General features: G+C 35.9%; 8 protein-coding genes and 1 non-coding gene across 13 annotated transcripts; 4 read left to right on the plus strand and 5 right to left on the minus strand.

The window, feature by feature from the left end:
* Positions 1-17,865: 17,865 nt before the first annotated feature.
* Positions 17,866-30,689, minus strand: LOC129928997 (uncharacterized). Its single transcript, XM_056045637.1, has 5 exons — positions 30,386-30,689; positions 29,952-30,058; positions 28,932-29,251; positions 21,548-22,081; positions 17,866-20,182 (listed from the first exon to the last, which is right to left on the minus strand). Exons 2-5 carry the CDS (start codon positions 30,043-30,045, stop codon positions 19,718-19,720), a joined length of 1,413 nt encoding a protein of 470 aa, XP_055901612.1. The 5' UTR covers positions 30,046-30,058; positions 30,386-30,689; the 3' UTR covers positions 17,866-19,717.
* Positions 18,393-18,464, minus strand: Trnaq-uug (transfer RNA glutamine (anticodon UUG)). The gene has a single exon. It is a non-coding gene; the product is annotated as a tRNA-Gln (tRNA).
* A 2,309-nt stretch (positions 30,690-32,998) lies between the features above and the next one.
* Positions 32,999-50,750, minus strand: LOC106071232 (carbohydrate sulfotransferase 10-like). Its single transcript, XM_056045448.1, has 6 exons — positions 50,638-50,750; positions 50,410-50,502; positions 41,811-41,956; positions 39,764-40,152; positions 37,810-38,343; positions 32,999-35,815 (listed from the first exon to the last, which is right to left on the minus strand). The coding sequence occupies exons 3-6, from the start codon at positions 41,935-41,937 to the stop codon at positions 35,351-35,353; spliced, it is 1,515 nt and encodes a 504-aa protein (XP_055901423.1). The 5' UTR covers positions 41,938-41,956; positions 50,410-50,502; positions 50,638-50,750; the 3' UTR covers positions 32,999-35,350.
* A 5,740-nt stretch (positions 50,751-56,490) lies between these two features.
* On the minus strand, positions 56,491-62,308 carry LOC106067937 (ladderlectin-like). Its single transcript, XM_013227210.2, has 3 exons — positions 62,241-62,308; positions 61,263-61,359; positions 56,491-56,975 (listed from the first exon to the last, which is right to left on the minus strand). Exons 2-3 carry the CDS (start codon positions 61,321-61,323, stop codon positions 56,545-56,547), a joined length of 492 nt encoding a protein of 163 aa, XP_013082664.1. The 5' UTR covers positions 61,324-61,359; positions 62,241-62,308; the 3' UTR covers positions 56,491-56,544.
* Positions 62,309-66,559: 4,251 nt separating this feature from the next.
* On the plus strand, positions 66,560-74,080 carry LOC106067936 (perlucin-like). 4 transcript variants are annotated; one of them, XM_056004784.1, is made up of 3 exons: positions 66,560-66,662; positions 68,079-68,173; positions 73,645-74,080. In XM_056004784.1, exons 2-3 carry the CDS (start codon positions 68,113-68,115, stop codon positions 74,073-74,075), a joined length of 492 nt encoding a protein of 163 aa, XP_055860759.1. In that variant the 5' UTR covers positions 66,560-66,662; positions 68,079-68,112; the 3' UTR covers positions 74,076-74,080. The 4 variants fall into 4 exon arrangements, with proteins under 4 accessions (XP_055860759.1, XP_055860757.1, XP_055860756.1 ...); XM_056004782.1 differs by having other exon boundaries at positions 66,560-66,658; XM_056004781.1 differs by having other exon boundaries at positions 66,626-66,695.
* A 155-nt stretch (positions 74,081-74,235) lies between these two features.
* On the plus strand, positions 74,236-84,488 carry LOC129921811 (uncharacterized). The gene is made up of 3 exons (XM_056004780.1): positions 74,236-76,185; positions 81,101-81,157; positions 82,870-84,488. The coding sequence occupies exons 2-3, from the start codon at positions 81,103-81,105 to the stop codon at positions 84,465-84,467; spliced, it is 1,653 nt and encodes a 550-aa protein (XP_055860755.1). The 5' UTR covers positions 74,236-76,185; positions 81,101-81,102; the 3' UTR covers positions 84,468-84,488.
* Positions 84,489-85,078: 590 nt separating this feature from the next.
* Positions 85,079-87,781, minus strand: LOC106067935 (macrophage mannose receptor 1-like). The gene is made up of 2 exons (XM_056005015.1): positions 87,633-87,781; positions 85,079-85,934 (listed from the first exon to the last, which is right to left on the minus strand). Exons 1-2 carry the CDS (start codon positions 87,697-87,699, stop codon positions 85,099-85,101), a joined length of 903 nt encoding a protein of 300 aa, XP_055860990.1. The 5' UTR covers positions 87,700-87,781; the 3' UTR covers positions 85,079-85,098.
* A 7,056-nt stretch (positions 87,782-94,837) lies between these two features.
* On the plus strand, positions 94,838-115,078 carry LOC106065875 (uncharacterized). Its single transcript, XM_056004882.1, has 4 exons — positions 94,838-94,941; positions 97,708-98,474; positions 99,538-99,628; positions 101,425-115,078. Exons 2-4 carry the CDS (start codon positions 97,709-97,711, stop codon positions 114,995-114,997), a joined length of 14,430 nt encoding a protein of 4,809 aa, XP_055860857.1. The 5' UTR covers positions 94,838-94,941; position 97,708; the 3' UTR covers positions 114,998-115,078.
* A 7,308-nt stretch (positions 115,079-122,386) lies between these two features.
* On the plus strand, positions 122,387-142,859 carry LOC106065872 (uncharacterized). 2 transcript variants are annotated; one of them, XM_056004505.1, is made up of 9 exons: positions 122,387-122,499; positions 124,418-125,280; positions 126,727-126,817; positions 130,123-134,342; positions 135,095-135,287; positions 135,870-136,000; positions 139,465-139,602; positions 140,768-140,922; positions 142,465-142,859. In XM_056004505.1, exons 1-9 carry the CDS (start codon positions 122,414-122,416, stop codon positions 142,633-142,635), a joined length of 6,048 nt encoding a protein of 2,015 aa, XP_055860480.1. In that variant the 5' UTR covers positions 122,387-122,413; the 3' UTR covers positions 142,636-142,859. The 2 variants fall into 2 exon arrangements, with proteins under 2 accessions (XP_055860480.1, XP_055860481.1); XM_056004506.1 differs by having other exon boundaries at positions 140,771-140,922.
* The last annotated feature ends 1,320 nt before the right edge of the window (positions 142,860-144,179 follow it).

Genomic DNA, 144,179 nt, shown 5'->3' on the forward strand with positions numbered 1-144,179 from the left:
AAAAGTAGATGATTACGATCTACGCGGCATGCATCTAGTTATACATGTTAACCAATGACTTAATTTATGCTAAGTCATTGGTTTTCCTGAATGACTTTAGCAACCCATTTTATGCTCTAATAGGGAAGAAGAAGCATTTGTACCAATTTGTCTTAGCATGTGGAACAAGGAATGCAAACATTACTATCAGAAAAATGAAAGTTTAAGGAATTTGATGGTATGATGTTCTTGAAGAACTTAACTTCTTGACATCAGACACGATGCTGGTAAATTAAATTCTAATATCTGGTGGGACATCAGGCCGCATGTTTCTTGATCTATACTTTGACTCTTTGTTTCAACATAATAAAAACAAATCTGCTTCTCACAAACAGGATGTAGCAAACAGAAGTAAAATAACAATAACTTCTTATGAAATATTAAGGTACTCTTCAGACAAACTCGACCAGTAATCATGGTTATTATTTGTCTCTTTGCTTCAAATTAGACTCATTTCAATGCTCATAGAATTATGTTTTTTTTTCGTCGTCACCTAGAAGAGCTAATAAAATCCATTTTTCTTTTCTTTTTTTTTTTTATACCTAGAACTGATTCACGTGTAAGCCTACTAGTTCCGCGGAACACAGTTTGAGAAGCACTGCTATAGATTAATTGTCAATCAGATTTAAATATTTATATTTAGACGTTGAGAATCTCCACATCTGCAGACTATGAAATTAAGTAATGACATGAATTTTTCTTTTAAATAGCGAGATTTCTATGCATCGGATGTGGTATAGTTCAAATAGCAGAGTAACATTTTAAACATTTTTTTTTTAAACTTAATCTCTTCTCATGACGCATTTTATATTATCTCCCTTTTTTTTTTTTTACAGTAGCTGATTAAGTTTAGTGTGATTTAAGCTAGTCTATATAAATAGTCAGAGATAAAAAAAAATATGTGAATTATAAGTTGGGTTTATTAGGTTAAGAAGATCATTACAGATTGAACAAAAGTAAGTTACAATTAAACAATCGACTATATGTATATATGCAAGTAATTGTAAAGCTAATTAGTCTTATGCACGTCGCTTTTCTAAGTACTCTTTAAATATCTTAATCTGGCTTCACATATTCAGTGTATAGATCCTCTGTTCTCATCAGATGACTCACAAAAACTTGGTGCTTATCCGCAAAATAGTTGATTTAAAATGGGTCACTGGTAGTACTTCTTCGAAGAAAGCAGTTGCTCTGGGAGAGCCCAAAAGATAATTACTGCCTGGTCGTGTGTTATGAGCTCTGGACTGTCGTTCAATGGTCACAGTGGTCCCAGATTCGAAACCTGCTCTATTTTGTAGATGATGAAGGCCTCGTGGCCCAAAACGTCATTTGTTTTACTTGGTCCGGCAGGGTCACATATATGCAAGTTTATTGCATTTTCAATACAGTCATTCACCCCTACAGCTGTAAATCTTTGTTTTTGAGTCTTTGAACTTTCTTTTATCCATTACTGCATCTATGTGTCTGTAGTGTCATTTCTTGTATGTATGTCCTATTTTGTGTTAAATATTTCTTTTTGTTGTTTGTTTTGTAGCTGATTGTAGTGCTATTAGAGCATGGAATGGGTTGCCTGGGCCAGCCAGGAAAAACAATAACTTGGCAAAATTTAGGTCATTGGTTAACATGCATGACTAGATGAATGACGCGTAGGACGTGATCATCTTCTTTTTTTGAAGTAACGTCTGCATTAAATAAGATAAGATAATGAAGGCATCGTGGCCAAACGTCCTTTGTTTAACTTGGTCCGGCAGGGTCACATATATGCATGTTTATTGTATTTTTCTATACATTTGCCTCTCCAACCATTTTGTTTCAATAAATAATGATATTAATTTAAATTAATGTTAATGTTATGATTACTACTAGGTTTGAGATTTGTCTAGGCATAGAATAATATGTCATTCATGTGTCATGTTCATGAAGTCCTTGCTGTGGCCATCTGTCTGACACTTTGTTTAGGTCTTTCTATGTACGTGACTGAAGTCTATCGAGTCAACAGTCTCCAACAGTTCTTATTTTCAAACCTACAGAAAAATGCTGTTTGCATTAATAGTCAGCCTGGCTACGGTCAGCACGATCAATGCCATCGTCTGTACGCCTGACATGTGTGCCACTGTCCGATGTGCCGCTGTGACTGCAGAAAACTGTGATGGAGCCATTGTCAAGAACGGAGGCTTCTGTGGCTGCTGCGATTCCTGCATAAAAGCATTGAGTAAGAATATAGTGTAATATTGAGTAAGAATATAGTGTAATATTGAGTAAGAATAAAGTGTAATATTGAGTAAGAATATAGTGTAATATTGAGTAAGAATATAGTGTAATATTGAGTAAGAATATAGTGTACTATTGAGTAAGAATATAGTGTAATATTGAGTAAGAATATAGTGTACTATTGAGTAAGAATATAGTGTAATATTGAGTAAGAATATAGTGTAATATTGAGTAAGAATATAGTGTACTATTGAGTAAGAATATAGTGTAATATTGAGTAAGAATAAAGTGTAATATTGAGTAAGAATAAAGTGTAATATTGAGTAAGAATATAGTGTAATATTGAGTAAGAATATAGTGTAATATTGAGTAAGAATATAGTGTAATATTGAGTAAGAATAAAGTGTAATATTGAGTAAGAATAAAGTGTAATATTGAGTAAGAATAAAGTGTAATATTGAGTAAGAATATAGTGTAATATTGAGTAAGAATATAGTGTAATAGGTTTTTCATTGGAGATTCTTATATAAGGAAGCAAACCCATGATTAAAAAACCTTTTTTTCTGGTGTATCCGGTGTACAGACTAGTGTTGATGAGTAAAGTATTGTATTAACCATATAAACAGAATTATTTGTTAGCTCTTTTCAGCAGTGTAGAATCCATTTTTTTGTAGCTCTTTCGCTCGTAGCACAAAATAGTTTTACAAACCTTATATCAACTCACTTTGTCAGTCTATCTGGTAAAAGATTTTTACACCTTATTTCTTCGACACACAATCCTGGATTAAGCTTAAATTTTGCACAAATATTTCTTTTTCCTGACAACACTAAAATATTTAAGGTTACAAAGAAGACAGTTTGTGTGGAAACACAAACTCAAAATCGGCCCCCGAAGTGGTCCACCCAGACAGGTAAAAAGGCAGGTTTCAATATTTTCAGAAAGAATATCAGAATGAAATTCTATCAAAGACAAATGACAGAGAAGAATGGAGACAGAACGTTGACATATCTTGTGTGGTGCCCCAACGATCGAGCAGACCAAGGGATAGGTGAAAGTGAAGATGAAGCTAAATGTGAACCTGGCCTAACTGATGTCATATAATGGTTATCTAATTGATCTAATTGCTTTGCATAGGGTCAATGTCTTCTTTAAAGTCTAAAAAAAAAAACAAAAAAACATTTCCGTAAAAAAAAAATTAAAATTCCTTTAGTTGAGTGTCCTGTGGATGCATATCGTCACACTGCTGTTCACGCGATAATATGAAAAACTGCTTATTATTTTTTTTTTTAAATTATGTTCCACTTCTATGTATATTAAATTGATTTTTTCTCTTAAGTAAACATTTTTTTTTGTAAATGTAATAATAAGGAGGACAGAACTTATCTAACTTAGTAATACATTTGTAAAGAAAAAAATCTAAAAAAAATGGTAAATAGTCATCTCTCATACTTAATAGCCTCCTGTGTTTGTTTCTATTAATAGTGAATGAAAATGGTGTATTTTAATGAAAAAACTGCTTGAATAGTTGATTTAAATAAATAAATTTTTCGCTTTTAGAAAAAAAAGTAGCCGTTGCATCAGAACTTTTAATGTACTAAAATATCATGATGTCGAATTTTCAATATCTTTTTTAGTTTACGAGATCTAAACGGGACGGACGGACAGACAAACCACACAGAACTAATAGCGTCTTTTCCCCTTTTAGGGGCCGCTAATAAAAAGAAAAACCAATTAGTTAATTAACTATTGGTTAACTATTTTGTTGGGTGTACCGAAAAAGTGAAAGACATTTTATATGACTGAATTGGTGGTATAAGCTGAATATAGGTCGCCGCTTCAATGTAAGTTAAAAAATAAAACACGAACTATACAATCGTCTGTAGTCGTAAGCAGCTCACTAGCAGATTGGTTAGAATTTCAACTTCAGTAGACGCAAGGAGTGGGTTCAAATTTGTTTCCCCCCCCCCCCTTTTTTGTTTTTTAATGCTGTTGAAAACCGATTACGGTAAAATTCACCCTGATAACCATTTCTTTCTTCCTCTTATTTTATAAATTTATTTCTGAATCACTTTTTCATTTCCTTATGTATTTCATTTGGTTCCCTTTTATTTCTTTATACCGCTTTCTCTTCATTTATTTTCTTTGTTATGGCGTTCTTTAATGTGCAATGTGTTTGTGATGTTGCAAGGTGCACTTATACAATACAGTTCAAACGCTATTCTTACAAAAACTTTATTTACCTTACCAATAAACATTTGGCATATACATTTTTTTTCTTCCAACTTGACTTGACTGTCATTGAGAAACCAAGATTGTTTCAGCCTTATCCTGAAGGATTGAAGGGCATAGCAGTTGGTTGGGGTTCAAACCCTGGACCATCGTTACGACATTAGTCGAATTTCATACAGGACCGGACTTTGACTTGATATAACTCTGAGCTTTTGTTAGATATGGGGCTCCTTGTAATCAGTATAAGGCAATTTTTCTCTTCCCCTTTTTTTTCAAAATGATTGAAAATATCCCTGGAATCATATTTGGTTACCCTAAAGCTTATGTTACCTTTAGATAAATGAAGTATACGTTACATACCATACGACTATCCAATATCCAAACAGGTCATTCTACTGATAAATTATAAGCTTCTCACATATGATCTCATGACACAGTTATATTAAGAAATGTTTCAGAAATAACCTACTCGTCACGACATTCATGACTTACAACCTCACTCTTAAAGAGTAGGCTCATTATTGCGAAACCGGATCTCCCCTGTACTAGACATTCATGACTTACAACCTCACAGACTTAAAGAGAGTAGGCTCATTATTGCGAAACCGGATCTCCCCTGTACTAGAACAAATGAATCAATACGTTAACGTGGTATTAAATATCGAATGTTGAGGTATCGTAACTATTCCTGCTGCTATGCTGTATACAGAATTCATTTAGTTCTTTTCTTTTCTTTTTCTCTTCCCTAATGTTTGACTAATACATTAATTGTGTGAATAGCCTTGACGGCGACAAAGAAAGTTGATAAATACATTATTGTGTGAATAGCCTTGACGGCGACAAAGAAAGTTGATAAGTACATTATTGTGTGAATAGCATTGACGGCGACAAAGAAAGTTGATTAAATAAAATATATGCCCACGGTACTGTCGTCGCACTGGTTCCAGGTTCGAACTCCTACCCTCAGCAAACCACGCGTCCGTCCTGTAGATTGTAGAAAGTGTGAGCTAGGTCTGCTAGGGCGTAATAAACTGTGGGGGGAAAAAATCCCCTTTTCGACCTTGCGATCTATGGGGACAGATGTGGCAAAGGTAATCCGTTTTTATGGCCAACTGTTAATGAGGGTGTCATGTGGCCAGCACAATGATTAACAACCTCTATTCCCTAAGTACGTCCGTTACCCATTAGTGTTGAGTGGAACGAGGGTGTCATGTGGCCAGCACATTGACTAACAACCTCTGTTCCTTAAGTACGTCCGTTACCCATTAGTGTTGAGTGGAATGAGGGTGTCATGTGGCCAGCACATTGACTAACAACCTCTGTTCCTTAAGTACGTCCGTTACCCATTAGTGTTGAGTGGAATGAGGGTGTCATGTGGCCAGCACAATGACTAACAATCTCTACTCCCCAAGTACGTCCGTTACCCATTAGTGTTGAGTGGTGTTAAGGCCTCCGCGCGGTGTTGAGGCTTGGCAATATGTCTAGTGTAGATCTGACTGGAAGTAACGCTGAACTCAACTAATTCAGTAACACCGGCGAAAGGCCGAAACAATCAAATATGTAGTCGACGCTGATGTTGTTCTATAACGATATTTAATACTCAAGAAGGGAATCGTCTGATGTCAGCTATGTCCGTAAATCTGTATCTATTCTATTGTACTCAAGTCTACTACTCTACAAGAAGCGTCTCCCTTTTAGCGTCGCTTAGAGCGTTCTTATTTTTTAAAGATCCGTCACGTCACTTGTCGCTAATTAAAACTTTCCCCTTATTCCCGAAACAAATAACTAATTCCTAATCATGTCATAACAGTGGAATGAGGGTGGTCCTAAAGATCCCGAAGCTCAAAATACCAGTCTTGCTCTGGATTCGAACTTAAGACTCTCCCTACGTAAGCCAAGCGCTATACCACTCAGCCTTCACGCCCCATTGATTATCTCAAGGTTGACTTCCCCCCAACATTTTATTCAAATGAGACTTAATGATAAGGTGTATTTTTTTTCCATTGGTTGTTATTCTAAATGTCTAAACTGCTTTTTACAATTTAGATCCTGGAGACAGTTGTTTCTCGACCTTCCTGCTTGGTGTGCCCAGTACCGTCACGTGTCCTAGTGGCTACTTCTGCAATAGGAGCACCAACAAATGCGATCCAATCATATTTTAAGCTCACAGGTAGATAAATGTATTTAGGAAGTAAAATGAAAGTATGCTAGAGTTAATTCCCTTCTTAAAAAAAAACATTCTTCGAATTATGGGTAAAAAAACTACAAGAGATATAAACAATGTAATTATGTACACTGAAAAATAAAAAAATTGAAAGGAAATGTTTATGATAATTCTTCCATTTGCTTGATCCTAATTACAGTGATGAACTACATAGGTAAAAGAAAAATGCTAGGTTATCAATTTTAACGTCAAAATGATATTTTTAAAATACATATAAGTGTATGAAATAAAATGTTAAAGATTTTTTTCAACTTATATTTTTGTATATAATAGAAGCAGTACCCTTTAAAATTCGAATGATTCACTGAAATTTGTTTTCTTGCAGATGTATAAAAGTGAAGACATTTGGACCCACATCGACATTGACTTTCCTATTCATTCGAGAAAGTCTCTCTTTCAGGGACTCAGTATTTCTTTGCGCTTTATATTTAAATTTGTGTTTGATTTTCATGCCAGTGTGTCTGCATCATTGTCTATGAGTTTGAGTTTGAGTATGAAATACGAGTAACTAAATGTTATACCTGAGACATGAAATAAAGCAGTTTTTTTTGTTTGTTTTTTTAAAAGCTCATATGAATTCTGTTTGTCTGTCTGTCTGTCTGTATGGTAAAAAGTTTGTACACGTTATTTCTCACACACCCGATCTCGGATCAAGCTCAAATTTCGCACAATTATTTCTTTTATCTGACAGCACAAGAATCAATGTAAAAAAATTAACCAATTAGTTTATTAACTATTGGTGATTAATTATTTTGATTGGTATAATGAACAAGGGATAGAAATCATACTCGACTGATTTGGTGGTATAAGTTGAATTAGTTCCCTTGGGGACTATTGAGCCTCTGAGTGATCCTTTTTTATGCATAAAAAATATGATTATGTAAACATTCACCAAGATACCCTCTTCTTCCCTCTCCGAGATAGGATCATAGCGGATCGAGAATGATAAAATCTAAACAAAAACAATTGGTAAAAATACTTCTAATCGCACAGGTTTTTTAAGTCTAAGTCTATTATATATATAATTACATGACTGATCCAAACTAATTGATGCAATTACATTTAATATACGCTTTGTTTTTTTTTAAAGTATTATACTATTTTTCTTGTTACAAAGCTTATATCAAGTCATTCTGTCTGTCTGGTAAAAAAACAAACAAACTTGTACACTTTAATCCCCCCACACCCATTCTCGGGGCAAGTTGCGCTATTATTTATAGTACCTGACAAAACAAGAATCAATAAATTTAATCAACAAATTAGTTATTTAACTTTGGGTAATTAATTATTTTGTTTGGTATCGAACAAGGGAAAGAAATCGTACTTGACAGATACGGTGTTATTAGTTGAATTAGTTCCCCTTTTTATGTACATTTCAAAGTGATCACGGTAACATTAACGAAATCCCCCCCCCTTTTTTTTTTCCTCCTTCCTTTTCCCAATTGGTGCAAACAAGTGATAGGATCATAGTGCACTGAGAAAGCTAAAAAGCATGAAATTGCTCTAAACAAAAGCATATGGTAAAAAAAAAATATTAACGCACAGATTTATTATTGTTATTCTAGGTTTAATACAAATTTAATTACACGACTGGTCCAAACTATTTCATAAATTATACTTTGTTTAAGCTTTTTTTTTTTATTTTTTTTTTCTTGTTTCTACCCTGTTTTTCCTGACAAGTCTGAGTCCAAGGAAGGACGACTTCAGCTTGTATACTATCCAGCTATTTCAATACAATAATACTGCAGCTTGTATACTATCCAGCTATTTCAATACAATAATACTGCAGCTTGTATACTATCCAGCTATTTCAATACAATAATACTGCAGCTTGTATACTATCCAGCTATTTCAATACAATAATACTTCAGCTTGTATACTATCCAGCTATTTCAATACAATAATACTGCAGCTTGTATACTATCCAGCTATTTCAATACAATAATACTGCAGCTTGTATACTATCCAGCTATTTCAATACAATAATACTTCAGCTTGTATACTATCCAGCTATTTCAATACAATAATACTGCAGCTTGTATACTATCCAGCTATTTCAATACAATAATACTGCAGCTTGTATACTATCCAGCTATTTCAATACAATAATACTTCAGCTTGTATACTATCCAGCTATTTCAATGCAATAATACTTCAGCTTGTATACTATCCAGCTATTTCAATGCAATAATACTTCAGCTTGTATACTATCCAGCTATTTCAATACAATAATACTTCAGCTTGTATACTATCCAGCTATTTCAATACAATAATACTTCAGCTTGTATACTATCCAGCTATTTCAATACAATAATACTTCAGCTTGTATACTATCCAGCTATTTCAATACAATAATACTTCAGCTTGTATACTATCCAGCTATTTCAATACAATAATACTTCAGCTTGTATACTATCCAGCTATTTCAATACAATAATACTTCAGCTTGTATACTATCCAGCTATTTCAATACAATAATACTTCAGCTTGTATACTATCCAGCTATTTCAATACAATAATACTTGAGCTTGTATACTATCCAGCTATTTCAATACAATAATACTTCAGCTTGTATACTATCCAGCTATTTCAATACAATAATACTTCAGCTTGTATACTATCCAGCTATTTCAATACAATAATACTTCAGCTTGTATACTATCCAGCTATTTCAATACAATAATACTTCAGCTTGTATACTATCCAGCTATTTCAATACAATAATACTTCAGCTTGTATACTATCCAGCTATTTCAATACAATAATACTTCGGCTTGTATACTATCCAGCTATTTCAATACAATAATACTTCAGCTTGTATACTATCCAGCTATTTCAATACAATAATACTTCAGCTTGTATACTATCCAGCTATTTCAATACAATAATACTTCAGCTTGTATACTATCCAGCTATTTCAATACAATAATACTTCAGCTTGTATACTATCCAGCTATTTCAATACAATAATACTTCAGCTTGTATACTATCCAGCTATTTCAATACAATAATACTGCAGCTTGTATACTATCCAGCTATTTCAATACAATAATACTGCAGCTTGTATACTATCCAGCTATTTCAATACAATAATACTGCAGCTTGTATACTATCCAGCTATTTCAATACAATAATACTGCAGCTTGTATACTATCCATCACTGGCATGTGTATATGATACAATAGTATAATCAAAATTTCAATACATATCATCACTGGCATGTGTATATGATACAATAGTATAATCAAAATTTTAATACATATCATCACTGGCATGTGTATATGATACAACAGAATAATCAAAATTTTAATACATATCATCACTGGCATGTGTATATGATACAATAGTATAATCAAAATTTTAATACATATCATCACGGGCATGTGTATATGATACAATAGTATAATCAAAATTTCAATACATATCATCACTGGCATGTGTATATGATACAATAGTATAATCAAAATTTTAATACATATCATCACTGGCATGTGTATATGATACAACAGAATAATCAAAATTTTAATACATATCATCACTGGCATGTGTATATGATACAACAGAATAATCAAAATTTTAATACATATCATCACTGGCATGTGTATATGATACAACAGGATAATCAAAATTTTAATACATATCATCACTGGCATGTGTATATGATACAATAGTATAATCAAAATTTTAATACATATCATCACTGGCATGTGTATATGATACAATAGTATAATCAAAATTTTAATACATATCATCACTGGCATGTGTATATGATACAACAGAATAATCAAAATTTTAATACATATCATCACTGGCATGTGTATATGATACAACAGAAAAATCAAAATTTTAATACATATCATCACTGGCATGTGTATATGATACAATAGTATAATCAAAATTTTAATACATATCATCACTGGCATGTGTATATGATACAACAGAATAATCAAAATTTTAATACATATCATCACTGGCATGTGTATATGATACAATAGTATAATCAAAATTTCAATACATATCATCACTGGCATGTGTATATGATACAATAGTATAATCAAAATTTTAATACATATCATCACTGGCATGTGTATATGATACAACAGAATAATCAAAATTTTAATACATATCATCACTGGCATGTGTATATGATACAACAGAATAATCAAAATTTTAATACATATCATCACTGGCATGTGTATATGATACAATAGTATAATCAAAATTTCAATACAAATAAATATTTTAGACGTTAATCTGTTAAAGTTCGTTAAAGTTTGGAAATCTACAATAATTTTAAATTTTTAACACAGAGATCCGATGATTGGATTTTTTAAAGATTTGACGGTTGTAATTAAAACATTTTACATCTCGTCAAATGACTAAACTCTTGCTGGGAACACAGAAACAGGCTTTGGGAACAAAGAAACAGTCTTTGGGAACAAAGAAACAGTCTTTGGGAACAAAGAAACAGTCTTTGGGAACACAGAAACAGTCTTTGGGAACAAAGAAACAGTCTTCCAAGATCAAAATCCCACATTGTCATCAACCAAAGAGAACGCTCAATTAACAGAGCATCTCACTGCTATATATAGTTGAAATAACTTAGGAAAGACAACTCCTAAAAAGAAGAAAAGCTGCCTAACCAAATATAATTTATGTTGCTCCCAAATTTTAGCTTCTTGTTCTTTAATACTCTTATTGTATTATTTGTATAGCCTGGGGCTGGGAAGGGGAGACATGTTTATGAACTGTTTAACATATCTACCGTCTGAGATTTGTTTCTCTTGAAAATCAACATTTAAGAATTGTAATGACACTATAGCACAGCGGTTCTCAACCTTTTTAGTACCGCGACCCCTTTTTGCAGTTGGTCACTATACGGCGATCCCCAACCGTTTTTTTTTTTGGGGGGGGGGGGGGTCATATATAACATCAGAATCAAAATGTAAATAACTGATATGAATTGCCAAAGCTGTATGTAAATAAATGTGGTTGTACCTTTATGACTTGGTAACTTTTCAATTGCGTATTCACTATATTCATAATTTTATAATTATGTGACAATTTGGAAAACATGGTAATAAACTCCAGCCATTGAGTCATACATTTCTACAAAAGTGTTGCGACAATTTGTGAAAAATGCCACAACGTCATTTTGATGGTTGAGCTTTGTTCAGCTTTGTTTCTGTTTGACCAGATCAGGAATTCTAGGGCTGTCTTGGCAAGATCAGAACAAATGTCATCTTCTGCATCAAATCTAGTTCTGTATTTAACAAGTTAAAAAATACTTTTTGTAAAGATATGATGTTGGAAATTTAACTAATTGCTGTAGTTCTCAAACATCGTTAAAGAGCGCTTCAACTTTCGATTTTGTTTTCTTATTAAAAACCCCCCAAAAAATTGTTTTCGAACTTTACCTCAGCTAACTTGAGTGTAAAATAGCAGAAACATTTTTGGATTCATTAAATTCATTAAAATGTTTTGAAAACAATCAAATGTTTATTTAAAACAATGGAATTTACACAATTCAAAGGGCTAACGTTTTCGTGTGGAAATCACTAATATTCGTCGATGAGTTAAATATGTTCCGGTGACTCATTCTGTACCAAAAGTTGAACACCCTAACTAACAACCTAGCATACTTTGACCAGCATCTTTGCAGACACTAAACATTTTTTTTGGACGATATTTTTTTTGCCAGAAAAAGTAACGTAGTAAAGTGCTGTAGTAGACGTTTCAACAGGTTTACAAAGAAAGAACTCGCCTTTAAAATCGCCATCATTTCTATACACTGGCTTTCTTGTCATCTTTACAACTATACTACTGGGATGCTTGTTAACAAAATGACGTTTCAATTTGTACGGACTTATTGACTCTGAAAAGAGAACTTCTTTACAAATGAGGCGTTAAGTTTTTTCAATGCCTGCTTTAAGTATTGAAGTCAAACAATATCATAAGAAATCCTCAATCTATTTTCTTTTCTTAACGTTCTTGTGCTCGAGGTCCATGTTCACGGTTTGTTCCATAATGAAAATATTTCCTTCAACAACAGGATGGTGTATTGCTAATTATAAACTAACGTGCTTTTCGTAAATTTTCACCCTATAAATAATTGAAAAATAAAATTACGCAATGTTTATGCTGCGACATTATAATGTATAAAATGATTTAGATTAAGTTGTTTCTTAACATCTATCCTTGAAGTACAATTATAGTTGTGTTTTTTAAAGTAAATAACTTTTAAAAAAAATGTGTACAATGTCGCTTTTTCTAGAATAAAATATGTTTTTCTGATGGTCTTAGGCGACCTTTGGTAAATCACCAATCGATCCACAGGTTGAGAACCCCTGCTATGGCAAGACGCGTCATTTAAAAAGCGAGGACGGCAATAGAAGGGGATTAACGGACGAACGATGACGAAGTAGACCGGTTTGTAGTTATAGATACGACGTAGACCTGATTGTAGTTATAGATACGACGTAGACCTGATTGTAGTTATAGATACGACGTAGACCTGATTGTAGTTATAGATACGACGTAGACCGGTTTGTAGTTATAGATACGACGTAGACCGGTTTGTAGTTATAGATACGACGTAGACCTGATTGTAGTTATAGATACGACGTAGACCTGATTGTAGTTATAGATACGACGTAGACCTGATTGTAGTTATAGATACGACGTAGACCGGTTTGTAGTTATAGATACGACGTAGACCGGTTTGTAGTTATAGATACGACGTAGACCGGTTTGTAGTTATAGATACGACGTAGACCGGTTTGTAGTTATAGATACGACGTAGACCGGTTTGTAGTTATAGATACGACCAGTGGCGTAGCTAGAGTATATGATGCCTGGTGCGGTACCTCATCATGATGCCCCCCCCCCCAAAAAAAAAAAAAACTTAACTAATTAATAACATTGCAAAACCTTACTTTTTTGTTCAAAATAATATGCATTCATTAATCAAATATTGTTAATTCACTTTTACATAAACATACTACAAGTGAATTTTATGCGCTTTCTTGCTGGCTTAAGTATCAATAATTTTATCGAAATCAATTTTTTTCACCAGCTCTTGTTCGATGGACAAAATGGCTAAATTAGTGAGTCATCGTTGATCGCAAATAATTCTTGATCAGTTTAAGTTTGGAAAATCTTCTCTCGCATGTAGCGACACTTACCGCAATAGTAAAAAATATGCGAATCATGAGGACGATATTCGGGACTGAATCATCTAGCTGATATTTTTTTATAAATTTCAAGAGCTCAACAGGCCCTTGTTTTGAAAGTTCGGAGGCTTCTGCTGAAACTGTGACAAACCGTTGAAGCCTCTTTCGCTTCAGCAGAAATTCGTTTTTATCAATGTCGCTAGGAGTACTATCAAGATTGATTTCGACCTTACGATTTTATATCTGGGAAGGCGGCTAAAATTCATATCTATCTGCTAAATCATGAAGTTGCTCGAATCGGGTGATTATTTCTTGAACAATCCTGTCAAAGGTAGAAAAAATTTCCCTTCGTAGCTCTTCTTTGTGTGTAAGTAGAGAGTCGTCACTTTTCTCACCAGGCATCTTTTTCTTATGGCCAATACGTTTTTGAGGTTCTGTACTGATTCTCAGATCTGAGCACACGCTTTCGGCAAAGGTAATGCTGGCTTCAGCGATGTCCTCTCGATTACTACTTAAAAATGTCTCTAATGTTTTTAGTTTGAGTGAGCAGTCTCGAATAGACAATCTTTGTTTTTGAAGGTAGACTTGCGCATCATTAATTTCAGTTAATACAGGAGCCCAAAATCCAAGATAGGTGAGAAAATTAAAAGACTGAATAGCAACCAATAATCCACCTGCTTCAGATTTAGTCGATGAATTTTCATCTCTGCTAGTTAACGTCTTCAGAGTTTCTAAAATTTTAGAAAATTTATCCCTAACCATCTTGACGGCTTCTCCTCTGGCGCTACAGCGGGTCTCGACTAAACGTTTATGGCTAGTTCCGTTTTTTTTTTGATGAGGATATCCCAGCGGTGTGTTGAAGTTGAGAAAAAGGAGTGTGAACGGTCCAGTGTACCAAAAAATGTTATCGAATTGACTTCAGCTTCAGCAGCTCGAATTTCTGCTAAATTAAGAGAATGGTTTGAGCAGGCATTGAATAGTGACTTCTAGAATACGTTTTTGGACACCGTAGTTTTGACCTTTCATGACCGCAGCATTATCATAACCTTGACCCCTGCAGTCCATTATGTCTAAGCCATCCGAACGCAGTTTCTCTAGAATCATCTCAGCGATTCCAGCAGCATGCTTGTCCTTTGTGTCGATGAAGTCAACAAAAGACTCACGAACCTGTACCCCGTCATTATCCATGACAACGCACCGTAAAATTTGGGAAGTTTGATCCAGCTTTGAGATGTCAGGTGTACTGTCAAAAATAATTGAGAAATATTTGGCTTGTTTTACTTGCTGTATGATTTGTTTTTTAGCGTGATCCCCCAATATTGTAATAAATTCATTTTGTATTTGTGGAGACATGTATGTATTCGGTCTGGAACAAAGCTTAGTTCGAAGCACATGCTCCCTCAAGAGTGAATCGTACTTTGATAGTAATTTTACTAATTCTCCAGGTTTTCGTCTCTTGTATAATCAAATCTTGGGCCTTGTTGTCAATATTGTTCCCTACTCTCAGGCGAACTTCAAGTTCCCTCCAAGCAAGCGATGACTGAATGTGAGCTCTGCTGGTCTCATGTTTTTCTGTTTTCGGGGATAACCTCCACCACTCATTGAATCCATCTTTGGATTTCAATGAAGATTTGGTACTTGATCTTGTTGAGAAGAGTATGCAGAGGAAGCAAAAAAAGGGTTCTTTTTTTTGGGCGAATAACACATCCACTTTCTATGAACTTTCTCGCCGTTTGACATTTGCCGGAAAAACCAAGCCTTTCAAAGCTTTCTAGCCTTTTCTTTTGCTGATTCTTGATGTCTATACGCCTCTCTGAATTGACTGTCCATACGCTGAACTGTTTTAGAACCTTCAGTGACAATGTGTATGCGAATATTATCTGTGATGACATCAGGCCAATCTCCAATGTCGTTTAGTCTAGAGTTCATTATCCTGATTTCTGTATTGTTTACACTCTCTGATGGTTCAGCTTCTTCAGTGTGAATTTTTGAGGAGTGTACTAAAGACATGCTTGTGTGTGGAAAAAAGCCGACCAAATACAGGCGGCATTACAAGCAGACATCCAAACCATCTCCTCGTATTGCGACAAATGACAGATTCAGATAAACGTTCAGCCTAGGGATCGACATTCTTAAGGCTCCATTCGAGCTTAAACTCGGTGGGCTGCGACTCCAACGTGAAAACACGCCAAAATATCTAGGGGTGACCCTGGATAGAAAACTGTCAATGTTCCAGCACGTCCAGGAAGTCGAAAGAAAAGCCTCGGAGAAGTTAGCGTTACTAAGAAAGCTGGCCAGCACAAAGTGGGGTGACAAAGCTTACATGCTACGCACATTGTACTTAGGGGCAGTCAGATCACAAATTGAGTACAGCTATACAGTTCAAGTATATGCTAGTAAAACTGCCCTCGAATCACTCGACCGAGTACAATCACAGACACTAAGGTTCATTTGTGGCACCTTTCGGACAAGCACAACAAACTCTGCTGAAATCTTAACAAACGTGGCCCCTTTAGATTTAAAGAGGGAGAGGGCGGTACTTACGGCCTACGAGCGCTACAAAAGGGGCGACTCTAGGATACCCACCTCAATATTAGTGCGACAGTGGAGAGAGAGAGGAACCGCATTAAAATGCGATCGTTCCTCCACATTGCGGCCAATTTGTCTAAATCAGCCGGGCTCTCCACTGATAGGATTCCTATTAGAAAAATTAGTACTTGCCCTCCGTGGAGGAGATGGCCGGCCCCACAAATAAACATGTCCCTTAGAGGGCAAGAGGGAGCCACCAAGAGGCTATTAATACCTGCCAAACTCCAAAACTTGGCATCAGCTACACTAAAGTCCTACCCATCAGATGCCATTTTCTGTTATAGGCCTACCAATAAGTCGGTAATGAGGGACCCCGATAGATCTGGGTATGGGGCCCTTATAGTCTACCCAGACCGGACAGAACCAGAGATGCCGATTTCTCCGTCTGACCTTAAAAGGGTTTTGAGGCGCCAGCCAGACTAGTCAGTCTTGAGCACTGTTCATCATTTTGTTTACGTTACAGTATTACAATTAACTAGTTAGTTAAAAAAAAAACTCGTAGAAAACAAAGGTTAGCTTATTTTAAAAATATTGACATTACAATAGAATTATTTCAAAAATTAAACTATTAAGAATCATAAAGAAATGAATAAACTAAGACAATTGTTTAGAGCTAGAGTTTAGAAATATATTTGTAAACTCTATATCTAGATTAAACCAGTGGACTAAACAATGAAGTAAAAAAAGGTTGGCCTATCTTCTTCTTCTTCTTCTTCTTTATATTACAGAGCATCGATCAGTGTAGTAACAACATGTACCATGTGTCCGAAATAAATCTAGTAAATTAGATTCAAACTGTTCTAAAGCTTACATTGTATGGAAGAAATAGTCAAGCTGATGAAACAAAATAGCGACATGACTAGTTTATAAATCGTTAGTTCATGTTTAAAATACAGTAGTTTATGTTTGTTCGTGTCCATACAATTAGTCGTTTTTACTGAAACGCTCAGGGAAATAGGAAATTAATACACACTGGGGGAATTTTGGTGCCCCTCTTCACTTGGTGCCCTGTGCGGCCCGCACCACCCGCACATTGGTAGCTACGCCACTAGATACGACGTAGACCGGTTTGTAGTTATAGATACGACGTAGACAGGTTTGTAGTTATAGATACGACGTAGACTGAGCCCTTATTCTGAAATGAATTGCTATTCAAGTTCATGTCTGGATTTGTTCAATATGTAATTGTTTTCTTGTTCTGTAGGCGGTTGTTACTATACACATAATGAACTCGCGTATAATATCTACTAGAATTAACTAGAAGATTGATCAGCCAACCGCATCAACGTCTCAGCTATCAACAGAATGTATTTAAAAAAACGTTACCTAGTTTCCACTAAATTGATTTCAAAAAAATATAAGCCAAGCCTCAATATGGGAATAAAAATTATTTGCTTAAATCTTTATTTCTTATTTTGCTTATTTTCAAAACAGAACTACTAAAGGGTCTAAGAAGCGAGTTATTGAACCAAGACATAGCGTTGAATTTCTTTCAATGTTTTTACTTTGGTTGCACACAGCTAGCATGTAATGATAGGAAACATTCTTCAATTATCCATCATGTTTATGCTTTGATTTTGATGTATTCAAAAAGATTTCTAGTGAACCATAGACATAAATAAATATAGACTGGCCGATAAAAGAGTTTTATGAAACGAAAATGTGTGACTTGCAATTTTGTGTACTTTATTATACAGCATTTATGAGCAGTGTAGTTTTGTTTAATCTCTAAGACTGAAGATCATGCAACTTTTCAGAATTCGGAAAACCGACAACAATAGATATACATGTTTTCAAGTTACATGAAGTTACTTCCTTCGGCCAGTCTATATTTATTTATGTCTATGTAGTGAACAAAATGAAAATTTGATTCGACATCATAATTTAATAAAAAGTTATTAAAAATTAAAAAAAAAAAAAAAAGCAAAGGTTCCACCGAGATTTGAACTCGGATCGCTGGATTCAAAGTCCAGAGTGCTAACCATTACACCATGGAACCACTTATTAAGTAGATGAAATTGATAGCTCTAATTGTCTGTTGGCTTCGTTTATCTTACTGTCATTCTATTTCACCTGTTTTCCCATCCCATGACCTCACCTCCACTTAAGTAGGTTGGTCCATTGGGATGAAGCCCTTTTGGTGGTCCCACCGACCCAATTGGGTACCGGCCCACCGGGTATTTGCCCGGAAGCCCATATAGCCAGTCCGCCCCTGAATGCTAGGGTCTCGAGATCTGCATTCTGCGTCCAAGAGTCGCATGCATACAAGAATGTGGCCGTGACCAGGGTTTGGTTTCTTCATCTGTGACAATATCTTCGAGGTATTTGAAGTTCTATACAAATCATCTATCATGCAAATGTCCATAGACTACGAAAGTCTTGTCTTTGTGCATCATTAAGTCAGCTAGTTCTTCGTCTGTCCCGGCTGTAGTTAAAAATGTCAATAACATTATCGACGTGCTTAGAATGGAGATGTAAAAGTGGTCTTTCTTTCTTTTTTTTTTTTCATTGCATAGTAATTATTTTATATTTTAGTATTAATCAGGTAAAAATGACATTATTGCCAACTTTTAAGAAATCAATAATAATAAGGCTTGTCTTCGAGTCCGAAGAGTAGTGATGAGTATAGTATTTCCCGTGGCTGCGCAGCCCCAGCTGTGACCTATATATTTTGCCACATCCAGAACCATTGTCCGCAGGTTTAGAGACGAACGTATGCCAAAGGCAGTCTTTTTTGGTGAGCTAAAAGGTGGTCGACGTAACAGAGGTGCCCCATGGAAACGCTTCAAAGACCAGCCTAGGTGTCAACTTTCCTTGGCTGACATAGAAGAGAGCACCTGGCTGCATGCGGCGTCGGAACGAGACAGCTGGAGGTCACTCACGAAGGCCGGGGGATACACATTTGAGACCAAAAGAAAATCTGCTGCAGAGGACAAACGCAGACGACGAAAAGAAAATCTAAATCGACCACCTGTGGACAATGGTTATGCTTGCCCTGGATGTAGGTCACAATTGGGGCTGCGCAGCCACGGGAATACTGTATTCCTCACTAATCTTCAGACTCGAAGACAAGCCTTATTATTATATATATTATATATATAGAGAGAGAGATATGTTGTGTGTGTGTGTGTGAAAATCGCCCCTCTCCCAAAAAAAAAAATAATTCTGGATCCGCTTGTGAGTATTTTTGTTCATTATTTTTCTCCTGCAAAGAGTTGTAGTTTAATAACTATCTCACTCTGTACTCATCGCTCAAGTGTGTGTCTGGTTACTGTTCAAATTTGTATATGTCTCTGTCAGGTCACTGTTATAAAGAGATGAATACATGGAATCTCTCATGTCTTCGTATCCAAACAGTTGAAAGTCCGTCTTGTATTTAATCATCAGATTTTCGAACAGGTATTTTGGAAGAGTTTGATAGACTTGCGCTTGAAAGCGTTCGCGAGCTGACACCATGAGATCAGCTTTGCCGAGTCCTGACTCTCTCGCTCTAAGGACCTGGGCGATCAGATCGTTTTTTATGGAGCTCTCTGCTAAAGTATCGTCTGGCACGATGTATGTCATTTCTGGGTCGATGTAACCTTTCCACTGGAATGTCTGCCATAACCTGTACGCCAGTTCTCTTAAAGTTATGCAAGAACGATTAAACATGAAGACTTTTTTTTCCTCGACTTTCTCGAAGTGATAGTTGATCAACATTTCCAGTTCAAGTTCTACCTGTGAATTACACAATACACACATTTAATTGGCTAAAATAAGCTCGTGGGGGTCATAAAAAATGTTTTACATTCAAAGTGAAAAGTAATGAACAAAGAAAGTTCTCTTTGAGTGAAAGAGTGCGGACGCCTTGCACAAGCGGGGAACCATTACATTGTTTGTTTCGTGTGTTCTTGGGATATGAAACACATACTAAATCCATCAAAAAAAAAAAGAAAAAAATTAAAAGAGATAAAAGATACCAAACAAAATTAATAGCTACTAATAGTTAACTGGAAATCGGATTCTCAGACCATAGACCAAGTAGATAATTTTTTATACCTAGAGAGTTAATTAAATAATCGGTTATTTTTTCTTATTGATTCTTGTGTTGTCAGAAATAATTGTGCACAATTTTATCTAGATCCGAGACTGGGTGTAGGAGAAATAACGTGTACAAACTTTTTACCAGACAGAGGGAGGTGATATAATCTTTTAAAAAAATATCAGCGATTTATCGAGAATTGTGCCGGGGAGACAGAGATAAGATCAGACGCTATAAACGGAAGCAGAATTATGACCTGAAAAAAATACAATGTCATTTTGAGCAATGCATTAAAGCCTAATGTTCCCGATAATGATAAAATGGTAAAGATTAAATACTTGTAAGAACAAACACAGAAACATATAAGTTTTATAAAGGACCTACGATCATCTTACAAAAAAACAACAACATATTTATGAATTTCTTATTAGTTTTAAATTCTTTCTTCTTAAACTGTCAAGTAGAGTTGAGCCTTTGGCTCTTGGAACTCTAGGCCAGCAAAAGTAAACAAGAGCTCCCTCTCACCGGCCTGAATGAGAACAGTGTACACTGTTCTGTCTGACGGGTGGGTCAGACTTGCGGCAAGACACCGCGTACACTAAGACCCCCGCCATTTTCATTGTCTATACCAGGCTAACCGTGAGGGACACGCCATTTATGTAACGGTCCCTTGAGGAACAGCGCCTGGATTGTGACAAGGTTGTGGGAGCTTTTTTACAACTCCGCACAGTGCAATGAGGATGCTCTCGCACCCCATTAGGCACCCCCACGGGAATCTTGTTTTGCTACCCTTTAGCCTAATCGTTTCCTCCTACGATCGTTTCCACCCGGGCGCCACTGCGAGGTAGGGTAGCATGCCCGGGTAAATTCTTTCTTGCAACGACATTCGTACGCCTGTAAGATAAAATTTACACTAGGGCATTACCTTGGGGCGTCCCTGTTCTGATGTCACCTTGTAAGCTCGTGAAAGAAAAATAGTTCCCCTTTAAAGTAATGGTGACTTACTCAGCGCATCTCTATACTAGCAATATGGCTTAATATTTGTATATGGTGTATATGACCTGTGTCTTTTGATCCAAGCTGTTTAAAATGTGTCCCATTTCCATCTTGGCCAGAATTGGTTTCACGTCTTGGCTGAAACTTTCCAGGTGCACTATGTGGGTAGCTTTGAAAGCGCAAGGATTGCAAATTTGATGGATAGGCACCCAATGTGCTTCCTTTCTATGAATACTTCCATAGACAAACTCGGCAAATGTCAAATACTTGGCACACATTCTCTCTGAGCATGTCGAGTAAGATTGCCCAGTTCTCTGGAATTTGGATGCCATCTGCTCGAAATGCTTCCGGAGAAAATCAGAGCTACATTCCCTTCGACCTCTTTGTATATACTGCGCCTCGTTGGACCAGAAGTTTGGCAGATATATTTTGTCCAGGTAGGAGGCAAGCAGACGAGAAAAAGGGTCCCTGACGACCATCAGCCTTGTGGGATATGCGGTTTCATTGTGGGCGGACGAATACCTTTCACCCTTTCCATACTGACTATGCACAGTATTCCTTGATATGGAAAACGGATCTTGGCCATTCCCAAAACCTGCCTATAGAGAGACAAAAAGAAAAACATAACGAAGAATTAAAATATCGAAATAAGAATGTGATGCAAAAAAAGTATAACCTTACAAACTATATTGAGCTATTAACCTTAATAACAAGAATTTTAAAAAAAAGATTACAGCTGCTCTATACAACTTATAGAGAGATTTGTTTCTTAATAACTAATAGAACATTCCTTACCCCCCCCCCCTTTTTTTCCACCAAGAAAGAATTCTGGTTAATCAAATGTATAGATCTGGTACACTTTATATTACAGGTTTTGAGATCTACACTTACAAGATGCTGCACATAAATTTTGAAGTCTTTATTCAATAAAGGCTAGTATAAATAGTTAATCCCATGCTGTTTCCTGGACAGATGACCAGTGTACAGTCAGTAGAGTATCTCTGTGTGACAGGTGATAATCTTTGTGATCTGGACTGGCGTGTAATTATTTTTTAATATCCTGTTGCTGGGACTGTCTTCCATTGTTACTGCTGCAGAGTATTTACTGCTGCTATAGTACTTATTAATGCTGCCTTAGTCTGTGGGTAGTCTGTAGTAAAGCGTGTTTTATTTTAGTATATTTAAGTGTACTAATTTCATGTTATTGTAGATCTAGACCAGTTTATTCAATTGTTGTTTGGATGTTAGTATAGATCTAGATCTGGGTTTAGTTGTAGTAATTTAGTTAGATAGTTGGTTTGGTTAGTTTGTGTTTTAGTAGGATAGTTCAGTTAGGGTTTGATTCGTTGTTTGGGTTTAGTGTTTATTATTGATTTATCTTTTAATGTATATAAAGTATGGTATCTTTATGTATTTACTATCCATCTAAGTTTGTTCCTTGCTTTCGTTTTCGTTAGGCTAGTTAGTTTAGTTGTGCTGTCTGGTTACTTAGGCGACTCTAGCCCATTGGTCACAAACTGAGGTGCACAGATACGGTCCACACAGAAGCGTTACCATCTGGCTACTGTAATAAATTCTGTTTAGCACGAAGGCCTAGACCTGACCTAGAGCTCCCACCCGCTAATACTTTCTAGCCGATATTGGATCTAGAGATCTAGACTTAGTTCTCTTGCAAAATTTAAATTTCTTTTTTTTTTACTTTGAAAAATTGTAACGGTTAAACTAGAGTTTTCCCAGTGTGGTCAACGAGCTAGTAATTCTTTTCTCGGCATCAACTGTTAAAGCTCAGGATAACTGCTGCTGCTAAAGTCATTGGCGAAAAAACAAACCTCATTTCGACAGCTGTTTGATAAAAACATTCTTAAGAAAGCTAAAAAGATTCTTGAAATAAACAAAATTACAAAAGAGAGGCGGCCCCCGTCGGATCCCTGTTGGATCCGCCTATTCGCAAGGAATATTCAAGACGTGATATTATTTTGATTGTCAAAAGTAATAATGTTTCAAAGATTCATTTGCCTTGTACATTTTTTTTCTTTCTGTTTTACATGTTTCGAATGTTTCTTCAAAGTTAAAGTTAATTAACTTCCTTGTCCAAACCTCCCACTGGACGACGGGGGATGACAGCGAGCAGGGTATGAAACCGGGATCGTCCAGATAATCAGTCCAGCACGCTAACCGCACGACCAGGCATTGCTGTTAACTAAATAACAAATTGGTTACAAACTAATAGCCTATTATTGATAAAGATATCTATTACACATTACGGCATGACATCTACCGGATATGTCCGACGAGCGATTTTAGATAATCTTTCAGCATTGATTTGTAATTGACAAAAAAAAAAAAGAAGAAAGAACAGATATTGTGCTTGTAGTCTGATGTCTCAGCACAGTTACCAACAGAGCTATTGGCATTTTCATTTAAATGGAACTAGAAAGGAGGATGTAGATCTACCTAAACTAAACTTCTGATTTAGCACTCTTAAGATATATATCTACTAGATCTAAAATATAAATTTGGAATAATTTAGATTAGATTTATGCAAAAAGCCTAAATAATCTTTCAATAGACTGAATGCAACATTCAATTTTAAAATTGTACATTAGTTTTAGTATGCCTAGATTATAACATTGCAATATTTATCTAGACGTTTGGAAATTAAAATCTACACTTTAAGTCCAGAAATTGAAAATCTATATCTTGATCTAATCTATATAATTTTAAACTAGGTCTAGAAATTCTAGACATAAAATTACAATGATTTTAGTTAGAATATAACATAGATGATCTAGTTTAAAAATCTAGATATACTGTAAAAAATCTAGATCTAGTTTTAAAAATCTAAAAATCAATCTTTGGGTCAGGATTTTGTGATTTTACTATCAGAAAAAGAGATACAGGACACTGATAGCAAAGACAAACAGACACAAAAACTCTTTTGTTACCCTGGCAATCAAATCATTAAATAAAATTAAATAAATCAATTGATTATATAAAATTCAGCTGATATAAACTTTTCACATTTAAGCTATGAGTGACCCTTATGTGAATGTATAGTTCTATAGTTATCATGTTACTTTTTGTGAAATGCACAAAAGGTAAGACAAATTTCCATATGGTTAATAAAGATTATTATTTTTATTACAATTACTATACTATATTTAATTTTCTTGCTAAAACGTCAAAAATCTCATTATCGTAATGGACTCATTTTGACTTCGTTTGGAGTTATTTTATTAAATCAAATGCGATAAGGACTTGGTGCACAAATGTTTAATAACCCTCTTGTCATCTCTCTTGAGTTTTGTTTTTCAAATATTTTGTTTCATTTTAAATAGGTGTGCGGAACGTTTTTTCTTTGACATCAATCTAAAAATTAATTCTTTAAATAAATGCTACAAGATGCACCAATGTCTAGTAACCCTCGTCAACTCCCTCGTGTTGAAAAAAGACATTTTTAGTCTTACTAGGCCGTGTGGACAACGGCTTTGTCAGCACGAAATTCGGGAAAATATTCAGGCCTACTTCGCAACTGGGTTTGCGTAGTCATGTGAAACACTGCAATGATCCATATTCTTGGGTATCGAAGTCAACGCCTCTATTATTATTACTAGGTCGTGTGATGTAGTGGAATTTGTTTTTCCTTTGACGTCATTCTAAATGATTTCATTAAATGGAATGCAATATGAACTCTTACAAAAATTTTTATTAACCCTTGTCAACGCTCTCGTTTTTGAAAAAGTCATTTTATTTAGTCTAAGTCGTGTGACGCTGTGAATTATTTTTCTTTTGGCGTCATTCGCAATAGTTTCTTATTTATCTTCATTTGAGGGCTGCCTCTGAGGTTGTGTGATAACACAAACTCTATTTTTTTGCTTCATAGCTAGAAACTCTAATATTTAAATGAAATTAACCTATTATTGTTTACAAAATTTGACCCCCAAAAAATTGGGGAGACCATAGCCTTTAGTCCAACACATAGATCCTATATTTTCCTTGTCGGTTAGTCAGGAGTTATTCTCAGTTTGGGTTTTCATTCGGCATTAGGGCCTTGAGAGATAGGCCGAGATAGGCCGTGTTTCTTATAAGATCTCTAGCAGAGTGGTTACAGCGTTGGCTTGAGAAGTCTAAGAGAGACTGAGAGGCTTGAGTCTGGAGTTCAAATTTAAGTCGTTCCCTCCTTTTCTTTATTTTTTTATAAATGTTTTTTTTTTTGTTAGTCTAGATCTGTTACAAATTTAATTGTATGCCTGATCAAAACTTATTGATACAATCACTATTAATATAATTTTTTTTTATAATTTTTTTTTTTTTTTTTTTTTTAGTTTTTAAATATATTCTCGTTCTAGGGTTGGTAACGGGGAAAGTGAGCCAAAATAATTCTCAGTAAAGATGCATGTGTCAGTGTGTGGGTGGTCGATATAAGCAGGCCGCTGTAACAATAAATCACAGGCCAAAAATATGTTACAGGAGAGTTAAAATGTTTATGTGTGGGTGGGGGGATCTGAGTTTAAATATAGTATGATAGTATGCGCAGGATGCAATCTGTAATTAGTTTTGCAACGTAACTAACATTTTATAAACCTTTATCAATCGCTTGTGGTAAACGTTTTAAAATATATATATATATATATATATATATATATATATATATATATATATATATATATATATATATATATATATATATATATAATATATGTAAATTTATAGTAGCACAAAAAAAATCTATTTTACTAGTTTTTTAAAAGTTGGGACTTTGAGGTATTTGGGCATAGCAGCAATGGTCATAAAACAAACAACCGAGTGAAAAACAGAGTTGCTATATATTGGCAAAACAAAACGGACAACCCTAAATAAAACAAGCAAAACATTTTTTAAAATACTCTATTCAAATAACAAAGCTTATATTAAGCGTAGTGGTATCACACAGCTTCGAATCGTCATGTAATTAAGTTTGTAATAGATCTAGATTCTAGACTAACTATAATAAATCTTTGCGATTACAAATATTTTACCAATTGTTTTTGTTAAGCGCAATTTCCTACTTTTAGCTTTCTCAATACGCTAACCCTATGTAAACACACACACACACACACACACATATTTTAATCTATGTAAGAACTATGGATAAAATGTCGGAAACGACGAAATTTTAAAATAGATTTGACACTCATTTTAACTTTGTGCAACACCAATCAGTAAATATAGGTCATTTGCCGTATTATGTCGCAACCCAAAAAAAAGTGAACAATAATATATTTTTAATCGGAATATATAGGGGAAAAGCTGAAGGGGATGGGAGGGTGAAACTTGGAGCCTACCGCATTGGGAGACACCCACCCAAGTCACGCCACTGCCCTGACGCCAAGCGTTTTCTTACATTCTTCACTGCAGAAACGCATTCTCCTGACATCTACAGCTCATAATTCATCCTATTAAAAAAGGCAGATTAAATTGAGTAAAAGAGAGTAACCTGGGAGCAAGGGCCAATACTGAAGTGTGACGGACAATAAAGGCACAAGTAGCGTAAAAGTAAATCTATTAAGCGTATTTATCGTACTTTTATCTTTCTGTTAAGCGAGACCTCTTGTAGTAGGCCTGTTGGTGGTTAGCATAAGACGTCAAGAGAACGAGGGTTAAACGCTCTTTGTCTATTCGAACGTTTTGACGCTCGCAAAATGTGTAATTATTAAGAATCTATTGGATAATGTTTTTACTTGAAAATATTCTAATATGAATATATAGACCTAAACTACATTGCGAATACAATCGATTTGTTTTCAGAAAAGATAAGATACTTGCAGATTGACATTTAGACTTTGAAGGTCGTCCCGACAAAAAAATATATTAAAAAATAAAAAATGCATTTATTAAATGATTACTTTTATTTAATAAGCTGTTTGTAACTTCGTTTTGTTAAAGAAGTTAAATTAAAATCTTAAAGAAATTAAGCAGACCCATTGGAATATACTCGAACTTTTTTTTTTTTAGGATTTAAATATAAATTGTGAGCTTAGTCCCAAAATTGTTTATACAATGGAAAAATATCAGATTGAGTAAAGGTTAGGAAAAGACAACTAGGAAAAAATATTTAGGGTTCAGAACTCATCTCAATTGTTAATCTGATACTTCAACATTTCTAATGAATTCTAAATTTTCCGAAACAAAAGTCTTTCTTTACATAATTGTGAATATAACATGGTCTATTATATAGACTCTGTCGCCATATTTGTCTATCCTGTTTTGAAACGTCTCGTTTTCGTCGGAGGGGGCGGTAAAGTGAAACCTATTAATCTTATAAGGTCCAGTTTGCTTTTTATAATTATTGCTAATGATTGCTTTAGCATTAAAGGTTCGGAGGTGGGGCGAATTAATATAAGAATTCAATTTATAGCATACACAACTTAAATTATTGGCATATAGTTTTGTAAAAAAAAAAAAAAAAAAAACTTCTTCACTAAAATACAAAAGGATACGTTTTGGTCTGTCCAGTGGTTTGGGGGGGGGTACGGCGATTGAATCTATCGCCCCTCCCATCGATTACCACCCTCTTTCATTTTATATTTACTAACGATTTAATTAGAGGTTAGAGTGTGGTACGACATACTATACAAATGGGTTCAAATATCAATAAGCAGCTTGTATTATAGAGATATTCAACTACTTTTGTTCACACTATGATTTCTACTTAAAAATTCGACCGCCCCCCCCCCTTCCAAAGTTAAAGGGTTAGAGTGGGAATGCGAAGGAGATGCAACAGCCCGCAACCCACTAAGTAAGCCATGGGGCTGGGAGGGGTGGGATTTATGCAACCGCCCCTCCAACACTAAATCGGCCAACTAGAGGGGGGTGATATAATCTAAAAATAGGTCGAAATATAAATAATTAGTATAAATTATTAACCTAAAATAAGAATTCGTTTACAGATTGTGTGATATCTCTACTAGAATCCCCCCCCCCGTGGGGGTCTCCGAGTGGCCTCTCCCTACCAGCCTGAATCTGCCAGTTCGTCAGGCTAATACTCTAACCACTGTGCCAGGGAAGTGCTTATAAAAATAAAAGATTTTATACTTTTCTATTGTTAGTTTAATTTTCTCTCTACAAAGTATAACAGGGAACTAGTTCAAGTATACCACCTTATCAATCAATTATAATTTCTTTCTCTTGTTCGATATACCAAACACAATAAATAATTACAAATAGTTAATTAACTTCGTATTTATTTTTTTGTTTTGTTTTGTTAATATCAAGAAATAAGTGTGCTAAATTTCAACTTGATCCGAGATTGGATGTGGGAGAAATAACGTATACTAACTTTTTACCAGACAGACAAACAGACATAGAGTTGATAAAAGCTTTGTAAAATGATGCAAGCTGAAGACACACCATACTTGAGAAGTGTGGCCAACTAATTTAAAACTTAGAATTTTCAAAAGTACGACTGACCGCTGTAAAGACTCTCTTCCAGAACGTGCAGCCAGCTTTAGGAACGTAACAGTAGATGACCCCTGACTTGTGAGTGAACACGCCATGGACTTTACCACTGACCAATGTAGTCTGACAGACTTTTTCAACACGTCTTCGGCGACTTAGTATTTCTTGGGTTGATGTGCTGTTTGCGCTATCTGTCGATATCCATCTGTTCACAGTCGCATTCTGGGATACTGATGCGTTAAAATGTGGGATTGTAGGTAGATCCTCCTTGTGCAAAGAAACAGATTTCGCAGCTTCAATTTGTTGAACAATGTTCTGGTTCTTCTGCCCATCTAGTTTAAAATATTAGAGTTTTTATTTTGTTGGTATCCAATGTTTACAGATGTGGAAATATGTAAAGATAAACAATATTATTAAAATATTATTCGGCATAGCACGGTCAGTAAACAGTTAGAAGTAGCGCAGAATGAACCAGTAAGGGATTTGGGTAATCATTGTAAATATAAGTCTTGTCTTCGAGTCCGAACATTAGTGAGGAATACAGTATTTCCCGTGGCTGCGCAGCCTCAGCTGTGACCTACATATTTTGCCACATCCAGGGCAAGCATTGTATATAAGAACAAATGATATGCAAAAAGAATGTAAAAATTTTAATAGCTCATGGTCATCTGTCGCTTGATTCATAGAGTTGTGGGGGTTGTAGGGGCATGCAACATCAGGGGGGGACCAAGAGTTTGATGGACGTTTTATTATCTCAAAAAAAAAAACACACAATTCACACTCCTAAGACTTCAGCGTGAATTTTCTTGATTACCTGCTCTTTAACTTTTGGTTACCTCACGTAGAATAAACAAGAAAGTGGACATGAAAATACAGCTAACAGTTGATACAGTTGGAGGGATACAAGAATAATGTCGGCGCCGCGTCAGATTACTGCGATTGTTGGATTATGAAGTGTCGGACTATCAAGAGTTAACTGTAAAGAAATGTACATACCAACGGAGATATTCCGTTTGACCAGCAGCCACTTACCATTGAAAGAAACGTGGATGTAAAGGACGACAGCAGTGACCAGTACAATGAATGTACACCTGATAGAGGTACGTGTGACTGTGACCCTTGTCATGCTTAGCCAACAGCTGAAATAGATAGTCGTTTTTATTACAAAGCTTATATCAAGTTACTCTGTCTGTCTCTCTGTCTGTCTGGTAAAAAGTTTGTACACGTTATTTCTTCCACACCCAATCTCGGTTCAAGTTAAAACTTTTCAAAATTATTTCTTGTACCTGACAAAACTAAATTTAAAAAAAGCAATAACCAATTAGTTAGTTAATTAATGGCAACAAGGGAAAGAAATTGTATTTGACTGATTGGCGGTATAAGTTGAATTAATCCCCTTTAAACGTAAATATATAATATATATAAACTACTAAAAAAATTATTGAATTTAGTATCAAATTACTTACGCTACAACACAGTGCTAATTTGAATCAACGCAAGTCCAGATAGAGGAGAATCTTTAACAAATCCATATTTTATTTTCATAGTAGAATTATATAGACGTAGATAGTGACAGAAAGAACGAGAGAGAGAGAGAGAGAAAAAAAAGATAACAAAGTCACTCTAGTCGTAGTAATGTGAACAAATCTATACATCATGGTAACATCAGTTTGTCTTCATTGAGTTTAGTATCGATTTGCAAGGAATTATATATAGAACTTCAAAGAAATGACTAAGACATTGCTTATAACACTTATTCAACAACACAAATCCTCACTTGAAATTTATGACACAAACACACACACACAGACAGATATACTAAGACACAGACACACACGTGCACACACACACACGTGCACACACACACACACACAGATATACAGAGACACAGACACACACGTGCACACACACACACACACACGCACAAACTTTTCAAGGACACAAAAATGTGTAACTATCGACATCTCCCTATCTCTCTATCATTTTACAACGCGCCTCGTCGCAACGCTGTTACAGCAAAAGCTCAATGATAACAGGAGCATGAACTTGAAAGGAATTACATCTAGCATCAGCCGGCTTCCTTTTTTTTTTTTTTACTAAGCATATATCAATTCACTCTGTCTGGTAAAAAGTGTGTACACGTTATTTCCCCCCACACCCCAATCTCGGATCAAGTGGAAATTTAAGCACACTTATTTCTTGTGCCTGACAAAACAAGAATCAATTTAAAAAAATTAACCAATTAGTTAACCGACTATCGTTAATTAATTATTTTGTTTGGTATCAAACATGGGAAAGAAATAGTACTTGACAAATGTGGAGATATAAGATGAATTATTCCCTTATATTTGTTGTCGCTTAAAAGTTTAAAACTAACAATAGATAAATATAAAAATTATGCTTTCTTAAGCACTTCGCCGGCACAGTGGTTAGCTTATTGGCCTAAGGAGGCTTGAGCCTTAGAATGCTGATTGAAGTCGTGCAACTTTATAAAATGCATTTAAAAAGCGATAACCCAACTGGTCCAGACAAGTGATAGCTTCATAGCGCATTGAAAAACTAAAAGCCTGAAATTTCGCAGTCAAATTTAAATTTAAGTAGATGAAATTGAGGAGTTACTGAACTTTGGAACTTGAAGCTTCTTGTCACGTCCCTTTGTTCAGCAAAATTCTATTTTTAGGTGAACTAACATTTACTGTGTAGGGAAATAGCTGGTCGTTTGGCTAGACATGTGACACCCTTGTTGATAATATTCACATTAGAAATAGTTTATAGATAAGTTGTTTATCATCTGCCAAATGGAATTTTTTTGTTTCTATTAGACGTATTGGAGATTTTCATACATGACGGAAAAACTATAAATAGCTCGCTTTTTGGTGCATCCGGTGTACGAGATAAAGGAAGTGTTGATGAGCTATCCTTTTTTCCAATGGTGTATGATGGTGCAGTTGTAGCACTGCAGAATCAACTTTTCTGAATTCTTGTGTTTGTAGCACAAAATAATTTCGAAAAAGAGAAAGCATTAGACTTTCTTCTATGACTTACACGTTATTTAACCCTTAAAATGCGTGTGGTATATTAGCTTCAAAACATCAGAATTGTAATTCCATTTGGTATGCACTCATTGTAAAACAGCTCAGCACTTTAAGGGTTAAAAACAAATCACTAACTAGCGATAATAAAAGAACAAAGCACAGCAGCCATTGCAATCAGGTTTTGTTAAAAGTATATTCTTTTTTTTTTTTAATTAAGTTGGCAACATCGAAGTTGAATCATTACATGATATCGACTATCACTTGGACAATCCAACTGTAAGGTCACCTATTCGAAGAATTCAGCTCAACTTCACTTGTTGTAAGAGTCCAGCCACCTGTAATGAGTACCTGAAATTAATTGGGGGAAATTGAATAGGATTGGTCGTTGTGCTGGCCACATGAAACTGTAAACATCGTCTGCACACTGGCCCCTAGAGTTTTAAAATGGTATCTTAAATAACCTAACCGGGCTTATGGATTGTAAACAAAAAAAAATTTTAGGGTGAAAAGAATTAAATTGAGGAACTGTCATCAGACCATACTTTTCGATCACACAAGGAAAACATATTTATTGCCTCATGTGAAGGCAAAAAAGGGAGCTCTATGCTTGCATGTTTCATTGTATTGTTGATTCAATAATATGCCATGTCCTCCTTTTACAACTTCCCCACACTTTTGTCATCAGTGTATATATAACAATGAGATGCCCTTGTACCTTAGCGAACTGATTACTCCATATGTCCCCCAGAGAGCCCTGCGCTCAATGGACTCAACGCTTTTAGTGGTGCCACGTTTCTCCCTCAAAAGCTACGGTCTGCGGACTTTTTCAGTTCACGGACCAAAGGTCTGGAACTCACTCCCCATTGATCTCAGATAGACAACATGTTACACCACTTTTAAGAAGAACATTAAGACCTACGTGTTGAAAACGTTTTTATTAATTAATTGTCATATTAGCTGTCGTGTTTTGTGTTTGTAATGTTATTGCAGTGCCTTGAGCATACATTAAATAAAGAGCGCTTTCTAAATAAAATCGTTATTATTATTATTATTATTATTATTACTCATAGTAGGTAAATACTCCTATATGGTTGTGAAAGGTGGACACTGAATGCTGAGGCTGAACGAAGAATTCAAGCCTTTGAGGGTGAATGCTAGAGAAAAATGCTGGCTATCATGCCAGAGTTCAGAGTTTAAGCTTTGGCTCGTTGCCAGAGCCCTTGACATACAATGTACACCTTCCTGTTTAATAATAAATAAGTGACGAGATCAAATCAATAGAATATTTAATGTGAAATTATTTACATTGAATACAGGGAGGACATGGTACATGACGGAATTGACTTGACTTGGTTCCTGTGGCTCGCTAGGGGGTTGATTGATTACTCTATTCCAATTAATTAATACTTGCTTAGTTACTCAAACAGGAACAATCACAACTTGATACACTTTAACTCCAACTCAGGTATCCATGGAAATGCAAATAATAATTTAATACTTAATAAGCACACAATATATTAACTGTCAGTAAATAATACATAAGCACCAGTCCAGGAAGCGACTGTCCAACCTTCCTGGACCGGGAGCAGGACCTCACTAAACTAACACACTCTCTCTTACATTCAACGAAGACTTAACCATTCAGTTCACAACATGTGCAAGACTGTTTACATTCACAGCCTGGGAATACATATACATGGGGATATAACTGTCATACCAAAGTATCAAACTAACATTCACTCTTATCATAGAATTCCCTGACAAACAATATCACAAATATTGTAATGTAGTTATTATGTTAATACTTAAATCAGCTTTTTGCATCTTCAGTCCTACAAGCTCAACACAACATATTCAGTAAGTAGTTACAGTGAAATAAACGTACAACACTGGCCCACTGCTGGCCATTGTGTAGACTCAATCTACAACCCCATCACTAGCTCCCTGTAGGGCAGCGGTTCTCAACCTTTTATGCTCGGCGACCCTTTTTACAATCCACCACTCTGCCGCGACCCCTCCCCACACACACACACATACAGCAATAGAAGAGTAGACAATTTTCGATGGTCTTAGGCGACCCCTGGCAAATCGTCATTCAAGGTGGTCGCGATCCACAGGCTGAGAACCCCTGCTGTAGGGACACAAGAAAAACAAAGTGGAAAATCTAGTCTACCAAACTATGACAGCAAAACAACTGCGAAATGCAGTAATGCTTTAGATCAGGGGTTCTCAACCTGTGGGTCGCGACCCCCTTGGGGGTCGATTGACGATTTGCCAGGGGGTCGCCTAAGACCATCGAAAATATGGATTGTTATTGTCTACTCTTCTATTGCTGTGTGTGTGCGTGTGGGTGGGAGTCGCTGCAGAGTGGGGAATAGTAAAAAAAGGGGTCGCCGAGTTTAAAAGGTTGAGAACTGCTGCTTTAGATACTCACCCTAAACAAGGGTAAACAGATAAAGCACAAAGAAACGTTACAGAGACTACCAAACCAACATCATCACAATGAAAGAAGCTCCAGAAACTAAAAAGCAATGCAAACAAAGAAGGTGCGTTAAAAAATTGTGCACATAAAAGGAATAGGTGCTAGAATAATATAACATTACACACAGACATTCCCCTTAGTTCTTACAAAGTATGGACCAATTGTCGTATCGCAAACTGATAGAAAATTCAGAACAATTTCAAGGAAACAAAAACTAAAAATTCTGTTAGATATATTTCATTAAGATCTAAAAGAACAATTTTAAAGAAAAATCCCCAACGACGCCTTATACCAAAGCATCAGCACTAAACAACTTAACTTTTTTTTTAAATTACAAGCTACCAACCTATCATATTTAAAAGTAAGTATCACAACATTAGTGATAATAAAAATGAATGTAACATTATAACATAAAACGCACTGACATATCAGATACCAGGAAAAAGGCAAATGAGTTTGTACTTTTACAAGTCAACATTATGAGAGAAGAACTCTTCAATACTGAAAGCTGAGATGGTTAGGTCATACATAATATAAGACATGCCTCACTATCTAAAGTCATTCTTCAAGGTACAGTGAAATGAACACGTAGAAAGGGTCGTCCAAAGAAAAAAGCTGGCTGTACAATGGAATTGAATGGACCGGCCACTCTCTTGATATCTTGCTAGGAACAGCTGCTGACCGTGAAAAGTGCAGGGATTCGGTAGCGGGAACTGTCACAGCACCCCAAGACGAAAGTGAAGGGACAGATGAGAGATGAGATGAAAATTGCTGGATTGTCACAAGCATAGCGAGTCTTGAGAAGGCAAACTCAGAGAACAGAATGGACTACAGAGATACACGTTTCTGAAGTGTGTTCCCTTTATCTCTCGTCTAAAGTGTACTTTCATTACGCACACATGTACCATGAACGCTCAAGTGTGTGTCTGGTTACTGTTCAGGTTTGTATATGTCTGTGTCAGGTCACTGTTATAAAGAAATGAATACATGGAATCTCTCATGTCTTCGTATCCAAACAGTTGAAAGTCCGTCTTGTATTTAATCATCAGATTTTCGAACAGGTATTTGGGAAGAGTTTGATAGACTTGCGCTTGAAAGCGTTCGCGAGCTGACACCATGAGTTCAGCTTTGCCGAGTCCTGACTCTCTCGCTCTACGGACCTGGGCGATCAGATTGTTTTTAATGGCGCTCTCTGCTAAAGTATCGTCTGGCACGATGTATGTCATTTCTGGGTCGATGTAACCTTTCCACTGGAATGTCTGCCATAACCTGTACGCCAGTTCCCTTAAAGTTATGCAAGAACGGTAAAACATGTAGACTTCTATTTCCTTGATCCTCTCGAAGTGATAATTGATCAGCGTATCCATTTCAAGCTCTACCTGTGAAATATATCACACACATTAATACAAGCGATCTTTACCACGCAAGTTAAGATTTAAACCGGTGTCCCTCACATCCTCACAATATTCTGTGCACCGGATACACCAAAACAATATCTATTTATAATTTTTCCGCCTCAGAGGAAAACCTATAATTATTAAAACAACAATATTTATTCAAAAGTTTATTCACCTTAAAAATTACGTGATTGCACAAGTTATATATGTAGTGAAGTTAAAAATATTGTTATAGTCACATGAAAAGGTTAGACTATTGTAAAAAAAAAAAAAAAGATGCCCAAAAATTAAATCATAAAGGATTAAAGAGAAAATTTGAAACATGATTAACCTATACCTACCTTTTTTTTTGGAACATGATTAATCTTTTCTTAATTACTTGACAAAATAATGATACTGTTTGTGAAATGTGAGAACTTACAAATAAACATTAAATAAAAAAATAATAAGCCCACAAAAGAGGCTGGGGGGGCCCAAAAAGGAGGTCTGAAAGGGAAACTTTACTTTATGTAACTGTATGCTGTGTTTATAGTTAGTCTTATATACTTCATATGTAAGTTGAGGATGAATTGAAATGTATGTTATTTTATTTCCCATGTGCAGGTCTGTAGTCTACAATAAAAGATTTGAGTCGGCCTACAAGTTCTCAAAAAACACTTGGTCTGTCGGAATTTGATATTTAACTCCTTGATAGTAATTGGACAATGATTCTCAGAGGTAGGTTTCCAACCCAAAGGTTATAAGGCCCCTAAAAAAATTGCTGCTGCTTTACTGTTGATTTGTTAGGGAATGTATACTGACATTGTTAGATATGGCTGTCGTTGGAGACAACGAACAATCTTAAGTGTCAGGAATCACATTTAATATTGGGGTAGATGTGGCTGGGTGGCTAAGCGCTTGGCTTCCGAACCTGGGGTCCTGGGTTAGAATATCGGTGAAGACTGTGATTTTGAAATTCGGGATTCTTAGGGCGCCCCTTAGTCGACACAGTTCTAATGGGTACCTGAATTTAGCATCCTCAATACGCTATGATACCATCACGTGACTAGACCAGTTGTGACGAGAGAGAAGAGAAGGAGGTATCTTGGTAAATATTGACATGATCGTTTTTTACATGCATAAAAAAAAATTCACTTAGGGCTCAAGATTCATTAAGGGGAATAATACCACCACATTTGTCTAGTTCGATTTCTTTCCTTTTTTAAGGATACCAAACAAAATAATTAGTTACCAATAGTTAATTATTATTTTTTTACTGATTCTTTTTGTTGTCAGGTAAAAGAAATAATTTAGCAATTTTCCAGCTTAATTTGAGGGAGAAATGACCAATACAAACATTTTACCAGAGTGAGCTGATATAACTTTGTAAAAAAAAAAAGGACAGTATAATCGCTTGAGGCGTAACAATGCCACAAAGGCTCATTTAGAATTGGAAGTAAAAGTTCCCCTTTTAGACCTTGATAGGGCGGATGATGTAAAGGTCATCCGTTTCTGTGGCCTACGGTTAACAAGGGAGTCATGTGGCCAGCACAACAACTAACCGCCTTTACTTTCCCCCAACTATTGTCAGTTACCCATTAGAGCTGGGTGGACTCAGAGGCGCCCGAAGATCTTGAAATTAAAGTCACGAGGATTCGAACCCCGGATCCCGGTTCGGAAGTTAAGCGCTTTATCACACAGCCACCGCGCTTCCTGAATTTGAAGTGCTTGAAAAAAAAACACCTATTTATGCATTTCTTATTGGGTTTAAATTCTTTCTTTCGATGGCACTCATACGCAAGTAGGAGTAAAATGACACTTGGGCATTACCATGGGGCGTCCCTGTTTCGGCATCCTCTTGTAATCTCGCCATAAAAAATAGTCCCCTTTAACGAAAGGGTGTCTTACCCGTCACATCTTTCAAATAAGTAGTTTGTTTATACTAACTAGTTTATGACCTTATAATATATGTATAGAGTTTTACTATAAAAGATGACCTGTTTGTTTTGGTCCATGCCGTTTAAAATGTGTCCCATTTCCATCTTGGCAAGAATGGGTTTCACATCTTGGCTGAAACTTTCCAGGTGCACTATGTGGGTAGCTTTGAAAGCGCAAGGATTGCAGATTTGATGGATAGGCGTCCAATGTGGTTCCTGCCTTTGAAAACTTCCTTCGACAAACTCGGCAAATGTCAAATACTTGGCACACATTCTCTCTGAGCATGTCGAGTAAGATTGCCCAGTTCTCTGGAATTTGGATGCCATCTGCTCGAAATGCTTCCGGAGAAAATCAGAGCTACATTCCCTTCGACCTCTCTGAATTTCTTTTGCCTCGAAGGACCAGAAATCTGGCAGATATACTTTGTCCAGGTAGGAGGCCAGCAGACGAGAAAAAGGGTCCCTGACGACCAACAGCCTTGTGGGATACGCGGTTTCATTGTGGGCAGACGAATAATTTTCGCCCTTTCCAAACTGACTATGAACAATGTTCCTTGATATGGAAAATGGATCTTGGCCGTTCCCAAAACCTGCCTATAGAGAGACCAAACAAAAACAATGATTAAGAACTAAAATTTCGGAATAAGAATGTGATATAAATAAAAGTCGAATTATACAAACTGCGTTGAACTAGTTACACTTAGAACTAATTATGAGCACATTTTCATTTGTATCAGGTGAATTTTGAATTAATTGTTTGTATCGTAGAGATGACCAAGACATGAGATACTGGGAATTGATTTGTTTAGATTTGCATTAGCCAGAAGTTTATTGAATTGTACTTTACTTTTTTTTATTCGCTGTCGACAAGTTTGTTTTTTTTTTTTTTTTTTTTTTTTTTTGCTTTTTTTTTTTTGCTTTATAGCCAGAGACTCCAATATTTAAATGACATTCATCTATTATTGTTTCAAAAATTTGACCAAAAAAATCTGGGTTGGCTGTAACCTTCAAATTGACATATATTAAACTTATATATATGAGTCATTTCAAGTGAATATCTAAAGGCTACACTTTTTAAATTTCCTTTTCCACTTTTACAAATCTATACAACGAGAATGCATATTTAAAAAAAAACAACTATATGTACCAAATCAAGAATAGATGTTATCACCTTTTGTTACCTTTGATAACAAAAAATTATTTTTTACCATAATGATTAACAAAACATTAGCTGTTCAAGCTGTTCAAGCTGTTAAAGCTATCTTGTGATAACAATGGATGTTTTGGTATTTATTACTGATTTTCAAGCTGTAATGAATGTTACAACATAACCAGCCTTTTATAAACCTTATCATTGTATCTTTACTATTGCATTGATAATATTAGTCAACAATATAGGATACATATTCCACAGACATAACTTTATAGTAGCATCAAAATCTCTTTTGCTATCATTTTCAAAGCTGGTTCTTTGAAGTATGCGTGTTTGGCTTTATTCACTTTACAACTAACAACCAAGTGAAAAAAACAATTTGCTACATCGTTGCCTCTATAGCCAAAAACTAAACGGACCACCCTGAATTTAAAAAAAGTACAAGCTTATAACATAATCTGTATATACAATTCTCTACGTCACTCAACCACGCGGGACAAGACGCACGCACTCCGACTCTTTAACCCTCGATAAAAAAGTCATGGAAAGATAACGCTTTTATTTCTGCAAGTCGAACTTTCGCGGTGACAGAGAGCGCGGTTCAGAAAAAAAAAGACTTGGGAGGGGGGAGAACAAGTAATCTATAAATAGTTCTCTACGTCGCTCAACCACCCACTCCATTTGGACAACTGTGTCTTTCAGGAAGTGTTCAACCGTCACTAACTAGTGCGTATGCTACGTCGCGGGTCGGCTCGTAATTAAGATTGCTTGAAGACACCCCATATTTGAAAGTTCTGGCCAACCCACTAGAGAATCGACTAATTTAAAACTAACAGTAGAATTTTGAAAAGAACAACTAACCGCTGTAAAGACTCTCTTCCAGAAAGTGCAGCCAGCTTTGGGAACGTAACAGTAGATGACCCCTGACCTGTGAGTGAACACGCCATGAACTTCACCTCGTACCCATGTAGTCTGACAGACTTTTTCAACTCGTCTTCGGCGACTTAGTATTTCTTGGGTTGGGGTCCTGTTTGCGCGCTGCGTGAATACCCGCCTTTTCACTGAGCCACGGATAGGCACATTCTGGGCCACGGGCGAATTAGAATGTGGGATTGTTGGTGGATCCTCCTTGTGCACGCAAACAGATTTCACTGCTTCAATCTGACGAAGAATGTTCTGGTTCTCGTGCCCGTCTAGCTTGGTGGAGGTTTCATTTTGTTGTCGCTCAAAGTTGCCAGATGTGGAAATATCTAAAGAAAAACAATTTTATAAAATATTACTCCGCCTAGCAGTAAACAGTCAGAGATAGCGCAGAACGAGCCAGTAAAGGGGCTGGGGTATCATTGTAAATTGATTGGCTCTTGAATGCAAATAAAAACAAAATGATATACAAATCACTGGCGGATCGGGAGGGGGGCGGGTCGGTAGTTGCGATCCAACCCTCACTCGACCGACCCACACCCTTTTCGCAGGGGAGGCGGTCGATTTGTGTACACAATAATTAATTTTCGTTAAGAATATGTAATAACTATTTATAATTTAAACAATTTATATCCTATGTCGCCCCCTTTCTTTGGGGTGGGGGCGTCATGGCATCTACCGCCCTCTCCCCCAGCTATAAGCCTTTGAGGTGAAGCGGGCTAATTTATGTGCAGCAATCCCAATTTGTAAACAAAACTACTGAAAAATCTATTTACTATATTGATATTTTAAACCATATTTAGCATGTTGCTCCCTTCTCCTATGGTATATTGGCCGATTCTGTGAGGGGGAGGGGGTGATTACATATACTAGATATGTCTGACCCTAATCCTTCGGGAGGGGGGGGGTAGGAGTAGTTTGATCTACTGCAGAAATCATGGTTAGTGAACACAATTGATCTAAATATGCTACTTATTAATATTTGAACTGATTGGTATATTATGTTGGGTTGTCGTTACCAGGTTGAAGCTGGGAGTGGGAGAAGCGTAGGACATTTTTATTGGAGAAATTACATAATTTATGTATTAATAACTAATAGCTAAAGGTTCTGGATCCGCTAGTAATGCAAATGTAATGCTGAAATTTAGGACAGCCATCTTGAGTCCTAGATTTATGGGGTTGTAGAATCATCCTGCATCAGGGGCGTCTCATTGTGGGAACATCCTGCATCAGTTGCGTCTCATTGTGGGAACATCCTGCATCAGGGGCGACTCAGAATTCACAATACTAAGTCTTCGGCGTGAGTTTGATTCCTGGCTTATGAAATCTTGGTCATCTTGCGGACAAGCTAAAATAATTGGCCTTAAGATAGAATTGACCCTTGATAGTCCAACTATGACAGGACCAGAAGAACTTCAGATAGCCGAAGACGGATTACCAAAAGTTGACTGTACTCCAAAGAATCTAACCATATATGTCAAAGAAGTCTCTTCTTTTGATAATTAGATATTCTTTTAGACTTTCAAGGGTATACAAATACAAAGAAAAAGAACAATTTATTGAACTAGAAATACTAAACAACATTTCATCTTTCACATATACTAAATTTCAATTTAAACTTTATTTTAAAAAATATATAAATAAATAAATGATAGCTTTTATATAGCGCTACTTTCATGCTTATAGCATACTTAGAGCGCTATGGTCCAATCTTGTTTCTGGACCAGGGTGGAGGTGTATCTGGGAGAAGGTTTTCCGTGCTGCCTTTAGGCGATCAGTAAACAACTCTGGTCGAGTCGGGTGTAAAACCTCGAGCCCCTTCGTAGGTAGCCAAACCAAGCCAAGTTCAAGCGTACTTAGCCTCTCGACCACCCTTACTGAAGTATACATTAACTACAAGAATTACTTGGCGCCACGTCGGATTACTGAGTATGTTGGATTAGAAAAGTCGAACTATCAAAAGTCAAATGTAAAGAAATGCACATACCAATGGAGATTTTCCGTTTGACCAGTAGCCGCTGACCAGTAAAGGAAACAGTGATGATATAAGTGACCACAGCAGTGACCAGTACAGTGAACGTATACTTGGTAGCGTTTCGTGTGGCCGTGGCCATTTTGGTGCTGAGCCAATACCTGAAGTAGAAAGTTGCTTTTATTTCATGTGTCATTATAGTTTAATTAACCCTTATGGTGCTGAGCTGTTTCACAATTGCATACAAATTGGAATTACAATTCTGATGTTTAGAGGCTAAACTACCACACGCATCTTAAGGGTTAAAGGGAAGCTGGGTAGATAGATCACCTCAGAGAAGGCACCTGAGATGAACTCCTATTGAAAAATCAGAGCAGGAAGGACTAGTCCTCCCGTAGTGCTCTGGCAAGAAACTTAGCCGTCCGGCGTAGTGCCTCATAGCTCAGAGAAGGAGAAGTGTTCACCCACATTTCTTTTCTTCGACTTCTCCATTGGTCATTTTTAATTTTACCCATTCTTAAAAATGTGTCTTGACTTCACATGAGCGTAGCCAGGATTATTTTTATGGGGGGGGGGGGGAGGGAGGTTTGGAAGGGATTTGAACTCAAAACCCCCAATTGTCTTGGCTACGCTCAAATAATTTTAGTGTGTAATTTGCTTTTTTTTTATATTGAAGAGGTATTTTTTAGCATCAAACCACTCTGAAGGGGGGTTTAAACTCAAAACTCCTTTTGGCAACGCTCATAGCATTTTGAGTGCGTAATTTGCTTTTTTTCTTACATTGAACATGTATTTTTTTAGCTTCAAACCCCGCTTGCGGGTGGTTTAAACTCAAAACCCCTTTGGATACGCTCATAGATTTCTTAGTGTGTAATTTTCTTTTTTTTTTTAATTGAAGAGGTATTTTTTAGCTTCAAACTCCTATGGAGGGGAGTTTAAACTCAAAACCCCTTTAAATACACTCATAACATGTTGAATGTATAATTTGCTTTGTTTTTAATATTAAAGATTTTTTTTTTTTACCTTCAAACCCCGCTGAAGGGGGGTTTAAACTCAAAACAGAGTCAAAACCCATTTAGCTACGCTCATAACATTTTGAGTGTGTAATTTGCGTTTTTTTTTATACCGGGTATTGAAGAGGTATTTTTTAGCTTCAAACCCTACTTAAGAGGGGGTGGGGGTTAACTCAAAACCCCTTTGGCTACGCTCATAGAATTTTGAGTGTGTAATTTTCTTTTTTTATATTGAAGAGGGGGTTTATCGTAAATTTTGGAAGGGGTTTAAAAATCAAAATTTTCCTTAACTGTGCTCGTGAAATTTGGGGGATTGTCGTATGCATTTTTTTGTTTTGTGTTATAGAAGAGGGGAATTTAACTGCGAAAACCCCTGGTAAGGGGTGTTTGAAGGTCAAACCCACTAGTAGTTTTTTTTTAACTCGAACCCCCCTGGTAGGGGGTTTTAAACTCAAAGCCTCCTTTGCTGTGCTGGGGCAAGTGATAGTTTTGTATTAAAATATTAAAATCTCACCTAAAATAAACAAAATCAAAGCAAAAAATTAGTCACTAAATTCCGATCCCCCCCCCGGCTACGCCCATGTGACTTCATGCCCTATTATTTTATTAATGTATCAGTTTCATCGCCTTTTGCAAACGGTCGCCCTCCATGCGAAGATAAGACACAATCTTGCTTGAATTAACATGTATATAATGTATGTATTTAATGGATATGTATTGTCTCTAATCAGTGGCGTAGCAAGGTATCCGTGGGCCCGGGTTCAAGAATATCTTGGTGGGCCCCCCTTCCACTAATAAGATGAATGTAAAGTGAGACAAAACAATTGAGTAATTTATATGTATCGGTACATTTACCGAAAGACATTCCAATGCAAGTAGAGTATCTTTTTATCATTAAAAATGTCATTACGTTTGATCCAGTTAGGACTTAGACAAATACTAGTGTCTTAAAAGTCTATGTTTGTTCAATGTCTTAGGAGAATTGAACGACTTAAAGATGTTTCAAATAAAGAAAGATAAGTTTTATGAGTTTTACATTCTACACATTTACACTCCTAAAATCTCTAGGTGATAACTATTAAATATTAATATAAACTATATTCTAATTCTACTACCATCATGTAACAGTAATTACATCAAACATTTTTCTGGCTTTTATATAGCAAAGTCAGTAACCACTAATCAGTACATCTATTTCTAGGCTTTAAGGTTGCTTCTCGCTCAATGGAAATTACACTAAATACATTTAACATTTTATGTCACAGACCGCTATTCTGAACACATTGATACAGACAAAGCGAGAAATAATATGAATGCTGTGACAATGTCTGAAAAACATGATGATAAAAATGTAGTTGTCTTAAATAAAAAAAACAGCCAAATCTCATATATCTGTTTACGATAAAAAAAAAAAATAAGCAGCCAAAGCTCGTACACAGACTATATAGGTCTTTATGAAACATTGAATCCGTGAACAATATTCTGAGTCAGTATCATCTGGGTCAAGTGTGACTAGAAGAATGGTGACATCATACAACTCTTTTGTCTTTGCACTTGAAATGAAACTGGGCATTAACTCATGATGACAATTTTTTTTTATTCATTAAAGGAACACAAAGTAATTTGTGTTAAAAGATTTAGAACATCAAACTATCAGAATCTCATTGTTTTTAGAGAGAATCATTCCTTGGTGGCCACCTTGTGGGTAACTTTTGTTTAGTGTCCTAGGAATGACGCTCTCCCTATTGGATTCAAGATGCACCCATCTTGAGAAGCTGTGAGCAGAAACACATACTAACTCATGGAAATCTGCAACGTCTTTTACAGAGCAGACGTAATCATTTACTACCAAGTCTAAGTTGTGGTTAGCACAGTGAACATAATGCGCAAGCGACTTCTTTTTATGAAGCTATTCCCAAAGGCCATTATACTATCCACTCATATTGAAAGCACCATCCTAGTTTAGCCTCGCAGTTTATTTAAGAATAAATTATTCATTATTTGGAGCAATTGTACAGCCAATTCTTCACAACTATGAAAACCTAGAAATGACTTTGTCATCGCTATTTTCTTGGGTATTCCTGCATCGAAAATCACAAAATTATGTTAATTTGATCAACTATTGATATGTCTTGAGTGCTCTCACTAATGAAAAATGGCGCCAGTTGGCCCTCTAATTGTAGCATTATTTTTGTTAGAACTGCATTGCCCAACGGTCTGTTATCTCTGGGGCTTTGTTGTCCAGTCCAATTTCAATATTCACAGCTGTTTTAGAAGTTTTGGTTTAAATAATAATGGTGTTAACTTTCTTTAACAACTATGAACCAAATAAATACTAAGCATTGGTCAGAGAAGGACATTATTCCATGATCAATTTAGACATCTCTCTATCTTCTAAATATTTGTTATAAACCTGCTCGCCTATTATGTTTCGCCATTCATTGTAATAACACACGCACGATTGTTATGTAACATACTTTGATGTTTCTTTTGCTTAATATTTGATGTTATGTTTTATTTGTTTGGATTTTATTTTCTTCTTTTTTTTTTTAAATTCTGTTGTTAACATTTTTTTAAACACAACTAAACATTATAATGACGACTTCTATTTTTAGTATCTATCTTATCTTATCTTATGTAATACAGACGTTACTTCAAAAAAGAAGATGATTACGTCCTACGCGTCATGCATTTAGTGGCTACTTTGTTAGATCGGATACAAATGTTTTTAAATCACATTTGATTTTTTTTTAATAGTAATGAAAATATTATTTAATAGCAAAGACATACTACATAACTATTGAAACCATCAGAGACAGAAAATGATATTAGGATTAGCATATCAACAACTAAAGGATAACCAACCAATATTAAAAGCATGTACAATTTTTTTTTCCATTGATTAAATAAAGTTTTAGGTACAGTGTTAGGATCATCCAATACAAATTTTCTCATTTTAAATACAAAAAAATAAAAGAAACAAATTAGGGTTTGAGAAAATTGAATAATTATCAGATGAAATATTAATTCGTGACCAACAGGGCTATCCCTATAGCAACACCTCTTTCCTTATTTTTCTGTATGACGCTTTAATATTTTCGAAACCAAACTCCTCCCCCCCCCCACCCAATTAATTCTAATACTATCAATGGTTTATGAGTGGACAGAGTAAAAAAGTAGGGTACGAACTGGCATTAATAGTCATTTCAATAGTACCATTAAGGCTCGCCACTATTATAATAAACCTGATGGAAAGCAGTTCTTTACATTCAAGCAATCCAAGACGCTGGTACATACACTCTAGCTTAAATCACGGGTCAATGTTTTAAAACTAAAATAAAGTTCGTGCAACGTTGTGGATATCTTGAGGGAGCTTTTCAGATTCTACGCTATATTTGGTTTACAAAAGGGCATTTTTCTTCTATAGTGTCATCCCTATGTTCTCACGAGGGCCCCAACTGGTCAAGAGTCATGGCCCCAAGTGCTGTGGGCCCCTAATGGTCGTGGCCCGGGTTCATTGGACCCCTTCGCGCCATGGATACTACGCCACTGTCTCTTATATGAAATTGTTATCTATTTAGTTTAAATTACACTTTAAAATCATTGATGGCGTAAACATGGAAACCTCATATGAATAGAAAGTACAACGGAAAGAAGTGCTTTTGTTTGTGATGCCCCAGGGCATACAAAATATTTAAGATCTATAATAATTAAAATTGTTTCAAAATTATGAAAAATTAAATGGCGATAATTAGTTTACTATACTACATCTAGTTGAACTTAAGTACACAGAGCCGGATTTAGACGTCATAAGGCTTTGGGCTTTTTTGAAACATGGCCCCATGAAATCAGCATAAGGCAAATTGTATTTCTTTTTCTTCACTATAATTGTTAAAATCACAGAAACAATTTTAGCTCTAGCTTAACTCCAGCGCTGAAAGTCAACATGTATTAATTTTTCTTTATGTAACTTGTTTGTTTTTTTAACTAAAACATTGGAAAGGTCAAATAAATAGCCCTGATAAAATAGCGCAGTGTTTTCTTATATCAGGCAGTTCTCTATCAAGTCTATCTAATCATTGACCTTACAGCTTTAATAATAATAATAATAATCTCTATTGTCCGTATGGAAATTTGTCTTACAATTTGTGCATTACACCAAACAAAAAACATTATAACTATAAGAAACCAAAGTGCACATTCACACCAGACTCACTCATAATTTACATGTGACAAAGTTTATACCAGATTGTTCTTATTTAATGATTTGATTGCCAGGGGAACAAAAGAGTGTTTGTGTCTGTTTGTCTTTGCTATTGGTGTCTTGTATCTCTTTTGTGATGGTAAAATCACAAAATCCTGACACAAAGGGTGATTCTTTATTTCGAGGATCTTGTTAGCTTTTTTATAGATGTTTGTCTCAAACAACTGCCCAAATGGATTCGATTATTACAGTTTTTGACCTCAGTTCCTGCATTGAGGTCCAGAAAAACAAAACAAGATGCAGAACAGCTTTTAAAGTTCTATTGATTATCTACGGCCAGATCTTTTTTTTTTCAACATCCACAAATAAATCGTTGCCTGGTTATTGACTGCAGTCAATTGATTGTAGGCCTAAATGTTGATCGATAGAAGAACCACAGAGATCAATCAGTTCATTCTAAAACAAGATCAGATGACTAAAATTAAGGAAGAAAGAAAGGATATGAGTCGCTGAATGTGTACATTGTGATTGTGTGTGTGTTGGTAATTTAATTTATTGTATGTGTGTGTGTATTGTGTTGGTGCTTTTTTTTTTTTTTTGGTTTGTATGTTTGAAAGTTACTAGTAATTAACTTTTACTAACATGTATGTTTGTATTGATGCGCAATATTATTTGGATTTATATTTACTTTAGGTGTAATCAGGCTTTACGTATTCACACCTCGCAACAGACCATAATCTATACAACACCGCGTCATATTCCGGCTTGAACCGTTAGACAAATTAATGTGAAGTATTTTTTAAAAATTACTAGGAGATAAAAAAAAACTTTTTTTAATACGAAAGAAATATAAACTAATTCAAAACTAATTTGGCTACTAAAGAAATAGAGTAATTGTTATGGGCTCACTAGGCAGCAATAACTATCAGGCCTATTTTTATTCGAATCTGTGTAGCACGGAATGAGTCAGCCAGGAGAACCAATGTCTTGGCAGAATTGAAGTCATTGAGTAACATGCATGACTAGATAGGCCAAAGAACACGCGAAGACGTAATCATCTTCTTTTTGGAAGTAAAGTCTATGTTTTATAAGATAAGATAAGAAGACACATATCCTTGTAATACCAAAGATTGTTGGTCATATTCTTTCATCCACTTTAAACTTGACAATTTCAAATTTAAAGTCTTTCTTTTTTTTTTTTTTACATGTAATTCATTTCCATAGAGAATTCTGTTTCCGCCATAGTACCCTCTAAGAGACGCCGCTCAGGCTGACGGGCATTGATGGTAGTCCCCTTATGGAGAGGGCGAGGCGGACTTTTTGGGTACCTTTGCGTCAGAGGCATCACCTGGGAGTTGTATTTATGACAAAAACTGAGGACCCAAGTTTTTGTTCGAGTTGTGTTTGTGTGTGCGTGCGCGTGTGAGCGTGTGTGTGTTTGTTTCGTGTTCTTATCACAGTAAATAAACAGCCTCAGCCTCTTTGTTTCCATTCCTTCGAGCTGCCTGCTGTAGATCTACAATCTAAGTCGCCCAAAGTAAATCTGCGACAGTGTTTCACTGTTTGATAACTAATGAGCGCTATTGAAACAATGGATACACTTTCTTAGTCTTGAAGTTACACTAACAAATCTTTGTTATCTACAACATAGAATAAATGAAACAGATTTACACGCGAGAGAGCTAAAAAAAAAAAGAGCTTAAACTCATAGTGTAACAGCATGTTAAAAACAATATGTCATCCGATTTTTTTTTTTTTACTCAACATCAATCATTATTAGAAACGGTCCATTTCGTTATTTCCGTAACACAATCTTAAGTGTTGTAAATTGTTAAGTGTTGTAAATTGTTAAGTGTTGTAAATTGTTAAATGTTGTAAATTGTTAAATGTTGTAAATTGTTAAGTGTTGTAAATTGTTAAGTGTTGTAAATTGTTAAGTGTTGTAAATTGTTAAATGTTGTAAATTGTTAAATGTTGTAAATTGTTAAATGTTGTAAATTGTTAAATGTTGTAAATTGTTAAATGTTGTAAATTGTTAAATGTTGTAAATTGTTAAATGTTGTAAATTGTTAAGTGTTGTAAATTGTTAAGTGTTGTAAATTGTTAAATGTTGTAAATTGGTATTTGGACGTTTTAAAAAATAAAATGATGTTTGATTCTAAAACACATAGTACACTTATCAAGACACTTCGCTTACTTTCTAAGACACTTTGCTTACATTCTAAGTCATTTTGCTTACTTTCAAAGACACTTCGCTTACATTCTAAGTCATTTTGCTTACTTTCAAAGACACTTCGCTTACATTCTAAGTCATTTTGCTTACTTTCAAAGACACTTCGCTTACTTTCTAAGTCATTTTGCTTAATTTCAAAGACACTTCGCTTACTTTCTAAGTCATTTTGCTTACTTTCAAAGACACTTCGCTTACTTTCTAAGTCATTTTGCTTACTTTCTAAGACACTTCGCTTACATTCTAAGTCATTTTGCTTACTTTCAAAGACAATTCGCTTACATTCTAAGTCATATTGCTTACTTTCAAAGACACTTCGCTTACTTTCTAAGTCATTTTGCTTACTTTCAAAGACACTTCGCTTACTTTCTAAGTCATTTTGCTTACTTTCAAAGACACTTCGCTTACTTTCTAAGTCATTTTGCTTACTTTCAAACACACTTCGCTTACTTTCTAAGTCATTTTGCTTACTTTCAAAGACACTTCGCTTACTTTCTAAGTCATTTTGCTTACTTTCAAACACACTTCGCTTACATTCTAAGTCATTTTGCTTACTTTCAAACACACTTCGCTTACATTCTAAGTCATTTTGCTTACTTTCAAACACACTTCGCTTACATTCTAAGTCATTTTGCTTACTTTCAAAGACACTTCGCTTACATTCTAAGTCATTTTGCTTACTTTCAAAGACACTTCGCTTACATTCTAAGTCATTTTGCTTACTTTCAAAGACACTTCGCTTACATTCTAAGTCATTTTGCTTACTTTCAAAGACACTTCGCTTACTTTCTAAGTCATTTTGCTTACTTTCAAAGACACTTCGCTTACTTTCTAAGTCATTTTGCTTACTTTCAAAGACACTTCGCTTACATTCTAAGTCATATTGCTTACTTTCAAAGACACTTCGCTTACATTCTAAGTCATTTTGCTTGCTTTCAAAGACACTTCGCTTACATTCTAAGTCATTTTGCTTGCTTTCAAAGACACTTCGCTTATTTTTTAAGACATTTTTTTTCTTACTTTCTAGGACACTTTGCTCACATATAAGACTGTTCACACACTCTAAGACACATAGGTCACGATTTTAAACCAAGTAATGAGAATTGATTTTTATGTATATAATAAAACAAAAATATTTAATTTAATATCAAATTCAAAATAACTTACGCTACAACACAGCGCAAATTTCATCAACCCAAGTCCAGATAGATGAGAATCAGAATAATCCGAATTTGTATTTCATTGTAGAATTATCTAGATCTACAGAAAGAACAAAAAAGGAAAAAAAAACATAATAGTTAACTTTAAAATTCGGTATGTGAATATATAACAAATCTGAAAATCATGGCAACCAAAGAGTTTGCCTTCATAATACTGAGATCTGGAATCTCTTACCAAGCTGTAGCGGATGTTACAATGTTGCATTTTAAACAAACTGCTATCACATTTGAAGAAGACAAGGATTAGAACATTTCAACCAAAGAACAAAGCCTCACAGAGACTCATTACGTACACACACATGCATAAAGACACACACACAGGTGCATAAAACTCTAGGACACACACACACACACACACACATAAACTCTTCTATGATACAAAAAGGTTAACTGTCAACAATCCTCCCCCCCCCCCCGATACTCTCTCTCATTTTTATGCGCCTCGTCGCAACGCAGTTACAGCAAAAGCGCAATGATAACAGGAGCATGAACTTGAAAGGAGATTTTTTTCTCGTTCCGGACGACATGTGGGGAAAAAAAAAGGGGGGGAGAGGGGTAAGGGAAGTCAAGGTAGTCCGACATGGTCCAATGAACTTTGTTACGGTTCCAAAGTGTAACGCCCTTAGCTGAAGCTTTAACTCTTTCTCTCCTAACTGAGGATACCAACGTTGATTTCACCAGAATGTGGTAAATAATTACGGAGAGAAAGAGTTAAGAGAAGAAATAAAATAAAACAGCGAACAAGAAAAGTAAACAAAATACTTTTTTAAAAACAAAGTTTCTGTTCAATGTAATTGTATCAATTAGTTTGGATCAATCATGTGATTATATTTGTAATAGATCTAGACCAGGGGGCGGACTGGGTATCAAAATCGGCCGGGGCATTACTATATAAGCCGGCCCATAAATGGCATGTCATATTTTTCGGTTGGGGGGGGGGGGGATTGTCATATATATTACTGTGTGTGTGTGTATATGTAATTAATCTTCATTACATTCTGACCTTTCATTCTTTCAAAAGGTTTTTTTTTCTAGCCTAAAATACTCTATTCCTATAATTAGTGGAAAGACAGTACACACCGCCAAGGGACAGGTAGGGAGTCTGGGGGTTCGCTGTGAGCTCCACCAGTGGAGTTCGGGGCGAAGCCCCGGACCCAAGCATTGTTTCCGTTATTTTAAGCTTTAAAAAATGCATATTCTGAGGTATCTACAGTGCAATTAGCCTGCTACTCTTCCGCTTAAAAAAAATCAAAAACCAAATCTGCTATTCACTCGAGTCCAACGACTGGTAGAAAATGGTAAAAAGTTGTTGTTTTTTTTTATTGGAGGGGGAGGGTTACCACAAATCCCCTTTGGCTACGCTCATGAAATTTGGTGACTGTAGTTTGCTTAAGTTAGCTGCACTGGGGCAGTAAGTAAAGTTTCCCTTTCAGGCAATAAGGTCTGAGGCAAGTGATGGTTTGAACCCTTCCCCTCCCGGCTACGCCCATGTGTCATCTTATAGGTGTAAGCCTAATTCTCTACAAAATATATAAAGCTTGACAACGCATCGAAAACTGGATGCGTTATCATGGGCCATGTATGTAGTCTGAAAACTATAAACAATACAATAGCAGCCTAAGGAGTTTGAAGCATTTTGGTATTACTTATAGATTAGACGTTTCTTCAAAAAATAAGATAGTTACGTCATACGCATTTCATGTGTCAATCTAGTCATGCATGTTGATACGTGACCTAAATATGCTAAATCATTGGTTTTATCCTGGCTGACTCAGGCAACCCATTCCATTAAAAGATAGGAGAGACACTTACTTAATGTTAAAAGCTCTTGCTTCGTCCTAGTACATTCTCAAAAACGCGATTGGTATATGAATATATTATTTAAAATATAAATGATTCTAAATCTCCTTTCATTATATATCGGATATGACAGCGCTATATAAATTATTGTAATTATTACAATAATTATCATCACCTATGCATAAGTTTGCCATTAATTATAATGGTATAAAAATTGATTTAGATCTTGATTTTTTTTATTAAATAATATTTATAATATGAAGGCCTATTTATCTTTGTTAATAAAAATAAACAAAAAGAAACTTACTTTTCCTTTTCAAATCGCAGAAAGTAGAACTTTATACCCATATTGAGCTGTGATTAAGTTGGGTGGTTTGCAATTTCGCGGCTGTGTGTATGTGTTAAAGTGAATTTCTATTAATGATTGTTAAAGAGATAATTGTCGCCCCTATTTTCTTTTGCTGCGTTATATCAATGTTTTCTAGCTTAACCTCTCTCATCCCTCTTTTTCGTTAACTTTCAATGGAACCATCAAATGACGGGGGAGGGAAGGAGCAAAAACAAAGGGGAGTGCCATCAAACGTCCATGCCGACTAGCAAACACAGCCTCGAAGACATCAAAGCAGTGCTGAAGCCTAAGCCGCTCGTGCATAGCAGAAAGTACGGTCTAACATTTTGCAAATGATAATACGTAGGCCCTACAGTGTATAAAGTATTTTTTTTTATATTCTTGTTGAATTTCAAACAAAATAAATTGTAATAATAATAAATAAAAATAGAAAACGTGTTCGGTCCTTTGTGTCTTGCTGCAGTCACTTTGTTTTTAAAAGTTGTCTGCATTGACATTTTTTTTCTTTTTTCGTGACCAGACCGTCCCATTTGGTACCGGCACACCGGGCATTTGCCCGTTTGTCCATATTGCCAGTCCGCCCCTGATCTAGACTAGCAATGATAAATCTGTACGATTAGAAATATTTTACGAATTGTTTTTGTTTAGCACTATTTCCTTCTCGCAATGTGCTATGATTCTATCACGTGTCTGGACCAGTTGGGAAAGGGAGGGGGGAGAAAAGTGGCATCTGTGTGAATGTTACCGTGATCGCTTTTTTAAACGCATAAAAAAAATAGTACGACTTGAATTCGAACTTAGGGCTCTAGTCTTCTCAATTTATACCACCACATCTGTCAAGTACAATTTTTTCCCTTGTTCGATACAAAAAATAATTAATTACTAATAGTTAATCAACTATTATTTTTCAATTGATTCTTGTTTGGTCATTTACAATAAATAACTGCAAAATTTCAACTTGATCAGAGATTGGGAGAAATAACGTGTACATTTATTTTTTACCAGACAAACAGACGGACAGACAGAGAGAGCTGTTAAAATATTTGAAAAATCCCCCCAAAAAATGCTTCAGCCTCCATTGATTTTAAACTTGTAACCATGCATGACTTAAAATACCATATAACCATCACTCGATACCTGCATTTCAGTGCGTTCCCTGGTCTAAATATTTTTTATTACACCAAAGCACGCAGACCTCTGAAATCTTGGGCCAATGACCTGCATTTTAAATAATTTTGTGTCGAGTTGTTTTAGTTACTACATTAGTTACTACATTTTACTACATTTTAAATTCGTTTCAATCCTACCTCCAGTGTCTCCTCATATTTCTTTCTTTATTATTTTTGCAATTTATTAAAACTAGTGTTCTATGTGTGTATGATACGCTCATGAATACATTTGAGAAGCCTTGTAAGTCTATGGAATTAATCGAAAAGATCCGCTATTGTGGATTCTAACGCATATGTTAAATAGCCAGAAATCTAAAAATAGAACTTCATCGTGACAGCTTAAACTCAAAATGGCCGACTGCACGATCTTGTGAAAAAAAAAGGGAAAAAAGCGCTTTAAGAAACAGATCGGTGATTACTGGTGCGTGAAGGTCAGAGATGACGACCACGCGCGTGACTCTTGCGTGAGGGGGCGCCACGTTAGTGAATGTTGTCATATGATTCTAGTGTTTTGTGTCTGTGTTTATATGTGTATTCATACATTAGTAAATTCTTTTTTAGGCCTATATGAGAGTGTTATCGTGACTATGTGAATATGCTAATGTATCGAATACTCTTTATTGTTACAGTTTTTGCTCTCATTGCGTCATCAAAATAGTTCTATAAGCTAGTACACTGGTGAAGACCTTTGTACTAAAATGTATACACTTTAAAGGGCTACTAGACGTCCGACAAAAGGAGGAAATGTGATGAAAATGTCCTGCTTCTACTCCGTTAATTATTACAAAGTTTACATCAAGTCACTCTGTCTGTCTGGTAAAACATTTGTACACGTTATTTCTCCCACACCAAGTCTCGGGACCAAGTTGAAACCAATAATGAAGATAACTAAAATAACCAATTAGTGAATTAATTACTGGTAGTTAGTTATTTTGTTTATTACCATAAATTATCCAGACGGTCTACTACTTCACTCGGTGAAACTATGAAAAACAAATTGCCCCAATTGTGAATGTCAAATTTTACTAACAAGAACTATTGGTTCTAAATGGACCTCATTATCACCAAAACGAACGGTCACGTGATCATATTAATATAACAACGATAACGTGATAAACCATTGTTGATAAACGTTAGATCGTAATTTGTATAGAAGAGATAGGGAAATACGTGACTCAATGTTGGTTGTTTACGATTGGTGAATGAGGTTCATTGTGCCGATGTGTCATAAAATCTCAAATCTTTTATTTAAATGTACCAGGATATTTAATTCTGTTACAGTCTGATCAATTTTTTTTTTTATAAAGTCAGTGAACGTTTGATATGATGACAACAGCGTTTAAATTACTGGCTCTTGTTTTTCACTTGTATTTAAGCCATCACCTAAACTACACCACGCAAGTTAAACTTTAACGTAATCTCGGTGTATTGTTTCTAAAATATTTCACATGTTACGGATGTTCTTTCAGAGTTGAAGAGAATCTACCTGGATGGTCAAGTCAGATCTTCGACTAGTACCTGGTCGCTAAAAGCGATGGAGTCGGTTAGAGGTCCGTGGTTCGAGTCCTCCTGTGAACAATCTATGTTTCACTTACTCCTCCCTGTCCTGTGTACCTTGGTGCTGATATAATGTGAACACTGGAATAGATGGCGCTGTCTGCGCCGTTACGTAGTCGTCTGAAACACTGCATCCATAGTGACTCATACTACTTAAGTTGTTTTTTTTTTATATTGTATTTGTAAACTAGTATTTAGAAGTTAAACAAAATTCTTTTTTAAACAATGTGTATTTCGTTTAAAAAAAATAATGATTCGTTGGTTTAACTCTTTCTCTCCGTAATTATTTACCACATTCTGGTGGAATCAACGCTGGTATCGTCAGTTAGGAGAAAAGGAGTTAAAGTTTTATTATTTCTTGATAATCTAGCAAATGATATACACAATTAAGTTTTAATCTTGAGATATTCTATTGTTTATTTTGTATCTTAATTTAAGTTTATCTATAAATATTTTTCTAAATTGTCTGCCTCAGATAGTTAAAGTAATTCTATACAACGCACAGACAAAGATAAAAATAGTTTGCCGGAAAACGCCATGCACAGGCATTTCCTGTTGAGTCACATTTCCCAGGTAACGTGTACATTAGACTAATATTAATTTAACTTCTTGAAAGAAGATTTTCTTTTTAACTACACTGCTATATTTGACAACACGGTGAACATATGATCGACTTCAACCTAAACTAAGAAAAAAAAATTGTTGAACACATTCAATAACTCATGTGTAATCGAGAATCTCGCACAAAACAGGAAGATTGTTTCATTTATAGGAACTTTTCATAAACAAGGTCTCTGTTGCATTGCGCCTACATATATCAGAAGTAATGATAAGCTATGTAGTCTAAACAGCGTGGAAATAAAATGGTGTGCAGCTTTTAGAATAAAACCTTTTATCTCTTTGCGTTTGTCACCTACCATTGTTTTAGCTTTATTCGTACTGGACAATGTTTATTTTCATTAAATATTAGAAAATCTCCACTAATCCTAACCCTTTTCTTTTCCGGTTATTTTTTATTTCGGTTACTTTTTATCACCCACACATTATTTCATTTAGCTTTCTCATCTTTTTTTTTCATAGTATTTTATTGCTTACAACTTAAAAAAAAAACTTAACCGGATGTCCAAGAATCAAAATGTAAACAAAGAGCGGATTACTGTGATGAACTTAATTCTGAAAATCCCCACTGTGTCTTGCTTGAGCTCCGCTAGAATAAATCCTTCTCACACAGCACGCTGGGCCTCGCGAAGGGATTGTTGCAGACAATGTCATTCATCCTACTTTGCCTCTCCTTGACCAGCTCGATGCAATCTTCGAACCCGTTAAAATTGTTCGGCTCCGAAGGGAACCAGTCAAAGATGTTCAGAGTCACCCCAGTGCGTTGAAAGATAAACCTGCCGTCAGAGGCGGCGTCTGTACCTGAGATGTACACCCTGGCCACGTCCGTGCGGTTGACGTAAAGCTGCAGGAAGATGATCTCCGCCTGGCCGTCTATCTCGGCGACGTAGGCTCCAACAGACTCGCACGCTGCCCTGGCCAGACTGAAACTCGGGAATGTTAATCTTGAAATGAAATAGAGTTTATTTAAGTAAGCAAAGGGAGGGAAGAACCTGGCGTTGTCAAGACTCACTCTTATATCTGCAATAGATGCAAAGAAGGATAACTCATAGAACATTATTATTATCAAACCAACACAAATATATATAATCGTAGCTAGTTATATCAAACTAGTTAGTTAACTAGTTATCAAACAGACACAAATATATATAATCGTAGCTAGTTATATTAACTACTAGCCTGACATTACCCGCGGACTGAGGGCCTTGGTTTGTGTTCACTAATCTAGTGGGTTGGATTTAGATGTATGTTAAACTTAGTTAATGTTCCTTTCGAGTTTCTCTCTTTCGCCGCGAAAATGGGTTTACCTGTTAAGCCGATACATTCATGAATAGGTTATAAAGTACAATTAAAACTGGTTTACCCGATTTTTTAAATGAATGGAATTATAAAGTACGTCAGGACGTTCTGAATTCGCTGATATAATGAACGAATTTATGTAGAAATGTTTTTGAAACACAAATTTGAAGGTTAATTTTATTAAATAATGAAATCAATAGACTATATACTATATTGTCATGTGTCATGTAAAAAAACTATCTGTGCAAAATGTAGTTTTAAAATTTAGATCTAGATCTAGATTCTTTCAATCTAAAAATGGTAAGCATAGCCTAGATCCGGGGTCGGCAACCTGCGGCTCGCGAGCCACATGCGGCTCTTTGGATGTGAAGCTGCGGCTCTTTAGTTCCATACACAAATATTATTTATTGTATCGAGACATTTTTTAAAATAGTTAGGAATCTTTTAACGAATATTAGGCAACGATTCTATCTCTCAGCCACTTGTACTCGCTTTTCACCCCCCCCCCCCCGTCGTCTATGTTATTAGTCCGCCGGAAGCTCTCGAATAACGCCGTCGTCGGATGTTTCTATGTAGGTTTTAATTCGCTTTGATGCAAGACGATTTGGCATCTTAATCACTTGCTTTGACTGTGACGTATAGTTTGTTGTTGTAGTACCATATAGTTTGTTGTTGTTTGTAAATTGTTTCTAAGGTAGAATTGAATTATCTTTTCAAAATTAGAAGCAATCTACAAGTAATGCTATTCTGGCAACCTTTGCGGCACCACTAAAAATCGCACAAAAGGAAAACCATTTACGATGATGAGTATGTCAAAAACTGCTTCCTACATGCATATGAAGAACTGTTTCATGATTTCAAAAAGCAAACCAGAAATATTGAAAAAAAAAACAAAACAAAGATTTGCCACAATCCGCTGAAACAGTACAAGACAGTATAGCTAAAATGTCTTCGATATTTGCAGATAGAAGATATTCAACTTCTTTTCTGCCTTAGCACTTGCTATAGATTAGTCTTGGGACTTAAAGACACCGCACAAGTTGCCCATTTTGTCAGTTATATGTCTTCTCAAGGTCTAAAAGAAGAACTTCTAGGATTGCTACCGCTTTCGTGACAAACTAAAGGGGAAGAAAGGGCGAATGCCGTGCAATAATACCTTGAAGACAATAAGATCGATTTAAATAAAATCATTTAAATAGCAACTGACCGAAAATGACAGGAAAAAATAAAAGAGGAACAACGATTAGTCGGAGCAAAATAAACGAAGAAATTCTTACGTTTCACTGAATAATGCACCAAGAAATGCTTTGTGCCCAAAACGATTCCAACCTAAATAGATGAGGTCATGAGTTTGTTGTCAAAACTGTTAACAGCATCTTGTCAAAAGCACTATGCCACTTAAACGAAATGGACACTCAGTATTCCGACCTCCTTCTTCCCTAAAAAAGTGCTATGACTTTTCAAAAGTAGGTCATGAAACGTTTTGCTTTGTGCTTGAATGAAATCAATACATTTCTAAATGATGAAGACAATTGATCACATCGAATTAGAGAACGACAAATAGTAGCACACATTTTACTTTATAATCGATATAACAGAGAAATTAAATGAGCTGAATCTAAAACTGCAAGGAAAGGAAAACCCGTCCTATGTTTTAGTAGAAGAATTGGTTTGTTTTGAAGACAAATTAATAGTTTTTTGCAGAAGATATTCAGAGCGCTTAATTACTTCATCATGAATGTCTAAAACAGTATCGCGATAAAATCAGAACTTTTGATTTTGACACGAATTACTTTAGCACAGTTATAAAAAAATCAAAGATAAATTTCTTGACAGATTTGAGCAGTTTGAAACCAACAATACTATTCGAGCATTCATAGTTCACTATCTCAATAGTTTGAGGTCCAGAAATGTAGATACATAACGCAACAAAGTGGACAACTTTAAGGAATGCCGCGAGATGATTCGGCGCTTGAAATAATCTTCCAGGTTGCTACAGTGAGTTTAAGAAGTTGGCATTTGGAGTGCTGACTATATATCGATCACGCTCACATCTGCAGTATTTTAAGTTTTAATATGAATGCCTGGTATGGCAATCTGAGCATTAGAAATAAAAATAAACTTCATAGAATCCTAAATGCTGCTAGTAAAGTCATTGGTAAAAAACAAATCCCATTTGGGCAGATGTTTGAGACAAGCATCCATAAAAAAGCAAAAAAGATTATAGAAATAAGAAATCACCCTTTGGGTCAGGATTTTGTGATTTTACTATCACAAAAGAGATACAAGACACCGATAGCAAAGATAAACAGACATAAACACTCTTTTGTACCCCTGGCAATCAAATCATTAAATAGAAACAATTTGATATTAACTTTTTTCGTATGTAAATTATGAGTGAGTCAGGTATGAATGTACATATTTTTTTCATAGTTACTATGTTCTGTTTGGTGTAATGCACAAATTGTAAGACAAATTTCCTCACGGACAGTAAAGATTATTATTATTATTATATTCGAGCGAGCAAGCGTTCTCTTGCATGAATATAATTAAAAGTAATATAAGAAGCCAACTAACAATTGAGCATTTAGAGTCGTGTTTGAAAAAAAAAAACAAGTTACCGTTTGAGCCAAATGAATCCAAAATTTTTTAAACCATGCCCGACAATCAACCCCCTGTGGTTGATTGCTTTATTTTTTGTTATTGAAGTACAAGTTAATGTTGTAAATAAACTTTTAACTTCTTTAGTTGTTTCGAAAAAAAAATAATTATCTAATAATATATATATATGCATTTATTTTAACTGTGATTAACACTACTTATATATTTTTTAAAAATCATTGGTGATAACTATTTATAGTTTGCAAGAAAAAACTTTGCGGCTCTTTAAAAACTTCGAAATTGTGTAAATTGTGATTTTTGGCTCTTTCGACTCAAAAGGTTGCCGACCCCTGGCCTAGATCTATGAAATATATATATATTACAAGATCTTCGGGGCTTGCAAAGACCTTCCTTCAGGGAACAGTACAAGGAAAAAGAAGAAGAAGCAGACAGAGAAAGCGATAGGAGGACAACATGAATGGACGGGCCTGCCATTGAAAGAGGGTCTAACTAAGGCCAAAAAAAGAGAAGAATAAGAAAGACGGTCGACGAATCTTGCGTGGTGCCCCAACGTTCCATCAGACTAAAGGATAGGTAAAGATAAAGGTAAAAGTATATATATATATATATATATATATATATATATATATATATATATATATATATATATATATATAAATTATAGTCCTATAGAGAGAGCCAACAACAAAGTCTTATATTGAGGAATATATCATATACAGTAATTTTCCTTCCAGACCTTTCGATCTTTAGGGCAGATGATGGAAAAGTCGCCTGTTTCTTTGGCCCACGTTTAACGAGGGTATCATGTGACCAACCCTACGACCAACTACCTTTACTCGTCCTCAACTAATATCAGGTAAACCGGCCCATAGCCATTTGCCAACAAGCCCCCCCCCCCCCCATGACAAGTCCGTGACTATTCGGTGGTATCTCTATAAATAGAAAAGATTTGTTGCTTAAACATTGAGGCTATGAAGATACTAAAGCTTTTGACACACATGACTGCAACCAATTTTTTTTTAATACACTAATATGTATCCCGGAAATTCGGACAGGAAGCAGTGGTTGTAATAATTATATTTAGTTTAATAAACATTGGGAGTGTCGTTGACTTAATATCTAAGATGTTTTTAGTTTAACACCAAACAAAAAAATTATATTACTAACTACCTCCTTTCAAATTATTTTTATATATCATATGAAACATCAATATGCACAAAGTTGCTTACCAACATTTGCTAGATATAATTTACTATATTTAAAAACGCTTACTGAATGCTATGTGGGGGATACATTGCACATATGCTATTGCAAATTGTATTATAACTATTAGGTATTAGCTACATACAATTACCATTAAGTTTGTGTAACACACTTGAAGAATACCTGTGGCCAAGACAAAATGGACAGTCCCAATCAGTAACAGTGTTAAGAGAGCGCTCGTCATTTTCTTGACTTCGACAGACGATAAAAATATTTACATCTGAAACGAAAAGTTTCAAAGCGTTGTAACATACAAGACAAATTAGTAGTTGAATAATCAAGGTGAATGCAACGCTGTAATAACCAAAGTGAAGACAACTCTATAGTAACCAAAGTGTACACAACTCTATAGAAATCAAAGTGTTGACAACTCTATAGTAACCAAAGTGTAGACAACTCTATAGTAACCGAAGTGTAGACAAGTGTAGACAACTCTATAGTAATCAAAGTGTAGACAACTCTATAGTAATCAAAGTGTAGACAACTCAACAACAATGGCAGTGTAAATAACTCATTTCAAAGCATATTATTTGAATCAAGTAAATGTTTCTCTATTCTTCTTATTCTATCAAAATCTTTTGTTTGTTTGTAATTTACATCTTAAATATGCTTTTTTTTTTCTTAAATCCAATTAACGGCAAATGAACATTTTAGATCTAGATGGACTTCACCTTCACCTATCCCTTAGTCTGTTGGACCGTTGGGGCACCATACAAGATTTGTCAACCTTCTCCATTCCTCTCAATCCCTTGCCTTGGATAGAACCCCTTGCAATGGCAGGCCCGTCCATTCTTTTATGTTGTCTTTCCGTCGCTTTCTCTGTCTGCAACTTCTTCTTTTTTTTTTTTTTTTTGAAGGAAGGTCTTTGGAAATTGTACCAAAAAACACATTGTACATGTTACATTAAACACAACACTGCCGACCAGAAGTGTTTAAGATAATCTGAATATCAACCGACAACTTTGCACAGCAAATTCGCTTTCAAGTGACATATCGATACTAGTACAAATACTTTGACAGATGTAGTAAAAAAGATGTAATGGAATGAAAGAGGATTTGTATTTTAAACATAAAATGTTAATACAAACTTAACTTACTTACTGGTATCGTTTTAAAAAGTCCTTAAGTGCGCGTATAGTTTCAGTATATTGTTTCAAATAAAGAAGGGAACACAGATTAGCGCAGAGTGATTCCCAAACCTTTTCCTTAACAAAACACATTGCACATTCTGAGAATTGAGCGGAACAATTTGATTATCTTTTTGGGTTGGATTATTTGCAATTTGTTTAAACAATCAAACCGTATTGTATATTTTGCATTATTATTTAATTTCAAGTCTAAAACTAAAATACAATACAGATATAATCATTGGAAAAAATGAAAGTTTGATCACTTTGAGGGTATTGGGTCTTTGAAGAGCATAACTACTTGGTATCAGGTATGATATTGACAAGCAGAGTTACACTATCTGAAGTGTCGAGCCTGTTACCATACTTCGTCTTTTGTTTCAAAATAATAAGAAAATGATGTTACGCACAGCTCTGTGGCATTTTTACCTCTCGAGAGATGATCTTTTCCCTTTGCAACTTCTTGCGTGACTGAAGAGGCCAATCCTTGATACACAGCTGCGATCGCAGGTTGGGCATATGTAATCACCAGGCGCCATTGTATTTTCACCCTTCTTTCTGCCACTTTTGTGTATGTAATCTGCCATCATAGACCCTTCCTTTATGCTCTCTCTCCATGTAGATCTATCCAGTGCTACTTTTCCCCAGCTGCTAGTGTCGATTTTGAAAAGCTTCATGTCGAGTTTGCATACATCCATATGCCGTAAAAGTGGGCGACCTGCGGCTAGATTGTAGATAACGAAAGAAAGATACTAATACTTTGTTTTCGAACATATTGTGGAACTCTTCAGACAAACTCGACCAGAAATCTTTTAAATCTAATGGTTGATGATCTTTGTACCTTTGTTTCAAATTAGAGTCAAATCTAGAGCAGTTCAAAGTTCATATCCATGTTATTATATAATTTTTCCGCTTCCGAGAAGAGAAAATAAAGTAATTTTTTCTGTTCAGCATTTACTTTGGAATTAATTCAAAGTGTAGGCCTACACATTAATTACTGCATTTGTTCGTGGAACACCTAATCAGGCCTCGCGGAATCCTAGTGTTCCGTGGAACACAGTTTGAGAAACACTGGTCAAGAGAATCGTTTATTTTCGACAACCTGACATTGCGATCCTTCATTGTAAAACTAAGTGACATTTAGTACAGCATTGACTACTTTAGAAGATCAAAGCAATAGACAAATTGAACAACAGCTAGTTTTATATTGAACAATATCTTTGTGATCGTAGGATCATTAACAAGAGGGTGAGGGGGGGTATGGACGACAGTTTCAAAAATTGAAACAATCGAAACTAGTTTTGGGCAGAAAGTCGATTTATTGCAACACAGGGACAGGTACACAATAGACCCTCGAAATCCTCCTCATCATCATCATCTCTCTCTCTCTCTCTCTCTCTATCTATCTATCTACCTATCTATCTATCTACCTATCTATCTATCTATCTATCTATCTATCTATCTATCTATCTATCTATCTATCTATCTATCTATCTATCTATCTATCTATCTATCTACCTATCTATCTTTCTATCTATCTATCTATCTATCTATCTATCTATCTATCTATCTATCTATCTATCTATCTACCTATCTATCTTTCTATCTATCTATCTATCTATCTATCTATCTATCTATCTATCTATCTATCTATCTATCTATCTTACTATCTATCTATCTATCTATCTATCTATCTATCTATCTATATATCTTACTATCTAATTATCTGTCTATTTATCTATCTTTCTATCTATCTATCTCTCTTTCTCTACTCCCCCCCCCCATTTAAAGTAAAAAAGTAAAAGAAAACTTTCCCTTTTAGACCTTGTGATCTATTAGGCAGATGATGTTAAGGTCATCTGTTTCTTTGGCCAACGGCTAATGAGCAGGGTGTCATGTGGCCGGCACAACGACCAACCGCCTATACTTTCCCCCAACTTGGGCAATGGTCAACTACTTACTGACTTAGTGTCTATTAATGCAATAACTAGAATGTTACAAAAATAAATTTTTAATTTTTTTTTTACTGCCTGACTGCCTCAGCGCTGCTCGATGAGTTCAAGGCATTAACAAGAATATAGAACCAGTCATTACAACTAAATCAAGAGGCGCAACCAATAAAGAGGATAATAAATTGTAAAGGAAATTCTTTGCGTCTTAATGACTAAAATACTCTTTAATTGGCTTAAAAACGTACACAAGATAAACTTATTTAATTTTCTAAATTCACAACATATTCTAAAATTAAATTATACCAAAGAACACACTAACCTGTTGCCACCCGTAATTGTTGATTTTTACCGTAGAATTAAATAAATCAAAATCTAAGTACTAACTTTGTGCTACTATAATGAGTAGAATCTTAAAATTACTAGATCCAATATGGTCAGGTTTACTAGATCTAGTTAAATCTAGTGCAACCGGTAATAGTGTACATTATGCTGTTCGCGTTCGATCCGGTTCTTAATGGGAAACTACCGTATGCTTAAATAAATAAATCTGCACCACTAATCTGTCAGAAGATAGTTATTGTCTTTATAATTTATAGATATAAATTTTGTTCAAATTATTAATACATTTAGATCTAGATCTGGCCTCTATTAGGCTAAGTCTTATTTTGACTACCGGAAACAGACATGCTTCAAAACTTTGAATGATCTAAAATATTAAAATGCCCGATTTCATTTCTTTTCTAGTTTCTGAGATCTAAATGGGACGGACAGATGGACGGACAGACAGACCACACAAAATTAATAGCGGCTATTCCCCTTTCGGGGGCAGCTAAATATAACAGCATAACAAGCACTATAACATATTAACAGACCACGTGACTTAAACACACCAATCAATGTGCACTTCGATTAGGAGAAGGAGTCTTTTTCAAATTAATTTGAAACACCAGATAATGAATTAAGCTCAGAGAATGTGTAATTAAAGCATAGATTTTTACAGCTGAAGGTGAATGGGTCTCAAGTTTTCGGAACAAAACCTTCAAATATTAGAAGTAGATGGGATATAAGTATTGGTAAAAAATAAAATCAGAATTCAGATTTTATTTGTCAAACGTCCAAGTTTTATTCGTCAGTGCCAAGCTGATCTACAATATAGAAGTATATACAGTAAGAGATCAATAAAAGTTTTCCTTTCAGACCTTGCTATCTATAGGGCAGATGATGTATTGGTCATCTGTTTCTGTAACCCACGGTTAATGAGGGTGTCGTGTGGCCAGCACAACAACCAACCGCCTTTACTTTTTAACAACTTAAGTCGTGTACCCATTAGAGTTGGGTGGACTCAGGGACGCCCGAAAAATCCTGAAATTCAAAAACCCAGTTTTCACCGAGTTTCAAACCCAGGACCCCAGGTCCCCACAATCAGCTATAACATGGAAGATGAAAAGAAGAAAGCGAAAGGAAGACGTTCACGTATAAGATGACGTCGCACCATCTTAGAAGACTAAAAATCCGTTGGCAGTAGTTGGGAAGAGGCTGTGGAAGACGCCTATGACCGATCTCAGTGGAGAACAAACGGCGCGAGAGGACATCAGTCAAATAAGTCCAAGATGGGAAGAAAATGTGTTTGCCGAGTACACCCAACTGACTGCGTAGCTTCTGTCAAGAACCCATATAACCATGAGTAATATAGATATCGAAGTATAAAAAATGACAAAAATGAAATAATAAATAAATTGATACAACCATTCAAAGATTGAATACAGTAATGCTTTTATGGGCCTAAAAGGGCAATTTTTAAGGCTCAGATCAGAAGACGTTGCAGGTCAAATGACTTGTACAGATAAACAAGTAGATAGGATTTTCTGTTCTATTCTCTTATGTTATAGCTCTATGATGTACCTTGTTATGCCATTCATTTGTGTCAAGAAGATGAAACATTCTCTTCATAATGTGTATTTAGTCGGATTTTCTATTAGGCGATAAGTACTTAAGGGTCCTTGCCCTCCTACGATGTTATGACATCATCATGTATAAATGACGATAGTTTGTATCTATTACGTTTTCACCTACACAGGCAAATGTATTGATGTTGTTTACGCAAAGTAGTTATTAAAAAATATATATCGACTTTTCTCTATCGCTCTCTCTGTTTAGTTTAACCCTTTAGATGCGTGTGATAGATTAGCATCTAAACACTAGGATTGTAATTCCATTTTGTGTGCACTAATTGTAAAAAAGCTCAGCACTTTAAGGGTTAATTGTACATTTTCTTTTAAATGTTATATTTATTATTTTTAAACCACTATTTATGTATTAGTTTCTATAATAAATGACAAAAAAACTTCAAAGTGGTCGATAAAGAGACAAGCCATTGGCTCAACTAATAATCTATGGCCACCACTTTCAGTCGCTGGATCAAGTGATAACTACAAGAGATGTAGGTAACCGTAGGACTATTTGTTTCTATTTTATTTGTAAGTCTTCCGATTTTGTATATTTGATATGCGCGGATGGCTGTAGAAATCACTCCTGAGCAACTAGATGTCATTGGACATAGAATGTAAACGTCATGTATTTTAAAACAGTTTTAGCATCTCATGTACATCGGACTTTTACGTTGATCAATATTCTTTCTGAGCATATGTTTCTATATTCTTTCTGAGCATATGTTTCTATATTCTTTCTGAGCATATGTTTCTATATTCTTTCTGAGCATATGTTTCTATATTCTTTCTGAGCATATGTTTCTATATTCTTTCTGAGCATATGTTTCTATATTCTTTCTGAGCATATGTTTCTATATTCTTTCTGAGCATATGTTTCTATATTCTTTCTGAGCATATGTTTCTATATTCTTTCTGAGCATATGTTTCTATATTCTTTCTGAGCATATGTTTCTATATTCTTTCTGAGCATATGTTTCTATATTCTTTCTGAGCATATGTTTCTATATTCTTTCTGAGCATATGTTTCTATATTCTTTCTGAGCATATGTTTCTATATTCTTTCTGAGCATATGTTTCTATATTCTTTCTGAGCATATGTTTCTATATTCTTTCTGAGCATATGTTTCTATATTCTTTCTGAGCTATGCTTCTATATTCTTTCTGAGCATATGTTTCTATATTCTTTCTGAGCATATGTTTCTATATTCTTTCTGAGCATATGTTTCTATATTCTTTCTGAGAATATGTTTCTATATTCTTTCTGAGAATATGTTTCTATATTCTTTCTGAGCATATGTTTCTATATTCTTTCTGAGCATATGTTTCTATATTCTTTCTGAGCATATGTTTCTATATTCTTTCTGGGCTATGCTTCTATATTCTTTCTGAGCATATTTTTCTATATTCTTTCTGAGCATATGTTTCTATATTCTTTCTGAGCATATGTTTCTATATTCTTTCTGAGCATATGTTTCTATATTCTTTCTGAGCATATGTTTCTATATTCTTTCTGAGCATATGTCTCTATATTCTTTCTGAGCATATGTTTCTATATTCTTTCTCCATTATTTACAAAGATTATATCAACTTTCTGTCTGTCTGTATGATAATGAATTATTTTGTTTGATATCCAATAAGTGAAATAATTTATACATTATTGAGAGATATAGAAAGTGCGGAATTCTTTCCCTTAGATAAGCTTTGGGGTTGTTTTTTTTTTTTTGAATGATTTTTTGGTCTATATTACTTGTTTTTACGCACACAAGAAAGTGCGTAAAATGTTCTTCAACGTCGATTATTTATTTGAACTCTATACTGAATACAAAGTTACATTTGAGTCGTGTTCGGGGAATTCCCGAAATTTCAAAGTAGTTTTTAAGTATACACTTTGTTTTATTTTCTTTATTTAAGCTTATGAAAAGGAATACCTCTTGGCATTATTAAGATGAGGATTTTCAGGCTGTCTCTTTTACTGCTAGGAGCTGTTCAGGTCTCAGTATCTACTGGTAAGCTCGTTATGCCAATGTTTATAATGGGTTAACGTATTCAATCTTTGAATGGTTGTATAAATTTATTTATTATTTCATTTTATCAATTTTAATACTTCGACAATGATTATGAGAATTTCACAGCACCCCTACGATCAAAGTCGGACAGATGAAATGAGATGGCAAATGATCATCTGGGACTGTGCCGAAATGTCGGTTAAACAATACAGGTCGACCTTCTGTTAATTATTCAAACTTTCTTTCTGGTAATGTTTACTTTGTCAGATAAGGCACGCGTCATTTTCTCCCCACCTTTACCTGTGTGGGTAGCAAACGATGATTTTGGCGGCAAATTGTCCCTTGTACAGAAACACCACAAGTAGGCCTAACAAATAATATTAGCATTATGGTAAAAAAAATATTTATCTAATTGTTGGGGAACCAATTGTGAAAAAAAATTATATCTCTGGGCTCTAGATGGGTGACGATGCGGGTCCAGATAAATGAATTGAAAAGTTCTTAATAGGGAGCCTTGATGGTCAATTTACATGCTATTCTGGTAACCTCATGACCTTATTCTCCCAGTATCTTAACTACATATTTCATGTTAATTCATCATTTGTTTTAATTTCAGCTCCAGGCCGCTTATTTTTGTTTAATTTGATATGTAAACTGTCTGGTGAGAAATATAGAAATAATAAATATTGTTATGACTTTGCCATGCGCACCGCCATCCAAGATAGTGCAGAAAGAAGGTGCGCACTATCAGTGACCAGACAAGTCGGATGTTGACATAAGAGACTAACGATTTCCGCCCAAGGAGAGAGCCAAGATGGAGATGCTGTGCTCAAGGCAGATGTCCTTTGTGTTTGTCATGTCTCCGTGTAAATAAACGTCTATGTCTCGTTGAGTTGCCTCCCTTAAGTTATAACAATTGGTCTCAGAAGTGGGATTATAGGCGACTCAACGAGAGGAGGTAGGATTCTAGCACAATGGCATCTTTGAAACAACTAGACCAGCTTTTAGTTAAAGAGCTAAGGCAGGAACTTCGTTACAGACGCCTGAAGCTTGGTGCTTACAGCTCGTCTCCGGCAAGCCCTAATTGATGAAGACGAAGATCCGGAGACCTACCTATTTGAAATTGAACCGGAGATTTAGAGCTTATTGGCAAGATAAATGAAGGTATTGATGCAATGTGTGAACAAATGAACAGTATGGGGAACAAGGTAGATAAAATGGTGTCTCAGCTGAAAGAAGGAGTAGACTCGTTGGTAAAGGAGCAGTTGCCTGTAGACTCGTTGGTCAAGAAGTTGCGTGGTCAAGACTGTGGTTGCACAAACAGTGGTGACGGAGACGCTGGGGATTTGAGCGCCGTCTGTGTCTGTGTTGTGGGCAAGTCTTGTGGTTGTGACTTTCAAGACGAGAAACGTGATGGCGATTGCTGTGATGATCTCAACGGGATGTACCGAGTCGAACGGAAAGAGACAAATGAAGAAACTGAAGTCTGTTATGTGCATGAAGCGTTTGTTCCTGTTGTACCTGTTACCAGTACCTTAATGAGCCGGACAGATCAAGACAACGTTGGGTCTGCGTTCGAGCCTGTTGCTGTGGACTTTAAAGACCTCTGCCTATCTTCCGGTGCCTACGAAGGAAATTCGAAGCTTGACAACTGCATCCAGAAGTTTACCATGAATTGTACGTGCGGCGCATCACACATAGAATTTAGATGCCAAGAAAACCACCAACAGGGCATATGTACTTCTACCATCATCGACATTGGCATAGATGAATGTCAATCAAACCACTCTAAATCTGAGCTGTCAAGAGGAAGACATTTTCCACTTGAACCTGAAGAGACCTATCTTCTGGACGTAAGACTGTTGTCTGAGGATGATTGCGGTGCATTGGACTTTGCTTGCAACGTGGCTGTAAGCGAACCTGCAGCTCCCTTGAGAGGCGTCTGTCGGGAAGGTCTGCTGAGACAGCGTGTCCGATCAACGGCTGTGCTGAAGAAAACAGTGCTCGACCCTATCTCTTTGTGTGGCAAACGGCCACGTCATTATCGCAACAACAGCCTGGTCAACTGGAGAAAGAGAAAGCGGCACTGGAAGAAAACAATGCGGATGGCCTCGTGGGGAACACGCTCCCTGCCGCCTGTGGTTCCCACTGATCGACCTCCACCTGAACTGTCAAACCTCAGCTGCAGTGTTTCTTTTCGGGACGAAAAGTGCTAAGACGGGGGCAATGTTATGACTTTGCCATGCGCACCGCCATCCAAGATAGTGCAGAAAGAAGGTGCGCACTATCAGTGACCAGACAAGTCGGATGTTGACATAAGAGACTAACGATTTCCGCCCAAGGAGAGAGCCAAGATGGAGATGCTGTGCTCAAGGCAGATGTCCTTTGTGTTTGTCATGTCTCCGTGTAAATAAACGTCAATGTCCTTGGCGGGTTGCCTCACTTAAGTTATTACAATATTTAACTTAAAATAATTATGATTGATAAAAAATAACTTTTAAAAACTCTAATAAAAAACAACACAACAAAGATTCTTTTAACAGGAGCAATTTATTACTTTTATAATATAACTAGACATATGTTACCCGCGACCCGCGGGTCTTTATTTGCGCATTACTTTCGATATAGTCACTGAGAGTGTTTTGTAAACAATTAAACGAAATAATAATGTAATAAGTAAAGCGAATGTGTCAATGTAAAAATAGTGTGAATGAAGCTATCAAATCAAAATAGCTAATAGGATTAAATCCATTTTTCCAAATTAAAACATTTGCTTGTAGGCCTACATATATTTGATTAAAAATTGAGATGAATAGACTTAATTTTGTGTTCATGTGTTAAAGTATAAAGTAGATCTTGAGATAGACATAGATCTAAATCTACACTAATCTAGTTGCCTTTTATAGAGTTCATTCTATGTTGCGCATGCGTGACCTTTTTTCATGAATGAATATAGGCCTATCTCAACACGGCTACGCAGCTTTATTTAGCGAACAGCGAACGAATGTATTAAAAATGCTTTAGAAAAACAAATTTGAATGTTAATTTGATTAAAATATGAAATGAGTGGACAATAATTAGTATGTTTATGTGTTAAAGCATAAAACTATCTTTGCGAAAAGAAGTTTTATTATTTTAGAGTTCAATAAGAGTTTTAGACCTATATCTAGGAAGTAGAGAGATGTGTTAATCACTGTTAATGTGTAACCATTTGGTAATGTCTAATGAAAGGATGTTCGCCAGACTTTACCCGCGGCCTTCGGGTCTAAGTTTGTGTTTACTAATCTAGTGGATTGGATTTAGATGTATGTTAAACTTAACTAATGATTCTTTCAAGTTTTTTCTCTTTCGCTACGAAAATAAAATTAGGTTTGCGAAAATGGGATTACCCGAAGCCGATAAATTTATATCTATTACAAACGAAAAGAGCGATAGCTTTGTTAAATGAATGGGATTATAAAGTGAACAATTAAACGAAATAATTTTTTGTACGCGATTCATGAATGAATATAGATCTAGATCTAGGCCTATCTCAACTCGGCTTCGCAGCTTTCGTGGGTGGATGTAGCTTTAGAAAACCAAATTTGAATGTTTATTTGATCAAAATATGAAATGAATGGACTTTAATTAATTTGTTTATGTGTTAAAGTATAAAACTATCTGTGCGAAGAGAAGTTTTATCATCTTAGAGTTGAATTAGAGTTTTAGATCTAGGGATGGGATTATAAAGTAAACAATTAAACGAATTAATATTTAGTACGCGATTCATTACGGTATTGTCTAATGAAAGAATGTTCGTCAGGAAATCTGTAGTCACAGATATAAGGAACTAATTTATGTAAAAAATGCTTTTGAAACACAAAATTGAAGGTTAATTTTATTATATAATGAAATCAATGGATCTTCTTTTGTATTTTCATGTGTCAAAGTAAAAAACTATCTGCGCAAAGTGTATTTCTTAAAATTAGATCTAGGTCTAAATCCTTTCTATCTTTTCTAATGTCAACATTGTAGACATGGCCTAGATCCATAAAATACTATAGCTGTAATAGAGTCGGACAACATTATTTGTTTTTTAGGGTCTTACGTTTGTTTTAGGGCTACAATACATACACTAAGGTCTAAGTTGGTACCCAAGAAACATACCTGCCAAGTTTTATCAAGATTGGTCAGGCGATTTTGATGTCTATAAGTAACATACATACATACACCACACATTCTACTTTATAATATAGATTACTTGATACATGGTATATACATTTCAAATGTAAATTATGAGTTTAGTCTTGTGTGAATGTATATTTTGGTTTTCTATAGTCATAATGTTTTGTTTGTTGTAATGCACAAATTGTAAGACAAATTTCCGTATGTTAATAAAGATTATTGTTATTGTTATGTTAGAAATGAACGAGTAGTCATTCTCTGGCGCTGCCAGGGTCGAGTTTCGCTAAAGAGAAACAAAATTCATCGTAGTCCCTTTAACAGTTTCCACTGAGGAATTTTCTGGTGATGTGGCAGGTCTGCAGCAGTACCGCCCTCTGACAGGCAACGAAGATGTTCCTAGGAATGTATAATTTGTTAAATTCCAGGGAGAGTTTTTGCCTATAACCTGGTAGAGGTTTATCATCACAAATGTTAACACGGAAGAACGATTTGATAATGTCTATATTCATTTCTCTCGTCCATTTGATCCTTTTGGTTCCTCTTGTTCTACCACCAACAGCACCTCTCAATTGTGTGGGGTGCGAGTCAGGGAGTAGACCGACCTCTTGTGTTTGGTCATGAGGTTGTGAATTACCCTCAGTAAACACTCGACTCATTGGTGAATAATATTTACCGCCTAATTCATTTCATATTCATCGCTGTCCTGGAAGAAGCAATGGGTCCGTTCTATTTCCTCAAAATTCAAAAATGAAGATACTTCAGTATTTGTAAAGTCTAGAGTACAAATACTTTCTTGATCTCGCTAAAAAGTGCAATGAGTCATTATTATTATTGTTATTATTGTTATTATAATTATTATTATCATCACATTTATTTATACCGAGGAACGATCTGATAATGTCAATATTTATTTCTCTCGTCCATTATGGATAATAAAGAATATTATTATTTATTATTATTATTTATTATTATTATTTATTATTATTATTTATTATTATTATTTATTATTATTATTTATTATTATTTATTATTATTATTTATTATTATTATTATTTATTATTATTATTTATTATTATTATTATTACTATTATTATTATTAGTCTTATAATTATTATTTTTTATTATGTTATAACCAATAAACAATTATATTAAATTAATACAGTATATTTCAGTATATAAATTATACTCATTTGGATAATATTGTATTATGGAGGGAGGGGGGAGAGAAGCACAAGAGGAGATCCAAAGCTAGAGCTTGTGTAGCTAATATGCGCGAATCCTGCACTAATAAATGTATTTTCTTGCAGAAATCAGCGTGAGCCTAGACGACAGACGATTCTTCTTACCTTCAGCCTATTTGAATAAGTTGTACTTCATATCCAGAGCCACGTTTGCGAGCTTCGGCCTGGCCAGGGCCACGTGTGAGTCCGCCAGAGGCTACGTGGCTGAGATTGACAACCTCGTGGAGCTGATCTTCCTGGAAAACTTCCTGACACGCTCTGACGTGGCCAAAGTTTACGTAGCAGGAACCGACGCTGCGTTTGATGGCAGATGGGTCTCCCAACGCACAGGAGCAACACGGAATGTTTTTGACTGGAGCGACGGAGAGCCGAACAATTTCAATGGGCAGGAGGAATGCATCGAGTTGATAAAAAGCAGACAGAGTAGAATGAATGATATTGTCTGCAATAACCCGCTGGAGAGGCCAAATGTCTTATGTGAAATAGACTTATTTTAAATGTCTTATGTGAAATTGACTTATTTTAGTTTTGTTAGACATTTTTCTCTGGTTATATTATTTAAGGGACCACAATATTAAGTTAAGAAGAAATCTCAGAATGTTTCACAGAATAATTTACTCAATACCAGTTCTTTTACATTTCAAGGGTATTATTTATATAAGAAGTATAATGCGGATGGCTGCCTGGTCGTGCGGTTTGCGCGCTGGACTGTCGTTCGGATATATGGACGGTCGAGGGTTTAAACCCTGCCGCTCCCATCCCCCGTCGTCCTGCGGCAGGTTTGGACTAGGAAGTAAACTTTCTTCAACTCTGAAGGAAAATCCGAAACATGTAAAACAAACAAAAATGCACATAAATGACTGCGTGGGCGTGTGAAACTCTTTATGGATTGTCGCAATTATCGTCCCGAGTTCGAACGCCCGCCGAATTACATTCACTGCCGACCTTTGGAGGGGGGAGTCTTGTCTGAAGAAACGTCCGAAACTTATAAAACAAACCAAACAAAGCAAAACAAATCGGTAAAGGCTTTTAAGTTAAATGCATATGTGAGGTTTCGATAAAAGGTTGGGGTTTTTTTAATCAGTAAAATGTAAATATAAAAAAAATATGAAATATTATTATCTAACTACTATTACCAAACTGTATCAGCTAGTATTTAACCCTTAAATGCCTGGGGCTGCAGAACGGCAACATCGTATTTCTTGCCTACAAAACATTAAAGAGACTACAGATAAGCTGAAGCATGGAGTTGTACTGCTACGTAGTTAAAGAAACTACACATCAAATTATGCAAGATGTTGTACTGCTTCATAGAACGTTGATTACGTGTGTCCAATTAGCACTCTGATAGCAGACAGGAAACCTATTCTTTTCGATCAAAAAGTAGGATCAGGAAGCGCATTTTTTTCGTCAATGTTAGAAAGTATTTTATATATATATATACTAGCCGGATGTGACCCGAGGCCATCTACTGGTTTGAATTTACATCTATGTTAAACATGGAGAATGTACTCTTCACATTTTTTACATTTTGCCACGAAAATAAAAGTAAAGTATGAAAATGGGTTTACCCGTTCACCTGACATAATCATATCAAATATAAAATACTGTGAAAACGGGTTTACCCAACTTTTTAAGATGTTTAGTTTTTTAATATAGATACAATTAGGTACTATTGTCTATTTTCGGGGGCTCTCTGGTAGTGGTAGGGACATTAAAAATTCACTACGGTCTTCGCCATAATCTAATGAACATCATTGCCAAGTTTTATCAAGAATGGTCAAACGGTTTTGATTTCTATGCGGGACTTTCAACATTCTTGTCACTTGTGATGTTTTGTGTGTGTATTTTTTTCCTTTCAGCCAGTCTCTTAAATGATCATTGAAATGAGCTAGCACCAAAGAAAAGAACTACCATTCAAGAAATGAACTCAAATCCGAGAAAAGTATCTAACTTCAGAGATAGAACTAACAACCGATAAGTGAATTGACAGCCAAGTAAAGATTAAACACAGAGGATACAACTAAGAACCGAGAAAAGAAATAAATCCCGAGAAAAATAATTTCTTTTTTTTAAATCTTATATAATACAGGCGTAACTTCAAAAAAGAAGATGATTACGTCCTACGCATCATGCATGCATGCATGCATACATACATACATACATACATACATACATACATACATACATTCATACATACATACATACATACATACATACATACATTTTTAAAACGTTAAATTGTTTAAAAGAGAGGACTATTAAAATTAAGATTATCTGTGTTAATCTTTTCGTTCATGATAATTAGAGATCGTAACTCTACAAAGCCATTGGTTTTCCTGGCTATAATATTGATTCAAATCAGTGATGCAAAACCTATAGCAACATATGCAATACGATAGTGTTATCGTTGTATGTCATTTCTTTTTTTTTATGATTTCACAAGTCGTAAAATGAAAAGTGTGATTTCTAATTATATTCCGTGTAAGTAATTTAACGTTGTATTGCTAGATATCTAAATGGTACAAGTTACAGTACGCATGGTATCTAAGAGTTGACGTTGACATTCTATTTGTTTACATACTTTATTTTCGCATTTTAATTAAGGTAAATGAATGTTTTTTAGTTCGATTCGATTCGCCAATATATAACACGCATATTTTAATTAACTATAAGGCATGATGGCTCTGCGTTTCTTAAAATCTTAAGCTATGCATTTAGTTATGTATCGATGTATTGAGTTAATTTGAGTGAGCTAACGCCGGGCCATACCAGCATCTGATTTGTCGGGTCCTGAGCAAGAGGTTTATATGTACCTGACTGACGTCATTATCGCAGTTATAGTCCAATTGGTTCAGAGTGTATATGTTTGTTTGTGAAATGTTTTTACAGTTAACATAGGCGGCCTTCATAATGTAAGCAAATGATTCGTTTTATCATGTGAAGATACGCAAATATGTAGAACAAGACAATGGTTAAACAAAAATATTACAACTCGTTATAAGTTGATGATCTATTAGCATAAGTAAAAAAGGAAAATTAATCTCGTAATACAATTAATGGTATTTCTTAAAAGTTGAAGATGATTTACTTCCTGGTTCAAACCTCCCACAGGACGACGGGGGCAGGGCTTGAACCCTGGACCATCGATAAGTCCAAACGACCAGGCAGACATCCTACATTGACCTGTACGCGAATGGAAATACTTTAAAATGATTAAAACTAAGTGTATTTTTTACTGATAAAATTAGAAAAAACAAAAAAGATTTCAAATGTAGTGATGGCGTGATAGCTGAGTGATAAAACCCAAGTACCTATGTACCAATGAGCAGGGCCGGCCTTAGGCATAGGCAAACTAGGCAACAGCAAATAGGAGGGAGCCTAGCACAGGACTCAAAAGACATTTTTTTAGAAAACAAAATTGCGAAAATTGGATCAAATCTCAAATATAGCAGAACTATGTGTCTCTTCTATGTCTGCTCGCCTAGCTCTACTATAATCCAAGGTTTATTTATGAATATTTAGAACTCTAGTTTAGAGTACATGCAAGAACTATGTAATCAGTTAAGTACACTTAAAGGAACAAATAAAAATGAAGTTTTTTGGATTATAGGTGATTTCAACCTACTTGATATAAATTGGAAAACACTAACCATAGATTAACATCAAAACCTTAAGGACATAAATGAGCTCTTCGTAGAAACTTTACACAACCGAAGTATAGATCAAATCATTAAAAAACCAACGAGATTAAACAACACATTAGATCTCTTCTTAATTAACAGACCTGGATTAGTAGTAGATTATGATATTATCCCTGGTCTATCAGACCATGATTTCATTAAAATACACAGTTAAATGGAATAAATAAAGATATAAATGCAACCAAACATAACCACAGCAAGTTGCATTATACTTTCAACAAACATTCTTATCAGAAAAAGACCTCAACCAACTAGTCGATGACCTCTGGAATTTCATTTAAAACTTTATAGAAAATCATATAATAACTAAATACACATTAAACAAAATAAATAAATGCTGGTTTAATAATAGATTAAAGAAGCTTTGTAAACAGAAGGAAAACCTATATAGAAAATTCAAAGAAACTAAAGCAGAACGAGTTTATAAAAAGTATGTAACAATTAAACACCTTACCCAAAAAGTTAAGCAGACAGCTGCAGAGTGAATATATAAACAATGTAATATCTTAAGATAACAACAAAATGCTATGGTAATACATTAAGTCTAGGAAAATGGAAACAACAGGCATAGCGCCATTAAAAGGAGAAGATAACTTAACACATAATGATAATGAAACTAAAGCTAACATCCTAAATAAATACTTTGCATCAGCATTCTCAGCCCCAGGAGACAAAGACATATTACTTAATTTGAACCAAATAGACAACATAGAAGATATAGAAGTACAAGAAAAGGGAATCCAAAAACTATTAGTCAACATCAAATCGAATAAAGCATCTAGACCGGATGGTTTTCCAGCTAGATTAATAAAGAAATAAGCAATGAGTTAGCACCAGTGTTCAAAATACTTTTTCAGGCATCTCTTAACCAGGGCAGAGTACCAAGGGACTGTAAAGAAGCTAATGTAAACCCCTTTTTAAAAGAGGAAAAAAATCTGACCCAGGAAACTACACACCACTATCACTTACCAGCATCACATGTAAAATCCTAGAACACATAGTATGAAGTGGTATTATAAACCACTATGACAAACATAATGTCCTTAATCCATACCAACATTGCTTTAGGAAATATAGATCATGTGAAACACAACTAAAAGGACTAATTGATGATTTTTCAAAAGGTTTAGATGATAGTGAGGAAATAGATGCTATCTTACTAGATTTGTCCAAAGCTTTTGACAAAGTTCACCACCATAGTTTGCTTAGAAAATTAAAATATTTCGGCATTAATGGTCCATTGCATCAGTGGATTAAAGATTTTCTGATAGGGAGAGATCAAACTGTAATAATAAATGGCTCTAAATCAACACCAATAACAGTAAACTCAGGTGTACCTCAAGGAACAGTCTTGGGTCCACTACTTTTTTTAATTTACATAAATGATTTACAAATTGCATTAGTTCAGGAACAAAAGTCAGATTATTTGCAGACGATTGCATAAAATATAGAACAATGAAAACAACACAAGACACAGATATTTTACAAATAGAATTAGATGAATTACAGAAATGGGAATCAAATTGAAGAATGTCTTTCCACCCATAAAAATGTCAGTTATTAAGAGTAACAAAAAAAAAAACTAAAACAAATTAATTCCACTTATCTTATTCGTGGTAAACAAGTAACATAGACTGAAAACGCAAAATACCTAGGAGTTATAAAACTGTCATGGAATCCCCAAATTGATGAAACTATCAAAAAATCAAAAAAAGTATTAGGGTTTAGTAAAAGAAATTTCTATAAATCAAATAACAACATAGAACTAAAATGTTATTTAACTTTGCTTAGGCCTATAGTAGAATATGCATTCTCTGTTTGGGACCCCTTATTTCAAGAAAACATTAAGAAACTGGAACAGACACAAATAGAGCAGTGAGATTCATAACAAACGAATATTCACATTTGACTAGAGTAACACCTTTAGTAAAATCACTAAATTTAGAAAGCCTTCAGGACAGAAGACTCAAAAGTAAAGTAGCAATTATACATAAAACACTGAACCATAATCTTCAAATACAAAAATAAAATTTAATAAAATACTCAGAAAGACACAAAGATAATAGCGTATACTTCGTTCCATATGCTAGGATTAATTTGTACAAGTGCTCCTTCTTCCCTAGTGCCATTAGAGCATGGAATGGGTTGCCTGAGCTAGCCAGGAAAACCAGTGACTTGGCAGAATTTAGGTCATTGGTCAATATACTTGACTAAATGCATGACGCGTAGGACCTAATTATCTTCTTTTTGTTGAAGTAACGTCTGTATTATATAAGATATAAGATAAGACTACATATCTTAGAAGACCATTGTCTCTTTTGGTAAAATGTCAAAACGTCATCTTTAGTCCGGTGATCATGAATTTTCCATGAAGCAAATCTTATTCGGATAATTTTGGTTAAGCTGAATTAATGACATCTATACAAATATGTTTAATGATGTTGAATTGGTGTAACATTTGATGAACAACACTGAAATTGTGCTATATGCTCTAATTTTTTATTTAGATTTAGATACTGAACGTATTTTCATCCATTGCGTATTTTTCTGATTATTATTTTTTATTTTTTTATTTCATATGGAGCCACCCAATTCACTTTGCTTAGGGCCTCCAATTACATTGAGTCGGCCCTGCATTGAGTCTTAAGTTTCTAATGCCGATGGACTGATTGAGTTTTGGAAATTCAGGACGTCTGAACGTTCATTAGCTCCCTTTTCATATTTAAAAGAATAATAGAACAGACAGAATCTGAATAATACTCATTTCATTGTAATGGTCAGGCTACTGGAAGACAGCATCTAGAGACATAGGTTACTGGAAGACAGCAGCAAGAGACATAGGTTACTGGAAGACAGCAGCAAGAGACATAGGTTACTGGAAGACAGCAGCAAGAGACATAGGTTACTGGAAGACAGCAGCAAGAGGCATAGGCTACTGGAAGACAACATCTAGAGACATAGGTTACTGGAAGACAGCAACAAGAGACAGAGGCTACAGGAAGACAGCACTAACTGACAGATACTAAAACAAGAGATAGAGCCTTGCTTTGCCTAGCTGAAAGAACTGGCTCAAAGCTCTTTAAATCACCAGACAGTTTTTTTTACAGAAGAATAGCAAAAAAGAAAAAATAGAAAGAAACTTCGATCGTCACATCCATCAGCTACTGTAGTTAGCCTAGGTTGTAGCCTAGGCTGTAGCCGGGGACGGTACCTGTAAGGGAAACATCAACAATAAGGGTGGCTCCCACTTAAATGTGCAGTGGCTGTTCCTATAAAATCTTCTTATCTTATCTTATATAATACAGACGTTACTTCAAAATAGAAGCATGTATGTAATGGTCATATTTAACAGTACCATTAATAAAATCATGCCACTCTTCCATGCCTTTATCTCCTACAAATATTTGCCTAAAAATGATTCAGAAACTGCTTGTAAAGTTTGCTAAGGAAAGAATTAGAGCTAAGACTTCTACGAGGACTCTATAATAAATGGGACATAATCGACATAAGAACAGGAAATCCGGAACACAATCTTTCTTAACTCCCTTGAGGCTTACAAATCCATAGTTGGTCCCAATCAGTGAACATTGGCGGCCTTCTTTTTGTAAGCATGTGATTCGCTTTTCAGAGTAAGAAATGCAGAACGTAGAACAAGACAAAGATGTTTTTTATTTAACTCGCTATAAGTTGATGATTTATTTGCATAAGAGAAAAATGATAACAACCATTTACAGATCCAAACAGCCAGTAGTAGTCTAATTTTACAATCATTGCTATTCTTGTCTGATTTAAATATGGTTGCTTTACTTTTGTTTCAGAAATGACTTGGAAATTTATAATGATGTATTCAGTAATGTTATTGATGTTCAAGACAGGTAATTATCAAAATCAATCGTCACAATTTTATAGATTTACCTTTGTCTGCTTCTATTTACAAATATCAATAAATGCCGATGTAGACATAGTAGAGACACGGCTGTTTTACTGCTGCGCTGGGCAGGGTACCTATCCCATATGGAGGATGCCCTGGAAACAATCTAAAGACCAGCTCATGCATCACAAGAATATTACATTAGACAGGCCTATAGCCCTAGACCGTTCAAAAGAGCCTTTAAGTCGACCGTCGACAGACAACGATTTGCGTTGGATGTTGCAAAATATGCATATCATATCTAGGTCAGTGTAAGCAGTTAAAATACTGCACTTCTTAATCCTTGGACTTCAAGACAAGCTTTGCTGTTTTATTACTATTCATTGTTCAATTGATTGATAAACATTATTATTAAGAATACATGCAATGAACTGTATGTATAATTAATTAGATTAGGCTAGTAATTCGTATTCTTTTCTACTTTGTATATTTGTATACGGACCAAAAAAAATAAATTGTTAATAGTTGCTCGTACCTCGTTATCGATATAGAGCTATTATGTCATCGCCAAGTCTTTGGAAGGTATTTCTGTGCCTTGGAATGTAGCCAGTGAGCGCGGATTGACCGGCTACAGCCTAGGCTAATAACTACAGTAGCTGATGGATGTGACGATAGAAGTTTCTATTTTTTTGTTATTCTTCTGTAAAAAAAAAACTGGCTGGTTCCTTTACAGAGCTTTGAGCCAGTTCTTTCAGCTAGGCAAAGCAAGGCTCTATGTCTTGTTTTAGTATCTGTCCCTTGCTGCTGTCTTCCAGTAGCCTCTGACTCTTGCTGCTGTCTTCCAGTAGCCTCTGACTCTTGCTGCTGTCTTCCAGTAGCCTCTGTCTCTAGCTGCTGTCTTCCAGTAGCCTCTTTCTATTGCTGCCGTCTTCCTCTAGCCTCTGTCTCCTACTGCTGTCTTTCAGTAGCCTCTGTCTTTTGCTGCTGTCTTCCAGTAGCCTCTGTCTCTAGCTGCTGTCTTCCAGTAGCCTATGTCTCTTGCTGCTGTCTTCCAGTAGCCTCTTTCTCTTGCTGCTGTCTTCCTCTAGCCTCTGTCTCCTACTGCTGTCTTTCAGTAGCCTCTGTCTTTTGCTGCTGTCTTCCAGTAGCCTCTGTCTCTTGCTACTGTCTTCCAGTAGCCCATGTCTCTTGCTGCTGTCTTCCAGTAGCCTCTTTCTCTTGCTGCTGTCTTCCTCTAGCCTCTGTCTCCTACTGCTGTCTTTCAGTAGCCTCTGTCTTTTGCTGCTGTCTTCCAGTAGCCTCTGTTTCTTGCTTCTGTCTTCCAGTTGCCTCTTTCTCTTGCTGCTGTCTTCCAGTATACTCTGTCTCTTGCTGCTGTCTTCCAGTAGCCTATGTCTCTTATCTTTAGAATTCCTATACCTTCATTCATTTTATGCAATCTTCAAGAAGCCTCTGCCATTTGGTGCAAATGCCCAGGAGTTTCTGACTTGCAGTCTTTCAAGAGCTATGTCTTTAGCTGCAGTCCTTCAAGAGCTCTGTCACTATCTGCAGTCTTCTGGGAGTCGCATTCAGTATCAAAAGCATTCAAAGACATTTAACTGTATGAGTAGATAAATCTTATAGTATGTGTATGCACTCATATAATATACATTATTTATATTGGAACTGCAGTTAATTGTATCTTAACAAAATAAAATTAAATAAAATATTTTACAGGAAACTTTCAGCGCCTAGTAGTGGAACCAATGAATATACAACCAGGAGTCACAGAGAGTTTAAGTGTCAACTGTTCTCTGGCTTTAACAAAAATGTCCGGATTTCTGTCTTTAGCGAATCTTACTCTGTATAAAGCCATAGAAGACTCTCAATATATTCAAATTTGTTCACTAGCTTCAGGAAATGTTATTGAAGATACCAACGCAGGGGACGGTACCTGTAAAGGAAACATCAACAATAAAGGTGGCTCCTACTTAAATGTGCAGTGGCTGTTCCCAAACCTGCATATGTCTGGTCAATATAAGTGTCAAGCTGTTGGATTAAGTCTTTCTTGGAAAGAGGTCACGCTGACATCTACAGCAACAGTGTCCGGAAGTGAACTTTCTTTGGCTACTTTGAGCGAACAACTGAGATTTGTTCAGATTGAAAATGCCGTGTTCCAAATGAACATTGTTAAGGAAAATTTGGCTACCAAAGAATTATTTTGGAAAAATTTAGAACAAAATATTAGCCTTTTAGCTGCTAATCAAAACAAGGACACTGAATTACTGCAGCTGAACCTAAGTCAGCATATGACAAGTATGACGCAGCAAATGACAAGTATGACGCAGCAAATGACAAGTATGACGCAGCAAATGACAAGTATGACGCAGCAAATGACAAGTATGACGCAGCAAATGTCAAGTATGACGCAGCAAATGTCAAGTATGACGCAGCAAATGTCAAGTATGACGCAGCAAATGTCAAGTATGACGCAGCAAATGACAAGTATGACGCAGCAAATGTCAAGTATGACGCAGCAAATGACAAGTATGACGCAGCAAATGACAAGTATGACGCAGCAAATGACAAGTATGACGCAGCAAATGACAAGTATGACGCAGCAAATGTCAAGTATGACGCAGCAAATGTCAAGTATGACGCAGCAAATGTCAAGTATGACGCAGCAAATGTCAAGTATGACGCAGCAAATGACAAGTATGACGCAGCAAATGTCAAGTATGACGCAGCAAATGACAAGTATGACGCAGCAAATGACAAGTATGACGCAGCAAATGACAAGTATGACGCAGCAAATGACAAGTATGACGCAGCAAATGACAAGTATGACGCAGCAAATGACAAGTATGACGCAGCAAATTCAGATAGTTCAAGAAAACTTGGCTAATTCTTTGGAGATGTTATTTTATAAATCCCCTGTTTTTGAAGGTAGACGCTACTATCTGGCTAAACAACTAGCCTCATTTAGCTCGACCTCAGCTCAGGCAACCTGCCATCTGTATGGAGGCTATCTCGCAGAAATTGACAAGGAAAATGAGTTCCACTTTGTCAGAGCTTTCTTGAATAACTACAAACAGTTTATTTGCGTATCTATATCTGGAAGTGATGAGGACATTGAAGGACATTGGGTCAATCTGCGCAATAATACATTCCTTACATATTTACAATGGAATGCTAATGAGCCTGATGGTGGTAGAGATCAAAACTGTCTAAGTATATGCAGAGATTACAACTGGTTAATGGGGTCAACTTTTTGTTTTTTTGTTTATGATTTTAAAAACCAAAAATCTTATCTATGCGAGATCCCAGAACTGTGAATGTTATATTAAAAGACTTTCAGCATTTTCACATAGTTTGTACTTTACTTGTTAACTTTGTAATGATATATCTTACAATATAAAGCACAGAGGTAGGCGTATGTATGTAAGTATGTATGTATGTATGTATGTATGTATGTATGTATGTATGTATGTATGTATGTATGTATGTATGTATATATGTCCCCAATAAACATCAAAACCGTTTAACCAATCTTGATAAAACTTGGCATAAAAGTTGCTTAGTTTATGTTTAATGTCCCTCCCACACCCCGAGGGCTCTAAAAATAGGCAAACAAAATACATAATTGTATTTTCAATTTAAAAAAGAAACTTTTTAACTAATCGGGTAAACCCGTTTTTATAGTAATTTATATTGGATATGATTATGTCGGTTGAACGGTATATTTTCACACTCTACTTTTATTTTCGTGGCGAAATTTTTAAAAAATGTGAAGAGAGCATTCTTCAAGTTGGACATCGATCTAATTTCAATCAGTAGATCCGTAATACCCAAACTAAGGCCCACAGGCCGCGGGTCATATCCGAGTCCAAAATATTTCCATGATCAAGGGAAGATGTAATGCCTTCAAAATGAGTGTACAAACACGTTATATTATTTCCGGTCCTTTTATTTCAAATCCATTTCTATCTCACATAAGAATTTGACGCCCACTTTCTCTTCACTACAGGGAATATCGTTCATTAATATCCCATTAGCTGGCCAGAAAGCCAACGCCATGCAATCCTCATTGCCGACATTGTTAGGTTCACCGTTATGCCATTTGAAAAACTCTACCGGGGAACCACTATGCTGGAACACCCAAGAGGACTCGACTGCAGCGTCAGTGCCTCCGATTAAGACAGAATAGCCTTTCATGAAATACTGAATAAAGTCCAAAATCGCGCCGAATTCTTCCTCAGAGTTTATTTCCGCCAAATACCCTCCAAAATTTTCGCAGTACTGTATGGCTTCTTGACTGGTGAACCCGCTAAGTCTGGACAACAGGTACTTGTGATTTTCAAAAGTCTGGGAAACAGTGAGCATAAGCGGCAGCATTAGATTGGAAACGGTGCCGCCCTTGGCGCTGCTGACGAGGGACGTGGTACTGCTGATGAAGAATGTCTCGCCTCTTGCATTTTTGGCGAAGACCACACACCGGAACGCTGTTTCAGCAGTGAATGTATTTCTGTTGAATTGAACGAACAGGTAGGACACGCCGTTCTTCTTCACCCTTCCGACCCCTTCTAATGTCAAACCTTTATCACTTTGAAAGACGTTCACTTGTTTGTCTTGACTGACCCTGGCCAGACGAACGACACCAGACGTGTATATGTCTATCGATACCACGCTGCTAATATTCGCTGCGGGGCAGGGCGCTACAATCTGACAGGCAAGGAAGCTCCTTGTGGCGGGAACACCCCCAGTGCTGAGTAGTGCACCGCTTTCAAAATCAAAGCACTGCCCTGAAATATAAAAACATTTACCGTATAAATTATTGTCCCATGATGGGTATCCATATTTTTGACAACACTTTTGTTAATAGTGTATTCAATCGTTATAGATGGCCTGACTACTGACCTGCATCGTCACAACCCGTGGGCAGGTCTGTTCGATGTGCCAACAAGCTATTGGTCCAACTTGCCCACAGGATGTGACGATGCATGTGAGGTTAGTGTTGAGGCCTTCTATAACGATTGGCCTCGATTCAATCAATTTAGTTTTGTCCATTGGAGATGTTCATACATGGCGGGAAAAACTATAAATAGCTAGATTTTTGGTGTATCCGGTGTACAAAATACAGGAAGTGTCGACCAGCTTTTGTTTATTTAAAATTTCTTTTTTTTTTACACTTTTTAGCACTGCAGATGCAGGAGCCGATTATGTTTAGGCAGCTACACCAAATGTTGCCTGAAACGCCGCTGATTCCAAACTTTATCGGCAGCGACTGTTCCTTTGGACACATCAGCCTGAATGGGCGACATAGTTGCGATCAGAACAAACGCTCAGGCTTCAGTCTCATTTTTATGACCTCAACCAAAGTCGGTTTGTGATTGAAGCATACCATAGGTTAGAACAGGAATGAGGACTATTTTTTTGCCTGTTATAAATATCATCACAAAGCTTTATCAACTATTCTGACCGTCTGTCTGGCTGTTTGTCAGATACATGAACACGTTATTTCTCACTCTTGGATTCAATAGAAGCTTTTCTCAATTAGTTATTGTCGAAAACAACAAATAAATCAATAAACAAAATAGTTAATTAAATAGTCATAATTAAGTAAATTTGTTTGATGTTGAAAAGGGGAAAACATAAGTACAATATTGAGATATTTATCTGTACACGACGTGGAGTTATGTCCCTTAGATAAGCTTCTTTTTTTAAAAGTGTTTTTTGTTACAAAATACAAAATATGGTACTTTAGAAATACTGCAGAGCTCTACTTAAGAGCGTTCAATTTAAAACACTATCAGTACATCACAAATTGAATTATTTTTTGTTTACAGTTTATAAAGTAAGAGAATCACAAGGACAAAATTAGAATCTCTCAATAAAATTTAGCACTGACAACACAGAAAGGCAGAATGATTAGAATGGCATAATATATCCCCCTTTTTACTAAACATGTCATCTAATTATATAACGAGATCCAGGGTAATGCTTCTCATCCTCAACGTGGCGCCTGGGTGGAAGCCGTCGTTAGATGAGACGATAAGTTCAAGAGGGAAGCAGAATAGTAAACCTCTTTGGGGTGATGTGGTACAGAGATGTAATTTGGGGGAGTTGCCCTGGTGTGCTCGGTCTTTGGCCTTGCTTTGGAAATGAGCCATTGGTAATAGGAATGTAACAAGTTTACATCTGTTTGGATTTTTCCCAGTCAGAACAGTATTTTTGTTAAGAGAAGCAGATGGAAGCGAGCTCCCATGTCCCAGAGTTCCTGAAGTTCTTGATTCAACTTTTACGACAATTACAAAGAAGAAGAATGTACCACAATATTATGATAGTAGAATTTACAATATGGTTGTCACGTATTTCGACGTTGCTTTCAAGAGTTAATCAAAAAATGATAACATTAACATACAGATATAATTTTATTGTTCATTTATTTTTTGTAATTAATTGATAAATCAGATCAAAAAATTAAAGTAAATAACTCTTACCCTGGCAATGAATTGGTTTTACAAGACCTAGAAAGAAAAGGTTTAGAATGTAGTGAAATTTCAGCATGTTTTCTGTTTTGTCTACTACATTAGTATCAACAAAGTAAAAACCTTTACTACTAGGACCTAGTAGACTTATTTAGAAAGTACAGCAATGATTCCCTGAATAGATATTTGAGACTCTAAAGTCGAGCTTTATAAACAAAAGGTAGATATTGTTTTCAACATGTTTATTTAAGATGTTGGGTTGAACTTTAGTTTTCACAAGCAATGGTTTACGCCACACACACACAAAATATGTGTGAGGTAAGTTATTATAAATAATAATGATTTTAAGTTTATTTTTTCTTTAAAATATTCCTTCTATTTAACGCAACTTTCATGCTTATAGTTATCTCAGTGCGCTAGGATCCACTCGCTTTTGTGAAACAGTTTGGGGGGGGGGGGTAGTATTTGGGAGTAAGATTCTGCGCTGGCTTTGGGCGCTAAGCATACGACAACTCTGCCCCCTTGTAAGGTAGCCAAGCCATAGCCCAGAGGTTTGGCCTCTCAGCCCCACATCCCAGTTCAAGAAGTATTATTTCAGTATATAAACTTCTTGGAAGCGTGGCGGCTGAGCTGTAGAGCACCTGGATTCCGAACCGAGGTCCCGGGTTCGAATCCTAGTGAAGACTGGAATTTCGAATTTCGGGATCTTTGGGCGCCTCTGAGTACCCCCAACTCTAATGGGTATTTAGCATTAGTTGAGGAAAGTAAAAGCAGTTGGTCGTTGTGCTGGCCACATGACACCCTCATTAACTATGGGCTATAGAAACAGATGTCCTATACATCACCTGCCTTTGGACCCCATGATCTGAAAGGGGAACTTTAATTTCTTCTATATTGTATATCAGTTTGGCACTGACGAATAAACTTTGGACTGATAAAAGTCTGAATTCTGATTTTTTTTATACTAACATTTATATCCCATCTACTTGTGATAGTTGAAGGTTTTGTTCCGAAAACTTGAGACCCTTTTACCTTTAGCTGTAAAAATCTATGCTTTAATTACACATTCTCTGAGCTTAATTCATTATCTGGTGTTTCAAATTAATTTGAAAAAGACTCCTTCTCCTAATCGAAGTGCACATTGATTGGTGTGTTTAAGTCACGTGGTATGTTGATATGTTATAGAGCTCGTCAAGCTGTTGTTGTTGTTTTTTTTACAACTCTGTCTGTCTGTCTGTCTGTTAGAAAGATTGTTCACGTTATTTCTCCCACCCCCAATCTTGGATCAAGCTGAAATTTTGCACCATTGTTTCCTTTAACATGCCAACACAAGAATCAATAAAAAAAAATTAACAAATTTGTTAATTAACTATTTGTAATTCATTATTTTATTTGGTATCTCCAACAAGTGAAAGAAATTTTACTTGACTGATAAGGTGGTATACGTCCCATTTGTTCCCTCTATTGTTAGTAGATATAAATGTTTGAAAATAACTATAAATAACTATAGAACTTACTTACATAAGCATCTCCCTGGCACAGTGGTTACCGTATTACATTGAGGAGACCTTAGCCCTAGAGTTCGAATTCAGGTCGCTCACTTTTTTTCAAATATATAAATACATTTAAAAAGTGATCGCCCAGATACCCCCTTATTTCTCCCTCCTACCCCTTTCCAAATGGTCCAGACAAGTGATTTGATTATAGTGTATTGAGAAAGCTAAAAGCGTGAAAGCCAAACTAAAACAATTGCTAAAATATTTCTTATTTCTAATCGCACAGATTTATTGTTCTTAGTCTAGATCTATTACAAATTTAATTATACCACTGGTTCAAACTAATTGATACAAGTAGGCTTAATATAAGATTTGTTTCTTTTAAAGTATCTTTAGATATAATTCTCTTCTTCCCTAATCAGGTCAGACGAGAAGTAAATGGGAAGATCACTCTCTTATTTCTGCGGATAGTCACCCCACGAAAAAAAACAAGAAGGGGGGGGGAGAACACGTTTTCACAGCTCGCTACGGATGGCTGCATGCTGGACTGTCAAACCCTGCCCGCTCCCATCCCATGCGGGAGGTTTTGACTAGGAAGTAAACTATCGTCAACTCTGAAGGAACATCCGAAACATGTAAAAGATTTTACAAACACTAAATAGCAGGGCCGGACTTAAGCATTGTGGATCCCTATTCGAAACGGATTTCGCGGGGCCATGTTTGGGTAGGGAAGCGGACAATAAGTCAAATTTAAGAGTTTGTATTAGAAAATAAATTCGTCTATGCATTTTATTCAATCTTTACTACGTACAGAATTACTTTACGAGCCTTGCGTGTAGCAAGGTCATACAGTATATCATAATAATTCTGTTTCCCACATAGATCCCGCTCAATAGCAAGAATTACCAAATGTTTCAATCTATCTTTGAGAATTGTTGACATCAAGTAATTCTTCATTACTTTGAGGTGCTAGAAGCTTCTTTCATCTGATTACACAATTACGGCTAACGTAATTGCCGTTTTTATTAATAGCGCGTAGGAATGACTTTTTCCATATTGAATGACAATTTTTTTCTATGTTTTTCCGTATATTTTAAGGACTTTTTCGTATATTTTGCAATTTCGGGAGATTTCCAGGAGTTCCTGGTAAATTGAAAGGAGGGCGCGGGAAATCTGTTTTAAGTTATAAAATGGTTTAATTTAATAATTTATACACCTTGAATTAGCGCGGGTTCCATGAAAGTGCGGATCCTTCGGTTACATAGGTTGCAGTGGCCTGAGGCCGGCCTTGCAAGATAGCGGCGTATGCTATGCCGCCGGTCGACTAGTTTTGTGTATTTTGCTTGAATAATAAATGCAGTTAAATTGAATGATAATCATGTTGATTATTTGCTACTCTTTTACCAAAGATGAAGTCCATTAAGCGATGCTAAAGGGCTGAAGCGGCTGCTATCCACGTGAAACTTTGTGAACACTGAGAATGATTTCTCGCTGAGGACAGACGTGAACTAGTGACTCTTCACTACATAAGTCCACAGGCTTTCAAACTGAATTATTTCTTGTCTCATAAATTAAAATAATATGTAGTATAGAGTTTCACGGATAGCTGACACTGGTCAGGGCCTCATAGTAAGACACTAGCTGACACTGGTCATGGCCTCATAGTAAGACACTAGCTGACACAGAAGTCAGGGCCTCAAAGTAAGACACTAGCTAACACAGAAGTCAGGGCCTCAAATAAGACACTAGCTAACACAGAAGTCAAGGCCTCATAGTAAGACACTAGCTAACACAGAAGTCAAGCCTCAAAGTAAGACACTAGCTGAAACAGAAGTCAGTGCCTCAAAGTAAGACACTAGCTGACACAGAAGTCAAGCCTCAAAGTAAGACACTAGCTGACACAGAAGTCAAGCCTCAAAGTAAGACACTAGCTGACACCGAAGTCAGGGCCTCAAAGTAAGACACTAGCTAACACAGAAGTCAGGGCCTCAAAGTAAGACACTAGCTAACACAGAAGTCATGGCCTCATAGTAAGACACTAGCTAACACAGAAGTCATGGCCTCATAGTAAGACACTAGCTAACACAGAAGTCAAGCCTCAAAGTAAGACACTAGCTGACACAGAAGTCAAGCCTCAAAGTAAGACACTAGCTGACACAGAAGTCAAGCCTCAAAGTAAGACACTAGCTAACACAGAAGTCATGGCCTTATAGTAAGACACTAGCTAACACAGAAGTCATGGCCTTATAGTAAGACACTAGCTAACACAGAAGTCAAGCCTCAAAGTAAGACACTAGCTGACACAGAAGTCAAGCCTCAAAGTAAGACACTAGCTGACACAGAAGTCAAGCCTCAAAGTAAGACACTAGCTGACACAGAAGTCAAGCCTCAAAGTAAGACACTAGCTGACACAGAAGTCAGGGCCTCAAAGTAAGACACTAGCTAATACAGAAGTCAGGGCCTCAAAGTAAGACACTAGCTAACACAGAAGTCATGGCCTCATAGTAAGACACTAGCTAACACAGAAGTCAAGCATCAAAGTAAGACACTAGCTAACACAGAAGTCATGGCCTCATAGTAAGACACTAGCTAACACAGAAGTCAAGCCTCAAAGTAAGACACTAGCTAACGCAAAAGTCAAGCCTCAAAGTAAGACACTAGCTAACGCAAAAGTCAAGCCTCAAAGTAATACACTAGCTAACACTGAAGTCAAGCCTCAAAGTAAGACACTAGCTAACGCAGACGTCAAGCCTCAAAGTAAGACACTAGCTGACACAGAAGTCAAGCCTCAAAGTAAGACACTAGCTAACACTGAAGTCAAGCCTCAAAATAAGACACTAGCTGACACAGAAGTCAAGCCTCAAAGTAAGACACTAGCTTACACAGAAGTCAGGGCCTCAAAGTAAGACACTAGCTGACACAGAAGTCAAGCCTCAAAGTAAGACACTAGCTGACACAGAAGTCAAGCCTCAAAGTAAGACACTAGCTGACACAGAAGTCAGGGCCTCAAAGTAAGACACTAGCTAATACAGAAGTCAGGGCCTCAAAGTAAGACACTAGCTAATACAGAAGTCATGGCCTCATAGTAAGACACTAGCTAACACAGAAGTCAAGCATCAAAGTAAGACACTAGCTAACACAGAAGTCATGGCCTCATAGTAAGACACTAGCTAACACAGAAGTCAAGCCTCAAAGTAAGACACTAGCTGACGCAGAAGTCAAGCCTCAAAGTAAGACACTAGCTAACGCAAAAGTCAAGCCTCAAAGTAATACACTAGCTAACACTGAAGTCAAGCCTCAAAGTAAGACACTAGCTAACGCAGACGTCAAGCCTCAAAGTAAGACACTAGCTGACACAGAAGTCAGGGCCTCAAAGTAAGACACTAGCTAACACAGAAGTCAGGGCCTCATAGTAAGACACTAGCTAACACAGAAGTCATGGCCTCATAGTAAGACACTAGCTAACACAGAAGTAAAGCCTCAAAGTAAGACACTAGCTGACACAAAAGTCAAGCCTCAAAGTAAGACACTAGCTGACACAGAAGTCAAGCCTCAAAGTAAGACACTAGCTGACACAGAAGTCAAGCCTCAAAGTAAGACACTAGCTGACACAGAAGTCAGGGCCTCAAAGTAAGACACTAGCTAACACAGAAGTCAAGCCTCAAAGTAAGACACTAGCTAACGCAAAAGTCAAGCCTCAAAGTAATACACTAGCTAACACTGAAGTCAAGCCTCAAAGTAATACACTAGCTAACACTGAAGTCAAGCCTCAAAGTAAGACACTAGCTAACGCAGACGTCAAGCCTCAAAGTAAGACACTAGCTGACACAGAAGTCAAGCCTCAAAGTAAGACACTAGCTAACACTGAAGTCAAGCCTCAAAATAAGACACTAGCTAACACAGAAGTCATGGCCTCATAGTAAGACACTAGCTAACACAGAAGTCAAGCCACAAAGTAAGACACTAGCTGACACAGAAGTCAAGCCTCAAAGTAAGACACTAGCTGACACAGAAGTCAAGCCTCAAAGTAAGACACTAGCTGACACAGAAGTGAAGCCTCAAAGTAAGACACTAGCTGACACAGAAGTCAGGGCCTCAAAGTAAGACACTAGCTAACACAGAAGGCATGGCCTCATAGTAAGACACTAGCTAACACAGAAGTCAAGCCTCAAAGTAAGACACTAGCTAACACAGCAGTCATGGCCTCATAGTAAGACACTAGCTAACACAGAAGTCAAGCCTCAAAGTAAGACACTAGCTGACGCAGAAGTCAAGCCTCAAAGTAAGACACTAGCTAACGCAGAAGTCAAGCCTCAAAGTAAGACACTAGCTAACGCAGAAGTCAAGCCTCAAAGTAAGACACTAGCTAACGCAGAAGTCAAGCCTCAAAGTAATACACTAGCTGACACAGAAGTGAAGCCTCAAAGTAAGACACTAGCTAACACTGAAGTCAAGCCTCAAAATAAGACACTAGCTAACACTGAAGTCAAGCCTCAAAGTAAGACACTAGCTAACGCAGAAGTCAGGCCTCAAAGTAAGACACTAGCTAACGCAGAAGTGAAGCCTCAAAGTAATACACTAGCTAACACTGAAATCAAGCCTCAAAGTAAGACACTAGCTGACACAGAAGTCAAGCCTCAAAGTAAGACACTAGCTAACACTGAAGTCAAGCCTCAAAATAAGACACTAGCTAACACTGAAGTCAAGCCTCAAAGTAATACACTAGCTAACACTGAAGTCAAGCCTCAAAGTAATACACTAGCTAACGCAGAAGTCAAGCCTCAAAGTAAGACACTAGCTAACGCAGAAGTCAGTGCCTCAAAGTAATACAGTAGCTAACACAGAAGTCATGGCCTCATAGTAAGACACTAGCTAACACAGAAGTCATGGCCTCAAAGTAAAACACTAGCTAACGCAGAAATCAGGGTCTCAAAGTAAGCCACTAGCTAACACAGTTGTCAGGGCCTCAAAGTAAGCCACTAGCTGACACAGAAGTCAAGCCTCAAAGTCATACACTCTCGAATATGTGAACACACAATCTGGCAGCTGATTTAGTCACTCGACACCAAGGAAGATTCGATTAGCATGTTATGCATTTAAATTAGTTAGAGCTGCTTATACAGTAGAGGGAGGATCTTGTTCGAAGCCCATCTTCATCCTACATTGAGGCTCGAATCAATTTCTCTAGCTCTTGGGGTAGACCAGTGTTTCCCAAAGTTGGGTACGCATCTCCCCCGGGGTACTGGAAGACTTTGGAAGGGGAACGCGTTGCACCTCATTAACTAGGCGGATTTTTTTTTAAATACCCATTTATTGTGTTCTTTTAATGAATAAAGTTGTGGTTGGGTCCAGCTGGGGACACTGTGAGGCGTGATTATCATTACACCCTCAAATTATGGCGGCTAGCTAAAGAGTTTTTTTTTTAAAGTTCTTCAGCCATTAAAGCTGTTTCAAATGGTCTTTCATCACGAAATCATTGCGCTTGAAAAGTAGTTCCCATAAATGCCAGTGATATAAGTAACGGCTGGGGATCTTAACCCCCCCCCCAACTCAACTGTTGGCCATGCAAACTTCTAAAGAACTAAAACTCATCACGTCTGAACGTGATCCAGTGATTTAACATTAATAGGTAAAGATGTAAAACTGTTCGTTTTCACCCCCCTCCCCCCTCTCTCTCTACATGATGTCGCGATGTATGTGACCAAAACCTTTCACTATTTTTTTAACATTTTAAAATCGGGTAACATAAAATTTTCACAACGGTACTAATATTGATATCTTAAAAACAGATATTTCCAGACAGTCATTGATCAATATTTGGACATGTAAGTATATAGCTTCATTGTATAAGAGTTAAGCTAATGATAAAGAATACAGGTGAACATTACATACTGACAGTACATAAGAAGAACACTAACTAATAACAATGATTATTGTACATAATGTTATTGAAGTATCAAATCACATGATCAAGTATCAAATCACATGATCAAGTATCTAATCACATGATCAGTATAAGTTTTCAAGAAAAACAATAAAAATATTTAAAAAAAAACAATTTATACGAAATGTAATTGTGTCACTTAGTTTGGATCAGTCATGCAAGTAAATTTGTGATAGATCTAGACCAATAACAATAAATCTGTGTTTTTAGATATATTGTTGACATTTTTTTTGGTAGTTTAGCACTATTTCATGGTTTTAGCTGTCTCAATTCGCTATGATCCTATCATTTGTTTGGACCAGTTGGGCATATGAGAGGTCCGGGGGGGGGGGGAGAAAGGGTTATCTACGTGAATTTCAGCGTAATCGTTTTTTAAAAGCATTTTTTTAAAGTGGAATAACGACTAGAATTCAAGCCGATATTCTAACCACTCTGCTAGTGAAAAGGTTATGAAAATTGAAGATTGTATAGTAATGTATTGCTTGTTTCAAATTTGGTTTAAAGCGGCCATTATACTGTAATGGGGACTAATTCAGCTTATACCACAACTTCAGCCAAGTACAATTTATTCCCCTTGTTTTAGATACAAAAAAAAATAATTAATAACCAAATAGTTACTTGTCTAATTTATATTACAGAATTGATTCTTGTGTTGTTAGGTAAAAGAAATAATTGTACAAAATTTCAACTTGATCCGAGATTGGGTGTCAGAAAAATAACATGTGCAAACATTTTAACTGCGTGAATTGATATAAGCTTTGTAAAAAAGTACATAAAACACTGGACTTGTGATATTGAATGTAATAAATTATAGAGTAAAAAAATTATAGTTGTTGTGATGCTCGGAAAAATGGGTTGCAGATCATTTATTCCATTACCTTGACCACATGATCGATACGTTAGCAAAGGTGCACAAATACTCTTTTAACTCTTTCTCTCCTAACTGACGATACTAACTCTGATTCCACCAGAATGTGGTAAATAATTACGGAGAGAAAGAGTTAATTATTTGTTATAAACATATCATAAAACACAAAGTCGAGAGCCTGTAGTCCACATACTATTGTTTTTATACACTGATTGAGTATAAATATAAATTTGGTTTTAAACCAATGACTATTATTCCATAAAGAAACTCAGTGTTTACGGTTCTATGAGACAGACAATTAACTGCATTTTATTTCCTAGAAGAAGAGCTCAGCATATCTAGTTCAGGTCTCATAACAAAAAAACTAAAACAAATTAATTCCACTTGTCTTATTCATAGCAAACCAGTAACACAGACTAAAAACGCAAAATACCTAGGTGTGATAATAAATGAAAAACTGTTATGGAATCCCCATATTTATGAAACTATCAAAAAATCAAACAAAACATTAGGATTTATTAAAACAAATTTCTATAAATCAAATAACAACATAAAACTAAACTGTTATTTAACCTTGTTTAGGCCAATAATAGAATATGCATCCCCTGTTTGGGAGCCCTCAACTCAAGAAAACATTAAGAAACTGGAACAGACACAAAATAGAGCAGTGAGATTCATAACAAACGAATATTCACATTTGACTAGAGTAACACCTTTAGTAAAATCATTAAATTTAGAAAGCCTTCAGGATAGAAGACTTAAAAGTAAAGTAGCAATTATGCATAAAACACTGAACCATAATCTTCAAATACAAAAACAAAATTTAATAAAATACTCTGAAAGACACAAATGTAAAGGCACATTTCTCATTCCATATGCTAGGACAAATTTGTACAAAAGCTCCTTCTTCCCTAGTGCTATTAGATCATGGAATGGGTTGCCTGAGCTAGCCAGGAAAACCAGTGAATTGGCAGAATTTAAGTCATTGGTTAATATGCATGACTAAATGCATGACGCGTAGGACGTAATCATCTTCTTTTTATGAAGTAACGTCTGTATTATATAAGATAAGATAAGATATTTTGCCCTGAGGTTATATAAACTCACTGTTTCTGTCTGGTCCAAATCTTGTAAAGCCTATTTCTCCCACTTTTGGTACAAGCTGAAATCGGCAAATTATTTATTTTCGATGACTACATAATGAATCAACCAAAAGAAATTAACCAATTAGTTCATCAATTTTGTTTTATATGGAATAGGTACCAAAGCTAATTACCCTTGTAATAATAAGAGATGTTTCAACGATCGAACATTGCCTCCCCCACCCCATCCCACTCCCAAAGCACGACTCTTCCCGAAATGCAAGACAGCAGACAGATGCGAAAAAGGTCACAAGACCAGGAGAGTAGCCACTGTGTCCAGTTATCAGTTAGCCGCCTCCGTACAAGTTTTATCCAAAATAAAGGTCAACCAAAACTACCAATAGGATGACAAAATACATTCACTGACATGCCAAACTCTAACAGTGCTTTCTAATCACACTCAAAACGGTTTTTCATTTTGAACGACGAACCTATTTTGTATTTCTTGTAATTTGTGATATTTTGAGTCAATAAAAATTTAATTCCATTATTAACGTTCAATAATTGATGAAATTTCTCTCAATGCAAGCGCCTTTTTTAAACTATTGTTTATATTTTACCAATTTACGCATCACCTCCATTTAAATTGAATAGTCTCTTTGGTACTAATTTACTTCTAATTCTTACGTTTTTTAAGAATGTTGAGATGCTTGATACTAACAACATTGATCACTGCACTGGCAACCGGAAGCTTCTCCTCCAAAGGTGTACAACCTATGAGCTACTTTTATCATGCCAACAATATCCCCTACGATCTCTACTCTCGCTACCTGTGTAACATATTTAGAGACATCGGAGTCACAAATGTCACCAGCGAACATACAGGAGAGAAATCCGAGTACAAAGCATTAGAAGATTTGCTGGCACCATTTTCTGGACAAGATGCTCCTAAATTACAGCGTCGTCCTGGTTATGTCCCTTTAGCAGGACGATATGAGAACTCTTCAAGTTTAAATACAATCTCAAAAGCAATCAGAAGAGCATTAGGTTCAGAATTAAATGAACTTCAACTGCGCAAACTTCGATCAGTTCTTGAAACTAGTTTAACTCTATGCGACTTAAAACGGTTGCTGGAGGCTATATACAGGGTCGACACAGACAAGGCGTTGGAAGCTTCATATTTACTTCAGCAATTTTTGGTGCCAGAAAATGTTTCAAACTTTGTCAGCCGCAAGTCTCTGACAGAAATCATCCTTGCATCTAACTATTTACAAAATGGTGTCCGAAATGGTCTCAAGCTAGCGCCAACAGTTAAGGACGTAGTCAAAGTTGCTTTCAGAAATCTTCTGCCTGCTGGACTGACTAGAGAACAAATCAAAGATGCTGAAATGTCTATGATTGTCTTGAGTTCATGGAAGATGACACGGTACGACATTGAAAGTATATTCAATAACTGTTCACAAGGTACAGTGTTTATGTCTCATTTGTTGTTGTTGTTATTGTTGTTATTGTTGTTATTGTTGTTATTGTTGTTATTGTTGTTATTGTTGTTATTGTTGTTATTGTTGTTATTGTTGTTATTGTTGTTATTGTTGTTATTGTTGTTATTGTTGTTATTGTTGTTATTGTTGTTATTGTTGTTATTGTTGTTATTGTTGTTATTGTTGTTATTGTTGTTATTGTTGTTATTGTTGTTATTGTTGTTATTGTTGTTGTTGTTGTTTTTGTTGTTCTTATTGTTGTTGTTCTTATCCTTCTGGTTGTTCTTGTTGTTCTTCTGGTTGTTCTTGTTGTTGTTTTTCTTATTGTCCTTTTCCTTGTTTATCTTGTTGTTCTTCTCGTTGTTCTTGTTGTACTTGTTGTTGTTCTCGTTGTTGTTCTTGTTGTTCTTATTCTGGTTGTCCTTCTTTTTGTTTTTCTGGTTGTACTTGTTGTTTTTCTTGTTCTTCTTGTTGTTCTTCTAGTAGTTATTCTTCTGGCTGTTTTTCTTGTTGTTCCTCTTATTTTTATGGTTGTTCTTGTTCTTCTTCTGGTTGTTTCGTTGTTTTTCTTGTTTTTCTTCTGGTGGTACTTGTTTTTTGTATTCTTCTTGTTGTTCTTCTTGTTTTTCTTCTTCTGGTTGTTCTTCTTGTTGTTCTTGTTGCTCTTCTGGTTGTTCTTCTTCTGATTGTTCTTGTTGTTTTACTGATTGTTCTTGTTGTTGCTCTTGCTTTTCTTTTTCTGGTTATTCTTCTTTTGGTTCTTCTTCTTCTTTTTCTGGTTATTCTTCTTTTGGTTCTTCTTCTTCTTTTTCTGGTTCTTCTTCTTTTGGTTCTTCTTCTTTTTCTGGTTATTCTTGTTATTTTACTGATTGTTCTTGTTCGTGTTGTTGTTCTTGTTCTCGTTGTTCTTGTTTTTCTTGTTCTGGTTGTTCTTCTTCTAGTTCTTCTTGTGGTTCTTCTGGTTGTACTTCTTTTGTTGTTCTTCTTGTTGTTCTTCTTGTTGTATATATATATACATATATATATATACGAATTATTCCAAACAGATATGTTGAACAGTAACCAAGACTTGGTATGCAAAGCACTGCACAGTTACTTTTGCAGCCACCAGAAATGTGGAATTAAACTACCGAAACGGTAAGCTAAGGTTGTTGTGAAAAAATTTATTTTAAATATAAAACAAAAAGCATTCTGATGAAAATGTATCAAGCTCTTCAAATTTGAATATAACTAGTGATCAAAAGGAAGATTATATTCCTTTACAAAGGGACTTTAAACAAAGCTAATCATGTTGATGAAAGTTCCTTAAGACTAATCATTTTTAGCGGCCCCGAAAGGGATAAAGACGCTATTAGTTTTGTGCGAAATGTCTGTCCGTCTGTCCGTCCGTCCCGTTTAGATCTCTTAAACTAGAAAAGATATTGAAAATCCGACATCACAATATTTTAGACCATTCAAAGTTCTGATGCAACGGCTACTTTTTTTTTCTGAAAGCGATAAAATCTAATTTTTAAAATCAGTTATGCAAGCAGTTTTTTAAAGAGAAAAAGCTAATTAGTATGCATTATAAGTTAATTGAAAACGAATAGTAATCTTGTAAACTTCATTTTCCTGAACTTTTTTTTTATTGCGGAAATTTTTTTTAAATATTTTTTTTGAGGATTCGAATAAGAGATTGAACATTTTTCAAAACAATTAGATCAATTATAAGACATCAGTTAGGCCAGGGCAGGCGCGGTGGCTGAGTGGTAAAGCGCTTGGCTTCCCGGGGGTCCCGGGTTCGAATCCTGGTGAAGACTGGAATTTTAAACTTTGGAATCTTTGGGAGCCTCTGAGTCCACTTAGCTCTAATGGGTACCTGACATAAGTTGGGGAAAAGTAAAGGCGGTTGGTCGTTGTGCTGGCTACATGACACCCTCGTTAACCGTAGGCCACAAAAACACATGAAGTTTACATCATCTGCCCTATAGACCAGAAGGCCAGGTTCACATCTAACTTTACATTCACATTCACCTATCCTTTGATCTGCGGGAAAGTTGGGGCCCTACACAAGATCTGTTAACCTTCTTTCTCCATTCTTATCTCTCATTTGTCTGATATAATTTCATTCGGATGTTCTTTCTGAAAATATTGAAGCCTGCCTGGGTGGACCACTTCGGGGGCCGATTTTGAGTTTGTGTTTCCACACAAACTGTCTTTTGTAATCTTGTTTATGTTAAGAAATTGCTTCCCATCTTTGTCACATGATACAGAAACACAGCACCCAATAAAATACTCCAAAGATACAAAAAAGGCACAATTCTTCTCCTATACGCTAGGAACTAATGTATCTTAATACTCTTTTGTTTTCAATTGTTGTTATTATACTATCTTAAGAGCATGGAACAAGTTGTCTAAAGCAGCCAGAAAAACAATGACTTAGTAAAGTAAAGTATCTAATTAATATATCTGATTACATTAACATTAATGGATACATTTCTGACGTCATTATCTTCTTTTTCTGAGCTCTTTTTTGTCATCCAGATTAATGTGATAGAAAGATAGATAGATAGATAGATAGATAGATAGATAGATAGATAGATAGATAGATAGATAGATAGATAGATAGATAGATAGATAGATAGATAGATAGATAGATAGATAGATAGATAGAGAGAGAGATATTATTGGGGGTAGATATGTTTAACATCAATAACAAACGTCCTCGAAAAAGAAGACCTTGAATACATTTTTGATAATGGTCACGACTGGTCTAAAACTAGAATTTTTATAAAAGAAAAGCGAGAAAGTAAATTTATAAGAACCCTATTTTTTCCTTCTAAAATATAGCTTGCTTTTAGATATAAGATATATATAACATATTTAAATATAAGTATTTTCATTTAAAACTTAATATATATATTTATAACTGAACATGTTTTCCACTTCTCAAGGTTGCTGTACCTGATGTTGAGATGTAGGAGAGGAGAAAAAATGAAAACGTCTACAGTAAAATCAACAAAAAAGTCAACGCAGATAATAACAACACCATCTAAACAACCAAAATCATCAAAGTCTACATTTACATCTATAACACACAGTTCGTCTCCATTTTCTTCAACACAAACAGCATCTAAATCAACAAAATCTATAACATCTAAAACTAAATATACAACAACTTCTACAACACCTACTTCCACAACAACTTCTACAACACCTACTTCCACAACAACTTCTACAACAACACCTACTTCCACAACAACTTCTACAACATCTACTTCCACAACAACTTCTACAACACCTACTTCCACAACAACTTCTACAACAACACCTACTTACACAACAACTTCTACAACATCTACTTCCACAACGACTTCTACAACACCTACTTCCACAACAACTTCTACAACACCTACTTCCACAACGACTTCTACAACACCTACTTCTACAACGACTTCTACAACACATAATTCGACAAGGACTTCTGCAACAACACCTACTTCCAGATCAACATCAACAACAACACCAACTTCCAAAACGACTTCTACAACACCTACTTTCACAACAACTTCTACAACACCTACTTCGACAACGACTTCTACAACACCTAATTCAACAACGACTTCTACAAAACCTACTTCGACAACGACTTCTACAACACCTACTTCGACAACGACTTCTACAACACCTACTTCGACAACGACTTCTACAACACCTACTTCCACAACAACTTCTACAACACCTACTTCCACAACAACTTCTACAACACCTACTTCCACAACAACTTCTACAACACCTACTTCCACAACGACTTCTACAACACCTACTTCTACAACGACTTCTACAACACATAATTCGACAAGGACTTCTGCAACAACTTCTTTCACAACAACTTCTACAACACCTACTTCTACAACGACTTCTTCAACAATACCTACTTCCACAACAACTTCTACAACACCTACTTCCACAACAACTTCTACAACACCTACTTCCACAACAACTTCTACAACACCTACTTCCACAACAACTTCTACAACACCTACTTCCACAACGAATTCTACAACACCTACTTCCACAACGACTTCTACAACACCTACTTCTACAACAACTTCTACAACAACTTCTTTCACAACAACTTCTACAACACCTACTTCTACAACGACTTCTTCAACAATACCTACTTCCACAACGACTTCTACAACACCTACTTCTACAACGACTTCTTCAACAATACCTACTTCCACAACGACTTCTACTACACCTACTTTAACAACAACTTCTACAACATATACTTCCAGAACGACTACTACAACACCTAGTTCCACAACAACTTCCACAACACCTACTTCCACAACGACTTCTACAAAACCTACTTCGACAACGACTTTTACAACACCTACTTCGACAACGACTTCTACAACACCTAATTCAACAAAGACTTCTACAACACCTACTTCCACAACGACTTCTACAACACCTACTTTCACAACGACTTCTACAACAACACTTACTTCCCAAACGACATCTACAACACCTACTTCCACAACAACTTCTACAACACCTACTTCAACAAAAATTTCTACAGCAACACCTACTTCCACAACAATCTCTCCAACACCTACTTCAACAACAACTTTTACAGGAACTCCTCCTTCCACAACTTCTACAACAACACCTACTTCCCAAACGACTTCTACAACACCTACTTCCACAACGAATTCTACAAAACCTACTTCCACAACAACTTCTACAACACCTACTTCTACAACAACTTCTACAACACCTACTTCCACAACGACTTCTACATCACCTATTTCCACAACGACTTCTACTACACCTACTTCCACAACAACTTCTACAACAACTTCTTTCACAACAATTTCTACAACACCTACTTCCACAACAATTTCTACAACACCTACTTCCACAACAACTTCTACAACACCTACTTCCACAACGAATTCTACAACACCTACTTCCACAACAACTTCTACAACACCTACTTCTACAACAACTTCTACAACACCTACTTCCACAACAACTTCTACAACACCTACTTCCACAACGACTTCTACCACACCTACTTTCACAACGACTTTTACAACAACTTCTTCCACAAACACTTCTACAACACCTACTTCCTCAACGGCAGTTACAACAACACCTACTTCCCAAACGACTTCCACAACACCTACTTCCACAACAACTTCTACAACATCTACTTCCACAACAACTTCTACAACATCTACTTCCACAACGACATCTACAACAACTTCTTCCACAAACACTTCTACAACACCTACTTCAACAAAGACATCTACAAAACCTACTTCCACAACGATTTCTACAACAACACCTACTTCCCAAACGACTTCCACAACACTCACTTCCACAACTTCTTCTACAACACCTACTTCCACAACAACTTCTACAACACCTACTTCCCAAACGACTTCTACAACACCTACTTTCACAACGACTTCTACAACAACACTTACTTCCCAAACGACTTCTACAACACCTACTTTCACAACGACTTCTACAACAACACTTACTTCCCAAACGACATCTACAACACCTACTTCCACAACAACTTCTACAACACCTACTTCAACAAAAATTTCTACAGCAACACCTACTTCCACAACAATCTCTCCAACACCTACTTCAACAACAACTTTTACAGGAACTCCTCCTTCCACAACTTCTACAACAACACCTACTTCCCAAACGACTTCTATAACAACACTTACTTCCAAAACGACTTCTACAACACCTACTTCCACAACGATTTCTACAACACCTACTTCAACAACGACTTCTACAACACCTACTTCCACAACGACTTCTACAACACCTACTTCCACAACAACTTCTACCACACCTAATTCAACAACAACTTCTACAACACCGACTTCCACAACAACTTCTACAGCAACACCTCCTTCCACAACAACTTCTACAACACCTACTTTCACAACAACTTCTACAACACCTACTTCCACACTAACTTCTACAACACCTAATTCCATTACAACTTCTACAACACCTACTTCCACAACAACTTTTACAGCAACACCTCCTTCCACAACGACTTCTACAACAACACCTACTTCCACAACAACTTCTACAACACCTACTTCCACAACAATCTCTACAACACCTACTTCAACAACAACTTTTACAGCGACACCTCCTTCCACAACAACTTCTACAGCAACACCAATTTCAACAACGACTTCTACAACACCTACTTCCACAACAACTTCTACAACACCTACTTTCACAACAACTTCTACAACACCTACTTCAACACTAACTTCTACAACACCTAATTCCACAACAACTTCTAAAACACCTACTTTCACAACGACTTCTACAACAATACCTACTTCCACAACGTCTTCTACAACACCTACTTCCACAATAACTTCTACAACACCTACTTTGACTACAAATTCTACAATATCTACTTCCACAACTTCTTCTACAACACCTTTTTCCACAACAACTTCTACAACACCTACTTACCTAACTACTTCTACAACACCTACTTCCACAACGACTTCTACAACACCTACTTCCACAACAACTTCTACAACACCTACTTCCACAACGAATTCTACAACACCTACTTCCACAACGACTTCTACAACACCTACTTCTACAACAACTTCTACAACAACTTCTTTCACAACAACTTCTACAACACCTACTTCTACAACGACTTCTTCAACAATACCTACTTCCACAACGACTTCTACAACACCTACTTCTACAACGACTTCTTCAACAATACCTACTTCCACAACGACTTCTACTACACCTACTTTAACAACAACTTCTACAACATATACTTCCAGAACGACTACTACAACACCTAGTTCCACAACAACTTCCACAACACCTACTTCCACAACGACTTCTACAAAACCTACTTCGACAACGACTTTTACAACACCTACTTCGACAACGACTTCTACAACACCTAATTCAACAAAGACTTCTACAACACCTACTTCCACAACGACTTCTACAACACCTACTTTCACAACGACTTCTACAACAACACTTACTTCCCAAACGACATCTACAACACCTACTTCCACAACAACTTCTACAACACCTACTTCAACAAAAATTTCTACAGCAACACCTACTTCCACAACAATCTCTCCAACACCTACTTCAACAACAACTTTTACAGGAACTCCTCCTTCCACAACTTCTACAACAACACCTACTTCCCAAACGACTTCTACAACACCTACTTCCACAACGAATTCTACAAAACCTACTTCCACAACAACTTCTACAACACCTACTTCTACAACAACTTCTACAACACCTACTTCCACACTAACTTCTACAACACCTAATTCCTCAACAACTTCTACAACACCTACTTCCACAACGATTTCTACAACAACACCTACTTACACAACAACTTCTACAACACCTACTTCCACAACAACCTCTACAACACCTACTTCAACAACAATTTTTAATGCGACACCTCCATTCACAACAACTTCTACAGCAACACCAATTTCAACAACGATTTCTACAACACCTACTTCCACACCAACTTCTACAACACCTAATTCCACAACAACTTCTAAAACACCTACTTTCACAACGACTTCTACAACAATACCTACTTCCACAACGACTTCTACAACACCTATTTCCACAACGACTTCTACTACACCTACTTCCTCAGCTACTTCTACAACAGCTCTTTCAACAACGACTTCTTCAACACCTACTTTCACAACGAAATCTACAACATCTACTTCAACAACGAATTCTACAACACCTACTTCCACAACAACTTCTACAACACCTACTTCCACAACAACTTCTACAACACCTACTTTAACAACAACTTCTACAATATCTATTTTCACAACTTCTTCTACAACACCTACTTCCACAACAACTTCTACAACACCTACTTCCCAAACTACTTTTACAACACCTACTTCCACAACGACTTCTACAACACCTACTTCCACAACAACTTCTACAACACCTACTTCCACACTAACTTCTACAACACCTAATTCCACAACAACTTCTACAACACCGACTTCCACAACAACTTCTACAGCAACACCTCCTTTCACAACAACTTCTACAACACCTTCTTTCACAACAATTTCTACAACACCTACTTCCACACTAACTTCTACAACACCTAATTCCATTACAACTTCTACAACACCTACTTCCACAACAACTTTTACAGCAACACCTCCTTCCACAACGACTTCTACAACAACACCTACTTCCACAACAACTTCTACAACACCTACTTCCACAACAATCTCTACAACACCTACTTCAACAACAACTTTTACAGCGACACCTCCTTCCACAACAACTTCTACAGCAACACCAATTTCAACAACGACTTCTACAACACCTACTTCCACAATTACTTCTACAACACCTAATTCCACAACAACTTCTAAAACACCTACTTTCACAACGACTTCTACAACAATACCTACTTCCACAACGACTTCTACAACACCTACTTCCACAACAACTTCTACAACACCTATTTCCACAACGACTTCTACAACACCTACTTCCACAACGACTTCTACAACACCTACTTTGACAACAACTTCTACAACACCTACTTTGACAACAACTTCTACAATATCTACTTCCACAACTTCTTCTACAACACCTTTTTCCACAACAACTTCTACAACACCTACTTCCACAACGACTTCTACAACACCTACTTCCACAATAACTTCTACAACACCTACTTCCACACTAACTTCTACAACACCTAATTCCTCAACAACTTCTACAACACCTACTTCCACAACGATTTCTACAACAACACCTACTTACACAACAACTTCTACAACACCTACTTCAACAACAATTTTTACAGCGACACCTCCATTCACAACAACTTCTACAGCAACACCAATTTCAACAACGACTTCTACAAAACCTACATCCAAAACGACTTCTACAACACCTACATTCAAAACAACTTCTACAACACCTACATCCAAAACAACTTCTACAACACCTACATCCAAAATGACTTCTACAACACCTACATCCAAAACAACTTCTACAACACCTACTTCCTCAGCTACTTCTACAACACCTACATCCAAAACAACTTCTACAACACCTACATCCACAACAACTTTTACAACACCTACATCCAAAACGACTTCTACAACACCTACTTCCACAACAACTTCTACAACACATACATCCATAACAACTTCTACAGCACCTACATCCAAAACAACTTCTACAACACCTACTTCCACAACAACTTCTACAACACCTACTTCCACAACAACTTCTACAACACCTACATCCACAACAACTTCTACAACACCTACATCCAAAACGACTTCTACAACACCTACATCCAAAACAACTTCTACAACACGTACATCCAAAACGACTTCTACAACACCTACATCCAAACCGACTTCTACATTACCTACATCCACAACAACTTCTACAACACCTACATCCACAACAACTTCTACAACACCTACATCCAAAACGACTTCTACAACACCTACATCCAAAACAACATCTACAACACCTACATCCACAACAACTTCTACAACACCTACATCCAAAACGACTTCTACAACACCTACATCCACAACAACTTCTACAACACCTACATCCAAAACAACTTCTACAACACCTACATCCAAAATTACTTCTACAACACCTACATCCAAAACAACTTCTACAACACCTACATCCACAACAACTTCTACAACTCCTACATCCACAACAACTTTTACAACACCTACTTCCTCAGCTACTTCTACAACACCTACTTCCAAAACAACTTTTACAACACCTACTTCCTCAGCTACTTCTACAACACCTACATCCAAAACAACTTCTACAACACCTACATCCAAAACAACTTCTACAACACCTACTTCCTCAGCTACTTCTACAACACCTACATTTAAAACAACTTCTACAACACCTACTTCCTCAGCTACTTCTACAACACCTACATTTAAAACAACTTCTACAACACCTACTTCCTCAGCTACTTCTACAACACCTACATCCAAAACAACTTCTACAACACCAACATCCAAAACGACTTCTACAACACCTACATCCAAAACGACTTCTACAACACCTACATTCAAAACAACTTCTACAACACCTACATCCAAAACAATTTCTACAACACCTACTTCCTCAGCTACTTCTACAACACCTACATCCAAAACAACTTCTACAACACCTACATCCAAAACAACTTCTACAACACCTACTTTCTCAGCTACTTCTACAACACCTACTTTCAAAACAACTTTTACAACACCTACATCCAAAACAACTTCTACAATACCTACATCCAAAACAACTTCTACAACACCTACATCCAAAACGACTTCTACAACACCTACATCCAAAACAACTTCTACAACACCTACTTCCTCAGCTACTTCTACAACACCTACATCCAAAACAACTTCTACAACACCTACATCCAAAACAACTTCTACAACACCTACATCCAAAACGACTTCTACAACACCTACATCCAAAACAACTTCTACAACACCTACATCCAAAACAACTTCTACAACACCTACTTCCACAACAACTTCTACAACACCTACTTCCTCAGCTACTTCTACAACACCTACTTCCTCAGCTACTTCTTTAACACCTACTTCCTCAGCTACTTTTTTAACACCTACTTCCTCAGCTACTTCCTTAACACCTACTTCCTCAGCTACTTCTTTAACACCTACTTCCTCAGCTACTTCTTTAACACCTACTTCCTCAGCTACTTCTTTAACACCTACTTCCTCAGCTACTTCTTTAACACCTACTTCCTCAGCTACTTCTACAACACCTATTTCCACAACGACTTCTACAACACCTACTTTAACAACAACTTCTACAACACCTACTTCCTCAGCTACTTCTAGAAAACCTACTTCCACAACGTCATCCACAACAACACCTACTTCCACAAAGCATTCTGGAACAACATCTACATCTACAACAACTTCTACGACAGGAAACGTTAGATTTTTACTTAACAATGTTGTATTATTCGGTCAGCTTGATACTCCATCTGGTTCTGATTCGCAACCTGACCTTGTGTCATTTGCAACAAATTTTAATAAGAATTTATTACCAGCAACAATAAATCAAATAACTACACCAACACCTACGCCTGAAAGGACGACAAATGAGTTTCAGCTTGGATTAAACAAGTTTATGCTACTGCCTGATTCTGAGCCAGAACTTGAACCAGAAGCTGAATTGGACCTTGAGTCAACTCTCTTAAATACTATTTTAAGTACTTTACCTAACAGATTTTTTCCCTTTACAGTCCCTAATACAACAACTTTGTCTGATAGCTTAACCTCTATAGAGCAACACAGTGAAACAATAGAAGCCCCGACTTCTACTACACTATATTTCATGTCAACACCAGAAATTCAGAATGATGTTACTTTGGAACCTATGGCTTCTCCTGATCTAGAGCTAGAGTCTGAACGGATATCGGAGTCTAAAGAATATAATGAAAGCTCCTCTAGAAAAAGAAGAGAAACAGAAACATTCGCAGCAACAACATTAGATAAATTGACAACTTTTACAGCAGCACAAAATACAATATATACTTTAACATCTTTGACAACGACACATCCTGTAACAACAAATGAAGATACAGTTGTAAATGCAATGACACCTAAAACAATAATAGCTAACGTTACGACTGTCAATTTAGGAACACTTACTACAACAAGTGTAAACAATACCTTAATTGTTAATACAACACCAGCTACAATAAATACTAGTGCAGCTTCAACGACAATAGCTACAAAGACAGTTAATTCAACAGCATTCAATTCAACAACACTTAAAACAACTAGGACCTTCACAACTGACAATACAACAGCATTCAATTCAACAACACTTAAAATAACAAGTACTTTCACAACTGACAATTCAACATTCCATACAACAATCACATCTGTGAATACAATTATAGGAACTACAAAACCCTCTTCAACTGTCAATAAAACAAGTAACTTCCCAACTGTCTATTCAACAACACCAACTACATCAACTAACTTTACAACTATCAATATAGCAACTACATCTACTAACTTTATGACCATTAATACAACTAATACATCAACTAACTTTACAAATATCAATACAACAACACCAACTGAATCAACTAACTTTACAGCTAACAATACAACAACACCAACTACACCAACTAACTTCACAATTGTGAATTCAACAACACCAACTAACTTCACAATTGTGAATTCAACAACACCAACTGACTTCACAATTGTGAATTCAAAAACACCAACTACACCAACGATCTTCAGAACTGTCAATTTAACAACACCAACTACACCAACTAACTTTATAATTGTGAATTTAATAACACCGACTACACCAACTAACTTCACAACTATCAAAACAACAACAACAACTGCACCAACTAACTTCACAATTGTGAATTCAACAACACTAACAATACTGACTAGCTTTACAACTATCAATACAACAACACCAACTAACTTTACAATTGTGAATTTACCAACACAGACTACACCAACTAACTTTACAATTGTGAATTTACCAACACAGACTACACCAACTAACTTTACAATTGTGAATTTACCAACACAGACTACACCAACTAACTTTACAATTGTGAATTTACCAACACAGACTACACCAACTAACTTTACAATTGTGAATTTACCAACACAGACTACACCAACTAACTTTACAATTGTGAATTTACCAACACAGACTACACCAACTAACTTTACAATTGTGAATTTACCAACACAGACTACACCAACTAACTTTACAATTGTGAATTTACCAACACAGACTACACCAACTAACTTTACAATTGTGAATTTACCAACACAGACTACACCAACTAACTTTACAATTGTGAATTTACCAACACAGACTACACCAACTAACTTTACAATTGTGAATTTACCAACACAGACTACACCAACTAACTTTACAATTGTGAATTTACCAACACAGACTACATCAACTAACTTTACAATTGTGAATTTACCAACACAGACTACACCAACTAACTTTACAATTGTAAATTTACCAACACAGACTACACCAACTAACTCCACAACTATCAAAACAACAACACAGACTACACCAACTAACTCCACAACTATCAAAACAACAACACAGACTACACCAACTAACTTCACAACTATCAAAACAACAACACATACTACACCAACTAACTTCACAACTATCAAAACAACAACACAGACTACACCAACTAACTTCACAACTATCAAAACAACAACACATACTACACCAACTAACTCCACAACTATCAAAACAACAACACAGACTACACCAACTAACTTCACAACTGTCACTTCAACAACACCAACTGTACCAACTAACTTCACAATTGTAAATTCAACAACACTGACTAACTTTACAACTATCAATCCAACAACATCAACTACACCAACTAACTTCACTACTTTTAATCCAACAACATCAACTACACCAACTAACTTCACTACTTTTAATACAACTAAATCAACTACAACAAGTAACTCCACTACTTTTAATACAACTAAATCAACTACAACAAGTAACTCCACTACTTTTAATACAACTAAATCAACTACAACAAGTAACTCCACTACTTTTAATACAACTAAATCAATTACAACAAGTAACTCCACTACTTTTAATACAACTAAATCAACTACAACAAGTAACTCCACTACTTTTAATACAACTAAATCAACTACAACAAGTAACTCCACTACTTTTAATACAACTAAATCAACTACAACAAGTAACTCCACTACTTTTAATACAACTAAATCAACTACAACAAGTAACTTCACTACTTTTAATACAACTAAATCAACTACAACAAGTAACTCCACTACTTTTAATACAACTAAATCAACTACAACAAGTAACTTCACTACTTTTAATACAACTAAATCAACTACAACAAGTAACATCTCTGCTGTCAATACAACATTACCAACTTCAACTACAGCTAACATCACGGGTCCTCCAATAGCTCTTTCTAGATTTACACTTGGAAACTTTCTGTTACTTGCTAAATCTGAGTTGGCATCTAATTCAAATCCAGAATCTCAGATTGAAAATGAAAACATGTCCGCAGCAACTGATTCCATTACAATCTCCTCACCTACGATAATAAAACAGACGACAGTACCTCACATTGCAACTCAAACATTGGCATTTTTGGGCACAGCTGGATCTGAACCTAAACTTAGACTTAACGATTTGATGCTTTTACCTGATCCCCAGCCAGACCTGGAGCCGCAAGGGGAGACAAATGTTGAATTAGAACTTGTGTCCCCTGCTGCAAATACGTCTCTTATAACTCGACCCAATCCAACGGCTCCTAATACAACAATTTCTAATGCAACAATGCTAACTACAACAAAATTACAAGATATCATAACCACTCTTAAAAATCATTCAACGACTAAGTCAATCGTACCCACTTCTTCAGTAATTAATTACACGACTTTACCTTATCCAAATAACAATTTACTTAATACAAGTAGCAATGTCCTTAACATTAGCAGCATCCTTAGCAATATAAGTAGCAATGCACCTCCGGCAAGCAAGAACGTTATTTATGTGAGTAAATATGAACCAGAGGCTTCAGATGAAAATGGGCAATCTACAACAGATACCAACGAATCTACGCTACCAGGTAAAATACTTACTACAGCTGAATTTAACGAGACAACACCTGATATAGAGGCTCTTACTTCTGTAATGCCAACTTCTACACTATATTTCAAGAATATGACAACTTCTGATACTCATACCACAGGACTAAGCGACGCAATGATTCCTCCTGATCCTAAACTTGAGCCTCAATCCAAACAAGAGTCTGACGTTGAATATAAACTCAGATCCTATACAAGTACTACTGAAATAGAATCCCCTGTTACTAACGCTAATAAATCAACAACTAGATCTACTATCGGAACATTTAATACAACAGATTTTAGTACAGACTTTACCTCAGTACCCTCTACAGCAATGGTGTCTAATACATTGCCTAATGAAATAGAAACTACATTTGCAATACCTAATACAACAACATTGCTCAATGATACAGGCACTATTGCAACCTCATCTTCAACAATGTATACAATAGGAACACCTAAGTCAACATCTACTGTTAGTACCATCACAACTTCTGATACATCATTTATTAATAAATTACCTGATACATCATCTAGTACTCAAACACCTACCACAACAAAAATTAACATTTCAACTGTCTTCACAACAGCATCTACACCGACAGATACAGCCATGTCAGCAAATTCTGCTGATGAGAGACCTGATAGAGCACTATCAGCTAGTGAAACACATGATGCTCCAACATTGATCAGTACAGCGGATACCACATCTTTTCATACAACATTACCTAATACAACATTATCTAATACAACATTACCTAATACAATAACACCTTATCCCACAACACCTGAAACAGCAACACTAACAAGTGAAATACCTAACACTTCAAAACTTCCTACAACGGTTACTATCGTAACTTCAGATACATCTTTTTATACAACATTACCTGATTCAATAACACTTAATAAAACAAGTGTTAATACAATAACACCAAGTATTGACACTTCTAAGTCAAAACTATCACTTCATTCAAAAGACACTACAGCAACTTCTTTCGATACACCTTTTGATACAACATTACAGGATACAGAAACATTTAATCCTAAAATACCTCTTACAGCAGAACCTAATCTTGAAACAGCTAATACAGCTATCTTACAGAGAACAACAGATGCTATCGCAACTTTGTCTGATACACCCATTTCTATTTCCACATTATATGCTACAGCTGCACAAATTACAACAACAAAAAATACAACAGTAATTCTTGTATCAACATCTAAATCTAAAACATACGACAGTACTAAAACAGCTGAAACATCTTTTGATAGTACTGAAACAACAACGAATGCTAGTTCTGTAACAACAATAACAACGTCTACAAATTTCGAAAGTACTGAAACAACAACACCAACAACATCTACAACGAATGCTAGTTCTGTAACAACAATACCAACGTCTAAAAATTTCGAAAGTGCTGAAACAACAACACCAACAACATCTACAACATCCGCCAGTACTGCAACAAGACTATCAACTTCTTCAACGCATGACAGCACTGAGGGAACACCTACCTATACAACAGATCTCCGTACAGTAACATCAACTGAGGTTCAGCCTGAAATTCGATTCGGACAGAACAACCTTAAGCGTTTCCCTGAAACTAATTATGAGCCTGAGACTCCAATAGATCCGGAACCTGACAAAGACTTGGAGCTCGAGCCTGAATTCGAATCGGAACCTGATCCTGACTTTGATCCTGAATCTGATCCAATTATTTTGTACTATCTGTAGATTTTGGTTATTTATTTAAGTAAACTATTTCGTAACGAAATTTCTTGCGAAAGTTGAATAAAATATCTACTTAACAAAATTGCTTTATTTGTCTACGTTTCGTATCTATATGGATGTGGGTATTTAGATCCAAGTTTATTTCTATTATTTTTATGAAGTATTTTTATGCGTTTATATTTGAGTATTTTTTATGTATATATGTGTAAATGTGTACAGGTGTATATGCTTTCCGAGGGGGGTATGTCTGTTACCTTTCAGCCTTTGGCATACGGTCGTCCTCCCTACGAGATATGTGACCTGCCCAGTCTTTCTATATTGTCAATATCGGCATTCGCAATTATGATGCGCAGACATCTTTGGTGAAAGCGTTCAAGAAGTCTCAGCTTTTTTCTATACAGAACGTAAATGTTTGACTCATATATATATATATATATTATATTAGTACCGGTACTCAGTGATAGATTGTCTAACTTTAAACTACTAGGAAATTAATAATAAACGTTAAAATACAAATATAATTTTTTCCCGCATTGAAAAAGGTGCCGGTATGACGTACTGGTGCGGTATATAGACTATATATGTCATATATTATACCTAGACTAGACGCGCCTACACTACACAGATGTTGTGAAACAAAGCGTTGTTTTGTAAAGAAGTTATAAGAAGTAAAGTTGTGCTGTTGTTGTTTTTTTTTTATCAAAACTAACCTATATAACGAGTACCATGAAAATACGAGTTGGATAGAGGAATTGTAAAAATATAGGATTCTGGAAAGTCGACGTCGAAACAACGTTTCTAGAACACATTATTTGGTTAGGCAGTGGCGTAGCTACCAATGTGCGGGTGGTGAGGGCCGCACAGGGCACCAAGTGGAGAGGGGCACCAAAATTCCCCCAGTGTGTATAAATTTCCTATTTCCGTGAGCTTTTCAGTACAAATGACAAATTGTATGGACACGAGCAAACATAAACTACTGTATTTTAAACATGAACTAACGATTTATCAACTAGTCATGTCGCTATTTTGTTTCATCTCTTTGACTATTTCATCCATACAATGTAAGCTATAGAACAGTTTGAATCTAATTTACTAGATTTATTTCGGACACACGGTACATGTTGCTACTACACTGATCAATGCTCTGTAATATAAAGAAGAAGATAGGCCAACCTTTTTTTCCTTCATTGTTTAGTCCACTGGTTTAATCTACATGTAGAGTTTACAAATATATTACTAAACTCTAGCTCCAAACAATTGTCTTAGTTTATTCATTTCTTTATGATTCTTGATAGTTTAATTTTGGAATTATTCTATTGTAATGTCAACCTTTGTTTTCTAGGATTTTTTTAAACTAACTAGTTAATTGTAATACTGTAACGTAAACAAAATGATGAAAAGTGCTCAAGACTGACTAGTCTGGTTGACGCCTCAAAACCATTTTAAGCTCAGACGGAGAAATCGGCATCTCTGATTGAAACGGTTGACGGCATGGATCAAAGAGTCTAGAGGGTGAAAATCTGTTACATATCAAGAATCAGCAAAAGGAAAGGCTAGAAAGCTTTCAAAGGCTTGGTTTTTCCGGAATATGTCAAACGGCGAGAAAGTTCTTAGAAAGTGGATGTGTTATTCGCCAAAAAAAAGAATCCTTATTTTGCTTCCCCTGCATACTCTTCTGAACAAGATCAAGTACCAAATCTTCATTTAAATCCAAAGATGGATTCAATGATTGGTGGAGGTTATCCCCGAAAATAGAAAAAGAATGAGACCAGCAGAGATCACATTCAGTCATCGCTTGCTTGGAGGGAACTTGAAGTTCACCTGAGAGTAGGGAACAGTATTGACAACAAGGCCCAAGATTTGAGTATACAAGAGACGAAAACCTGGAGAGAATCTTGGACATCATTCGTTTTCTCTAAAGCAAAATCTGGCACTACGTGGACATCGCGAGCGAGCTGAAGAAGTGTTGGAAGGGCAAAATCATTGCAATATCTTGGAGTTAGTAAAATTACTATCAAAGTACGGTCCACTCTTGAGGGAGCATGTGCTTCGAGCTAAGCTTTGTTCCAGACCGAATACATACATGTCTCCACAAATACAAAATGAATTTATTACAATATTGGGGGATCACGTTAAAAAACAAATCATACAGCAAGTAAAACAAGCCAAATATTTCTCTATTATTTTTGACAGTACACCTGACATCTCAAAGCTGGATCAAACTTCCCAAATTTTACGTTACATTGTCATGGATAATGACGGGGTGCAGGTTCGTGAGTCTTTTATTGACTTCATCGACACAAAGGACAAGTATGCTGCTGGAATCGCTGAGATGATTCTAGAGAAACTGCGTTCGGATGGCTTCGACATAATGGACTGCAGGGGTCAAGGCTATGATAATGCTGCGCTCATGAACGGTTAAAACAACGGTGTCCAATAACGTATTCAAGAAGTCAATCCCGAAGCACTATTCATTGCCTGCTCAAACCATTCTCTTAATTTAGCAGCTTCGAGCTGCTGAAGCTGAAGTCAATTCGGTAACATTTTTTGGTACACTGGACCGTTTACACGCCTTTTTCTCAACTTCAACACACCGCTGGGATATCCTCATCAAAATAACCGTAACTAGCCTTAAACGTTTAGTTGAGATCCGCTGGAGCGCCAGAGGAGAAGCCGTCAAGATGGTTAGGGATAAAATTTCTAAAATTATAGAAACTCTGGAGACATTAAATAGCAGAGATAAAAATTCATCGACTAGATCTGAAGCAGGTGGATTATTACTTGCTATTCAGTCTTTTAGTTTTCTCACCTATCTTGGATTTTGGGCTCCTGTATTAACTGAAACTAATGATGCGCAAGTCTACCTTCAAAAACAAAGATTGTCTATTCGAGACTGCTCACTCAAACTAAAAACATTAGAGACATTTTTAAGTAGTAATCTCTGAAGCCAGCATTACCTTTGCCGAAAGCGTGTGCTCAGATCTGAGAATCAGTACAGAACCTCAAAAACGTATTGGCCATAAGAAAAAGATGCCTGGTGAGAAAAGTGACTACTCTGTACTTACACACAAAGAAGAGCTACGAAGGGAAATTTATTCTACCTTGGACAGGATAGTTCAAGAAATAAACACCCGATTCGAGCAACTTCATTATGTAGCAGATAGATATGAATTTTTATTTTCGTCGCCTTCCCAGCTATTAAATCCTCAGGTCGAAATCAATCTCGATAGTACTCCTAGCGACATTGATAAAAAACGAATTTCTGCTGGAGCGAAAGAGGCTTCAAGGGTTTGTCACAGTTTCATCAGAAGCCTCCGAATTTCCAAAACAAGGACCTGTTGAGAAATTGAATTTTATAAATAAATATCAGCTAGATGATTCAGCCCAAAATATCGTCTTCATTATTCGCATATTTTTTACTATTGCGGTAAGCGTCGCTACTTGCGAGAGAAGTTTTTCCAAACTGAAACTGATCAAGAATTACTTGCGATCAACGATGACAAATTTACGACTCACTAATTTGGCCATTTTGTCCATTGAACACGAGCTGGTGGAAAAAATTGATTTCGAAAAAATTATTGATACTTTTGCCAGCAAGAAAGCGCGTAAAATTCACTTGTAGTATGTTTATGTAAAAGTGATTTTTTGAATTAACAATATTTGATTAATGAATACATATTATATTGAACAAAAAAGTAAGGTTTTGCAATGTTATTATTTAGTTAGCTTTTTTTTTGGGGGGGGGGGCCTCAAGATGAGGTACCGCACCAGGCATCATATACTCTAGCTACGCCACTGTGGTTAGGCTTATTAAATTCCACGAGTATTCACTTAATAGCCAGGATATAAAGAAAAGTTCGAGCCATTGTAACTTGTGACTAGCCTTTACGTTTTGTCGTTTTTGTTTACAATACCTCTTTTGGAGTCACAACTTCGTGGTACCTGGGTGGAACCTTGACACGAATCTAAAAAAAACAGGTCTAACGATTTTCTAGAAATTTAACAGTTGATGTATAGTGTGATGGCCTTGTTCAGGCTGTCTTGAGGTCAACTATAGATGACTGTTGAATTTCAATCAATTACTCTGCAAGCGTTTGAGTTTTATTGTTCGGGTGTATTCAATGTAGTTGATCAACAATACGGAATAAACAAACCATCTATTTAACGAATGAAGAGATGTGGTCAACACTGATGAACAATTCATAAGATATTTATTCCAAGAAAAGGACACAGTAAAGTCTCTGTCAAATAAACACGTCTTTACCCTAGAGGATTCTATCGCTAACTCATTTTCCAGTCTCTAACCCAACATATCCCAAACGTACTAGTCCCGTTCAATAGACGTCTTCTATGGTGCGTCGCTAAATAACTAATACTATAAACTAGGTGTCTAACAGTAGCACTGAGAAAAGAATTACTAGCTCGTTGGCCACACGGGAAAAACTCTAGTTTGACGTTATAATTTTTCAAAGTAAATAAAGTAATTTAAAAACATTGGCTAGAGAACTAGATCTAGATCTAGATCCAACATCGGTTTTGAAAGGACTATCGCTTGCTTGAAAAAGACTATTGAGTTCGGGAATTCCTTAATTTAAGACATTACTGATTCAAGAGTTAAATAAATTAATGTTAATGAAAATTGTGTGCATCATCTACTTAGTCTAGATATAAAAGCCTATTAATGAAATATTATAAAGTGTAGTAGATCTATTCATTCGCTTAACCAGGATTCTTTCTTGGGGGCAGGGGCGGATAAATACTCAGAATATGTTCCGTTGAGGAACAAAAGTTTGGGAAACACTGATCTTGATTAATTAACACTTCATTTTTAATAAGAGGGCATAACAAAGCTCTCGCTGGGTGTCAAAATCGGCCCGGGCATTTCTATACAATGCGGCCCACAAATTGGATGCCATAAAAGTATTGTGTAAAGTGTAATAATGTATTGAAAGTAGTTAGCTACATGAATAATTTATTAGATGATTTTGAAATAAGCACTACTACTAAATATAATAAAGTATAACACTTGGAATGCTGAATCTCTTACTATGATAAACTTTCTGCTACCATATACATTAACATATACATGTACTTGACATTCAAATTCAAGACGTTCAACGCTGGCTCGGTCTTATTCTTTGACACGACTCGCTGTCAAAATCATCTCTAATAAAGGTGCAAAAGTAATACAAAGAAAAGCTAGATGATCGACGCAGAACAATGGACCTGCTTTCGTCTTGATTTCTGCTATGGATAGCTTCTAACTGGGTAGAGTGAAAACATTTTGTTCCGTATTTCGTAAAGTTCAATGAAATTCGAGTTTTTTTATACGTACTTTGAATTAAATTTCTATCTGAAAGATGAATCTACAATTTTTAATTCAGTATTTTGTAAATATTGCTTTAAAATGTTGAACTTTAAATGAATTAAAACTTTTATATGTTTTAAAACATTATTAGTAAAAAGAGAGAGTACGTTTAATGCAAACACTATATTTGACCTTAAAAATTCTAAATTTAGAAATACTTTAATAAATTTAAAAAAGATGGCATCCTTTCCAACCTTTGAAGGAGTGACCTTTCGTTTTTTTTTATTTTCGTAGTATAACAACCTTAATTGTTTTTTAATAAGAAAATGTGTCATTTTATTTGATAAGAAATATTTTTTACAATAAATATCTAAATGGCATAATGTTACTAAAATGTTTTTTTAATTATTTATTTAAAAAATTTAACAAGAAAATTTTTGTTCCTATTTATTGTAATAAAATTTAAATTAAAAAATGAAGCACATTTCTATTGTAAACCAATATTACTTTGAATAATTTATTATATAAATAGATACAAATTGTAGTATCAATACATGCAACGGAGATCACAGCAGTATTCCATGCTTTGATAAAATGTAGTTTATTTAGTTCATACAAATAAAAATAAAAAAGATTTTAAAATATGAAACAAAAGCTCTTTACGTCAGTTCGGAAGGCAATTTGTACATTAAATTTTGAATTTCGGGATAGCAAAGGCGGTTGGTCGTTGTGCTGCTTGTTAATCATTGGCCAAAGAAACAGACGACCTAAACATCATCTGCCCTATAGGTCGCAAGGTCTGAAAGAGAAATGTTACTTTACTGACAAGGTCAAATACTGCTTTCTCAATAACTTGGAACCCCAGTTTGACTGTCCTCTACTTAGAGCTGGCTACACACACAAAAGAACATCAAGTCCACTTGTTTGATGGTTATTTAATATCCTTACGTTCAGTAAAACTAATGCTGTCAAGGTTATTTCATATTTTAGCAAACCCTCCATGTATTTCGACCTAAGTCTATATCTTAGTCGTTTCATGGCGTTGAGTCGGCTAATTCATAAAAGCTCTCGTCATAACGAGTGCTTGCGAGAAGACATTCATAATTTTGCTACATTTTTATTTTTGCACAGGATTCCAGCAATAGTTACCTTTTATCTTTTTTATTTTCTGCTCCTTCTTTTCGATTCTTCTGCATCTTTATTTCAATTAGCCTAACCATGACACATTTCTACACTGTTCAAGATAATAATTATGATTTGTGAAGGACTTCGTAGCGGGGCGAACTCGAGATCATGCGACAACTCCACCAAACCAATAAGAATTCGTATGTGACTGGATAATAAGATAATAATACAATATGGGTAGATAATATGATAAAATAAGATGATAAGATAAGATGATAAGATAACAAGATAAGATAGCAAGATACAATATGTGGAGGTAAGATGACAAAATAAGATGACAAGGTAAGATGACAATGCAAGATGACAAGATAAGATGACATGATAAGATGACAAGACAAGACAAGATGCTAAGATACGATGACAAGAAAATATTGCAAGATAAGATGACAAGATAAGATGATAAGATAAGATGACAAGATAAAATGACAAGATAGAATTAAACTGAAAAGAAAAAGAAGGCCTTATTGTCCAAACATGTAACAAACAAAAAAATAATTCAAAAAGAAAATCGCAGTTTTAGTGTGTTTCCCACTTAGATTGATAAAAGAAACAGTAGTGGTTCATCCACGTAACGGACTTAGTCATAAAGCTTATCTCCCGCTTAGTTTGGCCTTTAGTTGTATTGATTTAGATCAATCGATAAAGTTAAAACAACAAAACAACTCAGAAATGGTGACAGCTATTTCTTTATCTTCAGCTATATACATCTACAGCGAGAAACTACAAGTGCTCGTCCACTAGAAAGACAAACTCATCGCAAAACACAAAACAGTCTCAAGACCCCAGAGTCCAATCTCTGTCTTTACTTTCTTCTATGATCTGACATTCATTGTGTCATTTGGGCGATTGCATCCTTCAAGATGCTTTATACAGCCTGTCATTCGACATCTGTCATTAACTGATGACATCTCTGATGAGACTTGTTCATGAAATGTTTTCATCTAACTCATAAAATAACAAAGCCAACACCTCTCGAATGTAGTCAGCTCATGCGGTCAGATGCTTCGCTAAGGTAGGAAGAGTTTCATTGTATTTTTCCATAACAAAAAGACTATATTTTGTAAATTGTTCATTATTTTGTACTGTAAAGAATAGCATAGTTAATACAAATTTATATAGGTAGTTAATAATGGATTCAGAGATATGGATGAAATTTAGCGATCACGATTTTTATTTAAATATAGATCTAGATATAGATTTTAAAATGTATATAGTACATTAACTGTTCATACTAGATCTAGAGATATGAATGAAATCTTATCTTATCTTATATAATACAGACTTTACTTCAAAAAAGAAGATGATTACGTCCTACGCGTCATGCATTTAGTCATGCAAATTAACCAATGACTTAAATTCTGCCAAGTCACTGGTTTTCCTGGCTAGCTCAGGCAACCCATTCCATGCTCTAATAGCACTAGGGAAGAAGGAGTATTTGTACAAATTTGTCCTAGCATATGGGATGAGGAGCGTGTCTTTATCTTTGTGTCTTTCTGAGTATTTTATTAAATTTTGTTTTTTTATTTGAATTATATGGTTAAGTGTTTATGTATAATTGCTACTTTACTTTTGAGTCTTCTGTCCTGAAGGCTTTCTAAATTTAGTGATTTTACTAAAGGTGTTACTCTGGTTAAGTGTAAATATTCGTTTGTTATGAATCTCACTGCTCTATTTTGTGTCTGTTCCAGTTTCTTAATGTTTTCTTGAGTTGAGGGGTCCCAAACGGAGGATGCATATTCTATTATTGGCCTAACCAAGGTTAAATACCATTTTAGTTTTATGTTCTTATTTGATTATAGAAATTTCTTTTAATAAACCCTAATGCTTTGTTTGATTTTTTGATAGCTTGATCAATATGGGGATTCCATGACAGTTTTTCATTTATTATAACACCTAGGTATTTTGCGTTTTTAGTCTGTGTTACTGGTCTACCTGAAATAAGATAAGTGGAATTAATTTGTTTTAGTTTATTTGTTACTCTTAATGACTGACATTTGTCTGGGTGGAAAGACATGCTCCAATTTGATTCCCATTTCTGTAATTCATCTATTTCTCTTTGTAAAATATCTGTATCTTGTGTTGTTTTTATATATAATAATCTGACTTTTGTTCCTGAACTAATGCAATTTGGTAAATCGTTTATGTAAATTAAAAATAGTAGTGGACCTAAGACTGTTCCTTGAGGTACGCCTGAGTTTACTGTTATCGCTTTTGATTTAGAGCCATTTATTATTACAGTTTGTTCTCTCCCTATCAGAAAATCTTTAATCCACTGATGCAATGGACCATCAATGCCAAAATGTTTTATTTTTTTAAGCAAACTATGGTGGTGAACTTTATCAAAAGCTTTGGAAAAATCTAGTAAGATAGCATCTATTTGCTCACTGTTGTCTAAACCTTTTGAAAAATCATCAATTAGTCCTATTAGTTGTGTTTCACATTATCTATATTTCCTAAAACGATGTTGGTATGGAGTAAGGACAGAGAGGACGATTGTTATCTAAATATAGATCACACTATTTAATGTTTTGGTACGATATGAGTCAAGGATGACATTTGGCATATAGCTCGCAATGTTTTATAAATTTTTTTTAATTTTTTTTTTTATAGTTTTTCTTTTCTCTTTAAAGCACGATAAATAATAAGTAAAACAGAAGGGACGCTATTGTTATACCTTAAATTTTAATTAATTTACTTAGTTATTCCCCTTGAGTTGCCTGCTAAAAGTTAGTATCAGTGAAGTTTCTTATTTCTTTTTTAAGATAAGTGAAAAATGCTCCAATATAGTTTTGCATTATTTAAACATCATAATGCTTGATCTTATGACAGAATTACTAATTATTATTATGAGTAAAAGTAGTAGTTCAATTGCATTGTCGTGTTAAAAACTTTAAAAAAAGGATTTTTTGTGTATTTTGCTTGTTTTTCAGAATGAATGTTTTTATTGTAACCACTTTAGTAGCTCTGATGTCGTCATCCTGCTGGGTCTGTGACGCCATACCCCCAACAAAGTATTTCTACCATGCCAATAACATTCCATCCGAACTCTACGCTAACTACATCTGCAGCATCTTCGGACAGTCTCGACCTGACGGCTACACCGTGAAAAGCGATACAGAAGGGGAATCCAATTACCGAGCGGTGTATGAATTTCTGAATTCGTTCTCCAGCCCAGCTGTCCCTGTATTATTCGGCAGAAAGGACAGGTCTGTTCACGTGACCTTTAAACGAGAATTCATCAGCACACCCATGACAATGTTAGCCTCTGTCACTAAGTTAAAGCTGAAAAATTCTCCTCAAGAAAACATTGTCGAGCAACCGAATCTGTTGACAATATATGAATGCCTTAAAAATGCCCTATGTTCAGGGTTAACTGCCAAGCAGTTGGAAGATCTCCGACAGATCCTTGAGCTAAGTCTAACATCCTGCGACCTGAACCTTTTGGTTCAAATTTTGTTCAGCTCTGCCGCGGACAAGGCAATGGCGGCTATAGACGTCATAAAACCATTTTTGATCTACGATGCTCAGCCGTCGTTGGAAGCTTTGTCTGAGAATGACAAAAGAAAACTGTTCACTGCGAGCCTTGTCGCCACTAATGGACAGTGTGGCTCTAGCCAGGGCCAGGCTAACCCCTGGAAGGTAGAGGACATAGCTAGGGATGTCTTTGCTCAGTTTCTCCCTCTGGAACTAACGAAGAAACAAAGAGAAAACGCAGAGACGGCGATGATTGTGTTGGGTAAATCTAACTTGAGAAAACCTGACATAGTCAATATATTTAAACACTTTATACAAGGTAGGCCTTATTATTTTTACAATCATTTCTTAGGGCTCAGAATTAATTAACACTTCTATGTTAATGAATAACCAAGAACCCAAGTTTTGCTTTAGTTAAATGTGTATTTTAAACAAATAACGTTTTTTTTAAAAAGCTTTTAATAACTAATGATTAAATTTGTTAAAAATAGAGCATGTGACGGGTTGCCTGAATCAGCCATAAAGTCTCATGACTTAGTAGAGAAACGTTTCTCTTAAACTATGGGGAGCGAGGTGCTGGGGATGGGGGCGCCTTGTAGGCCTTTTTATGAACAGGGACATAAAATATACTGCATTGAAGTTATAAATCCCTAATTAAGTATTGATTGTAGTCAAAGTGGCAATATTGCCGATTTATTATTAATTGAATTATTTCGTCTTTTTAGTCGGTTCTTTTATAATGTTGTCGTGAGAGGCGTCTGAAACCACTTCGATTAAAAAAACTCTTGGCAAGAACAAAAAAGACAAAAATCGCGATGCGAGTCCGTTCTTTGTCAGACGCTGTCAGCAGAAAATGACCTACGAATAACAATGTCTATTGGCGACAATTTCTACTCTAGCGGTCAGTTTACGAGTATCCGACAAGAAATGGACCAAAGCTTCTTAACAGGAGTGAGATACTGGCTCTTTTTGTCTCAGTGTGTCGTTCATTCAGCCCTTCATTGAGAACGAGCACCCGATGGTGTTCTTCATGTTCCTACATTATACTGCCACCAACCGTGATAAAAAACGTAAATCAGGAATAGCGTGGCAGAGACATAGGATATGAAGTCTTACATTCCCATAGCGTCCTATATAATTGGTATTCTTGTAGCTTACATGAAGTTATGATATCATTCCTATTTATAGACATTTCACCAGCTCACCAACGAAGACGTCAAGAATACTATTACTTTTAATTCTGACAATAGAAATTTTTGATATCTTTCCAATATAGATAGATAGATAGATGATAGATAAGATAAGATAAGATATAAGATTAGATTAGATTACATTAGATTAGATTAAATTAGATTAGATAGAGAGAGAGAGAGAGAGAGAGAGAGAGAACGAGATAAAGAATCAGATAGATAGATAGATAGATAGATAGCAATAGATAGATAGATAGATAGATAGATAGATAGATAGATAGATAGATAGATAGATAGATAGATAGATAGATAGATAGATAGATAGATAGATAGATAGATAGATAGATAGATAGATAGATAGATATTGTAGGAAGATATATTTGACAGTATAATAAATGTCCTCGACAAGGTCGACCTTTTATTAAGACAGTAGACATTTTTTTATAATGGTCCGGACTGGTCTATACATTTGCAGAAAAAAATAAAATAAGTAACTTTTTGGGCCTCTCTCGTATTGAGGTTTGAATTTCATTGTTACAACTTGAGCAGTTACTTAAAGGATGTAATTTGCACAGGTGATTACTTCCCCTATGATGGTGTTGCATGTCAAGCGCTACACAATTTCCTGGACAGTTTAGAGATTTGTTTAGCCATGACACCTTCCAGGTACATTTAGGTCCATATATAGATTGACTAGTTGTGATACTTTGTCTTGTAATATGTGTTTTGGATCTATATATCACTCTATATTTAGTACATTTTGATAATATGAGTTATTTGAATATAAATATTGGGATGGGGTAGCGCAAGCTGAAATTTCGCACAATTATTGCTAATCGATGACAAGAATAAAAAATTTAAAAAATGAATTAGTGGTAATTAATTATTTTTTTTTAATATTGAAAAAAGGGGAGCTTATTCCTAATGTATTGAAATTTGTGCAGTAGTTTGGGGTTATTCCCCTTAGAAAAGCTTTTTTTTTAAAGATTCTTTTATATTATTACTAGCCGGTCATTAGCCGCTCAGGTAAACCGATACATTATTAAAAACGAAAAAAAGCGCGAGATGAATAGGATATAAAGTACAATAAAAACGGGTTTACCCGATTTATTAAATGAATGGGATTATAAAGTAAGTCAGGATGTCTAAATTCGCAGATATAAGGATCGAATTAATGTAAAAATGCTTTTGAAACATAAATTTGAAGGTTAATTTGTATTTTCATGTGTCAATGTAAAAAAATAAAACTATGCAAAGTGTAGCTCTTAAAATTAGGGGATCTAGATCTAGATCCTTTCGATCTTGTCTCATATAAACATGCTAACATGGCCTAGATCCATGGAATAGTAATACTTACATAGAGTTGGGCAACTTTTTTTTAGGGTCTTAAGTTTGTTTTAGGGCTACTATACATACGTCATGGTTCCAGTTAGTATCCAAGGAACATTTATGTCAAGTTTTATCAAGATTGGTCAAACGGTTTTTGATTTCTATAAGTATAGATTTTAAAAAAGTTTATTATTATTTAATAGCCTTTATCTGGACAGTGTGGTTTTGTTAAGCTGTAATCTTTTATACATAGAATCTACTAAGAGATTAACTAACAACTTGTGGTCCCGGCGGTGTGGCCCTATGTCAGTGGAGGTTTATCCGGATTATAATAAAATAAAATTATAAAATAATTAAAATAAATGCATATTGCATATATTCATAAGCTTAGGCTTATATATATATATATATATATATATATATAATAAACAAATTTATGAAGTTACAAGATATACAATTAGACTATTTGAGTAGATAACTAAACGAAAAGAGGTAAATAATGGAAACAATTCTATATTAACGATTTGTATTCCATTGCCGACTCTTGATGACTGTGTTCCTATTTTCTTGCGTACAGAATTAGAATTGGCTGGGTTGATGTCCTCTTTCACTAGGGTGCTTCTATTCGCCTCACCACAGAGTTTAACATTGTTGTGTAATCTATTTTAATCACGAGTATGTACCCAGTGCCGGCCCTAACAATTGCGGAGCCCTATGCGAAACGGATTGCGCGAAGCCCAGTCTGGGTAGAGATAAATTAAAATTTTGTATTAGAAAAAAAACATTCGTCTATGCCATAAAATTTTATTACATGAAAGCTGACAATGCCTTTTTTTTTTTGTGTTATCACGCGTAGGACTGACACCCCAAAATGACAAATTTGTATAGTTTTCTGAAAATTTTAATAATTTCAGGAGATTTCTAGGACTTTTTCGTATATTTTGCAATGTCAGGAGATTTCCAGGAGACCCTGGAATATCAGAAGGAAAACCTGTTATGATATATTACTAATACATTTGTTAAATTCGTGCCAATGGTTTGTCCTGATTGAGGTCAGGCCAACGTGGTAGATGGGATGAAGTAGTATGGCCTTTCTTGTCATTTGCAACAGTTTGTTCCCCGTAACAGCTTAAAACAAAGGATCACCATCCAATGTTATTTATTAATGTCGACATCGAGTTCTGTTAGAGTCGCATTTGAAAAAAAAAAGGACTAGAAACATTCTGGTTTACCACAACATGCCATGTGTAATTTTACTCAATCTCTTTTCTCATGTCAACCTAAGGATTTAAACACATAATTTTAGTGTAAATCTTTTTAATTTTTCTTCAGTTTCTAATCACAGGTTCTGTATAATTATCTCATTCTTAACTTCTGAACTCACTTAATAGTATGATTAGAGTTAATTCTCCTAATGTGCAGTCACTTTGACTTGTCTCTATAGTGTTATTACTATGTGGTCGCTAAGACATAGACATTGTCACATTGTCTCCAATCACAGGTGCTGTACAATTATCTCATTCTTAACTTCTGAACTCACTTAATAGTTTAGTTGGAGTTCGTTTTCCTTTTGTGCAGTCACTTTGACTTGCCTCTATAGTGTTCCTTCTAAGTGGTCGCTAAGTTATAGACATTGTCACATTCTTCTCATTGCGTTTCCATGGGATTGTCGTGTTTTTTATTTTGAAAGTCTACTTGTATATCAGACAGACGAGACTCATGTTCACTTGCGACATGCTCTCCGATCTCCGATCACAAAGAATACTTAGACCTGCAATCTGACTTTAATTTTTTTTTTTCAATGGAATTTATTATTTTTATTGTTTTTCGAAGACATATGTTGAATTGATTTCAAACATTTTAATTGTCGCAGCAGAAATATTTTAACAGTATAAGTAAATGCGCTTAATGCATAACGTATTGTTACGAATGGTCGTGTTGTAAAGCTCTGGACTGTCGTATGTAAGGTCCAGAGTCAGCATTAATCGTCATTAATTAATACGCTAAAAGTGAAGTTCAAATTTCGACACTTTTTTTTGGTGTGAATTGGGCTTTAATTTAATTTCAACACTTGTTATAGTAGACATTTTAAAATGCTAGCTGAATAAAAAAAAATTTCCAAAAGATACATTGCAAAAATAAAATTGAATTTTATGGTATCACGAAAACAAATGTAAAAACTTTGTTCAGTAATTGTTCATAGTTCTTGCTTTCATTCTCTTGTCCTTTTTCCTGCCCTAGACGCGTGACAGTCCGCATACAACCCACATGGGTTTGCATCTCACACAAAATGCCTGATCTCCGAAGTTTTGAAGGTCAATGTCTTTCTTTACTAGTAAAGTTCAACAGTTCTGGTACACATACACACACAAATTTTTTTTTTTTTTTTTTTTTTTTTTTTTTTTTTGGGGTGAATCTCTGAATTTGCGCTATTCAGGTTTAGCTTTATCATCATAGGAATCCTAACACACAATAGGTTAAATAAATTTGCATAATTTCATAATATATTCGTGCTATTTTAGTCTTAAAAATCACTAACGAATTTTATTTGCTTTGCGACGATAAACCAATAAAAAAAATTAGTTAGCAGTTTGTTTGTTTTAAGGCTAAATATAGTAACGTATGTACTTTTCTTTTTAAAGCTTAATTACAGTGAAACGAAAGTGTGATTCAGATTACAACAGGACACCGCTATCAAGCCTGACTACCTCGACACAGGGCGCAACCAAAACGAGACCCGTCACTGTTACATCAATGAAAACTACAACAAGGCAATCTATATTAGAAGCAAATCAAAGAACTTCAAGAACTTGGCCTAGAAAGACAAAAGTACCGTTACCAAGAGGAAAACCACGGTCAGAAGCATCACCATCGATACCCAAAGACTATGAACCCAAAGACTATGAAATCACTCCGCCGGGACAAGAAAGCAGGTCCGCTATGAAACCGCCTTCGAAGAAAAAGAATTGGACGATGAATAAAGGTCAAAGGAGAAAGAACGACAAGTCGGTTGTAAGTTACGGACGGTTGGAGATGAAATCGAAATATCGAACTCATCCTAAGAGTAAAGATCACGAGACAAATAATAAAGTCAATGTTAGAAAGACCGAAAAAAGTCTTCGGAAAAAACTTAGAAAAACGGAAAGAAAACATAGAAGAAAGGAAAGAGTTCGAGCTAAATCGTCGAATGGCGTTACAATTACGTCATCACCGGAACTAACTTTCAGAAATGGAGCAACCGCGTCGCCTACGTCTGCGCGCACAATAAAAAAGACAACGTATCAAGAGAATAGGTATAGGGGAAGAGGTCAAGGACGAAAGAGGGTTAAAGGTCAAAGAAAAACTGTAAAAAAGGGAGAACAAGCAATTGAAAGCGTAAATTACGGAAATATTAAAACAAAGCATCAACAGAGTCAATCAAATAAAGAGAACTTAGCGGAAACAGCTACACCTCCCATCACGAAGGCCCAAAAACACAAGCACGCGACAGCGAAAGAAACAACAGCCCAGACAACATCTACACGAGTAATTAGCAAGACGAACAATGATATATATAAAAAGAAGGCGAAAGGTCAAAACCAGAAAAGGTTCAAAGGTCAAGTACAAAAAGATTCTTCTATGAATCAAAACCAGACAGTCAAAAAGATTTCCAACAAGGCATCAAAAGGCCAAGGCAGGCTCAAAAATCAAACACAAAAGAATTTTCCCAAAAATGAAAGAGAAGGCTATAAAAAACATGGAACAAAACAGATTGATTTAAAAAGTCAAATTGAAAACGAAACAAAACTTCAAAAAGAAAACAAAAGAAAAGAGAAATGGTACAAACCAAACGAGCAAGAAAAAAATCCCAAGAAATATGGGAGAAAAAATCCTTTCAAGAAACAAGGAGTCAGAACTTCGAAGGACGAAACAGCCAAAAGTTCTAAAAGTTTGTCCAATAGTCCAACAAAATCCACATCCTTAACACTAACCACCAAGAGAGGAACTGTAGAACAAAAACCTTCAGAACGCCCCACACCCAGGTCAAACAAAAAGATGTATAATAAATGGGTCAAAGGTCAAAAGCAGAACGATTACAATAATCAAAAGGAAAAGGGTAAAGGTCGACATCATACAAAAGGTCACGGGAAACATTCAACAAAGCAGACGACTAAAAGTAAAGCTCCAACATTTCCCAACACATCGACGACTTCATCACAAACCTCAAAAGCAACAAGATTTACATCAGCGGCTTTTAAAACAACCAAAGATGCAACAACAGCAACAACAAAAATACATACCACCGCAGCGCCCAAAGTAAGCAGAACGACCAAGGAGCATCAGAACAAGGAATGGGGCAAAACAAAGGGAGAGTATAAAATAAAGTATCAAGTAAAGAGCAATCGAACAAGTTATGAAAAGGAGAAACTAATCGATGAGAAAAGAAAACCAAATAAAGTTACTGGGAAAACCAAACCAAACGGTAAGAAGAGGAGACTAAAGATACAAAGGCACTCAGCGAAACCAGCAGACATTTCGACAACAAAATCAAGTGCCATAACTTTTTCTAAAGGACCAGCAGAAGTGAGAATAAAAAATAGAACAAGCAATAAAGTTGGTAGCAACATTATATATAGCCCAGGTGGAGGGGAAAGAAAAGGACAAGACACCATTTCAAGGAAAGGTCAAGGTAAATTTTCAAAGAAAGGTCAAGGTAAATTTTCAAAGAAAGGTCAAGGCAAAAATTTGAGGAAAGGTCAAAGGCAGAAAGAAGCCAAAGCTCAAGGAAAATACTCCGCAAGCATACCGGTAACAACCAAATCATTCAAAACAGACACTACGTCATCAAAAACAAATCCTATGTTCAAAAAGACTTCAGCTCAATCTAGTCCCAGAGCTCAATCTAGTCCCAGAGATCAATCTAGTCCCAGAGCTCAATCTAGTCCCATAGCTAAATCTAGAACTAATTCAAGTGAGTCAATTCTAGACTGGGTCAAAGATCATCTAGAAAAGATAATATTTCAAAAACCGCCAGCAACTACAACGCTAAAAGCTCCATCAACATCAGCAGACCTAAGCAGTGAGAGTAAAAAACCTTTGAGTAGAACAAAGATGAAAGAGTACAGAGATAAGAAAGGAAAGGTTTATAAGAAAGAGGAAAGAAATAGGGACGATGAAAATAGAACAAAAACGGCAGCGTCAATGACATCAACAACAACGCTCGCGCCGAAGGCAACACGAACATCAAAAGAACAAAGTAAGGCAACACGAACATCAAAAGAACAGAGTAAGGCAACACGAACATCAAAAGAACAGAGTAAGGCAACACGAACATCAAAAGAACAAAGTAAGGCAACACGAACATCAAAAGAACAGAGTAAGGCAACACGAACATCAAAAGAACAGAGTAAGGCAACACGAACATCAAAAGAACAAAGTAAGGCAACACGAACATCAAAAGAACAGAGTAAGGCAACACGAACATCAAAAGAACAGAGTAAGGCAACACGAACATCAAAAGAACAAAGTAAGGCAACACGAACATCAAAAGAACAGAGTAAGACAACACGAACATCAAAAGAACAGAGTAAGGCAACAAAGGCGCTTAGTAAGAATTGGGCTAAAGGCCAGGTAGAGAATAAAAGAAAAAGTTATGGCTATAATAAATATAAAACAAACAATGAAAGAGAAAAAGCGTCAACAAGGCAAGCTCACTATAAGACTCCATCCAAATCTAAAAAACAAAAATTAGCATCACCAGGGGTGACAACAAGTTTAACAACAACATCAGAAGTTAAACTTGGAACAGAAAAACAACTTAAAACTAGAATCGGGTCAAGGAAAAATTACAAGAAAACTGTTAAAAGTAAAAGTGCCAGAAAAACTGAAAGAATTGATACTAAAAAGACACCTATAACATATACAAAACATTTGACAATAACGCCGACGGCTTCAACCACAACGACATCAGAAATTAAACTTGGGAAAGAGAAAAAACTAAAATATAGAATCGGGTCAAGGAAAGATTACAAGAAAACTGGTAAAAGTAAAAGTGTCAGAAAAACTGAAAGAATTGAAACTAAAAAGACACCCGTAGCATATACAAAACTTTTAACAATAACACCGACGGCATCAACCACAACGACATCAGAAGTTAAACTTGGAACAGAAAAACAACTTAAAACTATAATCGGGTCAAGAAAAGATTACAAAAGAACTGGTAAAGGTAAAAGTGTCAAAAAAACTGAAAGAATTGAAACTAAAAAGACACCCGTAGCATATACAAAACATTTAACAATAATGACGTTGGCAGCAACCACAACTATAACCAATACAAAACAGGTGTTAAATAATGCATACCAGTCTAATACAGAGTCAAAAGAACGTTTAAGGACGTCTAAAGGACGTTTCGGTGGAGATAAAACTAAAGGTCACAAGAGATTTCATCCTAAAGGTCACATCAAAACGAGTTCACCCTCAGTACCTCTAGCAACAACCACTCGTGCAACAGCTACCGCCGCGTCAAATGAACGAATCCAAAATCAAGGCAGGAAGAAGGCGGCCAAAAATTGGAGAAAAACGTCCGGAGCCAATAAACCAAAACGTCCAGAGAAAGTTGCAAGACAAAGTCACGAGACGCAAAGAAAGACAACACATTCAACACGGAAAAGTTCATCAGTAAACTCAACCAGTCCTGATACCAAACAACTAAATCTACAAGGGGTTAAATGGACACGAAAAAAGAGAGAGACAGCAGAGTTAGAGTTAAGCTATAGTGAACCGGCGACTAAGTCCAGGGGTAAAAATACAGGGAGAGGACAAACCAAACAAAGACCAACAGAAGAAAATGAAAGTAGAGAAACAGGAGACTACGAACCAACAGGTAGGCTACTTCAATCTTAGATATAACTATGAACCAACACTTAGGCTACTTCTATCTAGGATATACCACGAACCAACATTTAGACTACATCAATCTTACTATGAACTAACATTTAGGCTACATCAATCTTACTATGAACTAACATTTAGGCTACATCAATCTTACTATGAACCAACATTTAGGCTACGTCAATCTTAGATATAACTGTGAACCAAGTTAGGCTACGTCAATCTAGGATGTTATATTTGCCTCCTTCAGTCGTAGAACGACTATGGTTTATCTCAGAGCACACTTCCTCATGTGACTGTGGAGCCCTGTTTTGAAGAGACACTCCCGTCCACAAATAGCGCAGGTTAAAGTGGCTTTGGTGGTAGAGGAGCTGGACATTTTTCGGTTTGTACCTTTTTCTTCCTGAGCTGAGACCCATGTTCTTTCACTGTCCATAGCTTTCTCGGTCACTGTCTCTCTCCATCTGGTGCGGTCTAGAGCTATGTCTTCCCAATTGTCAGTATTGATGTTCACTGATTTGAGGTCCCGTTTCATTACATCTATGTAACGGAGGTGGGGGCGACCTCACTACGAACCAACAGGTAGGCTACATCATTCTTAGATATAACTATGAACCAACAGGTAGGCTACATCAATCTAGGATATAACTATGAACAAACAACTAGGATATACAGTATATAGTCGCTATAGAAGCCTCTCCAAGCTTAACTGTTGTCTCATAAATTCTGATCATCTTTTCCTAGCCCAGTGTGGCTTCAGTGAAACTTGCGTAAGTCCTTCAAGCTGGTGGGCATCTGCGCTGTCTCTAGACGTCGGTGCCAACTGCGCGTGTCGGAAGCATCCTTGGCTTGTGCGTCTAATTGTTGACAATATTTATGAATGCACTGGGGCGATACTAGATGATAGACACATCCTTACATCTGGGCATTGTGTCAGGTAGGTATCCAACAATATCGCGTGTGTATTTGTCCTAGTTATTGAATAAGAAAGTGGAGATAGATAGATAGATAGATAGATAGATAGATAGATAGATAGATAGATAGATAGATAGATAGATAGATAGATAGATAGATAGATAGATAGATAGATAGATAGATAGATAGATAGATAGTTTGTCCTAGTTAATTGAATAAAAAAAGAGTAGATAGATAGATAGATAGTTTGTCCTAGTTAATTGAATAAAAAAAAGAGTAGATAGATAGATAGATAGATAGATAGATAGACAGATAGATAGATAGATAGATAGATAGATAGATAGATAGATAGATAGATAGATAGATAGATAGATAGATAGATAGATAGATAGATAGATAGATAGATAGATAGATAGATAGATAGATGGATGGATGGATGGATGGATGGATGGATGGATAGATAGATAGATAGATAGATAGATAGATAGATAGATAGATAGATAGATAGATAGATAGATAGATAGATAGATAGATAGATAGATAGATAGATAAAGAGAGAGAGAGAGAGAAAGTCACACTTAGTTTTCTCGTTCACTCCTGACAGCTCAGCCTATACTATAATTGCCATCGTTGGTGACTACGATGCAAGTGTTGCCGAGGAAACGGAACAATATTTCCACATAGATATAATGAACGGAGTCTCTGTTCATCCAAGTTTTGACTATATAGAACCAAGTAAGCGCTTAGTGATATTATTATTCTGAGTTAAGATAGACTGAAGTGTTAACTTATTATATTCTCAATAACACACGTGTAGCTACAAACCACACTAATTATTCATAAATTAATTAAACGCAGTAAATCAGTAATTAGGTAATTGTGGGTCCCTGGTGCTGTGTTCCGATAGGTTCCTAATCAAGAAGACTGTTTTTCCAATCCCGATTGTGGCTTGGAGGTTGAAATAAAGATTGAACTGGAGTTGTTTTGTAAAAACCCAAATTCGCCACAAAAAATTCCCCAGAATGAGTCAGAATGTTTCATTACACAAAAGAACTTTCACCAAAGCGCATGGAGAATATTATTTAACTAGCATGCACTATGCTAAATTATTAATACTTTTAAAACATCATTAGGCGCTTCCGCGAAGTGTCTAATGCAGATAAGTCAAACGGAGGTAACACTCAAATAACGAATATAATATAAGTTAGTTGACGCTGGTAACGAATAGTGAACAAGAAGTTCAATAATAACCATGGGAACCGTCGAATGTCGTCAAGCTAATCTCTACGTTCAGCTTTTTAAAAAATGGGTGCCGGTACTCAGTGATGGATTGCTAAACTTTTTCTGCTAATAAATTAATAATGAACATTAAAATACAAGAAAAGTAATACTTTTTTCCCCAAATTGAAAAAGGTTCCGGTGCTCAGTACCGGTGCGTACCGTCACAAAAAAGCATTGTCTTTGTCAATAAAAAAAAAACCCTCTCTAAAGCCATTTAAAGTAGTCTGTTTACATCTGTTTATAGTTCTCTATTCTGTCTTAAAACCTCGTCTAGTTTTTTTCATTGTCTTTAAGTCAAAAGTAACTCTTTTGACGAAACAGAAAACTAATTCCTAATAGTGCCATAAAAATATGTAATCACTAATGGTATTTAAAACAAAAAAGTATTTTCAGTACATATATATTTATATATATTTATATACAATTATATATATATATATATATATATATATATATATATATATATATATATATATATATATATATATATATATATATATTGTAATAACTTAAGTGAGGCAACTCAACGAAGACACACGTTTATTTACACGGAGACATGACAAACACAAAGGGGCATCTGCCTTGAGCACAGCATCTCCATATTGGCTCTCTACTTGGGCGGAAATCGTTAGTCTCTTATGTCAACATCCGACTTGTCTGGTCACTGATAGTGCGCACCTTCTTTCTGCACTATCTTGGAAGGCGGTGCGCATGGCAAAGTCATAACATTGCCCCCGTCTTAGCACTTTTCGTCCCGAAAAGAAACAGTGCAGCTGAGGTTTGACAGTTCAGGTGGAGGTCGATCAGTGGGAGCCACAGGCGGCAGGGAACGTATTCCCCACGAAACCATCCGCATTGTTTTTCTCCAGTGCCGCTTTCTCTTTCTCCAGTTGACCAGGCTGTTGTTGCGACGATGATGTGGCCGTTTGCCACACAAAGAGATAGTGTCGGGCACTGTTTTCTTCATCACATTTTCTGTCTCAGCAGACCTTCCCGACAGACGCCTCTCAAGGGAGCTGCAGGTTCACATGCAGCCACGTTGCAAACAAAGTCCAATTCACCGCAGTCATCCTCAGACAACAGTTTCACGTCCAGAAGATAAGTCTCTTCAGGTTCAAGTGGAAAATGTCTTCCTCTTGACAGCTCAGATTTAGAGTGGTTTGATTGACATTCATCTATGCCAAAGTCGATAATGATGGTAGAAGTACACATGCCCTATTGGTGGTTTTCTTGGCATCTAACTTCTATGTGTGAAGCGCCGCACGTACAGTTCATGCTAAACTTCTGGATGCAGTTGTCAAGCTTCGAATTTCCCTCGTGAGCACCGACAGATAGGCAGAGGTCTTTAAGGTCCATAGTAACAGGCTTGAACGCAGACCCAACGTTGTCTTGCTCCGTCCGGCTCATTGAGGTACTGGTAACAGGTACAACAGGAACAAACGCTTCAGGCACGTAACAGACTTCAGTTAAGGTACTGGTAATAGGTACAACAGGAACAAACGCTTCAGGCACGTAACAGTCTTCAGTTTCTTCATTTGTCACTTTCCGTTCGATTCGGTACATCTCATTGGGATCATCACAGCAATCGTTGTCACGTTTCTCGTCTTGAAAGTCACAACCACAAGACTTGCCCACAACACAGACACAGACGGCGCTCCAATTCCCAGCGTCTCCGTCACCACTGTTTGTGCAGCCACAGTCTTGACCACGCAGCTTCTTTACCAACGAGTCTACAGGCAACTGCTCCTTTACCAACGAGTCTACTCGAGACACCATTTTATCTACCTTTTCCCCCATACTGTTAATTTGTTCACACATTGCATCAATACCTTCATTTATCTTGCCAATAAGCTCATAAATCTCCGGTTGAATTTCAAATAGGTAGGTCTCCGGATCTTCGTCTTCATTAATCAAGGCTTGCCGGAGACGAGCTGTAAGCACCTCCTTGTACCACCAATTATCTCATATCGGTTACGAAGTTCCTTCCTAAGCTCTCTAACCGAGAGTTGGTCTAATTGTTTCAAAGCTGCCATTGTAAATCCTACCTCCTCTCGTTGAGTCGCCTATAATCCCACTTCTGACACCAATTGTAATAACTTAAGTGAGGCAAATCAACGAGACATAGACGTTTATTTACACGGAGACATGACAAACACAAAGGGCATCTGCCTTGAGCACAGCATCTCCATATTGGCTCTCTACTTGGGCGGAAATCGTTAGTCTCTTATGTCAACATCCGACTTGTCTGGTCACTGATAGTGCGCACCTTCTTTCTGCACTATCTTGGAAGGCGGTGCGCATGGCAAAGTCATAACAATATATATATATATATATATATATATATATATATATATATATATATATATATATATATATATATATATATATATATATATATATATATGTATATATATATATATATATATATATATGTATTTATCTTTATTCATATTTATATTTATTTATTTTTATTTATTTAGTTAAATAAAGAAACTGTACTGTTTTATTTCTTCGAAACTTTAGTTCATATGTAACTGCTGTTAGAAGGGTGCTGTTACAATGGCACTGTTACAATGGCACTGTTACGATTGAACTGTTACAATGACACTGTTACAATCGCACTGTTACAATGGCACTGTTACAAGGGCGTTGTTACAATGGCACTGTTACAAGGGCGCTGTGTGCACAGCTAGTGCCCTAAAGCTCCACGTCACCGTCGATTCCTTTCCCAACAACAATTCACCAGGAATTAGTGCGAGATGTTTAGTGTGGCAACCCAAGACTTAGACAAAACAACCCAACCCCCAATCCCTTGATCCACCTGTTCCTCAAACCGCTGAGTGAGGAGAAAGGAAAAATCCTAAAACAATATTTTTTACTCGGCTTCAAGAAAAACATTTTTTTTTTGCTTCCAACAGATAATGATATCGCCATGTTGACTTTAAGTTCGCCTATTGATCTGACAAAGCCTTGCGCTAGACCACTTTGTTTTGATCCAAACTTCCAGCTCACTCCCGGACAACTTTGTAAAACAGCAGGATGGGACCTGGACTTTGGTAAAGGGATATATATATATATATATATATACGAAAACATCTAACAGCTTCTCCTTATCTTTATTTTTTTTTCTCGTTGTTTAATTCTTTCTCTCCGTAATTATTTACCACATTCTGGTGGAATCAACGCTGGTATCGTCAGTTAGGAGAGAAAGAGTTAACGATTATAATGAAAGACTCTATATTGAATATCGTTTAATCTCGGTCTTTGGTTTGTATCTCCATACAGCTAGCATAACTAAAACAATGTAGGCCCATCAAATTCTTATTGTTTAACTTAAAATAAAGTTAGAAATTCTATCATTCCAATAACTCAGAATAAAACTGGTATTTATAAACATACGTAGATTCAACGCGAGAGATATATAGAGACACAAATGAACTGAAAATTGAAACCAAATCTGACTAAACAAACACACACGTCTTTTCGGCTTCAATTCTCTTGCTAGACTCCTCGCTTCCACTTCCACACCCTTATTGGTTAACTTTCAATTACGACAGAACTTATCATGATTTCATCAGTAACTCTTCAGCCTGAACACTTTGTAAAACATCCACCCTACCTTCCTCAGGATTACGTCAGAAACACGCATAGTCACTCCATAACAAATATTTACAGTAAATATCTTTTTTTTTGTCGTCTTTTAATACATAATACTTATATTAGAAATAGATGACCAGACTTATATCGGATTCAGAGTGTTAGGCTCTGCATGCAAAGAATCTGTATGCTATGCTCAGTATGTTAATCTCTGTTCTCTGTATTAGTCTTGGTTGTTTTTTTTTTCACTAGTCTATTTGAATTCAACTGGTGACATGAAAACTATCCTACAAAATTGTAAACATCTCCAGTAACACAAACATCATCTCTAAGTACCTAAACATCATCATCAATTACCTTAACATCATATTTAATCGCACCATCATCATCACCAATCACATAAACATTACTCAAATAGCGTAAACAGCCTCTCCAGTTACGTAAACATCATCTCCAGTTACGTAAACATCATCTCCAGTTACGTAAACATCATCTCCAGTTACGTAAACATCATCTCCAGTTACGTAAACATTATCTCCAAATATAACAACATCCTCTAAAATTATACAAACAATAGCTTAAACAATATTTGCAATCGAAACTTTGGACTCTTTTTATTTTCAGAAGGTGTGTCAACCCCCTATATCTTGAAGTCTGCTACTGTGGCTACCTACCTTGGAACTGATTGCAACAGTTACGCCCCAAGTACAGTTCATTTGACGAGCCCTACAAAACAGATTTGTACCTTAAAGCCTGAAAACGGCATTGATATTTGTATAGTAAGTCTACAACTAATATGCACACCAAAGTTTAGAACATATATGCACACCAGTCTACAACATATATGCGCACCTTTGGAATGTATTACGGTAACGATGGGGGCTTAGTACTTCCTGTCTGAGTCAGGCCTATGCTAGAATGTCGTTTTTTTAGCGGATGCGAGGTTTGTAGACCGCAAAAGCTAGTATTGGGTAAATATTTTGGGGGAGAGTACACATTTTGTCGGGCTATAATATTTTTTAATACAGAAATTTGATGATGACGTATTTATTCTTAATAGTGAACAAAAGTATTTACCCGTAATCTTTTCCTGATACAGCTTTTTATATTGCATTAGTGAAAAATACTCCTTAGCTTTTATCTTATCTTATCTTATCTATTACAAACGTTACTTCAAAAAAAAAAGAAGATAATTCTAGTTATGCATGTTAATCACTAACATAAACTCTGCTAAGTCTTTGGTTTTCCTGGCTGATTCAGGCAACCGGAGACCAGACACCTCATCCTACGAGACATTTCATCATTGCAACATTTCATCATTATAGCAATTCATCATTTAGGGTTAGGGTTAGGGTTAGTGTTGCTCACTATGTTAATTACTTAACGACACCTACATGTACTTATGTTTACAAAATACACTATATGCAATGATGAAATGTTATGGTGATGAAATGTTGCAATGATGAAATTTTCTCGTATGATGAGATGTCAGGGAACCCAGGCAACCCATTCCATTCTCTAATGGCATAAGGAAAGAAGGAGTACTTGCACGAATTAGTTCTAGCGAAAGAAATGTGCCTCTCTCCTTGTGTCTGAGTACTTCATAAGGTTTTGTTCTTCTACGAGTACGTTCTGGTTTAGTGTTTTCAATATAAAACATGGATGTAAGCTACAAAGAGTACACAATGTCTTGGAGAATGAGATACTAAAGTTAGAGAAAGTCTGAGAGCCATGCCGAATCTTCAATTAGTTCAAATAGATTTCGCAGATCAATTTATAGAAATCATTTTTTTAATGGAAAAAAGAAGCTATTTAGTTTTTCAGTTCCAAAATTCCGTTCGAAGACGTGCACTGCACTAAGCCATCTTGACTTTCGTGCTGTGCCTATTACCAAACTAGAATTTGTATTTAACTCTTTCTCTCTTAATAAAATTCTTTAAAATGTTTGATTTTATAAACTTAAATTTGTGTTGTATAAAAAGAGCATGCATTCCCCTATAATTCTATACCAAATAAAACACTTTATGATAACAATCAAAAAGTTATTGAAGCGTAGTCAGAACAGGCTAGTGAATTAGTAATGAGCGAAATGGAGAATTTCGTCGAAACGTGGAAAAATAATTACGGAAAGAGTTAATGGTGCCATTTTAAGAACAAAGTAATCCGCTTTGTAAATGAGGAATTATTTTTAAAATTATAATAGTATGTTTTTTTTTATTCTTTAAATGCTCTTTAAACAGTCTTTTTATTTTAATCTTTAAATGCTTCTCTCGTATTTTTTAACATCCATCTGTTTAATCTTTCGACACATTGTTCTTCAGGTGGGTGGTGGCGGGCCTCTGTTCTGCCAGCATGATGAGACTAAGCAGTGGAGCTTGGTGGGCGTGATGGCTTACAGCCATACATGTCTGGAGACCCGCATGGCTAATGTCTTCACCAACAGTTTAGTGTACGCTAGCTGGATAGAACATGAGATGCAAAGAGATCTATAGAAATTACAGTTGTATAAGTCTCGTATTGTTAATGTCGTAGCTCATTACATTACTTCATACAGAGTCAAGTCTACAGACCATGTGTTCAGATCATGTGTTCAGACAATGTGTTCAGACAATTTGTTCAGACAATGTGTTTTCTCTCAATTATTACTTTTACTCTTACAATGATAATGTAACAAGCAAAATAAAAATAAAAAAATACTTTTTAAAAAGAGCTTGTATCAATCAGTTTGAATCAGTCATGTAATTAAATTTGTAATGATAAATCTTTGCGAGTTGAACTATTTTACCGATTGTTTCTGTTTAGCGCAATTTCATGCTTTCTCAATGCCCTTTAATCCTATCAATTGTCTCAACCAGTTGGGAAAGGGGGGGGGGGGTGGAGAAAAAAAACGGGATATGTGGGTGATCGTATTTCAGAAGTATTTATTTTTTAAAAAGTGAGCGGCCTAAATTCAAACTTGTGGGCTAAAGACTTCTCAGGCTTCTAAAACAAAAGCTATGTAGACATAATGTAGAAACTAAAAGGCAGACGCCCCAAAGGCAGATTACGAATACGATGTCTTGATGATGTAGAGACAGATATACATCAACAAAGAGTTCAGGCATGGAGAGGATAAGCTAAAGATGAGTTCAGGCATGGATAAAATAAGCTAAGGATAAGTTCAGGCATGAAGAGGATAAAGTAAGGATGAGTTCAGGCATGGAGAGGATAAGCTAAGGATGAGTTTAGGCATGGAGAAGATAAGCTAAGGATAAGTTCAGGCAAGGAGACCCTGGCGCCACTATGAGGCAGGGTAGCATGCCCGGGCTCAATGGACTCAACGCTTCTAGTGGTGCCATGTTTCTCCATCAAAAGCTACAGTCTGCGGGTTTTTTCAGTGCACGGACCAAAGGTTTGGAACTCAATCCCAATTGATCACAGACAGACACCATGCTACACTACATTCAAGAAGAACATTAAGACCTATCTGTTTAAAACTTTTCTAGATAAGTTTGTCATTTTAACTCTCGGGTTTATGTTTGTAATGTTATCACAACGCCTTAAGCCTACATTTTGTTTGTTAACAGCGCTCTATAAGTTAAATTATTATTATTATTACTAAATTAACAAATTTGTGATATGTGTCTTGTTTTCTACTGGTAAATGTTGCTTTTCCGAGTATCTTTAATAGTTATCTATTCAAGGTTTTTTAAACTTATTATCATTACGTGGGGAAATAATTCAGCTAGTATTTGATTTTACATGCATAACTGAATTCACCCATCTCTTAATTTTACCTAGGGGATAATACCACTCATGGCGTACGTATCAATACACAATGGATCTGTCGCCTTCAAGCTTGCCTCGTGTTTAGAAAATACAAAATTACACCAACTATGCAGATTAATAAAAATTTATGAAAAACAAGCAAAATTTTACAAAATTACTTGAAACAAGATTACAAAGAGAGTTTGTGTTACACAAACTCAGAGGCGGCCCCCGTCGAAGTCGGATCCCTGTCGGATCTGCATATTCGCAAATAATATTCAAGAGGTGA

The sequence above is a fragment of the Biomphalaria glabrata genome, chromosome 11 (assembly GCF_947242115.1).
Source record: "Biomphalaria glabrata chromosome 11, xgBioGlab47.1, whole genome shotgun sequence".
In the NCBI taxonomy this organism is placed as follows: Eukaryota; Metazoa; Mollusca; class Gastropoda; family Planorbidae; genus Biomphalaria; species Biomphalaria glabrata.

Bases quoted from the DNA above. Each gene is read 5' to 3' on its own strand.
- LOC129928997 (XM_056045637.1), bottom strand. From the start codon at position 30,045: ATGACAAGGGTCACAGTCACACGTACCTCTATCAGGTGTACATTCATT. The intron at 29,252-29,951 runs GTAAGTGGCTGC...ATTTTAAACTAG, and splicing joins CATCCACGTTTCTTTCAATG to ATGGGCAGAAGAACCAGAAC. The intron at 20,183-21,547 runs GTCATATACACC...TGTAATTCACAG, and splicing joins GCTTGGATCAAAAGACACAG to GTAGAACTTGAACTGGAAAT.
- LOC106071232 (XM_056045448.1), bottom strand. From the start codon at position 41,937: ATGGCCACGGCCACACGAAACGCTACCAAGTATACGTTCACTGTACTG. The intron at 40,153-41,810 runs GTATGTGCATTT...GTTTTTCTTTAG, and splicing joins CAAACGGAAAATCTCCATTG to ATATTTCCACATCTGGCAAC. The intron at 35,816-37,809 runs GTCATCTTTTAT...TATATTTCACAG, and splicing joins GCATGGACCAAAACAAACAG to GTAGAGCTTGAAATGGATAC.
- LOC106067937 (XM_013227210.2), bottom strand. From the start codon at position 61,323: ATGACGAGCGCTCTCTTAACACTGTTACTGATTGGGACTGTCCATTTT. The intron at 56,976-61,262 runs GTATTCTTCAAG...CATCTATTGCAG, and splicing joins CCATTTTGTCTTGGCCACAG to ATATAAGAGTGAGTCTTGAC.
- LOC106067936 (XM_056004784.1), top strand. From the start codon at position 68,113: ATGAGGATTTTCAGGCTGTCTCTTTTACTGCTAGGAGCTGTTCAGGTC. The intron at 68,174-73,644 runs GTAAGCTCGTTA...ATTTTCTTGCAG, and splicing joins TCAGGTCTCAGTATCTACTG to AAATCAGCGTGAGCCTAGAC.
- LOC129921811 (XM_056004780.1), top strand. From the start codon at position 81,103: ATGACTTGGAAATTTATAATGATGTATTCAGTAATGTTATTGATGTTC. The intron at 81,158-82,869 runs GTAATTATCAAA...AATATTTTACAG, and splicing joins GTTATTGATGTTCAAGACAG to GAAACTTTCAGCGCCTAGTA.
- LOC106067935 (XM_056005015.1), bottom strand. From the start codon at position 87,699: ATGCTGAAATTTCACTACATTCTAAACCTTTTCTTTCTAGGTCTTGTA. The intron at 85,935-87,632 runs GTAAGAGTTATT...TTTATATTTCAG, and splicing joins AAAACCAATTCATTGCCAGG to GGCAGTGCTTTGATTTTGAA.
- LOC106065875 (XM_056004882.1), top strand. From the start codon at position 97,709: ATGTTGAGATGCTTGATACTAACAACATTGATCACTGCACTGGCAACC. The intron at 98,475-99,537 runs GTACAGTGTTTA...TATTCCAAACAG, and splicing joins ATTCAATAACTGTTCACAAG to ATATGTTGAACAGTAACCAA. The intron at 99,629-101,424 runs GTAAGCTAAGGT...CCACTTCTCAAG, and splicing joins GGAATTAAACTACCGAAACG to GTTGCTGTACCTGATGTTGA.
- LOC106065872 (XM_056004505.1), top strand. From the start codon at position 122,414: ATGAAATGTTTTCATCTAACTCATAAAATAACAAAGCCAACACCTCTC. The intron at 125,281-126,726 runs GTAGGCCTTATT...TAATTTGCACAG, and splicing joins ATTTAAACACTTTATACAAG to GTGATTACTTCCCCTATGAT. The intron at 139,603-140,767 runs GTAAAGGGATAT...TTTTATTTTCAG, and splicing joins AGGATGGGACCTGGACTTTG to AAGGTGTGTCAACCCCCTAT.